This window comes from Girardinichthys multiradiatus, chromosome 22 (genome assembly GCF_021462225.1).
Source record: "Girardinichthys multiradiatus isolate DD_20200921_A chromosome 22, DD_fGirMul_XY1, whole genome shotgun sequence".
Lineage (NCBI taxonomy): Eukaryota > Metazoa > Chordata > Actinopteri > Cyprinodontiformes > Goodeidae > Girardinichthys > Girardinichthys multiradiatus.
The window spans coordinates 18,846,217-18,985,652 of record NC_061814.1 but is presented as its reverse complement, the minus strand read 5'-3'; the positions used below and the strand labels follow the sequence as shown (position 1 = coordinate 18,985,652).

General features: G+C 38.6%; 3 protein-coding genes across 3 annotated transcripts in view; 1 reads left to right on the top strand and 2 right to left on the bottom strand.

The window, feature by feature from the left end:
- Positions 1-11,438, top strand: part of LOC124859137 (protein FAM13A-like) — a 27,469-nt gene extending 16,031 nt beyond the window's left edge. Inside the window, exons 7-21 of the mRNA XM_047351702.1 lie at positions 1,141-1,344; positions 1,445-1,544; positions 1,732-1,829; positions 2,649-2,706; positions 4,310-4,390; positions 5,441-5,627; positions 6,464-6,686; positions 6,831-6,963; positions 7,872-7,953; positions 8,376-8,611; positions 8,752-8,835; positions 8,957-9,058; positions 9,346-9,560; positions 10,677-10,778; positions 11,231-11,438. Coding sequence (XP_047207658.1) covers positions 1,141-1,344; positions 1,445-1,544; positions 1,732-1,829; positions 2,649-2,706; positions 4,310-4,390; positions 5,441-5,627; positions 6,464-6,686; positions 6,831-6,963; positions 7,872-7,953; positions 8,376-8,611; positions 8,752-8,835; positions 8,957-9,058; positions 9,346-9,560; positions 10,677-10,778; positions 11,231-11,354 — 2,029 coding nt within the window. The 3' untranslated portion in view covers positions 11,355-11,438. The remainder of the gene's footprint in view (positions 1-1,140; positions 1,345-1,444; positions 1,545-1,731; positions 1,830-2,648; positions 2,707-4,309; positions 4,391-5,440; positions 5,628-6,463; positions 6,687-6,830; positions 6,964-7,871; positions 7,954-8,375; positions 8,612-8,751; positions 8,836-8,956; positions 9,059-9,345; positions 9,561-10,676; positions 10,779-11,230) is intronic.
- phyhiplb (phytanoyl-CoA 2-hydroxylase interacting protein-like b) lies at positions 10,812-33,439 on the bottom strand. Its single transcript, XM_047351710.1, has 5 exons — positions 32,811-33,439; positions 20,691-20,878; positions 18,338-18,512; positions 15,556-15,673; positions 10,812-13,518 (listed from the first exon to the last, which is right to left on the bottom strand). The coding sequence occupies exons 1-5, from the start codon at positions 32,914-32,916 to the stop codon at positions 12,981-12,983; spliced, it is 1,125 nt and encodes a 374-aa protein (XP_047207666.1). The 5' UTR covers positions 32,917-33,439; the 3' UTR covers positions 10,812-12,980.
- Positions 33,440-44,306: 10,867 nt separating this feature from the next.
- Positions 44,307-133,888, bottom strand: LOC124859318 (protein bicaudal C homolog 1-like). The gene is made up of 21 exons (XM_047352055.1): positions 133,442-133,888; positions 101,795-101,841; positions 89,063-89,132; positions 78,566-78,645; positions 77,790-77,948; positions 75,987-76,040; positions 70,072-70,254; positions 65,744-65,995; positions 64,106-64,237; positions 59,497-59,701; positions 57,054-57,215; positions 56,746-56,918; positions 56,514-56,649; positions 54,258-54,411; positions 53,737-53,896; positions 53,612-53,651; positions 53,353-53,507; positions 52,301-52,457; positions 50,441-50,604; positions 49,480-49,579; positions 44,307-47,664 (listed from the first exon to the last, which is right to left on the bottom strand). Exons 1-21 carry the CDS (start codon positions 133,638-133,640, stop codon positions 47,537-47,539), a joined length of 2,910 nt encoding a protein of 969 aa, XP_047208011.1. The 5' UTR covers positions 133,641-133,888; the 3' UTR covers positions 44,307-47,536.
- Positions 133,889-139,436: the final 5,548 nt, after the last annotated feature.

Sequence of the window (139,436 nt, the reverse complement as noted above, 5' to 3'; positions counted from 1 at the left end):
GGGGCTTTTTTGTGACCATTAAGCCTTTATTGTCTGTGCCCATTTTTCTTTGCGTCCTCATCTTTGTCCAGAGCAGCAGGCTGTTTGCTGCATCGTTGTCTGTATTTGATGCTGCTGTAAGTCTGAGAAAAGAAATGTTCTGGTGTCTGATCTGCTTCAGCGTCAGCGACAGAAACTGTGGATCAACGGTCCACCACAAGTGAGTGAACAAATGCGAGACCTTTTCCTGTTATGGATAAAACTATTCTGAGTGTGCTGGTTTCTATCAGCAAAGAAATCTGCAGTTTGATAATCGGTGACTCAGCTGTATAATGGTTTGCTGAACATTTATCACAGTAAGTGTTATCAACACCCTCTGCTATTTGATAATTCATTTTTACCACTGTGTTTTGGCTGTGATTGAAGTTGTTTAAAGAGGGAAGAAGAGCACCAGAATGGATTCTGTGTTTGATTAGGAGCTGGGATACAGAGCTTTAGGAGGTTTTGTTATGTAGATTTAGATTAAACATTGTTTTCTGTTTACCTGAGGTTTTTCTAGGTTAAATTGGACAATAGTAACTTTAGTGCATTCTTACTGTATTTAAAGCTTCCTGTTAGCATTGCTGATTTTGTTCCAATACCACATTCATACTTACAGCCATAACTGTCAATAAACTCTTAGGATGTTTCGTGACAGACCAGCTCAAATAAAAACTTGAAATGTGTGGTGTGCATATGTGTTCACCCACGTTTCTTTGTTACCCCTACATGAAATTCAGTGCACGGAGTTAGAGGTTCTAATATGCAAAAATGTGGAAAGATACAAGAAGTTAGGTTACTTTTGCAAGGTTTTGTATAATAATTTATTTACATTTTCTTTTTTCTGTTTACACTTTTTAATCATTCTTAGTTATCAACACCATTTTATAAAGGATCTGCCTTGTGTGGGTTGTTCGATTGTGCATCTTTCTGTATGTGTAGCTGCAGAAACAAAGCTCTTATCTGTGCTCTGTTGCCAAACTACTAACTGACTGATTCAACAATCTGTAGAGAAATCATTTACAACTTGTACAAAAGAAAGAAAGAAATCATCAAAAGTAAATATTTTGCTTTGTCTATCTCTTTCTGTGTGTGTGTCCTCTTATTTCTGTGTTTTTTAAGTTGTGACACACTGGTGCAGGCTTGTGAAACCAGCTCTGACGTCAACACTGACATTCAAGCGGTGACTGCAAACCAGGAGGTTCTGCAGGAAACAGGCAGCGTGCTCTCCAGCCACACTGACCTGGTGCCGGAGCAACAGTCACAGAATGAACAGTTTCAAAGCATGCAGGGGGAACCTTTTGAAACAGAGCCTACCATGCACTGGTGAATTTTTATTTACAGAGATAACCCCATTTTAAACCAATGATTTTGCTTGGATAGGATTTGCCTGTTTAGTTAACCCCTTTTTCCTCTTTGTCACCAGGGTATCTTTGCAGAGACCCCAACCCAACACTGGATCAATGCTGAAACAGTGGGAAGAAGTAGAGAAGGAGTCTTCATCTGTTAAAGACAACTCTTCTTCGGTGTGCACCTATATTTCCAACTATTCTCTGACTAAACTCAGTCAACAATACATATTCTTGCAGTCTGTTACATTTATTAATAGGTTTTGTTTAGAACAACCTACAGAGAACTTCAACAGTATACATTCTAAATTAATTAAATAATAACCTCGAAGGTTGAACAATATGGATTAAATATTTTTTTCAGGTTTCCGCCAGCACAGGACAGATTTCACCTAATCCAGATTGCTGCATATCGAATGAGTCACCAGGCCACATCCACACACAGAGTCAGCTCACAGAGAGGTGAATTAAAACTCCATGATTATTAAAAAATATATATTATTTTTCCCTTATTTCCAGTTACTCAAAGAAGTAACTGGAATTTGTCAGATCAATTTTAAATAACAATGCAGTTAGGTTTAAGTATTTAAAATATGAGAATTTAAACACTAGTAAATAGGCTTTTTTTTGTAGCAGTAGAGGTTTGTTAGATTTATTTAGATCTCATCTCTTTGAATACTATAGTTGTTTTTCCTGCCCCTCCACTCCTGCTTTTCTTCCTCTCAGCTCAGGTCATGGCTGACCCCCGCAGTCAGTTTAGAAGTAGGTTATCAGAACACAGTGCTGCTCACAGTCATGGCTTTGATATGATCCCAGTCCAACTAACACTGACTTGCTGCAGGGCCTCACGTGGAACAGACCGACTCACTATGCTAGATTGACTTAGAGTAGCGGGATGCTGAGTTTCTCTTTGTGTCATCTTCACAGAACGCATTAGTGCACGCTCACCAAGCTGGCCCAAGTATCTCTCCATAGTGACCAGCCATCTCAGTTACCCCTCATTCATTTGAGCCATAAACAATCCATCATGTTAACATCAGCGCCTTCTGACTGCAGATCTAAAAACAGCCCTGTTTATAAGCAGGTCCAATACAGTATTGACTGTAATACACACGGTGTCCACTGTGTTTGTTATTTAAGCGACATGGACTGTAGCCAGAGGTAGAACAAAAGTCGGTGTACAAATGTTCAGGCCTGCTTTTTCCCCTGATACATAATCAAATGTGATTGATCGAGTTTGTCAGTGTCAGTTCATGGTGCTTGTTTATGGTTGTTTTCCAGCCTACTGTGCTGCATAAAGTACAAGACCAAAGATGAAGTGACGGTGTCCCAGTGGAAGGTAAACTGGCTTTTCTGCAAAATAGTGGCTGTGTTCTGGAAATCATTTCATAGTTTTAGATTTCAATTATCCCACCTTAATATCCTTGGAATTAAATGATATGTTGGTTTAAGAATAACCTTTTATTAGAGAAATGTTTTTATAGTGATTCTATTGAGCAATAAATCAATAAATACGTATGCAGTTAAAACCAGTTGTTGACATACATGGTAAAACGATTTTTCTTTTATCTCTGATCCACATTAATCAGGCTGAAGGTTTTCAGTTTTAGATCAGCTTGGATTACTGAAATTATTTCTATTTGCTAAATCCCAGAGTTATGAGACAGAGTGGATTTTTTAGAGAATTGTTTTAGCTTTCTTTAAAGAAAGACGTTTACGTCCATTTCCATAGTGTTTGGTAGAATTGCTTTTTTTACTGTGTCTTGTGTCAAACATTGTGGGTAACCTTCCACAAGCTACTCACAATAGTTTGCTGGAACTTTGGCCCATTCCTGCTGACAGAACTGCTGTAACTGAGTCAGGTTAGGAGGCTGCTTTGTTTGCACACGTTTTTAGCACTGCCCATACATTTTCTATGGGAATAAGATCAGGGCTTTTTGATGGCAACCCCAAAACATTGTCTTTGTTGTCATGAATTCACTTTTTAACTAATTATGTAATATGATTTAGGACATTGTCCAGTTGGAAGACTATTTGTACCCAAGCTTTAACTTCTTGGCTGATGTCCTGAGATGTTGCTTCGGTATTAGCACATAATATTCTTTCCTAATGATGCCATATATTTTTATGAAGAGCCCTAGTCCTTCTTGCCACATAACACCCCTACGGCTTGATACTGCCAACCCCGTACTTCACAATTGGGATGGCACTTTCAGGCTTTCAAGCGTTTTTTCTTAAAATGCCTCAGTTTAGCCAAGCACTCTCGTTTTAATTTGATCAGACTACAGAACTTCTACTCTGAAAATGTTGTGGATTTATATTCATCAGGTTTGTTTATTTTGATTTTAGGGTAATTCCTTCGTCCTTGCTCAGAGGGCTTTCAGACAGGCCGAGACAGGATTCATTTCACTGTGGAAAACTAGACTCTCTTACCAGCTTTTGGCAAAAGCTTCACAAGGTCTTTACTTTTGTTCTTGAGCTGGTGCACACATTTTGCACCAAAACAAGTCTGGGACTCAGAACTCTCCGGGGAAGTTTAACCACTGTTCCATGTTTTCTCCACTTGTGGATAATGGCTCTCTCTGTGGTTTGTCTTAGAAATGAGTTTGTAATGCCTTCCAGACTGATGGATGTCGTTAATTTGTTTCCCATCTGTTCGATCGGGGCACGGTGTGTTGCTTTTTGATACCTTTTAGCCAGTTTCATGCTGGGGGGGATTATATTTCACATAGCATCAGGTTGGGCTGAATAGCTTTTATTCACCTTATAAATAAAATCATTTGATAACTTTAATATTTACTTATGTTAGCTTTGCCTGATATTAACATTAACATTATAATAATCCAAAACATTTAAGTGTGACATTGAAATCTTGAAGTGGGAAATACATTTTACGTATGTGCGTATGGCTTTATAACTGGTCGTGTTTTCTCTGCCTTCAGAGGAGCAAAGGAGGAGGAGAAAGATGCCGTGATTCCTCTGACACACATAATGATTGCAGAGGCACAAACAGCAGCTATGACGTAAGTTCTCCTTCCTCACGGCCTTTTTTTTTTTTGCCTTGAATCATAAAAAAATAGCATCTAGGGCAGCAGGACAGGTGATACCTAAAGTTATTTTCTGTAAACCCCTGCATGTGTGTGGATGTTAGTGCATGCCTGCCTGTAGGTGTTTATGTGCTGTAATAATAGCTCACCTTACATCCTTCCACCTCCTCTGTATGACGCACAAGCCTTTTATTTATTTATTTTTTTTATGAATGAGCTGCTGAGGATGAGCGAGAGGAACCTCAGTCTAAATCTGCTGCTGCTGCTGCTGATGTTTAAAGTGCAGTCAGATCAACTAAAATATGTTGTCCAAAATGACTTTGCTTTACAAAGAAGCTTGACCTCACAGTCGCTCCCCGCATCTCCATCACGTCTATTACTTAACCCAGCCGGACAATGTTGCTGTGGAAACAGTTCGTCATATACAGTCCCTCTCTCCTCTCTTGCGCACGCACCCACACGGCATGCAGCAACCCAAGCGATATCCCCACAGCCGCCGCCCCTTCATCCGAGGACTATGAATAATCCATGTGGAGGCTGCTCGACTGCAGAGGTGTCGGGAATGCCGGTTGGAAGAATTTAAAGATTCTCAAGAGGCACTAAGAGATACAAATACATGGATAAGGGATCGCAGTGGTGGAATTAAAGTGTGCTGCTGGATACTGGTGCACCTCAAGAATCTGACTCACTCGCCTGGCTCAGAGAATACCTCGTATTTGACTGCAACTGTGGAACTTTTGTGGCGAAACAGGGGAAAGTCTCTTTTTCTTAAATAAATCTCACTTACAGAGCTGCTTTCTTCTTTTTTGACTCACATTTCGCTCACCGATCAGCTCACCTAATTTTGAAAGTCTGTTTCCAACCACAGTCCAACCAGAGGAGAGGATTTGTTTCCTAAGACTTCCCAAAATGTCCAAGGAATGAGAGCTAAAGCCTGCCTTCTCTCAATTACACGGCGCTCCTTCCCGAGCTCTTCAGTCATTTGCTCTCTACGGCCCTGAGAACATGTTTTGCTTCTGTTTTCAGAGTCCTTCCCTCAAGCTCCAAGCCCTGGAGGCTGAATCAAGACACTCATCAGACTCATTAGACCCCCGAGCTCAGGATGACACACCTGCTCGGCAGCAGCCTTCTCCCTCTGAGGGACATCATTTGATCCAAACACTGGCTTTGTCATCATCTCAGCATCAGCACACAGTTGACTCATCACAAGCAGGTAAGACAGAATCACTAAAGTGATACTGATGCTGCAGAACGTTGCAAATTAATTATTAAACCCACATTCACAGTGAGGTGAACGTGGATGCCAAGGGAGAATCAAAACATTTTAAATACTTTATTGACTAAGACTTTGCTTCCAGTTTAACTGTTTATTTAGACACATTAATCAATGAAGCAGAGATCAGAATCATCAAATTTTCCCTCGATTGTTCTGATCAATGATCGGCAGGTCAAATAGGGAAAATCTGATTTTTTTCTCTCTGTATTAAATGCATCAAAACTCAGAATATTTTTGGACTGTGAGCGCATCAGCCAACAGTCTGTTTTTGATTCACTTCTTTTCATTTAAAGAAATTAAAGAAAGATTAGAGACATATGCACTGATGCATAAGTGGGAATATAATTACAATGTTTTCATTTTATGTTGCATTTTAAACTAATACCTTTATTAAATAACCTGCAGCACATTTTTCTCTTAGGTGCTTTAATTATTAGGGAAAAAATCCGAATCAGACCTTAAAATCGGTGTCAGCCAGGAGCGATGCATCGCTAAGATCAATGTGCATCTTCTTTTAAACCATACTTAATAGATGAGTGATGCTTGCCACATATTTGTCAAACACAAAAGATATTAAGATAGTGACTATAATTAACTTCAATAAATAAGAAAATTTGTCTCTGTTGTTATCTTGTTAATATTTCCTGTCTGGTACCAGTTCTTTAACGTACCAGACCTAACCCTTATTTTTCTTATTCTTATTATAGAACTCAGATGATACATTGTCTTTGCTCCCTGTCTTATCGTACATAACTCATCTCCATCTTTATCAGAGTCCAGCGCCGTTCTGTCCACTGCCTCAAGTTCAGAAGGACTTTCGGGAGAAGACAGCTTGCCAAGCCTACCGCTCCCTTACTCCAGCCTGCTGTTGTCTCGTTTCACCCCTGGTGATTGTCCTGTTCCCTCGCCGCGCTGTCCAAGCCTCAGTCACAGCCTACGCTACAACCTCGACCCTGATACAGCCCCGTCACCGCCCTGCTCGCAGCACATACGCATGTAAGACAGTTGTTTTAAATGAGATCCATCATTTTACAGCTAGAACAGATTTTTCATTGTTTTCTCTGTATTTATTGTGCAACGCGAACAGAGATTCTGTCCAGCATGGTTTACTAACAGGCTTATTGGCTTTCACCTCTCCAGGGCTCGCTGTAGTGTTCCTCCAGGTCAAATAGAAAGTTCTGTGTCCGTCTCAACGCTCAACAGACACATTCACACTCTCAGGAAGAAGATCAGGCGATTTGAGGAACATTTTGAACAAGACAGACACTACAAGGTACGGGTCAATTCAAACCAGCTGGCCTGGATAGAGTTAAAAATGTAGTTTCTATGGAACTGTTCCTAACAATTTGTCACATTATTTGACCTGATTTATGTGAAATTTTTAAGCTGTAAAATGATGCTACTGATGGCAATGAGACATGAATTAGTCTGAATCAATTTTCAGGTGCTGATTAGTATAGAAAAAAAGATAGAATTTAGTATTTGATTTTCTGGACGTTTTTTAAAGAGAAAAATCTATTAATGCTTAATAAATGTACTAGATTACTTTGATTTATGTTTAAACACCATATTATATCTGGTCACATCAACATTTTATCCATCAGTATGATGGTTTTTGACAGACAATTATTAGAAGAAGTCAAAAAAGGGCTATTTCACTTCTTTTTTTGGGCTCTAGACAACTTTAAACTCAGAATGGACCTGTGGTTCTTGGACTGGATGTGGTGAAAGTACTGAAAAGCACCACAACTTTTATTTCTTTAGATTTTTTCTTTTTTTTTTTTACAAACTGAGAAAAGAACCAATGTTGAATAACCACTCTTTAATAAAATTGCTTCTAGTGTTGGACAATCCAGTGTAAAAGTCTTTGCAAGTTTAAGAGTTATAGAGTTTGAACTGAAGCAGCTTTACTTTTGTCCAGATGCCAGATGCTCAAAAATCTCACCCTATGCCTATCATCCTATGCCTCACAGAAAATTGTTTTGTTCCTGTTGAAGAAATGTTGACTCCGGAAAAGGGTGGAATTTTGAAATTAAAATGTGTAGAAGCCTTTTAAATCTAACAAATTATTCCATCTACTGGTAAACTGGAAAAATATAGTTTGCTTCACGAATGTATCTTTTATGAAGCAAGTTTACAAAAATGGCTTGCTGTTAATTATCACATTTTTCTTTCTTTCAGCCTGCCCACAATGACAAGGCTTCTCATCCAGAAGTGGCCAAACTGATGAAGGAGCTCATCAGGAGCCGCAAGCAGCTGAAAGGTCAGTTATTTAACCATGGATATGCACACTCACGATGATCTCACCATTACACTGCTGGGCAGTATTTTACCTCAAATGGTGCTCCTTTGGGGCAGATATCATCATTGTTTAGGCGAAAAGTCAAATGATCAAAATCTGTCAAAATCTGAGCAGAGTAGACGTACCTGGAAGCTAGTTTTGTTACATCACTGCTGATGAGGTTGCCTACTGTGAAATTTTCAGTTTTCAGGTGTTTATATAGGACTATTTATGTCATAATTCAACAACGAGGTTAAAGAAAAACCTTGGAGGCACAAAACAGAAAAAGGAATATTTTACTGTTAAAAGCTTTAAAATATAAAAAGTGCTTCACATTTGACAAAAGCAGGTTACAATGCTTTTCATTTTACTTTAACAATCTGACATTTTTTCTTGCTCTCCAGAAATGAATCTGAAACAGTCAGAAGAGTCGGGAATGAAGGAACTCAGAGGTTTCAGTCCCACGGGTGAAAACTGGAGGACTGATATAGACCTGTGCGAGTCAGGGCCAACAGGAACTGAGCTTCAGCCAATCAACAATAACAGCAACAACAAACCAAATGTGGAGGAAACGGTCAACCTGATAACCAACCGACTGAGGGAACGGAGGAGTGAGCTGGGTTTGCCTGACAACATTAAGGTTGGCCCTGTAGAAAGGTTTTCATCCCTAATACAATTATTTCAAATGAAGTTTAGAGTTGAACTTAAACAAGATGTCAAAATGCAAATATGTTTATTATGTTTATATGCCTATTGATTTTCACTGTGCTGTGTGTGCAGGAGATGTCCCATTTCCAGTTGAGCATGGAGAAAACCTGCATGCAGAAGTGTTTGCTGTACTTTGAGGGTCTGCATGGACGCCCAGTATGACACAACTTTTGTTTTAATCATCCTCTCTATAAAAGTTCTCCTTTATGGCTCTTTCTTAATTTGACTAGAATTTAATAAAATTTGGACAAAACAAAGTTCTTTTGTGTAATTTCAGACCACCAGGCAGGAACGGACTCCGATGAAACCATTCTATGAGCGGTACCGCCTGCTCAAGCAGCTGCTTTCTTCTGCTTCCACAGCAGCCATTACAACCATTGTGAGTTACAGTTCAACCCAATCAGTAACTCAGATCTTAAATTCTTACTCTCTCCTACCATAAGAAGCAGCTGCCAGGCTTGGAGCAATAGTGTCACTGTGCCCTCTAGTGGTCAAATATAGGTGCTACATAAAATGACCACCTCCTGTATGCACATAACTAGACTTAGAGGAATAAATTGTTTATTAATCATGCAAGGCTGCTGGTTTTTAACAGATTAAAGAACAGCTCAATAAGCATGTTCTTTACAATAAATTCATTATTTTTTGGTGGGGGTGTATACACAGGAGGAAGAGGAGGGTTCTGATGAAGAGCACTTTAAACAGCATAGTCCCAGACAGCAGCCACTTCAATTAAAAACACCCAGGTGGATGTCTTCAGAAGAGTCCCAGTTTCCATCCTCTGTGGAAAAGCCAGAAACGCCTCTGGTGTCGCCGCTGGATGAGGGGAAGACTTTCCAGACACAAATCATCACAATGACAACACTACATGAAGCATCCAGGTATATTTGTGGGTGTATCTGTGTAAAACAAACCAGGGTTTAGGTAAGGTTTGCTTTAGGTTAGTTGTCACATTTCCAGGTCAGGCAGGCTGTATGGTGGGTCTGGTTACCTTACTGTGCGCTACAAGAGAGAATGGAATATTCCCCCTTTGACATAAATATCTTCTATAAATAAAGTCAGTTCACATTTTGGATGTCTGTTTATTTGGTTCCCATGCAGTCAAGTATGAAATATATGAAATGTGAAGTATTTCCCAGACCTGAATAAATCTGGGAAAAGAGGCATGGAATATATTTCTATTTCCAGTCTTTATTCTGTGTCTCATTGTCTATAATTCAATTCAAAAATACTTTATTAATCCCAAAGGGAAATTAAATGTTGTAGCTCATCATGTAGGTTTCTTCAAAGAGCCGTTGTAGAGGCTGATGACTGTGGGCAGGAAGGATCTTCTGTAGCGCTCCGTCTTACAGCACATCTGAAGAAGCCTCTAACTGAAGACACTATAAGATAAATATCTGCATTCTTTACAAGTATTTGCTCCAACTATTGTGCTTTTAGTGCTTATTATAAGATGCAACCAGTTACCATAAAATCAGTTTTTGATCTTCATCTACCTCATCAGTACGTGAGTTTAACATTTTAAACATTTGCAGCTGTTGCTTTTCTGAGCTAATGACTGGGAAACCACAGATGGACTCATGCTCAGATGCCTCTAAAGGTTCCATGGATAACAAGGAAGAACCTGTGATTTTTACCACAAACTGATAAGCTGGTGGCAATTTCTTACTCTCTATTCATCCATCTGTCCATCCATCAACCAACTGGCCACTTTTGTGTGGAAATATTTTGGCAATAAATTCCTAGTGTATATTACATTTTAAAAATTAACCGAAAACTGACTGAAAATTTGATTTGGGGAATGAAGCTTTTAAGCCATTTTGAGGTTTTTGACTTTAAAAATGTGTAGGAGGCCTGTATGTACATCAGACAAAGGGAATTCAGGTGAAAAGAATGGCAACATGGTTAAGCTGGGAACATTTACAAGCACTTTCCTTTATGCAGATGACAGAGCATGTGCATTAATGCTTGTGTACAAAATATCTTCTTTCATGCAGACAAGAATTACTGGATCATCTCCGGATGGTTCGATTAGAGAAACGAAGACTTCACCAAACCCTCCAGGAGTTTGAAGACCGTTTTTACGCACAGACTGGCAGGTAGCTGTCACACTAAAACACAAGTCTTTCAGATTTCTTGGCATTTCTGTTTTATTCAGTCTTTTAATAAACTAGGAACATGATTTTTTTTTTTTAAACAATGCCTTGTGAAAAACAGAAGACATCTACAAAAGAAAGAACCATCGTAATGGTACAACAGTGTAATGCACGCCCATGTAACGTTAACCCAGCACAGAGAGCTCAAGAAGGAGACAGAGATAGACATTTGTTCTGAACTGTACACATCATTTGCATTGTACATGTTAGTTCTCCAAAGTAAATACAGTTAGTTGTTGAATACAATACACACACTGTACAAAGCTATCTGAGTAAGGCAACATAGGGACCATCAACCAGTCGTGGAAGCTGCTGCAGTTTGTTTCGAATCTTCGAAAAACGAAAAGGGTTTTTTGCCATTTTTGCATCATCTTACCTGCATCTCATGCTAACAGGGCCTGTCAGAAAGAGGACCGTGGACCAATGGCGGAGGAGTACTGCCAGTACAAGAACCTCAAGGCGAAGCTCCGTCTACTGGAGGCTCTGCTCAGTAAACAAGACTCAACTAAAGCAAGTTGAGTCATCACAGTGGGACTTTTTTTGTTTTATTTAACAATACAACTCGATCGTTTTTTTGGAAATAAAAAAAAAGTTTGATGCTGATGGGTCTTATTTCATTCCATGCTCATAATGTAAATGCACTTTACATGAAGAGAACTGGATTTTGAAATCGTTGACGCTAAATAAATACTGGGTCGAGATCTTTTGTGTTCCCATCAAGTAGGACACTTTTATAACCCTGTTATAGCCATTTGGTGCAGTTACCATGTCAACAATGAAGCAGCCTTAGTTACATTCAACTAATTTATGAATACTTCATGTATATTATGGCACTTTGCTACTCACTCCCTTTTTTAATGCCAAAACGATTTTCTTTCCCTCATAGTTGACGTGGAAATTGCATTTGTCAAAGTGCTGTTTTATGAAAATAATGAAGTAAGCTTAAATGCAATTACTGAGACATCCAGCAGTGTTTGTGCATGTCAGTTTTTTGTCCTACATTGTGCTATGATATGCATTCAGAATTTCATCGCTCAACTAAATTATGATCATCCAATTTAGATGTTGATCTTGTAACGTATGCAGTGAACGTAGGCGTCATAGTGCAAGTTGTATTTGAAATTTGTGTTAACTTCCCCTTTTTTATGCCTATATGAAGTCACCCCCTCCCCCACAAATGTGTATGTTGACAAGGATATGAGCTTTTGAGATTGTGCACTTCTGGTTTATATAGTTTTCTATGTATTTATATCTATCTATCCATATATATGAGTGTATTAATAAAAATAAATATTTTTTCACATTTAATCTGCGAAAACACATTTCATGGTTCTACTTACTTTACACTGATAATGAAATAAGAGCGGCTGTTGCAGAGGTTTCCATGATGGAGGTGCTGACAGCTTCAACACATGCTGCACAGAACTGCATCGTGCTTTTTTTTTTTTTTTCTAAATTATTAATTTGCTCACAGTTGGTCACCAAAGATTTTTTTGGATACACACGGAGAGACTGTTGCATTAGTACGGTTCAGACTTCACAGCGATTTAACGTCTGGTTTTTAATTCCTTTGGTATGAAAGAAATTAAATGGACTGATTACGAGTGTTGCAGCCCTAGAAAACTGTAGTACCAGTCCATGCCACTAGGAGGAGGTAAATAGGCGTCTGAATCAGTCTAAAATGATAGAAATGTAATGCAATAGTATTCAGAAAAAAAGTCAATCCAGAGTCTAAATTGCTTTTTAACAGTGCATCAGCAACACCGAGGCTAAGATTATTAATTTAACGTGGATAACTCTATAAAAGAAGCAGAAAGTTTAATAGAAGCAGACTTTTTTTAGTACAGTTAAAGGGTTTGGTCAGTATACAAATATGAGCTAGCTGATGGATGAAAGGATCTATGAATTTCGGTGTTTTTACCCTTATTGGATGATGATGATTTTGAGTGTTTACCTACCCCCCTTTTTTTTTCTTTCGTCTTTGGGAATGATGGTTTCGGATAGGGAGGGGAGTAATGAGCCTTAGAAATTTGCTGCTTCATGCATGCGTTTGTCTGCTTCATCAGTACATGTGACCTGTCTTTGTGTGGATGGGGTCAGTCAAATCAAGTCCTTCTCTCCCCTTCTTGGACATTCGTCCCCCTTTTAGCGGCCCACGCTGATGTTGCAGGTCTTGCAGCTGGGGTCCTTCTTGGCGTTTACTGTGGACAGACTCATCAGCTGGTGCCCGCTGATCTCTGCCACCGTGCCCAGAGCCAGGTCCACGGGCTCCGTGTAGATCACCTCCAAGATGACGTCTTGGGCGTGATGAAACACCAGACCACCCTCGTCGTCCTGGTTGCAGGTCAGGAAGCGGTTGTTGCTGATGTCGAGCGCCGGGAGCCTCTGCTTGCAGAACTCGTCGCCCCGGGAGCCCTTTGGTGCCAGGACCAGAATGACATAGTGGTAGGCTGTGTACATGCAGTAGAAGTCTCCGAAGTACAGATTAGTGTCGGGGTTGAAGAGCGTGTCAGCCCGGACCTCAAAGCGAAGGCGGCCGTAGGGGGAGTCCTGCGGAGGCTTGCCGGTGTTAAACTCTGTGTTGCAGCTGAAGAAGATGCCCTCCAGCTTGCCGCTGATGGGTGAGCCGTGACTGCCGCTGTTGTCTTTTACTGACGGCAGCATCCGGTTCTCCTGCGCCTCCCTGTAGTTTGGAAAGAATGAATCTCGCTTTTATTTATTTGTTAGTTTTCACTCAGTTTATCAATCTGAAACACATTTGTATGCACATTTTTTACATTACAACCCCAAACTTTATTGCATTTCATTTGGATTTTGTGTGATAGACCAATACAACGTGGTACTTACTTGAAGTGATACTTGGTTTATTGTTACATGAAGTGTTTTGAATGGAAGTCATGTTTAATTTAGGGATTGCACAACTAGGAGTTGTGTCAACACCTGGGCTGTGGATCTCTGCAGCTCCTCCAGAGTTACCATCGGGGATCTTGGCAGCTTCTCTAGAGATCTCCTTCCTTAGCCTGGTGGATGGCCATGTCCTGCTTTAACTTCCTTACCTGACCTGTCTGCTGTGTTCCTTGATCTTCATGATGTTTGTTCACATATATTCTCTAAGCATTTTCCAAGGCCTTCACTGAACATGTGCATTTCTAATGAGCTTCATTTATACTGGACTCAGTTTACCAATTAGGTGACTTCTAAAGGCAGCTGGTAAGACCAGATTTTATTTAGAGGAAACAAACTTCCGAAGCCTTCACAGAACAATTACTTGTATATACAATAAAATGGATATTAAATTGAATCAAAATTATATTGTGTTGGGTTAAATTGACTAAGTTACGTAAAGGGGGCTAAATAAATGGCCCACTATTTAAAAAAAGTTAAAACAACATATTTTCTTTACAGCTCAGGTATTTTTTTAGGCACTGTACAAATATTTGTGACTTACTTTTTCTTTACCCATTTTTATCCAATAAAAAGAGGGCAGTTAGGATTTCGTGAATGTACCTTAAATTACCCATTATGCTCACCATCTGTTACTAATGATACAACAATTATTTATTTTTGTATCCTCACAGATATTAAGCCAATCTTTAATCTTATATATGCACATACAATGTATTGTATATTAATGGATAGAAACTGGAGTAGTTTTATAAAGTCATGGAACTGGATTAAAAAAAAGCTACCAGCAATGATGAGTGTGATACAATGTGCCAGTCCTATAGTAAAACAAAATCCTCCTTTCATTTGAAGTATTAACCACCCAAAACACATGGACAGTCTTCTGAACAACAAATATTCATTAAAATAGAATAAATGAGCTCAAAATGTCAAAGTATAAATCCCAATCGAGTAACTACAACTCCAGAGATTAATCTCAAGCCCGTTATTTATGTTTTATTGAGGGAATTCCGCTCTCCTTGCATGGTAATGTCAGTACTGGTAATTCCCACATGATGGGGCAGTTCACCAAAAACACTCTCCATGAACTGGTTTAGCTGCAACTCAGCAAAAAAAAAAAAAAGGAAAAGGAGGAATGACGTCATGCTGCACAGCGCAGACAAAAGAGTGCTTAGAAGCTGCAGCTTAAGTAAAGACACGGTTGTATAACCGTGAGCAATTCCTCTCAGCAATCCGATGGAAGGAAAACAGGGGAAAGAAAGGAATGTCCATTTGAAGAGAAAAGTAGGACAAAAAGCCGTCTGCCCGCTCGGAGTAGCTAAGTGTTGTTGGCTTGCTTTGAGGGAGTAAAAACAACATTCTTGTATCTTAGGTATGTGTGCAGAGAGGTTTCCTGGAAGATCAGGCTCTTTCTTTCAGTAGTTTGATGTGGCATATTTGGATTTATGGAAGTAATTAAGATGCTTCCACCTGCACCTTCCAGCTGAATCTCACTTTTTTTTTACTCAAAGCAGCTGGTGTGAAGCGCTTTAAACCAAAGTTATGAGGCCATTAGTTTGTTTGTACAGTAAAAGGTTTCTATATTGATGGCTAGACACATAGAACAGTCTGCATCCCTGTGTTGTCGTGGCAGCAGTATACAAATAAAATCTAGATGTGCTGAGACTGAAGCATTAGAACATTTGTCTTTGAGTGATCTATCTACTTTGCTGACACATGACTGCTTCAATAGATGTCTCACTCAAACAGAGAACGGAGTGAGCCACTGGTGATACAGATATAAACATGGTGAAATCATAGTGATGGCCATGCTCACCTGGCGTGATCGAAGTACTCTTTATGTTGGTTCCTGTAGAAGACAGAGAAACGCAGCATCCGCCCAGAAATGACTTCGGCCTTCTCCAACAGCTGGTTTAGATGCACCGTAGAGTAATCTAGAAAGAGATCCATCATTTATTGGTGAAAATCAAATTGTACATTGAAAACAGATCTTCAATTGTCATGAATCTAGATTTTCTGCTCTGCCAAAGAAGAAATATGAACTTGGCATGAAGGGTAACGCAATTACTGCCCACTTAATTTCCTTTTTGTTAGGAAGCAATTAAAGCAAAAACATTTAATAAAACTTTGTAATATAATTCTACTCTCACCCACTACATGTTGGCACAAGCCAAAATAATGAAGGGAATTCTTCATCCCATAGCACCCAAATACATCCCACAAATTCTCTTTTTTATATCTAAAAGTCAGATTTTTTGTTTAAAGAATTACTTGACTTTGTTTCTGCCCGTTGTGGTGTTTGAATCTCACTCACAGACTGTTGTGTGTGCTTTCTGATAACTCACTAGGCATTTGTTTATTTAGGAATCTTTCTACCCAGCTAGGACGTACAGGAACATTATAATGCTCTTAATTCACGTTTCTCCTTTATAAACTGCTTATTCACTGCTGTTTCACAACCTAATCTAAGAGATGCACCACACATCTATTTAATGTTGTCCACTTATCTGAGATCAGGTCATTGGCTAACGGGGCTAGGATTTAAAGTCCAGACATCCCTCTCCCCTGGGGGATTAATATTGTCTCTCCAGGAAGTTATAGTCTACCCCCAATAGGACGTACCCAGATAACCTCAAGGGTTAGGCTTAGCCCCTCAAGAGGCTTCCTAATGAGATGCCTGAACTACCTCAGCTGAATCCCTTTGATACAAAGGAGCAGGGGTGGGCCAACCCAGTAGCCAGATGAAGCCCCAGAAATGTGTTGAATCTTTCCAGCAATTGCTTCACTAAAATGCTGAACACACAAAGCCCTGTTTAACAGCTTATTTGGGAGTACTGACATCTGCTGATTATTTGACATATAATTGACAAACTTCCTACTGTGAAATTACATGTGGGCTACATACAAGTGGATCAGTAAACAAAATGATGCAGGTATTATGTCATAATACCCATATGAGGTATTGTAAAGCCAGATGAACTGAATAGATCCTAAACATAGTATATCAATGACACATATATCATTAGGGATATTTAAATACAATAGTTTTTTAGCAACTTGAATCATCTGATGAGGCAGGCGTGTGATTTCAGAGAAACAGGGACTCGTTTGTCTTTGTTCAAGCGACATTCTGAAAATTAATACAGGCTTCAGACGGATGCCAACGTCACTCTAAGCTAACGTACACAGGAAGCTCATTTTATCCGATGGTATCCAAGCTCTAATTCTTTCAGTGATGATCAATATCTTGTGACTCCGGGTGAATCGAGACCGTTGCTTTTTGGCCTAGCTCCTCTTTCTCCATAACAGACAAAAGCAGTTCCCACAGTACTGCAGAACAAAATACCAAATACACATTCAGAACTGCTTTAGCGAACACTGAAGATCATGGCTCAAAGACACCAACACAACCACATCTTCTGCAAAAAGCCAAGATGAGACCCCGAGGTTCACTAAATCAGACACCCTCCCCTCTATGAACAGGCCTTGAGATCCTTTCTATCAACACCACAAAGAAGGGGCAGCGCCGGTGGACTTCATCACGTATTGTGGACAAGCTTGATTTCGTTCCAGGTCCACAAACACATGTAGACCAAAACAAAACTTCCATGACCTCTTCATGACATTCTGTAAAGGCATAAATCTGGTCCACAGTTCCATGGCCAGAATCCACAGTTAAGTAATTGATTAGAGCCTCCTTTCTAACTCCCCAAAGTAAGTTTTCCCAGGAGTCTGAGAAGTGTGATCCGTTGATCCTCACTCTCCACTCCCCTTCTTAAAAAGCTGGGACCGTCACCTTGGTCTGTCACTTTATAGGTGTTGTACAAAATACTATTATTTCCTTTAAACCTTGTTATTGCTATTATTTTTCAATAGTTTAAAGAAATTGAAATAAATTGCATCTGTGTGACAGGTTGAAGGTAACAAAGGACATAAAGGACCAATTTCTTTCCTAAATTGTCGGCTGGTTATATATTATTCTAACATATGAAATTAGGTTCAAGCAATCTCACATTCATTGCTAAGCGTCAATTCCTCTTCTTTTCATTAATGTTATCTTGATTCACAATAGTTTGCTTTTCTATCAGTAGTACACCAAAAAAACGGAACTAAAATTATTTTAATGAGATGGTGATATAGTGCATAGCCCCAAAGCCCCTACTGTGGCTGTTTGCCAAAACTGGGGAATGTGCATAAAAGGGCCTAAGCTGTATGTTCGTTATGTTCAGCCAGTAGGCTTCAGTGGCCAGCCTCAGTGATACCCCCCCTCGAGACTCCTCACCACCCATTCCCCTCCCCAACTCCGAGCCTCTTGGTGGTTGTTATGTTATGTGACCTCAGAATCAGTGGACATAGCACAGCTCCCCTTGGTCCTTTCATCCCTCCATTTCCTCAACAACATCTTCTCCATCCCTATACAGAACGTCTCCTAAACTCACTGCATCAGACCTCCTTTAATATTCTCCCTCTCCAATGTCATATTCAGGTTTTCTTTGTATTTTTTTTTCGTTTGGTTCTCTGTAATTCAGGCCAGCTCTGATGGTAGTTATCAGGGAAATACAGAACAGTCATTAGATTTCGAGTTGTGGATTACGCACCAGCAGTGCAGAACTCAATGATCTCGCTCCACTCGGAGACGGCGTAGTCGCCGTCGGTCTGCTTGGATGCCGTCTGGACGGCCACGGTGTACTCCGTGCGGGGGCTCAGGAACCAGTGGCCCCGCACCGTCATGGGCAGAGGAACCGCCTTGGCCACGAGCTTGGTGGGAACATCCTGGATAGATGGGAAGAACAGGATGACAAGGAAGGCAAAGGAGGGGAAAGGTCAGTTTTGACACGACCAAATTACTCAGAAAGAGACTGCCCATGTATGGCTTTCTTTCAGCTACATGCAGACTCACACATCAACACATCTGACCAGGTAATTTATAAACTCAAACTGCTCTGTCAAATCCCATCAACAACCCCCCACCACACAGGTATCAGATGGCCATAGCAGCTCAGTGATTGGACCGATAGCTCCTGCCTAGCAACAGAGTCATCCCGCTACAACAAAGCAGAAAGAGGAGAGGTTCTCTGCAGCAACCCAAAGAAATAAAATACAAAAAGCAGGCTGATGAAACTAATATTAACGATTACTAAAGCAGATCCAAAGGAGCGCCATCATGTTGGTGTAGAAAGAGAGGGGTGTGAGGGGGTCGCTAGCCCATCAGAGCACTAAGCACCAGTCTCCTGTGAATCTTTAAACAAAACCATCTCCAAAGAAATCGTTTTGCTTTAAGCTTTGAACGAACGGTCGAGTTGAGGCAAAACTCCACTTTAACTCAAAAAATGTGTTAATTATTTTGAAGAATCATCCCATGTTTTGTTAAAAGTGAGATAGGATTTATCAAGCATGTGTGTCTTAATGGTTTTTCAGTAAGTAAATCAAACAAGCATACCTTAAAATAATAAACTAAAGACCTAATGTGGTAAACTGAATAAAAAATGGTCGATATCATTGTAATTATTTGTTAGAGCAATTTATTTTTATGAATGAAGAGATTTGTAATACACAATGACAATAGAACAGGGAATAGTCTTGAAATACAGACCCTTTCCATACATCTTTTTTCCCATATTTATCCAGACATTATAATTTCCTAGAATGAAATCCCAAACATTTACACACTTTCTCAAACAGTGTAGGAAATCTGATAAAAATTTGGATTCCTACCGTTTTTAAAACTTAGTCTCCACAGTGTTTAGTGCTTCATGATTGCAAAGACAGCACTTAGGAGTGCTAAGCTGCAGAGTTAGTTTCAGAAAGGATGAACAAATAGTTTTATTTATCTAAAATCAAAAGAATTTGATCATGTGATGCAACTTTATTCATAGACAGAACAATAAAACACCAACAAAGACATTAAAGATTTTTTTTCTTAACAATGTTTTGTTATACATTAACAGTAAAACGTCATTGTTAAGCATGAAGGATAGCAGTTCAAGATAAATCTGAGTTGAATTCATGCATTTTATCTCAGAACTGCATAAGCTGAATGTCTTAATATATATCCCTGATATACTTAAAATAAAACTTCCAATCGATTCAGTTCAATCTGAAAAATAATATTGTATTCTATATTTATTTCACTATTAATAGTGTGTTATGTTAAAGCACATTCTTAAATGTGAGCTCAAGTTTATTTCCAATTACATTATCATCAGTTAACACATGTTCAGGTTGCTATGCCTACAGGCTGTGAACAGGTAGGGAAAATTCACATAATTTAATTAACTGATAGAAACAAACACATTTGTGCTAAAAACTACTGCGCTTCTGTAAAAACATGACCGCTGTCTAATGTTTATTGTTTATGAGGGACCTAAGCAGCTGTTTAGGGGCCCCCAAACCAACCTAGAGCTTTCGAATGATCACAGAAGTTGGGTTTCCACATGTATATTGTCTAGTAAGTATCTCTTGCAGCTGTTTATTGCAAAAGTTCTGATGCTTTATAGTTGATTTTTTTATAAAAACTAAAAAATAAATAAGTTATTCGTACCTCATACAAAATTCTGTCAACACATAAACCGTGTGAACTGAACATGAATCAAGCAGCACACATTTGGGTAATTTGTGGCTGGCATTACTTTCAAGTTGTAAACCGTAGACGATATAAAGGTAATATTAATTGAGCTGTGGTTCACAGTGGGACCCATACAGCTTTACCATCTCTGTTGAAATAATTGTCACGACTAGTTATTTGAGAAGAGAATTTTACCAATAATAAAAACATAGGAAAATCAATTTCAGAGAATGATTCAGGTTCTGGATTTAATATTTTAATATTTAAAAATGTACTAGTAATGTGCCTATTGGTTTTCAAAGGCCACACAGAGTGTGTTTGGTGATTCATATCACAGTGGCGTCACCTTTAAAGGTTGTTTATCTGTCTAATTTGAGCATTTTTACCTTGTGTTTAAACTTGTTTGAGTTTTTGTTCTCCTTCTTATTCAGGTCAATGAAGTAGTGTGTGATGCGTTCCTTGCTCTGCGCCTCCATGTCCCAGCAGATCTTGAAGGAGTCGCAAGTGATGTTGCTGATTTTGATGTTCTGAGGAACAGGGAGTTCCTCCATGCTGCCATCCTGGGATTTGCTACCTGAATAAATAAAAAAAAGAAGACTGTCACCATTGAACCAATAATATCAGTAAAATGGGATCAAATGACTGATATTCCTTCAAAATTCATACTTGGCGCTTGAATATTGCTTGTGCAGACCCAGAGGTGATCATGACTCACACTGTTTTATGCACACAGCTCAAAATATAACTTCTGACTCCAAGAATTTAGTTAGTCCAAACAGATTTATCTTCCCATGCAGTGACTAAAGCTTTCCAAAATACTGCAGTAGGACTTGAACACAACATTTACAATGTGGCCTTAAAAATGCACAGCGGTACAGAGCTGCTTACTGTATATGCTGCCATGGAAACAGCGTTCTCTGCACGCTCTGCTTTACAGAGCCTCAACGGCATTAAATATCTCAGATACTTAACTCCCTTCCCCTCAAAGCAGATGCTAGTATGCTTATCAGTTTTATAAATCTACTGCAGTAGCAAGAGCATTCGAAAGGTAAACAGGGTCATATTTTTGGCACACCATCATTAACCTATTTGACCTCAACCAAAAACCAATGCTTTTAATCAAAGACTATGAATAAAGTATCTGCTACATATTATTTGGCTGCAAAAGGCTTTACAACTCAAAGTTCACCCAGAGGCTGATGGAAAAACAAAGCCCAGCTGAATAAGAGCTTTGTCACATTAGACAGAGTACGGACTTTGAGACGCCCACTTGGCATGGTAACAATGCATTGTCTGTTTATGCTCTGGGGTCTGAACACAACAGTGAGTAAAATTCAAGAATGTCGTATTTGGGGGGTAATGTTCAACATGACTGGGCTCTATAGAGGGTTGGAAATGGCTGGAGTACTGGAGCACGGAAAATCCATCTCCGGTCATTGGCTGGGAGAGGCAGAGATAAAAGAGTGGACTCGTAATTGGGTTTGTGCACTCTAACGCCTCACCTCCAAGTAAGTCTCAAACAGTGCAGCTTTTGTAGATTGATTTTCTTAAAATTAGACATGCAGAGGGTACCTTTTAACACCCTCTATGTAGCTTGAGGACTGAAAGCAGATAAAACATGCAGTCACGACCTTTTCACAAAGAGACCAAATTAAAACCCTCAATAATTTTCTTTTGGTAACAACAGACTGTTTCTAAAAATAATTTAACATAAGAAAGGTTGACAGCACCCGACTCTGAACCATGGGGCCGTTAACTTTAATGTATTTTTAATGGGTTTTTACTTGATAGACCAACACAAAGCAGTGCATAAATGTAAAGTGGAAGACAAATGATAATCTTCACAGCTGTTTTGCAAATAAAAACCTAAGAAGTGTGACATGCATTTTTAATCAACCCCCTTAATTCTGCTTCCTCTAAATAAAACCCAGTTCCACTAATTGGCCTCAGTAGTCACCCATCAGAACCAAGTCTGCCTCCATGTAAAAAATTCTTAATATAACCACAACTGTTCTGTTTTTTGAGAACTTTATTGAAGAAACAACATCAAGAAGACAAAGTAACACACTGGACAGATCTGAGATAAAATTGTCAAAACGTTTAAAGCAGGTTTAGGTTATAACACATCTCAAGCTTTGAATATTTCAGAGCACTGTTCAGGTCAATCGGTCATCTGTAAATGGAAAGAACTGCAGACCTGTCAACACAAAGCTGCTGATCTAGACTGACGGACTGTGCACGGAGAGCATTAATCAGAAGAAGCCAAGAGGTCCATGGTAACTCTGGAGGAGCTGCAGAAACCCACAGCTCAAGTGGGCAAATTTGTTGACAGAACAGCTATTAGTTGTGCACTCCGCAAATCCATTGTTGAAAGAAGGTCTCAGGTCAGATGAGACCTAACTTGACACCTACATGCAAATCGCTTTGTGCACTGGAAAACATCGTCTCCACAAACACTGAATAATGTTTTTCAATAATGCAAAATGCCAAAAAGTGACTTTATTATGATTTAATTTTTACCTACTAAACAGTAAATTAAACATGCAATATTGTAATTAGATGAACAAGCTAGTCTGACTTCGGTAGAAAAAGGTACTACGTCATTGTAGATCTGAAAGATAAAAATGGTCTCACATGTTTGCCTTATTGAAAGAAAAACATAACATTTCTTAAATCTTTTGGGGTTGAGCCTGTTCTCAGCAACAATAACTGATTCTGGGTCACTCTTTCTTCGAAATTAAAGCAAGTTTACTGAGTGGATGTTTAAAGTAAAACTCACTCGATGTTGGTAGTTCTGTTTACTATGAGATGAAAATGAAAGCGAAAAACATGGTTCATAAAAGACAAACACTTTGTGTTGTACCTAACATTTTGCATTAATTTGTCGACGTCTGTTTTAGGAGGCCTTGCATCAGATTTTTTCTTTCTAAAAGGTGCAACAACCAATTGTGTCAACTGGTCACATTTGTATCATTCATTAACTGTGGTCGCAGGCTGCACAGAATCATTTTTAGGGCTGCAAATGGTTTATCGGTCTCTTGCTCTTGGTGGAAGACACGCGTTTTTTCTCTCTCCCTCCCTCCCTGCTGATCCCTGCTTCTGCTTTTGTTTGTATTTTTCTCAGTGGCTCACTTTGCATATCCTCCAAACTAAATTATGGATTTGGTCAGCTGGACTCTCAACATAATTGATAAAAAATGTTTCAACGGGAAGACAGGGTAAAGGTGACCCTCTTGTCCAGACGGGACGTTCTTCTCTGGAAACACAATGGATTCTTGGCAGCAGTGGAAGACTGTGTGCCTGACTACGATGTCGGTCGAGGACATAGAAAATGTGTACATATTTGGACTTTTGATAACAGGATTTCTGCTGTTTGGAGTTGGTGGTTACCTGGCTTATTGAGTGATTCGCAAAACGTAGGCGGCTGTTCAAAGCATTCCAAAGCTGCCAGCGATATTGGATGAAGTCTGTAGAGCGATCAACATTCAGACTGAAATGTTAAGAGAGCAGAATCGCAAGCTGGACACGATTCTTGAACAGAATCACAGCCTGGCAGCGGTTAGACTCAGAGGTTAAAGGATATAATCTTGGAGAAGTTGTACGCTTGAGATCTGCGGAAAGTACCAGAAATTTGGCTATTTGGATTCCCAATTGAAACATACCAGTAAAACTCTTAAGTTAGTTGGAAATTCACAATTGCCTGAACCACAACATAAATCTAGCGCCCCAGTGTGGCCTTGGCAACTTCTACTAACTGGCTATCGACAAAATCTCTCCTGGATGTTATATGAACACAACGCTCTTCCCCAGCACTCCCCTACCAGCTGTGTGCTGATAGGACTATGCGGCCGATTGATAAAACTTCCACCTCTCTTCTCAAAGACAATGGCGCGTCTATCAGTGTTTAAAGTCTAATTCTTGCAAACACACTCAGACTTATATATATTCACACCCTCAAGATTCCACCGTACCCTTGCTGAATCTTTACTTATCTGTGTGTTGTTTACCCCTGCTGAGGTTTTTTGTACTATTTCAGACTCTATTCTGCTAAGAATAGAGTCAGAATTATGATTTTTTTCCCTCCTATCTTACTTTACCTAAATGTGTGATTTCATTACTTTTCATAGATTTTCAGATTTCTAAGAAGGATTACCAGCAAAAGCCAAATATTATTAGCATATGAAAACTTGCCTAAAGCTGTTTTTACACCAATGACCAGACATTTTTAGATTTCTTGGAAGGATTGTATGGCAACAATTTCATACCAGTGAAAGCCAAACATTATTAGTATTTAAAGAGTTTGGACTAAAAATGTTTTATACCAGTGACCCAGCCTATTTGAATTATGGGACCACGACTGCCTCATACCAGCGACCTCAAGGATTAATATTATCATTTTTCTTCTAGCACAGGATGAATTCCTTACCACAGAGGACTTAATGAGCTAATTACCTCTAGTAGAAAGATTGGATTAGAACCAGCTCTTACCAGTAAACTCCCAAGGATTATTAATGTCATTTGATTTGTTTTTCTGTGTTTGATTTTCTGTATCATTGTAATGTTTTTCCTTACGTACAGCGCTTTGAGTGCCTTGTTGCTGAAAAGTGCTATATAAATAAACTTGACTTGACTTTGGACACTATGGTATAGATCAAAGCATATTCATGAGTTAAAATAGCCCAGTCACCATCCATACCTAAATCCATTTGATAATCTGTGACAAGACCTGAAAATTGCTGTTCATAATTGCTCTGACTGAGCTCTGGCTATATCATGCAGAAGAATGGCCCAAAATGTCTGTTTTAAAATGTGCAAAGCTGGAAGAGACATTCCCCAAAAGACTTGCAACTATAATTGCAGACCACTGTTAACAAAAGGAGGGACTAAATTGGAAAATTCATGACACACTTTTCAGATTTTTTTTGTATATTAATTTTGAGCTTTTTTCTGGTGTTTACAAAAATGAAGTGCTTTGTGTCGCTATAACATACATTGCAGTTTGTTTTAATGTGAAAAATATTTTGAAAAAGGCCAGTACTTCTGCAAGACACTGAACATTTAAGGAACATTTTAGAATAACCTTATAGTTAAAGGCAATGTATTTTAATGTAATATTTGTCATGTATGCATGATGCCAGTGTTTAAAGCACAGGGGACAAAGCAAATCCTGGAATAAACATGCATCCTTCTGAGTGCACTTGACCTGACTGCTCAGAGTTTACAGGGCACTCCCAGTCCTCTCCATGCTGATTGGTGAAATCCTGACATGCTGGTGGTCTGCATTTAAAGTGCCCATCTCATTAAACCCAGACCCCGCTGAGCTGATTAATTTGGCTCAGACTGAGGGGGTCAGTGTGAGACATGACGGGGCACAGCTCAGAGAGGAAGCGTTCCATGAAGTCAGTGTAGACCAGACAGTGATGTAAGCGCTGTAAAGTCCCATTTGAGACTGGGTAGTGCTGACCTTTACCAAAATCTGAGAAAAAAAAATATGTCTGTTGTCATTCTCTGACATCTGCCTCAAGCAACTATGAAATATAGCCACAGGAGGTTTCTGAGGATTTATTCTCAGGTTTCCCAACAAAAATACTTGCTGTTTCATCAATTCATTTCATCGAAATCTACTTGCTGAATTTATTTGCGTAAAACCTGCCAAGCTACTAGCCCTGCTGCAAAAATCCTTCCTTTACTTCTTCTCTTTAAAAATGTCTACAACAATTATTTCCTTCAAACTAAACCCGGTGAAGCTTCTTACCCTCCTACCTTGTTGTGACTCCACCACACTGATTCATTCCTGTTTACTCCAGTACTCACCTAATTCATTTATAAGCAGGGGCTTCATACCAACACTTATCCTTCCCTAATGCACCTTAATACTGTCATTAAAAACCATTAGTCAGCACTTTCATGTAAATCTATGTTCACTATCAATCTAGTCTACCCTAGAGTACAAATATAAGGTGAGATGTGCCGTCCCTTGTGAAAGTATTCACACCCTTTGAACTTAAAAAAATGTGCATGCAACAAACTTCAGTGTGAATTTATGTGATGGATCCACAAAAAGGTAGGGCAGAATTATTTTGTAAGGAAAAGGATCTTTTGACAAACAAAACATGCAACATTCATTTGTATTCAGCCCCCATGAGTTAATACGTTGTAAATCACATTTTGAAAGAGTTCCAGCTGCAGGTTTTTCAGTATGTTTACAATCTTTCTCAGATTCCCAGCTAGACTTTGACTTGGCCATTCTAACATGAATATGGTTTTATATAAATCATCATTACCCTTGCTGTAAGATTTGTGTCATCCTATGAACATCCACCACCAGTCTCAAGTCTTTTGCAGCTATTAACAATTTTTCCCTCAGGATTATATTTCGTTCCATTTATTTTTCCATCAACTCTGACCAAGTTCCTTGTCCCCGCTGAAGAAAAGCATCCCCACAGCATGATGCTGCCATCAGCATGTTACATCATAAGGGTGGTGTTTTTAGGGTGATGTCTACTGTTAGTTATACACCTTACGTGCACATTTTGGATGTAGGCCACACACTTCAGCGTAAAAATAGAAATGGGGTCAGATGGGAAATTGGATTGCTACAGATTTATTTGGGGGGTATGAGAGGGTATTAACGTATAAGGGGGCTGCATACATACACGCCTCACTAGTTAGATATGTATTTGTAAAATAAAAAAAGTTTGAAAACAAAGTGTCCTTTTGCTTGGGCTTGTCGTCATCCATATGATGTTGAGTTTACTTTTGTCAGTGTTGTGGTTGCCATGTTCTAAGTTCTGTGTATTCTAGTAGATTCTTGTGATTACTGACATTATCTTCAGTGATTATTTTCTCCTGTGTTGCTGCTGCAAAGTTATTTCCTTTCTGTCTCTTTGTAATCTTTACATGGATTTATGTATCATTTGATCTCAGTACCTCCGTTCATGGACCCACACAGCTGCAGCACTTTCAATTAATTAGACTTACCTGTTCCTCACATCACTAATCATTGTCTCAGTATTTAAGCTTAATTTTTCTACCATGCCTTGCTTGTTCTTGGTGTTTTCGGTTGTGTTTTTGTTTCTGTTTGTTTTCTGTTAAACAAATCTGGTGAATCTACCTGCCTCCTGCTCGCATTTGGGTCCTCTACCTCATTAATTCATGACAAATTCCCAGGAATGCTCTACTTTGTCCTGTCCCATACAATCCTAATAAAATACATTAACGTTTGTGGTGGAAATGGAAAAAAATATGGTTTACTTAAGGCGTGTGAAAACTTTTGCATGGCATTGTAGGACTAAAACCATCGAATGTAAACCAGATAAGCCAGACCTTTTCCCTGGGAAACTAAAATCCCCTTTAAGTCTTTGGAGACTCTGAGAGGACAAGATGAAAAATGGAGGAGTGAGAGCCAAGCTAGATGAAGGTCAGGCTGTGAGAAAAAGTAAACCATTCAGTCTCTCACAGGAGGCCTGAACCCTCTTCTAGACTTAAATTAATGTGCTAGCATTACACCCTCGGCTCCTTGTTCTTGGATTTGATTAGCACATAATTTGGCTAGAATATATTATTATCATTAAGACATATTATGGCACTCTTTTGTTGTTTTGCCTCATCTTATGGACTGTAATGCTCTGCTGCACAGTAGAGGAAAGCTGTTTTTACCACATCATAATCAGGCAAACATGAGAGTTTATGAGCATTTATTTAAGAGTTCAGCACAGATTAATTATGCAACTCCCGGTAGAGTTCACAACGATGCAGGAGAGCTCTGCATGCTTCAGCACAGTACCACGTGTCAGGGTGCAGAGATGTCTGCTCTGCAGGAAAGCTATTTAACTTGTCAGCTAAAATAATTTAAACTAAAAAGGTATTGATCTTGTTGTCTGCAGCCCCCTTTTCTAGTATGTAGTTCACTCCCAAAATATGTAAAGACAGTAATGAATATCTTAAGATGCATATACAGGTCCTTCCTAATGCATCTAGTAGGAATTTGTTCCAGTCAAGCATGAAGATTTTGTGTATTACCTTTCAGCAGTCTTTACCGGTGAGAGGATCTGTCCTCAATTCAGTCTGAACAGTTTTAATGTCACCCTGTGGTCGCCAAGTCTATAAGGTACGACTAAAGCTCCAGCTGAGAGCTCTGATAGTGGGTACGGAAAAAAATAACGCTAGATGATAGTTTGACAGCACAAGTGCACACTTAGACAAGCCATCTGAAGTGCAAATTGCAAGTCTAAAACTGAACTGTAAACATGAACAAGGCAATAGTAGTTGGCATAGATACTCAGAGCCTTTTGGGAAAAAAAAATATTACAACTTTGTCTTAGTCGTAGCACAGGCTAGACTGAGATAGGAACCACGCTGTGAGCCGCCAATGTGAAAACATCTTTCAGAGTTTGATAAATGTGCTGCACTGGGGTTAAACTGTTTCCTCCACCTTAAGTCATGCTCAAATAAAGAAATAGCTTTTTAGGTTATTTTCACCCCACCAGATTAAACTGAAGACCAACAAAACAGTTGTTTTTAACTTGCCCAAATCCAGAATGAGTCATTATTTCTCATTTACATATCATTTAAATTCACAAGCAACAGGCTTCCATTTCTTTTCCAGTTAAAGGCCTGAGTTTCTGAACATACTCATGAGTATGATAACAGGTTGGTATTACGATAAGTATTTTTTAAGTAGATGTTCTGCATTAAAATGAATGGGCAATCCAACAAAATGTCAGTAAGTGACTACCTAACAAAACAGGTTATGCAGGTTCAATACTGAACCTAAAACATTAGCGTACTCAGATGGTTTATGTCAGAAGGCAGACCTGCTGTTGCTTTGTCTCTGGCAGAATCAACCAATGAGCCTCGTTCATTTATCTGTGTGGAAGAGACAAGTTTTATGCACCAAACTCCGATGTTTGTGATTTTATTTATTTTACTTTTATTTTTCCAGGTGAGCTTTTTAAGAACCAATTTACCTTTACGTTAGGACCTGGCCAAGAGGCAGCATAAAGGCAGCAAAAAATTTGAGAAAAGACAAAAAAACCAAAAAAAGTTTAAACCATACTTTTATTTTAGCATGGCTTCATGTTTATCAATCATAAGGTTATATTATCATAAAGCATTATTCAGAGTAGCAGCCAAGAGGCTGAATGGTAACTCTGGAGGGACTGCAGACACTCACAGCTCAAGAGCAAAAATATGTCCACAAAGTAGTAGTACAATTTCACCTTTAGTAAAATGTCAGACAGTGATTGGTTGCATAAATGGCAGCCACTGATTAAAGCAATGCCTGTTCACCCTTCAAAAACACATTGATGAAGGATATTAAATCTAAATAGTGATCAGATTACACAAACACAATTTTACCCTAAGTAAAACATCTCCCACTGCCACTTGTTGAAGATACACATGTCATAGCCACATGAGTACAGTGAACCATTAACCCCAACTCTAACACAGGGAACAGAAACAACTTGTTTCCCACTGTGCATTGAAACACTCAAACAAGCCTTCGTGTGTGTGAGAGAGTTCCATGCATTCATTCGCTGGCTCAGCATGGGCGTGAAAGCCTCTCATGCAGGCTATTAAATATTAATGGGATTCGGATAAATTTAGAAAGTAAAACAGAAATGGATGCGGTCTGCATCGAGCCGATGTGATGACGCTTCGTTTCCAAGAAGGGTGAAAGTGAACGTTGGAAGGGACTTCTGGCTATTGTGACGCAGAGATAGTGAGGAGTACAAAGCCTTTCTGAGCATAATTTCATGCACACAGTGCTAGCTGAAATGAGAGTCCAACTAAAACAATACGGGAGCTACTTTAGGTTTCCATTTTTATGTTCAGAGTATTTGCCCCTGTACAGATTCTTTTTAAATTTATGCTTTTTTTGACATTTAAATGTTTCACAGCCTCAACAAACTGTAATATTAGACAAAGATAACCAGAGTAAATACAAAATGCAGTTTTCAAATGATGTTTTCATTCAGTAAGGGAAAGATGTATCCAAACCAATCTGCCTCTTTCTGAAAACGTAATTCTCCATTAAACCTGCTAACTGCTTGGGTCAGCCATGGAAGCAACAACTACCATCAAGCATTTCTAAAAATTGCTGTGATGGAATTATGGCCCAAACCCATTTGCAGAGTTATTTTAATTCAGCCATATTCGAGGGTCTTTGAGTAAGTACAACCTGTTTAAGATCATGCCACAGTATCTGAGTTTGGATTTAGGTCTGCACTTCAGCCACTCCAAAACCTTCATTTGATTTTTTATTGATCCATTCAAAATGGGCTCTGCTGTGGTGCTTTGGATCATTGCCCAGCTGCATAACCAATGCAAGCCTAAATTTAAGGTCAGAAACTGATGGCCAGACATTCTCCTTCAAGATTTTCTGGTAGAACAGAGAATTCATGGTTCCATCAAATATGTTAAGTTGTCCAGGTCCTGAAGCAGTAAAGCAGCCACAGACCATCACACTACCACTACCATGCTTGACTGTTAGTATAATGTTCACCAGGTGCAATTGGATGTACACCTGCCTTTAGGGAATCTTTTCCCAAAAGTCTTGAGGATAATATGGATGTTTTGTGGGCAACACGACTGTTCTTTTTAGTCAGCCGCAATGCTTAAACGATGACCAAGGACCTTCAATGGGTCAGTGCTTTAGGTATTGTTTTCATTACTTTCTTAAAAATTGAGACACAACTTGTTGAATTTTGAGATCGATTAGCCTACTCCTTGTTGGCTGACGGGTACTATTTAAGTAATATTTTGGATTCTGCAAGGCTGGCAATAGTGAAACTGAACAAATGTTAATCAGACAAAATGTATGATTTAACAAGAGGGGTAATAACCTTTTTTAACAAAAAGTCAGATTGGTTCGGATAGCTTTTCTCTTAAAAAAATTAAATGACTGATTAATAACCGCATTTTGTATTTACTCAGTTTATCTTGGACTGATATTAAACTGTGTTTGATGATTTTAAAACTTTGAAGTGTGACAAAAAACAGGAACAAACTGTAAAAGGATAAATAATTTCTTACAGTGCTGTAAGTGTGTGTTTTGTGCATCTGTCAAAACCAAACCTTCACTTAAACCTGCATAAAGATTTGGTACATTTTTGCAAATAATAAAAACATGATAAACGCTTGCATATTAATAGTTATAACACTGGGGTCCATCCAAATGATCCGAGGGATACAGCACCTGCAAATCTTAAATCACGAAAACTAGTTTTGAGTTTACAGACTGCATGGACATTGTTAATAGACCAACACAGCAACAGAGAGTACGTGGGCTTCTCAAGGACACAGAGCTATTACTTACACAAATAACTGTGATGGAAATACAAATATCACCCTAAACACTGCCTTGAAATCTGCACAAGCTTGCCCAACCTATATGCAATTACTGAAATGTAAGCATTAGAAGGATGCCAAAAAAGCACTAAGAGGATACCAATGAATCCTGGTGTGTTGCAGCATGTGAAGCAGCTAAGGCAGAGGAGAAAACATGGCATTTTGGCTGCACTCTGATCAAATGCTGGGGGTCATACGGGGGCAGTATTAATGTAGATAAATCACTGACTTATCCGGCCAATCCAAATATGAATGATTGGAATCACAAAGACCTAACTCGTTTTTCACATAGAAAAAATGTGACCATATTTCATGGGTGCAAAAGTAAATTAATCTACAATTAATCTTTAATAAAAAGATATCTCTTTGACCAAGCCTCAGCTGTGGAATCAGTGGTGTGTAATTGGACTGATGGGTGTGTGGGGCTGCACCGGCTGTGCACGCTCTTGTGGGTGCAGCCATGTTTTAGCTTTTCATTCTCTCCTCATGATGACTTGCTTTTTCCTCCCATCTGCACCAATTGTTTCGCATTAGGATGAAGGAGAAAGTCTAGTCCAGTTTGACTCTCGCTTATGTGCTGCTTGCTATATTCAAAACCACCTGCATGTGTTCTTTTTTTCTGCTAAATTTTATAACTTTGGAGCTTGATGACAAGTCAGTCACAGACCAGAAACGTGGCTGGAGGGCAACATGGATAATGATCGGATTGAAGAGATCAAACAATGCAGTTGAACCTTGACTAATAAAATGCGTAGACGTAACAGAAAATATAGTAAAAAGAAATGCAGCTTTTCTCAGAGAGAGAATTAGAAGCAGCTCTGATAAGCTATAGGCGGGGTTGGTGCCTTTCTCTGTCCACGCCTGTGGTGCTGAAATAAAGGCGCTTATCAGCTGCCAACATGTGCATGCCCCGTCTGCGAAATTAGCCAGTTATTCTAACAAAGACTTCTCCATTAATAATGTAAACATATTCAGCTATGTTACCTGCATGAGCGCACAATTCATCTGTCTAAGGAACCTGCGGAGTCGCCGGCCCTCGTTCCTTATCCAAACTACAGATTCTGCATGCTGCTCGAACAAAAAACAGCATTCCTTGCAGGCGCTTTTAATGACCTTTTTTGTTTTAACCAAATAACCCCAAAAAAGACACTCACCGTCTCTTTCGCATAACTGTATGGAATCCAGACGCAGGTCCTTCATCATCCCCTCGCAGGGACTTAATGGGCTTGTGATATTGTGCGCCAAGCCTGGTACCTCCATCGCTGCTGGGGAGTCTGGGTGATGCTACTGGTTTGACTGCTGCTTAAATATCGTAGAGTGGGTCTTGAAGAGGACAGAAGGCGTTCGTCTGCGGTCGCAGAGGAGGGAAGAGAAGAAAGAGTCCGGTGTCCAGCCCCTCTCCGTCGCTCACAGTTCTCCTCTCTGTCTCATGGGTGGTGCGGCTAGTGGCGCGTCAGCGGAATCGTCACGGGCACAAAGCGCAATGAGCCGCCAGCTGCAACGAGACAAGGCAATTTTCTCGGCAGAAAAAGGCGTTTATACGCCGCTTATAGCCGCGACCAGAGTGCGCTTCCAGCACTTTTTACTGCACAGCGACTCCGCGCCTGAGAAGAGCCGCACGGAGCCACAGGTTTGCGCACAGTGACTGCGTCCTGTGTGTGTTAATGTGCTGCTGTGGGACAGTTGAACATGAATAGTTTAGAGGATTACCACAGAGGCAGTCTGCAGACTCAGTGGCTTCTTATGTAACCAGATTAGGCCTGTGTTTCCCCTTTGTTTTAGGTCTGCATCTGAACTGTGCACACATGCACCCGTTCTTTGCCGTTTTCACGTCCAACGTCATCCCAGCGCGGCTTACCATATGTCCTTATTTGGTAAGGTGTACTCCTCTGGTCCAGGGGCGCAGGTGCAAGTCGACAGTGTCATAATGAGCTGGGGGACTTTAATAGACTATTAAATGATGGTAATGAATGACCACACTATTCTTTAGTTCAGACGATTCTTCTGGAAGACTAAATGCGCAATGGTAAAAATGTAAAACCCAGATGGTTGACTAGAAAGACATCTGGGTGTAGGTCAATTTAAACAGTGCCTTGCAGCTCATTTCAATCAGTTGCAACCGCAAGTCTATTGGGGTATATCTCCCTCAGCTTTGCACTAGCTCATTCTTTGTAAAATAGCTCGAACTTTGACAGATTGTATGGAGAGTGTTTGGAAACTGCAGTTCTCAACAGATTCCCTAATTTGATTTAGGTATTTTGACCATCCCGTTCTAATGCGTAAATATACTTTGAAAGAAAGAAAGAAATATGGTACAAGAATGCCACTTTCTGGGTGGCATTAGAAAATGAACACAAACTAACCATGAACATACTTATTTATCCACAGTTATTAAGGAGTCATTACTCTTACCAAGAATGCTGAAATAATTTTAGTTGATCTTACTAACTTAATAATCTTTTATTCCACACAGTGTTCTCCTGTCAATTTTTATGACTATGAATTTGTTGTGATAAAATGTTTTTGTAAAATAAGTAATGACGAGAAGATGGTGGAGAGAGATGGAGAGACAAGAATTGACCAACCAGCACACACAGAACCAAAAAGCTGTACCCAATTAAGCAGGTCTGAAAGAGAGAAACGACCAAAAACTTTACAGCCTCAAAGTAAACTCCCCGGCCAGACAGAACAGATGTGACCCAAGATGGCCAAACTTTCCAGCTGAGAGAGCTGGTGGAACCTGGAGCAGAAACCTCAGCTGGTTCCGAGTAAGTAAACATGGACTGACCAAACTGGAGGTACTCCTTACTGTGCCATAATGCTGTTTTTTGGACCCATTGGACCTTGTAGGCCTGTCTGTGATGAATTCTTTTTTTATTTTCCAAACTTTCCCTGATGTCCCTAAACAGTTATTTAGAAAATCCAAATTAAAGGCAGAAAATGATGAGTTTACCTTTCTAGAACAAAAAAAACAAAACAATTTGATTAAGCAGCTAAAGAAAATTAGAAAATATTTCAACTCCTAGGCTTTGTGGTTGTGGAGTAGGACCCAGACGCAGATAGGAGCGATGGATGAACATAAAAATGTATTAAACGAGAACAGGAAACTTACACAAGCAAAAGAAGAAAACAGGAAGAGTGACACAGTTGAGTTGCAAGCAAAACACCAGGGAGAGAAACGGGAGGAACGGGCATGAATTCATGATGTGAAATGGTAGGATGCGGTCGGAGCACAATGTGAGTAAAAGAGCTTATATACAGGGAGATGTGGAGAATGACATTGTATGCAGGTGTGTGGCCATCAGAGGATAAGTGGAGCAGCTGAGACAGAGTGAAAGCAGAAAGCTGAGGGATGAAGACTAATTAAACTAAATGGAGCTGAACAAAGATCAAAGATTCCAAATGTACAAAAGAACACAATAATGAGCAAGGAAAGCAATACACAAAAGGAATAGTCTTTTTTCTTGCCACTCTTTCGTAAAGGCCAGATATGTAGAGTACACAATTAGTAGTTCTCCAAAGTAGTTCTCCTCCCACAGGTTCTCCCACATGAGCTGTGGATTATTGTTGCTCCTCCAGAGTTACTATTTGCCTCTTGACTTCTTCTTTAAATTGGTGGACAGCCATGTCTTCTTAGGTTCTTAGTTAGTCCATACTCTTTCCTATTTCCGATGATGGATTGAACAGTGTTCTGTAAGATGCTCAAGGCCTAGGCTGTAATTATATAACCTAACCTTTCTTTGAACGTCTTCAACTGGTTGAACTGGGGTTTCTTAAAGGGTAAGGGGGCTGAATACAATGGCTTGCCACAGTTTTAAGATTGTTGTACCGTTTTCCTTCCACTTCACATATTCTGTTATGCTGGTCTACCTGGGAAAATCCTAATAAATTACATTGAAGATTGTTGACGTCAAAGTTCAAGTACTCCACATTTTGTGATTAAATAGGCTTCAGGCACCTTCGGTCACATTTCACAACGCAAAACTGCTGATCATACTGGAGTCACCGTTGTTCACATATTCCCTAAAGTGGTTTTGTTTCCATGCACTACAGAGGAACACTACAGTGATGCAGTGTCACTTTCTATTTATTATGGCTTCTCTCTGTGTCACACAAGGCGCAACCACAAAGTGATTATCTATTCGTCAGACAACGCATTCTGCAGCTGTGCCATGGAAATACCAATGAGGGAACTGCTGCATCACCAAATGCATGGGGATTTTTATATAATCTCATCTGATGGGGCACATTAAAATGCATCGATATCTTGAGTAAGAGACCATAGGAAACTAAAGCCTTATACCAATTTCTCATTACCACAGTAAAGTAGCTGGTGAGCATTTTCATAGGGCTTCGAGGATTAAAAAATGGGGTTATGCTGGAAAGGCGAATTAAAATCCTGGTAAGCTCGTAATCGCTGAGGCATTCAGATCCAGACTTGCTCAGATTTCATCTAGGCATTGCTGCATATGGCTCAAATTTCCAGCCTTGGAAATAAATTTAATTAAAAGTGAAGGTCAGTGGCATGCTGAAGATCCCATCAAGCACACAGCAATCTCTGAGGTGAAGATGCTACTATAGCTTACAGTAGATTCAGACAAAACAGATAAAATTATGTTGTACCTATAATATGTTTTTATATTTTCCAATACAGCTCTTATGTCATCATCTTGTTCTCCTTTTTACTCAATCTCCCACCCCGTTAATATCTTTGAATGCCTGTTGTGCATTTTTGGTACAGGAGCAGCAGGGCATGAGGATAATACCTGCCCATTCTGGAGGATTCTTTCCCATCCCACCTCCATCCATCCTTCCCATCAGCCCGCTCTTTCTCCACCCACCCATATTCCCTCCAGCGAGAGTCATCCTGTGTTAACATCAGTGTTTCCAGCAGAGCTGCAGGAGGAAGATGTAGAGTGACTCTGTGTCCTGTGTAACTCCCACCAGGCCATTTCCAACCCCTTTTCCTCCTTCCTCAACAATCTCGATCTTCCATTTCACACATATTCAGGTTTTATTTTTCCTGTTCAGAAATTGTATTTTAACTTTTGCTCTTAATTTTCTCCTATTTGGCTGCTATGGATCTTCTTTTGCCTTACAGCATGCTGTGTTTTGGCTGTCCTCTCGGATTTGTTCACTCTGCTGTGTCTAAAGGCCACATGATGTAAATACGCCCGGACAGATGGAGTATTAGCAGGGAGAAAGGGGCAGAACGATTTTAGGCCAAATAGTAAAACAAATTTTAAAGATCAAAACAGAGGAGATACATATTCTTGAATTTAATGTTTAGGATATGAAACTTGTGTAGCACCATTCAAACATTAAGTACATCTGTGCCTTACAAGAAAATAAAGGAAGAGAGGTACAAAAAAAAAAAAAGAAACAAGAAATGCAATTAAAAATATAAGAAACCTTTAAACCTTCAAATAAACATGCAAATAAATGCAAATGGGCAAAACACTGACTAACCCATCACAGTAACGAATTAATAAAATAATGAAGCTGGTTTTCAGTCCTTTTAAAGAAGCCAGCAGTTTCTCCGCATCCCAGGTTTTCAGGCAATTGGTTCCTGAGCTGAGGAACATAGAAACTAAACGCTGCCTCCCGTTGTTTAGTTCTGGTCCTGGGAACACTGAGTAAACATCATAACCTGTGAGGTCTACATGGTTCATACCTCATCATCAACTCTGAAATGGATTAAGCTCCAAGACCATTCAACACCTCACAGACCATCAACAAGGTTTTAAAATCAATCCTTTTACAAACAGGGAGTTAATGCAGTGATTTAATGGCTGGTATGACATGATCCATTTCTGTAATGTTGTTCAGGACTCTGAAAGCAGCATCTTGAAAAATTTGTTGCTGCATGATTGATTGTTTTGACAGACGCCATTAAACACACAGTTGTAACAATCTAACCTACTGAAAACAAACACATGCAACAGTTTGTTTGTGTTCTGGTGTGAAACAAAAAGCTTTATTCTTGTAATCATTTTAAAACTGTAGACAGATTAAGGAAGAGAATGTATTGTCAGGTTACCTTTTTGTTCTAAATGTATAAGTCCACTTAAGAACCTTGTGAGCTCTGTGGTTTTTAGTCTTACATAGTCTAGTTGAGGGCTGATCTCTAACCTTGTCTTGGTGGCCCAACAAACAATGACTCCTGTCTTTTCTGCATTAAGCTGAATGGATGTCCCACCCACCACTCTGCCATAGACTGTGGTCATGAGGCGACACGGAATTATAGTTTTGTGTTATTAGCATACATATAGTGAGAGATATTATAATACTAACCATGAGGAGCCTGCAGGTGTTGAATATATATGAGTTCTGAGGATGGAACCTTGAGGAATCCCACACCTGCTTTTTGTTTTCATAGATTCATTATTGCAAAATGAGAGAAATTAGTCCCGGAGTGCAAAATAAGATCTAAACCTACCCAGCCCATTACCAAACAATCCCAACAACATTTCAATCTATTTTTCAGTATATTATGTGAGGTTCTAGTATAGCTCTGAGATCAAGAAAAAACAGGACAAGTTTTTGATGCATCGCTGTTAAGACCTATGTCATTTAAAACGTTCGTCTTCAATTTTTACTTATTTCTTGTGTTCTCTTGTGTTCCTCATACACATTGCAGTCATTGCATATCACTTGTCAGACAGGATATGGGTTAAGAGGCAATATATATGGACCACAGGGCACAACGTTTTCACTTGGAGAAAACAATACATAGTATCCAGAGTTCAATGAGACAAACACATTTGTCTGGCATTTGTGGGGCACCAAACGAAGCATGTCATTGATTTGCAGTGTGGAGAATGAGCTTGGCTGCCATTTGATTGATAACTTTGATGAGCAGTGTTGGCTCCCTAGTGACATTCCAGTTTATCGTCGCTTCAAATGAAATTCAAATGAAACGCGGCCACACGACGCACCCGCAGAACAAGAGGGCCACTTATTTTTAAGAATTAAAGAATTAAAAGCAGAGCTGAAAAGGTTAGTAGGAAAATAAATTTAATTGGGTGCACAACGCGGGAAGAGCTTGGAGAAATTGTTTGACATTCAAGGAAATAATAATGTTTGCTGCTGAGAGTCATGTGAGGAAATAAAATGTAGCTGAAGCAAGATTAACCAGCTTTGCAAAATAAACAGAAACAGCTGGGAACTCTTCCAATCCAACAGCATCAGGAAAACAAATAAATTAATTTATTACATCATTTTAAGCTTTTATGCTTTACTTCTTCCCCCTTATTAAACAGCAGAGGTTTTAATGCAAGTGTCAGCTTAAAGATCCCACCAAAGCTACCTCTCTGTCAAATGAGTCAATACTCATAAACTACAAAACTGATTAATCTTATTTAAAGTTTTTATACACTTCATTACATTACAATTACAGATGTAATTAGAGGCAATTTGCTGATTTGTCAAGGTAAAAAAAGAAGAAACAGTGCTCTGCATTTAGCGTTTGTGACACATTTAGAAGCAAAGAACAAAACATACATTTTAAAACCTAATTCAGTGAGACCATGCACTATTGTAGCTTATAATCAACACAGATAACGTAAAACTTTCTGTAGAACTACTAATAAATGTATGTTCTTAATAGCAAAAAGGTCATTTTAAATACACTGTTTATAAATGGTAATTGGCTTGTATAATTGAATGCATTAATAATCATAAGTCTGAACCAATGAGCTATAAACTAATATTAAAGGAGTTTAAAATGTCTAATTAAGTTGGTTTAATAGCACTGCTTCTTCTCTTTTTACTAAGATAGCCTACACTAATGGTGAAAGAGACCAAACATGATACATGCTTTACAAAAGATTGTACAAATATAATTTTGTGTAAAGTGTCCATTTGTACAGTATCTCAATATAAATCCAACTGTTCTGTGAAGGCTTGTGGAAAGAGGTTTGCTAGAGAACATTAGTGAACAAACAGAATTATAAACAACAAGGAACACAGCAGACAGGTCAAGGCTGTGGAGGTGTTTAAAGCAGGTTTAGGTTATAAAACTATTTCTGAAGCTTTGAACATCATACAAAGCACAGTAGAATTCATCATCTGAAAATGGATCAGAGAAGCAGCCAAGAGGTCCATGGAAACTCCCGTAAGAGCTACAGAGATCCACAACTCAGGTGTGAGAATCTACTGACACAGTTAGTCATGCACTCCACAAATCTGGCTTTTATTGAAGAGTGGCAAGAAGAAAGCCATTGCTGAAATGAAGCAATAGGAAACACTTTATGCCACAAGCCATGTAAAGGACACAGCAAATAGGTGATCTGGTCACAGTTCACAAAAAATGTAACGTTTTGGCCTACATAAAAAATGCTGAATGTGGTAGAAAACTGACACTATACAGCTCTCTTAATCCCCACAATGAAACACAAGGATGGCAGCATCATGCTGTGGGATGTTTTATTTAGAATAGGCAGGGCAGCTGGTTGCAGCTCTTGGGAAGATGGATGGAGATAAATTCAGAATAATACTGGAAAGAAACCTTCTAGAAGCTGCAAAAGACATGAGACCTGGACAGAAGTTTACCATCCTGTAGCAAAGTGACTCTAAACATACGGACAGAGTTGCTACAGAATGGTTTAGATCAAAGTCCAGACTTAAATCAAATTGAGAATCTGGGGTAAGAACATCCAATATGACTTACAGTTTTTTGTAAAGAGGAATGGGCAAACATTTCTGTTCAAAGGTGGTAGAAAAATATAAAGTGATACCACAGAGTACTGACTAAGGGCAGTTGAATACTAAGGCATGCCACAAGGCATGCCACACTTTTTGCCACTAATCTTTCTTTGTAAAAGAAAAATCACTTAGGTATCACTTTTCTTCCACTTCACAATGATGCATTAGTTTTGTATTGATCTATCATATAAAACATTGACAAAATAGATTAATGTTTGAGTCTGGCATGTGAAAAAAGACGGAAAATTTCAAGGGAAATCGATGAATAATCCAACAAACAATTATTTTTGTTATGGCTCATTTATTTATATATGTCTGTATATATCTCATCCAGGAATATCATCCAGGAAGTTAGAGATAAAACTGTGATATTCTGGCTCATCTGATGGAAACTGGATATGGGGCCTTGTCTAAGTAGACAAAATAGACTCACAGCTAAAAGTGCCTGCAGCACTGTCTGATTAATTAAAAAGAAGGAGCCTAATTTTAAATTCTGGGTGAATTTAATCATGCAACAGAAAAACAATTCTTCCAAAAACATCAGTCAGTGAAGTTAGCCACAGAAAAAGGTAAAAAATGTGAAATAATTTAAGATATTATTTTCTATGCAATGATGACAAAACACACCAATTGAGGAGAGATATAGTCATTTAAATAAGAAATCACTCCCCCTATTTTATTTATAAAAAACACACATTGGATTTAATCTTGATATCTGAATGAACCACAAGAACTCTGGAACAATGTACTTCAGTCAGATAAGCCCAAAGCAGAGATTCTTGGCCTTGATCCAAAGCACCAAAATTAAAAAAAAAAAAAAAAAAAAACAGAATGTCAAACATCTTGTACATACTAAAAGCATTCAAATGGAGGTGTGATGGTTTGGGCTTGTTTCGCAGTCAAAGAGCCTGAACACATTGCTGTAGTATATTCCTCCAAAATATTCTAGAGTTAAATGTGAGGGCATGTGTGTGACAGCTAAGGCTTGGCCCACACTGGACCATCAACAGGACGTTGGTCGCAAACACGGCAGAAAATCTACAGCAGAATGGCTGAAACAGAAGTGAATCAAGGTGTTGCAATGGTCCAGTCATGGTCCAGAAGCCCACCCGATTAGAACGCTGTTGCAGGACCTTGAAAAAGCTGAGCAGAGTGTCTGCAATCCTCAACAAACGTAATCAGGGCTTTAAGGGCCAGAATTTCCCACAATAATGTTGAGCACAGAAAACGTCATACAAACAATGAATGACTACTTCAAGGTATTGCTGTGTGCAATATTCATAACTGGGTTTTGTACACTGGAAGTTAGATTTTATTTTAAAACCTGGTAAAAATCAGGTTTTTTATATTCTAATAAATAAAACTCTAGACATTGCCTCTTCTTCTCTTAAGACTTTCATAAAGATTTTGTTTGTAGTTATTTTTGGCAAATCTGCTGATATGGATGTGCAAATAAACATATTAACACAAAATGCATGTTTAAAGTTAAACATTTGACAGTAAACAGCATTGATACCTCTTTACATCACCTGCAAAATGTTCAGAGGGGAAACAAAGGATGTGGAGCAGACTGTGAGCATATTGTCCAGTGGAAAGGAGCCAAGTATGATGGGGTGGTGTCCAAGTCACAGCTCCTGTCATTTACACCTCACCTGCAGAGACAAGCTGCCCATGAGAACAATATGTGATGCTGTAGACGTTGCAGGACTTTAAATGAGGACATGTTCAATAAATCTCTAAAAAAAAAAAAAAAAAAAAAAAAAGCCTACCACTTCTTTTCTCTGTAATTTAGCTGTCATTCACTCTCTGCCTCTTACAATAGAAGATGAAATTAGAATTAGTCATGCAGGACTCTCCGATTGATTGCCAGTTCATGTAACGGCCTTAAGAGGGGTGATTGAGAGATTTTATCTGAGATTTTACAGCTTTTCTGTGGCGTAATAAAAAATATTTCATGAGGTAAAATGTTTGCTAAAAAAACTAAACATATGAGCTGTGTTTAACACACAAACAACCTACAGTATGTTTAAAAATGGTATAGTTTTTTGTCTGTTCATCACATAGAGAATTGGCAAAGATAAAATAATGAGTGTTTTCTTCTCATCCCTCCCACACATTAACCCTGGGCTCCTCAGCTTTAACAGACCAGTATTTACATCCCATTCTGTGCTGTGGTGTTACACAAACACGAAGGCGTTCTGTGTTTTTCCCTCCACTGAGAAACCTGTTTTAATTAATGAGGGCGGAGGAGATAACGGGTGAGTCACTGGCTGCCCACAGAACAGAGTTCAGAGGCACCACCTGTTTCTGCTGAGGGCCTGGATGGGACCCACTCTCTCTCTGTGCCATCTGAACAATAATCTGCTGTCATGACAAGGCTGCACTGTGGCTCACAATTAAAAAAATATTTTAATCACCTGCTATGAAAAAGACAATTTGTGAAATTTTAAACAGACTTATCCAGTCCAATTTAAAGCCTTGAAATCACTACATATTCACTGTCTGTTCTACAAAAGAGTACACCGAAGCAAATAAGATTCTCGTAGGAAAAGAGCAAATATTTAAAAATATCCTCAACATCATAAATAGAAATCCAGACTGTAAAATATTTTTGAATAAGCTGAGTAATAATTTTTAATGCCGTTCCAGATTTCTTTTTAGGCGTCAGCACTGCCCCCTTGAGGTTTTCAATATAACTACATATCTGGTTTTGCAAAAGAAATAATATGATAAAGAAAATAACATTAAATGTATATGTGTGAATTATATCATATTCTAGAAGGTCTGATAAAAACAAAACCTAAAAACACAGAAAGAGAAAAGTTTATGAAAAACAAAATTTCCATCAGTTTCAAAACATTTAGCCTGGGCTGTTGTCTGCTGACTTTATATCTATATCTAACCCTGGTCCTCAAGGCACACTGTCCTGCATGTTTTAGATGTTTCCCTGCTTCAGCACACCTGATTTCAGTTGATGGCTGATTACCAGGCTTTTGTTGAACTACAATTATCTGAATCAGGTGTGTTAAAGCAGGAGAACCTCCAAAATACGCAGGGAAGTGTGTTTTGAGGACCAGGGTAGAAAAACACTGATCTAATGCTTCATCCTTCAGCCGATTATCAACTATGTACAAAGATTTTGGCAATAGCTCTTTGGGAATCACCTTGTGGGTACTAAAATACTATTTTATGAGTCAAAATTGTAAATTTAGTACTTTTAACTGATTCAGACAATGGGAATTAATTTAGCCTTTATGGCGAAGTAACAAAAGCTCCAATTAAAATTTTGGTCAATGCATAACTGTTATATGTTTGTCGACGGGGCTTCTGATCAAAAGAAAATATATTTTTAATATCTATTAGCTTTTTTCTGGTTAATTTAAGACTAATAAAGACTTGTTCCTCCATTGAGTTTTGGAGTCATTTTATTTCCCGGTTCAGGATTCTTGCTGCTATTACAAATTTGAAACAAATCTATAGCATGATCTCCATGATTTATCTTAATGCTGCTAAAATAATATACTTATTATCCCTTTTGTAATATTATCAATTTATTTATTGCTTTGATAAAAGGTTTCATCAAGTAGTTTTCAAGTAAATTCCCTTTTTTTGTCGCTCTGCCCTTTCCTTAATAAGATTGATCAATACATCTCAAAACAGCTGTATTTTTCTGAAAAGGTGCAGTAGCCGTCCTTGAGCCTGCTGTTCAGCAGTGTGCAGCATAGACAGGGGTGAGGCTACTCTATGCCCCATGCAGCTAGAGTAATCTCCAACAATGTTCTTGGTATCTTATTAAAAGGACTCTAAACCTTAGAAATGTAGCATTTTAGAGGTTTTAAAAGTGTAAAAACCGTGGTATACCTTGATAGAGGTAAACGAGCTAAACCTATACTGAACATGTGATGATTCAGGTAAAATCTGTACAGAAAACAAAAGTCCCATTATGATTTTTACATAAATTTATTTCCTTCATATTGGAATCTTTGAACAAACATTTTTTCGTCTGCTGACTATTTTCTGCTTATATCTGTGCTACAATACAGTTCGAATAACATCAACATCAACAGATGGAACAACAGAGCTTTGGCCTCGTGGAAATGTTTTACACGGCATTTCTTTCCTGGAACACTGAGAAGAATTGTACCTTTTCTCAGACAAAATAACAGCTGGATAAAAATAAAAAAAGAAATACATACATAATTTGTGTAGTGGTTTACGTTTACTATAAATGTACCATTCGACTGCAGTACAAAGATTCCTTCAAATACGTCATAATTGAGAAATGGGAGTAGGAGCAGGAACACAAGTTGCAGCACTTCAGGGGTGGGTCCAGATGTATGTACCATGACGAGTCAATGCGAAATCCTCTCAGAATACAGAACCCCACTCTAATTTAATCTCTTTATCACATAAATGAAACACCAAAAAAACTACCATACCTGGTCTGCATTAGCAACCGTGTCAGAATATTAATCAGCATTCACCCACACTGAAAACAGTTGAAATCAGATGTGAAGAACAGAACAGGCCTGAATCTAAAAGAATGAATAACTGATTGATTCCCTTTATTTTCTTTTTTTCCATCTAAATAAAATTTGGAGAGTTAATATGTCTCAGGAATTTTATACTCTCAATTAAACTAATACAATTCTTATTCTTCATTTTTACAATCAATATACTGCAAATATAAACATGCACTTACTTTACATAGAGCCACTTAATTGCACTTGAACATGCTCAGGGCATTGGAAAATTGTTCCTAGATTATATCAGAGATATTTAAAGAACATCATATAAAATTAAATGATATTTCAGTTATCCAAGTTAATGAGCTGCCTGGAAATGATGTTTCTCCTTCTCCTAACACATGTCTGAAAATCTTCAAGGAATACAGAACAAGCAAAGGGCTCTGATTATAAAAGTCAGTGCATGCATTATCCTGTTACTTCACTCAAGCCTGCTTAACCAGGTTTGTTAGATATTAGATTGAATGACTGATAGTAGAAAAATCCAGATTTTTGTTTGTTTTTCTCTTAAATCTCAGCCCTTTTAGTGAATTTCTTTCTCCATTCTTGTGTCTCGCAAAACATCTCACACTAGGCCAGCTTGGCTGAGAATATATTGGCTTTTTGTGTAATGCATGGTCTATCTGGACAAGAAAGGTCAGACCAAAATATTAGTGTTCTTAACGAAATATCTCCCTGCTGAAAAACGACCTATGTACATTGGCACTTAACGCTACAAACACACAGCTTTGCTCTGTTATGAGGTCTTTGTTTTCTCTGAATAAAAAAAAAAGGCACTCAAGTCTTGGTTAAGAATCTCACATTCTGGATACAAGCAATAGAGAATCGAAATTTAAAGCACATGGAGCTTACAAATATTGGATGAAACATGCACCATGGACAAAAACCAGAGAAAACCGTCTGCTGACACAATCAGAGGGAGGACATTTAAGGCTTAGGCTGGCTGCCGCGTGTCTCTGCTGCTGTGTTATGGCACAGCCATATCATGGGTCCACAGATTTAGGGGTAGAAAAAAGTAAAAGATACAATAAATGCAAAAATAATAATAATAAAAAATCATAAAACCTCATCATGAACTTATAAAAATACATATGTAAACTGATTACATTACACATTCCACTCATTCGCCTAAAATAGTAATGAAAACTAAACATAAAATTGTAATGCGGTAAGAATACAAAAGATTTTGTTTGTTTTGCTTCGTCTTCATATGCACAGACAAGGAGGAATCCTACTGACACACTGATGACAGCCAATGGTAAAAGGCCACTGTTATTTCCTGTGGTTTATTTTGTTAAAGGGATAGGTCAAGATTTATGAAGCAAGGTTGTATTACAGGGTTGTGAGGGGTTAATATTTTACTTGCCATAGATAACTAGATAGCTATATCATTTAGTATAGATCCAGATTAGTTGGTCTTGAGGGCTAAAGCTAACAATTAGCCTGAAAGGGACATAAAGTAACCAGAAACAACTTCACTCTCAACATCATCACAATGGTTTATGCAAACACTACTTTATAAACGTTTAATCCATCATTATGCCTGCATTGGGTGGTTATTTACACACAGACAGTTGGAGGCAGTATGCCACCAATAATCTTCCTGAGTGAAACATATACTGAAAAGGAACACAGTTTCTTTTCAGAGTAATCATCTGGTATAAAAAGGCAAGATTATCATAGCAGATTAGGCAAATGTGATTTTATAAATTTTTACAGTGCCTTACTTTTATATCAGTTACTCTAACCTGAAATGCTTTACATGTTCCATTCTCAGTTCATGTTTTGCAGAGGAAGAATATTATTGGGTGAACCGCCTCCAGCCTCCATTTCCTGTGTAAATTCTCACTAGCTCCTATATAACTAGCCATCCAATGGAAATTTGATCACGCCCAAACACCATTACCTTAATGTGTCATATTTGTCTTGCGGTGGTAGAATATTAATTTGCGGTTAGCTTCAGCTTGCAGGACCAAACATCTGTACTTATTGTAAATTAAGACAGCTCCACAGAAGGTTTTTTTATTAACTGCTTCTAACTTCTTAACAGAACCTCACTTCATAAATCCTTAATTACTCCTTTAAAGTTGATAGAGTCACTTATCGGGTGTAGTGACCTACTTTATTTGGTGGAGCCCTAATCTCACTGCCTAAGTGTTTCCTTTTATTTATTTTTGGAACAAAATGCATCTGTGCTTTCATTCAATAAAAACATGTATAGTTAATATTCCTTCATTGTAAGGAGTAAGGCTCTCACAGGCAAAAATCTAGTAATAAAGTGCAAGTTACTGATACAATCGCATAATACAAATGCAGGTAGTATCAATCTGTAAAAGGATTGTACTAATCATTCTGCCTGTTCCCTTATTACAAAATGTGAAGAGAAATATGGGACAGGTTCCTTCTTAAGAACCATAAGGTTACCCTTCATTTAGAAATACTCCAGACAGAGTTCTGTAAGGAGTTAACACTGAAAAATTCCTTATTATTAGTTGGCATTTCAGGTTCAGCTATGGCTTTTTATAAAAATATTTTTTTTTACTGCATATTAATGCAACACTTCAGAAAAAAAAGTGGGGGGGGTACACAACGGCAGGTACTTGGGGTATCAATGAAGAACACAGGAGGCTGGTCTTCACAGATGAGGCCTACCACCGCCCACTGACGCTGGCCATGTCGGCGTGAAACTGGCGGGAGAGTCGGCCGCTGGCTCCCCCCTCTAGGAAGGAGGACCTGATGGGTGGCTCAAAAAGCTTCCTTCGGTTCTTGTTTAGTTCTGTGAATCCAAAACAAAAAAAGAAGAACCACAAAACGTCAACACAAGCAAAGGTGATAAAGGCTCGACTCCTAACGTGGGCATCCCCTTTTTGTGTTGCTGTGGGAATTGCAGTGAATCAAATCGCATAAATAAACACTGCCAAGAGGTTTGTTGACAATCTTCCTCAGCCTCAGCTGATCAACTGTGACAAGAAAATAAGATTTAAAACACCAAAGAATTACTCATATTAACAAAAGCTGTCTTTGTGGTCATCTGGTTTTATGTTCGAATAAAAATAATTTAAAAAGGGCAAGCTGGCATCTACAGCTTGTTCATATGATAGGAGCGTTCTGTCGCTGCCAGCATAAACCTCCACTTTTGATTCCTGGAGACAGGCAACTTGCTGCAGCAGCTTTTTTTACTGGCAGGGGAAAAGGAAGTTGAAACCCTTTACAAAAAGGAAAATACAAAAAGGATAAGACAGACAGAATCGTGCATATTTCTGTTTTAAAGGCTGAGACATGGTCAGCGGAGATGAAAACCGACCAGTACTTGGCAGCAGGCAGCAAACCAATTCTGGCCTTTTGGAAAAACTGCATCCCTAAAAATCAGATCAGGCCTCGATAATTCTCCTTGCCGCCTCACCCTGGATCCACCCTGAACTTTGCGCACTGAACTTTTACAAAATCCCCCTAACGGGAAGCTCCAGTTCCCAAATGCAGCAACAGCTCCAGCTGCTACAACCTCCAAAATATGATGTCAGTAATGAAGTGTGACACCCACCACATTCACATTAGATCGCGTCTATATCAGCACCAATAAGGCAGCAGCATCTACATCAGCTTTGTTTTGAAATAATGAAATTCAGTTTAACTGCAGAGCTGTTTACCTGCTCTCTCTCTGTCTCACACACACACACACACACACACACACACACACACACTGCTATACATTTTTAATGATTAGGTGACAACATAAAGGCTGCTTAAACCTCCTGCACATTTATAAGGGATGAAGAATAATTTACCAATTTAACACATGGTAGAAAATTAGGGCTTTTTCCTCTGAAAGATAAAGGTTGGATACAACTGTTATTTATATTGAAAGGATTTTGTAAGAAAAAATGTAAACTGTGTGATATAGTGCATGTTACAATTTCAGGCATGGAAAAGAAAACAGTAAGTAAGCTTTAATCTGTCTTGTAAAGGAGTACATTACATAATTCTTGTTACTATGGGTTTATTTAGAGATTTATTTATCTCACCTGGAGGAATTTACTACATTTGTAGATTTATTATTGATGCAAAGCGAGACAGCTTTGGACTGTTTTTTGACAGAATCATTGTTTTATTTTACTATTATTGCCTAGACGGGCAAACTTACAATTTATACAAAAAGTAGAAGAAATCTAAAACTTTTTATTCATCTTTTTTAAAAAGAAATAGGAATTAGCTAAAACTGCCATTGGCAGGATAGAGCTTCGCAAAATCTTTGATTAGTGCACCTCTACTATCAGCTAAAAATGCCATTATGTAACAGTAGAGCTGAGCTTTACTACATCCCTTCTCCACAGCTGGGATCCACTCAGGCTTGTTGGGGAAATGTAGGAAACATAAATGAAAAACAATTTTTTTAGGCAATCATTATCTGGGGGAGTGGGCAGGATCAGGCTCCAGCTTGTACCAGATGAACACCAAGAAAAAGAACAACTTGAGACGTGTCTTTGTACTGAACTGCTGCCTATATCGATGTTTTTCACTCATTTAAGCTACAATGAGAAGCCAATAATTACATGCAAAACACAACAAATACATTCCTCTTCTTCATACATACCTGAAATGGCAAGTAGCATTTTCCTGCGGGCACCAAAGGTGGTGATTCCTAGTTCTTTCAGGTCCTGGTCTGTTAGAGTCAGGAATGTCTGGAGGTCAATCTGAAATAAAACGGAACAATTATATTTTTTAGGGCCCCACTGCTGCAAATTAGTTGTTTTAGCGAAGATCAACCAATAAACACTAAGTCTAAAACTTAAAATCCTTAGTATTGTAAAGCAAAACCTAAAATTATAAAAAACAAATTCTTTACAAATTATTTGACAATTCAGCATGTTTTTGTGGAAAACTGAAAGAGTATCCTGCATCCTTCAATACATATTTGACAGGCATTCGCAGAAACAAGTAATGCAAAATGTGGTGAACCTCTTTTCTCATATTTCTTCTAGATTGCCCTATTGTCTTCAAATATATATTCATCAACTTTGGTCCTGATCCTTAAGATTTTGGAAACTGCTCCCCTCGTTAAATATGAATCGACATGAAATGGGGGGATAATTTTTCCTAGAAATACTTTTATTTATAATTCATAACTTCAGGTTTAACTTTCATGATTTCGTGCTCCATTGTTTCTTGTAATAATGAATGAAACAAGTTAAATTACAGCAATAACTCTTATTCGCCATTTTCAGTGGAGTTTGTTACAGTATGACTCGAGTCATACAGTTGATTTAAACAAATGTAACAATACTGAAAAGTGGAGAAAAATAAGCAGACCTTAAAATAAAATATGAAATTCTGTTGAGGAATAAATAAGACAACACCACTTTTATTCTCACTTAAATCACCCACAGATGTATTACATTAGGTGCACGTGATATGAACATCATTACCCAGCATTTAATGGAGGGTTGCCTTGTTTAAACCCGAGATTTAAATTTGATTTGGCCGATGCTTTCACGAGCACAGAAAGGAAACAAGATTTAAAATGATAAAACAGAAGAGGTGCACCAGCTCTCTACCTCTTGCTGCTGGAAGATGTCTGTGTATTTTCCCAAACCCAGCTTGCTGAAGAGCTCGGGCAGGTCCGAGCCCTTCAGGGACGAGTTCAGGCTGCAGCCGTTGCTGCCGGTGACGGAGGAGATGGAGTCCATGTAGTTGCTGCTGCTGAGGTAATGCTCTGCAGCTGCACGGTCAACAATTTGACAAAACAAAGAAAAAAAAAGGGAAACAAGGAAACAGTTTAACTCTAGGACTCCCAGAATTCTAACACTACTCCCACGCCCGTCAATTTGACGGCGAGCATTCTGGATGCGAGGGCGGTGATGATGTCATCGCATTACATTGGTCTGAATGCTAAAGGTTTTCTTGCACGCTATAAAATTATGGTTTTGACAAGAGTTAATAATAGTATTTGATCAAAACCTATTATGTTTTATTATTATTTATAAATAGTACTGAAAAATAATACAGAGTAGTGGGTACATTTAAAAAAAAAAAAAGCTTTACTAATCTGACCAAAAGCTGGACAGCTCCATGTTACGCCCCCCTTTCACTTCGCGGACATAAACTAGTGCTAATAACGCCTTCAGCTCATCCACACTCATGTCCCAGGAGGAATCATCTTCTAAAACTCTGCGGGCCTCAGCCACCCTGCAGCCCTGAACGTGGATGAGCAAGCAGAGGAACGCGGTCTGGGCATCTTGGATCTGGTGCCCTGTCAACGCGTTCTGGCTCTGGCGCCTCCCTCTACTTTTTTCCTCCCCTACTACTGTCCACACAGTGCCATCCTTTCCTATCTCCTCCTCCTTCCCAGCTGTGCGCTCGTCTTGCGATGAAAACGCTGTAAAGCGCAGAATAGATTGTTGTTACTGGGCTACTATATCTATGACCTAACTTATTGTTTATTTCTTTTTCCATCATCAGTACCTTGTTTTTTAGTTTCTCTCCTGCCAGTGAGCCGGTTTGCTGGGTTTATAGCTGGGCACTGGGCACCTGGCTCGTCTCCCTGTCTCTGAACCTGCGCTGATTGTGGCACTGTTGCTATAGTTTATATATTATTAGTTTACTAATCTGTAAACTATAGCCTAAAATGATGAAATTGTTCAATAGGCTAGGCTTTTACTTCCTTGAAATAATGCGCCACAACCTTCTGCTACTGGGACGACTCATGTTTTTTAGCCGGGGGAGGTTCACTCTCTGACCCGCTGTCACTGGAACTGAATGCTGACCAAGAGCCGTCAGAATCCCTCTCGACCCCAGAATCACAATCATGTAATTTTTGAAGCATTTCCAATGCCTCTTGAGCAGAAAATATCCTTCTAGAAGCCATTTGTAGGACGCCAACAATCTCCTTCTCAGACTGCGTTCTAGAGTGGCGGTTGCTAGGCAACGCTCGCGCGTATACTCAGCCGCAGGAAAACAATATCAATGTAAATAACAGGGCCGTCAAAATAGCGGCTGTGGTAGTTAGAGGTAGAAATACTTAGATCTCTTATTTATTTTGTTATTTAAAAAAAAAGAGACATAGGAATACAAAAGACCCGGGTTTAGAAAAAGTCAGGATGCCAGGAAGATAAGAGTTTTAATAAACCAGAGTTATGGCATGTCAAACTTTCAAAATCGTGAAATTGACAGCCCTGGGAGTTCTAGTGTTAAATGCCAAAGCACACCTGTAATTCTTTTGCTTATTTGTTATTACAAATTTTTTACAAGATTTTTTGTCATGCAAAAAAGATCTTGGACCTTCTTGTTTCATTATTATTTAATGATCAAATCTGAACCTGAACAAACCATTGAAACAGAATATTCTCATCCTAAAGTGTTGAATCAGCGGCAAAAAATGTTAACAGTATGAAGTAAACTGGCTTTAAAACTCTGACCAGATTTGTTCTGCTTTCTCTTCGGACTGCTGACAGCGGAGGGGAACTCTGTGTGGTTCGGCAGGCCATTCCCGTTTCTCTCCCTCCAGTTGTCCGAGTCGCTGCCGCTGCCGACGCCTTCCCGGCTGCCGGATCGAGACAAGGACAGCGGGGAACCCTGAAGCACAAGAAAACGACGAAAACTGTTAAAAAAAACAAAGCCCCAATTTTTAGACTCTTCTAAAAATGAAACTGAAAGATTTATACAATTTACACTTTAAACATCTTTGTAATTTTATTTATTTTTCTTAATTTTATATATTTCTTTAGACGCATGATTTAAATTTTTTTTTTTATTATTTAATTTAATTTTTTTCACCACAGACACATAATGTAAGAATAAATCTGTCAGGTGCTCTTTGAGGATGTATACAGCAGCCTCCACACATGTTGGCGCCTCTGGTGAAGATGTGTAAAAAGCCTTCTAATTGACTCAACTTTTACTGCAGTAACCTAAGCTCACACTGAAAGGTTTAGACAAACCAACGTTTAATACGAGTACATTCATACGTTAGTTTTTAAGATGATCAGAGTATTGGGTATTTTTTGTCCTTTATCAGTCAATGACTTGTTGTTTCCCATGGGGTATAAATGTGACGTGCTAGGCCCATTTCCTTTAAACACTCCTGAGAGAGAGAAAGACAAGTTAACATGGCATTCAAGCAAGGCAGGTATATTGATCTTCAAAAGTTAGGAAATGGCTGTGAGAGAAAAGCGTCTTGGTTAAACCTTCCCACATCTACAGAGATAACAACAGTTACAAAGTCTAAACTAACTGGATCTGTAGCGAAAATTATTGGACAATGATATCCTGGTACCATGCAGAGCGAGCAGAGGGATAAGGGATGTAAAAAATCTCCAAAGCTGACTGTTTTGTAAATGTCAGATGATGCTACTGATAAAAGCTGAACTTAAGGTTTCTATACATCTTCACCAGGGGTGGCAATACTTGTGGCTGTAACTGTTACACATCAGAGATAATACAGGGTTAATTTCAGCCCTAAATGTCTGACCTCATAGGTGGTGGTCATGCTGGGTTTATATGAGACGTGATTGGCTCTCCGCAGCTCTTTGATGGTCTCAGCTGGCATGGACTTTGAGAAGCCCAGACCGCTCCAAGTGTTGGTCGGGGTCCGCACCTCCGTCACCACAGGTTTCTTTAACATTGCTTTGATTAAAAACATGATGCATGATAAAATTGAGAGAAACTTAACCATTGTTATTTGGTACACAAATAACAATTCAATGGTTTATAATGAAGCACAAACTGACCTTTGGTTGCCAACAGCTTTTTCTGTTCATAGTCAAACGCCTGAAAGAAGCAGGAATCAGTTAGATCTCTTTATACCTTAGCACAGGTAATAATGTCTTTCTTCTGGGTGTATTTAAATGTTTACCTGCATGTTAGCAAAAGAAGTCTGTGGTGCCAGTCTGATCCTCTCCCTCTCATTTTGTTGTGCTGCCCGTTCGGCTGCCCGCTCACTGCCAGGTGCCCTCTTATCTGCCACAGGACCGTCCGACGAGCTGGACTCAGCGTCCGACAGGAGACAGTCAGAACTGGTAGAATTACAAAGAAAGCAACGAAATAGATGCAATTTATTCCTTTCCCCAACATCTCATATTCTCCTGATGCAATCTTCAAGGATTTTGTATGATTAGGAGTTAAGAGATTTCACTATGAGGATGCAGTTGGATCTTCCAGGAATAATCCTGTCCAGGTTTAGTGTGTAGCACAGTCAATGTGGCATCCAACACCTAAAACTCCTAAATCCTTTTACTCTGTGGGAATAACTAACCATCTGCAATTTATGTAGCAACATCTTGACTTAATTAAAACAGTATCTGCAGATCTGTGTTTCATTTCAGCCAGATAACATTTCATCCAAATGGAAAACGGTCTTTATAGACACAAACATACTGTAGATGGGAGTTCTTGGTGCCCTGCAGGAGCTCGACAGCCTGTCGCTTCCCAGATGACGTCTTGCACGAAGCCAGCATCTGTTTCAGCTCGCTCCCATTGGCTGAGTGAGAGGGGCTTCTAGGCATGCCCACTTCCACAAACGTGTCGGAGCCTGAAGGAAAACAAATATTTCCCCCAAAATTAAGCAGAAAAAAAGCAAAACCTGAAAGCAACAGGTGAAATATTTCAGGTTTGTGCACTCAAAAAGCCACTCTGTATGTGATGCACATGTGTGTTAACATCTTAGTCAGATCCCGGATTAATTGAAAACACAGCCGCTGTGAAAATGATTGTTTTCATATATTACTCATTTGAAAAGAACCTGTTCTGTGCAACAACATGTGCACGTCTGTGTGTGGATGCATGCTTGTAAACATGACTACATGTATGTGCGTGAAAGCTATGACATAACATATGATGTCAGTCTACACTCGGTGCGGTTTTGATGTTTTCATTATTTCTCCAAGCTCAGATGATCCACAGTGCAGAGGTGAGACAGACCTCCCAGGCCAGTCCAAACACATTCTGGGACACAGGAGGACGTGAGAGAAGGTGGGAGGAAAGCTTACCAGGACACACGAGGAAGGAGAGAGTGAAGCGGGTCAGAAAGCAGCGGGGAAAAACGAGACGCGTGAGAGTGAGGCTTTGAGGGCGAAATCTCACAAGTGTAAAAAGCAGAGGAAATGAAGACCATTCTGAACGGCTAGGAAACCAGCAGTTAATCTGTCTCCGTTCCAATAAATGCAGAGCACGAGCTTGGGTGGACATTATAGAGAAACAGAAAGAACGCTTTACACATTTCCCTGTGTGGTTTTCAGAGCAACATAAATCTCAAGTGGAAAAACGTGATTTGGACATTTATGTTCAGTTTGGGTGGCTGAGCTCCAGCAAATTGGAGTTGAAAATGTTAACAACTCAAAATGTTTGACCAACCAAGGTCATAATAACACATAAATCATATTTTTGTGTTAAAAATATATGGTGGAGGGAAGTGAGCAAGGCACAATGTTATGAATGAGAGGCAAATTGTTGACCAAGACCATAATGATGCTTTAATGACATTTTAAAATGTAAATGTATAAGATACCTTGGGAGGGCTTCATAATTCTTGAACTTTTTAACATTTTTTAAATAACAACTGACTTGAAATATAGAAAACAATTAAAACTAAAAGTGGGGCCTGCATTTGCTTTCAGCCCAGCAAGTTAATAAAATACATTGTAAAACCCCTTTTACTGTAGTTAAAGCAGCAACTCTTTTCAGGTATTTCTCTGCCATCTTTGCACATCTGGAGACTGAATCATTGCCTCTTTTTTTTTTACAAATGGCTGAGGCTCAGGGGGATTGGAAGGAGAGCATCTGTAGCAATCTTTAAGTCTTGTGATCTATTGGATTTGGCCATTCTAACAGATGAATATACTTTGACATTAGCCACGCTAGCAGCTGGGGTTGTACATTTAGGCTCACTGTCCTCCACTCTTCCATAAGGACCAGATTCTCTTTCCATTTTTAACTGATGGATTGAGCAGTGCTCTATAAGATTGTGTGTTTTATTAATAAAACTTAAAGGTAAATAGACTTAAATTGTATGAATCCTTTTTGTCATACGGCTAACCTCAAAGGACTTTTTTCTACACGTCTCATTCACCCCTGTGCACACGCAAACATGCATGCATTCATGCAGCAATTTGCAGATTTTTAGGCAAAATCAAAACTTTATTCCAAACCTGTCTACTGTGTTCTCTAGTTCTTCATGATCTTTGTTCATGAATGTTCTCTAACAAACATCTGAGGCCTTCAAAGAACAGCTGGATTAATACTGGGATTACATTACACACAGGTGGACTCTAGTTACTAAATATGGGACATCTGAAGACAATGGGCTGTATTCGATTTTATTCAGTGGATATTTGCTACTCCGTGTTAGTCACATACACCAACAAAGTACATTGAAGTTTGTGGTTGTAACATGACAAAATGTGGAAAAGTTCAGGCACTATAGATTCACAGGCCTGATGCCAGTTCTATACAACCTACATGGTAACCAATATGTTGATATTGTAATATTTAAGATGAAAATACTGACATTCATTTAGTATTATTCGATATTCTGGAACATGCATATTTTCATCTCATGTCAAAACATCTGTCAGTGATGTGATCATCCTGCATTATGTTTAGCTCAGAAAGGTTGCATATCTGTTTGAGGCATACCTTCGTCTGGGTTGGACTTGCTTGACAGCGGCTCTGACGGACTGTGTCCGCTGGCCTCTTTGGCCGAATCACAAGGAGCTGGACTTAAAACTGTTTCTGTGAGCGATGCTGTCGCTAGCCTCCCATAAGCAGGATGCTAACATGAGGAAAGAGGACAACACATGAAGACAATAAATTAATTTTTTTTACTAGAATTCGAATAATGCTAAATGAATAAGAAAGCAAGGCCAACCTTTACATGTCCGTTAAGTGTGCATTCAGGGATCCCGTTTGGCTGTTTGTCTATAGGGGCTAGGCCAGGTGGAGGAGATGGTGTGCTGTGTGTGTAACCCTGCACGCCTGACATAAGAATGCTGCTTAGGGTGGCCTGAGCTGCAGGGTGCAGCACTAGCTGGGAAGTGAAGCCTGCAATGAATGATAAAAGGAATCAACTAGTTTGTAAATCCAGATGATCAACAGATTACAAGGATTTCATACCTCACACCTAAACTTAAGAAAACTTGGAGAAAAAAGTTTTTAAAGGTAGTTCTGTATACAAACTTTGGGTGCTGGTGAGCGAACTGGGCCACATGGAGGGGGATGGTGTGGGAGTGTTTGGGCTCGGCGTCTGCAGGGGGCTCAGAGCTGAGTTTAGGCTGTTCAGAACGGTGTTCGGGGTGGCAGAGGTGGGGAGGGAATGGGACGCTGTCACACCTAGGAAACCTGTAAAGGTCAAAATGAAAAAGAGGAAAAGAATGAAGTGAACAAATCATGAGTGATCTTGTCAAAAAGCAAAGCCATTTTTCAAGCTAATCACATGTTACGCTGAGGACCTCAGAAAACAATCTCGGTTTTATAGCTATTTTACCGGAATTCCATCAAACTGCAACCAGACAGCAAATGAGAGGAAGAATTTCCTAGATCTCTCCAAGGTTGTGGAAACAAAAGCATATATCCAGCGTATCCTCATACCCAATAAACCCATGTTACTGAAAGCAACAATGATATGGTGCCTGGTGTTTTAACCCAAATACAGTGTATGAAAACAGAAAGAAACAGGTCTGTGGCTTTCATGAGGGGCTGGTTTGGCTCCAGGAATAAGACCCGGGATTCTTCTGGCAGGCTGGCCTGTAATCTGAGGAAAAGAAGCATGTAGCAATTACTAAAGGCCAGGATGTGGGTATCCACAGCTTCACCCCCGGGCCCCTGGGTTTAAATGAAACAGCAAGAAAACGTCCACTGTCGTAGGTTCCCCCCAACCAATTCACACGTTTTACTGAATTGATTGGAGAGTGGAATCAAAAACAATTTAACTGGCCACACACTTTACATCTTAATAATGAACATTAAAAGGCCATAATATGAACATTTCTGTGCCAAATGAAGAGATAAAAAATAAAATGTGTCTCACATAACCTGCTTCCTCTGAGACTCTCCATAGTTGCTGAAAATAAACACACCCTCCTCTTTGAAACACAATAAAGACTATTAAATATTTTACATCAGATTTTAAAATGTTGCTAATCAATGACAAATTCAATTTCTTTTTAATTTCATCCAATAGATGAGGCCCAATTAAAGATGCAGAAAGAAACTGGTAGATTTTCAGCCTCATCCAAACTTTTTCCAGTCAGAGAACAGGTTACGGTAGCAATGCCACTCTTTGGTGTGGAAGTTGGTATGGAGGGAAATCGACCTGAAAACTGAGCAAGAACGATTGGTGGAAAAAGCTTGTGTATGTTCTATGGAGGCACGTTTTCTGTTTAGCCAGGCTTCTACTTCCAACAAGAAGTCAGATTTCAGCAGATACAGAAAGACCCAATATATCAGAGCAATTTTAAGGTTTCATGGAGGTTGTTAATGTCATTTAACTTTACTGGGATAAAAACAAAATTGCGAAAAAAAAAATATTGCGATTTATAATGATAACAACAAACTCCGTTCAGGACATGGATGCTTGAAATTAACAAGAAGCTATCGTTTAGTGAAAATGCTGATAAAGTCTGGAGAAAACCACATCAAAGGCCAGCCTTCCTCCACACAGTAAGTCAACTTGGAGCGTGTAAAACGATAATGTTTAAGATTCACACATAAGGCATTCTCCATTTCCCCGATCACACCCTGCATAGCGAATCCTGTTTAATCCAGACCATTCCGTTTTTATTCATGTTTATTTGTATAGTCAATATAAATGTCTGAATCTAATTTTAACTACAAAAATTCAAAAATAAATAGTAATACATTTAAGGTTAGTCTCTTGTTTTACATTTTTAGTAAAACCTGTGATAGAAAGATTTTTCCTTACACTCTGACTCAAATGAAAGCCCTTTTTGTTCATTTTCATCATATTTAACATTCTAAATATCTAGGGATTTTTATCTGTAAATACATTACTATTAAGCGCTTAATTTAACAATTTTCTGCATGCTATAGGTGGCACTTCACACATAATTATTTTGTTAACTTTCAAACAAATTAATTCAAATTCTATTTTGTGAGATGCCAATATTTTTTTTAAAACAGTTTTTGTGAAACAAAATATACATTTAAATAAAATTGCTGAAATAATTAATAATAATAATAATTAATAGTAAGAATTTTCAGGATTGATGATGTTATATTCTAATGGGTAATTCTGCAGGTCAAATATTCACTCATCACGATATTCACATGAACAGCACTTTACGATGACACGTAGATTCTGATGGTATTTGCATCTGTATACGGCAGCTACACAGAAGGATTCTGCAGAAACTGCCAGACTTTCGATACATCTGTGACATCATGGATATGTGACTGGATTCTGGCAGAAAGTAAAACCTGATTTATTTGGATGTTTATTATACTGTCTGGAAATTTCAACTCTCATGCACTTTGTGCAACTAATAGAAGAATAGCACCTTATCTTTTTAAACTGATTTATCTTTTCTACATCAAGGAAAAACATCTGGAATGCCATCAGAAGCAGCTTAACAAAAAAGAAATAAGAATTTGAACAGGTTACCCAGATTACTCAGCCCCAGGCCAGCTGAGGTCAGGATGTCCAGTCCAACAGGGCAAATGAGGGACGGTGATGGACCATTACTGGTGGGATTCAGTGCCAGGGAGGGTGAAGAAGAGGACACCCCGTTGCTCTCAAGACCCAAGAGGAATTTTCGAGCTTCATACATGTTGACGGCGTTCCTCTCCACACTCTTCACTATGACCGACTGGGAAAGAAGACAGAGGAGATCAATAAATAGTTGGGAAGAAATAAAAACAAGATAGAGGGGTGAGGGACAGATAGGATAGGGAATGTTGGCACCAGAAATAGGGAGTCTAAGGGAGACTGAAGGGGGAGACAACAAGAAATAGGAGGAAGGAAGAGGTAATTAAGAGCAGATTAGAAGGATAAGCGTTAAGGCGGTGTGGGAGCGACATGGGAGCAATGTTCAAGAAAAAAACATTTCTTCATCAGCTGCTAAAAGTCCATCACCTATCTCAATTTTTGATAGGAGAATATTGTGAAATACCTAATATTCTTCATGTCAGATAAAATGTAAGAAGTTTAATCACTAAAAGAAAACCACAACTTTCCTTATCACTGGAACCCCCAACCCCCACCCCCATACCCCATAAATAACAAAATAAATCTGGACACAATGTTGCCCCGACTTTGACCGTTTCGAGCTTTTAAAAATGACTTCCAAACACGATCACTCTTGCTGACACAAACGCAAACACTCCGTCTCTTTAAAAAGTCTGCTAATGTCCTTGGAGCACTGAGACTGCAACACACACTCGGACGGGCCTTTTGGGGGACTGCAGTCACCTCGTTAAAATGCTTAAGTGAAGGGTTCCTGAGTGGGTGTGGGCTGGGTCGGTGTTTACCCTGGCACCTCTGCAGCAGTCTCTGCAGATCTGTCTGCTCCGGGCACTGAGCCCTGGCTCAGGGATGCACAAGGGCACCTCAAAAAGTATTGTCAGGACTTTAGCTAAGTGCTAAAATATGATTAGACTTATTAAACCTTGTTGAGAGGCAGAGTGTGAATAAAACCAAAGGCATGTTTTAAATCTAAAGCAGGTGGTGGTTGTTTTAACAGACTTTAAGTCACGGTATGGAGTAAGATACTGCAAAATAGCCCCAAAAGCTGCTCTAATGTCATGTGAATTTCTTAAAAGAAAAGTTTACATCTAAATAAGAAAATGAAAAAAATGACAGTCTCCTCCTATACAAAAAATCTATGAAAGAACATGAAAAATTTTCCCATCAATCAGGTGGACCATGCTTGGCAGCCCCTTTGCAGAGGAGACCGCCAGCTTTGATTCCCTGCTGTCCCAGATGTCCGATTGCCAGAACTCTTCCCACGGTCGGTACTGGGTTCCAGTTATACTCTTTTCAGCTCTATTAAACAATAATAAAATGCAGCAAAGCAGATTTTTTACATTTATTTTGATGCCACACTGTGACAGCTGATGGAAGGTAGTTTGGAAGTGCCACAGTGGCTTTTTTGTTTCTCTGCCTCTGCCTGAGGTTACATTTGATCAAATGAGACAGAAGCTGTGTTTGGGTGCCAACCCGATTGTATTGTGGGAGAAAACTTAACATATGTTACCTTCTAAATATTAAGGTTTGCTAAGGTTTAGCTTTAGTAGATCTAAATTATATTACTAATATCATTCATCCATTATAATGATTTATTCTCTGACAAAACTCCTGACAGTTATCTGTTTGCTGATTAATGATTCACATAAACCTGTCCATTTTCATAGATAATATGCATATACATGTCTTAACTGTGCAGACAAATTTCTAAAAAATGACTGCTTCCTGTCAATGAACACAGTGTGGTGTGGACTGCAGAGTTCTCAATCATCTCTTTAATATTATGCAGGAAAAAAAGGTTACACTGGCAAAATATGGCATTTTGGCATAGTCACAGACATTACTGTGGATCATTATAACAATCATCAAGATGGGGGGATTGCTTTTAATAATTTTACCAAAGTTTAACTTCTATTGTAAAATGTTCACATTATGTTTAACTGATAACAAAGTAACCTGGCTTCATTATTAAAATGCTAATGTTACAGCAGTCAAGGACAGCTATTTCAGGCCTTTCTTTTGCATATCTTTTAGTTTTTATTTTGGCCACAACTGCTGCAGACTATGAACAAAAATGTTCATAGTCTGTGCCCCTTTTTTGGTCAAACTAAAAAACTTGTGTTTTCCCCTTAAAATTGCTTTTTGTATTGTTAAAGTGGAGCTAATCCCCATGTAAAAGAATAACTCCACCCCCAGACAAATTTTAAAAAATGCAAGCAAAGTGGTCAGTGCCAAGTATGCGGATGGGGTAAAGCGGGGTTGTGGTCAGGAGGACGAGGGAAATTGGCAGCTAGCTTAATTTCACATATTGAAAAATGGAGAGTGAGTAGAGCTACGCAGGTAGTTTCGCCATGGATAGATCTTTTGAGGTGGAGGATTTTTCACCCCCCTCATCATCGGAGACGAGCGAGGCTTTATGGAGCACAGTGGACCTGAGCCGCACCAGTTCCAGCCGCTGAGTCAAGGCGCTGACTCGGCGATGCCCGAAGTTGGCATTGCCAAGACAGTGGAGGAGCAATTCCAACACCTGACTCGCGACGGGGCATGTCAGAGTGAGATGGTTTTATACCCGAACTTAAGGCTATGTCGTAAGCATGTACTAAAATGTATTGTTTGAACCAATAGGAAAATTCAACTGCAGTTCCACCCAAAGAGGCCAGCACTAAGACAGATTTTAGGACAAATGTTGCAGAATCGAAGTTTACATGAAATTAAAACAAAATAGCATAGTAACATAAAGGTAGCACACTTAAGGGCCTGTTTATACAGTTTCTATGCAAACAAAAGTTGATTTGGGCTTTAGTTCATCTTTAAATAAGTGTTTTTTTTACCCTTTCATTGACATTCATGTTGAAATAGACTGGTTGCTGCAGCTCCTGGTTGGTCTGTGTTATGTTACCTGCTCTGAAACACTAATTACCTCTGCCAAGGAAGTTATGTTTTTGTCAACGTTTGTCTTTCTGTCTGCCTGCAAAATATCTCGAGGTGCGTATAAGGAAAAGAAACAAATGATTAGATTTTGATGGTGTTGCGAAGAACCTTTTTGGATTTTTTTTACTGGATTTTTCTAAAGGACTCTTTATCACAGCTTGACATTCCCACATGGTTCCTGACCCTGTCAGCAGCTGATATGCTGTGACCTTGGTAGAGGTATGTGCTCTCTAGGTGTTTTTCTAGTTAATATATTTTACAACATTCAAAACAAAGTGCTATTGTCCATGTAAAATTAAAAAGAACCACATTAAAATATGTAGTTAGCTGAATTTTCAACAACCTAGCATTGCTAGCATAAATATGCATGTTAGCTTACCACTTTAGCAAAGTGCTCCAGATGCAACAGCTCCAGCAGGAGAAAAGGGTGAGTATTTGTCTAAAGGTTGCCCTGCAGAAACTCCTGTTGATACAAAATATCTGCTGCTAACCGAACAAACAGGAGAGGGACTGCAGGGTACTAAACGTCATTGGTGATTGAGCTAAGTGAGGCACAGCCATAATACTAAAGCAGACCACGTAATACTGGTGAAACGCAGTGTACCTTAGCAACACTTTAAAATACAGCATATGCACGACACTGATTTTATTAACTTTAATGAAGACCGGGAATCTGTATCGGCAAATTTATTTTCTTAAATGACTGATAGATACAGGGACAAACAATCTTGATTGGCACATCCTTTTTTTTAACAAAGAATGAAAAAAACTTTGTTAGGTACACCTTGCAAGTACCATGTCAGAACCCCCTTTGCCTTCACAATTACATTAATTTCTTGCGGCATGATTTCAACAACATTCCTTTGAGATTTTAGTCCAACAATACTCGGGTTGGCTGCGGTGTCTAAACAATGCAATGATGTTTTCTAAGGGGCCCAAAGTGTGCAAAAAATATTTCCCACACCATTACAATACCACTGGCAGCCTAGACCATTGACATAAGGCAGAATGAATCCATGCTTTCATGTTTACTCCAAATTCTGACCCTACCATCTGAATGCCACTGTTGAATTAAGAGACTTGTCGGATCAGGCAACATTTTCCAATCTGTTATAGTCCAAATTTTCATGAGTCTTTGTGAATTGTACTCAGTTTCATGTTCTTAGCCAAAATGAGTGGTACCAACTTATCTTGTTTGTAAAGTGGTTCTTTGAGCTACTTTTGCATTCCTGTCAAGTGTAACTAGTATACTTAGAGAGATGATTGATTATAAAAATCCCAGTAGATTTAGCAAGTCAATTTCACCATGTTTAACTGCCTAATTGCACTGAGTTGCTGCCACATGATTAACTGTTTTTGTTGTTAACAAGCAATTGAACATGTGAACTTAATAAAGTGTTCAGTTAGCGTATACTGTAAACAATGAGAACAAGAGTACTTTTGGCACATTGTAGAGTGCAGCTTTAAAAGGTCCAACGATGTAATCAGAAAGTCGACGAGATATGAGAGTCAAAGCCAGACTGATTAGTAAGTGTCACTATCAAGGCATAAAATTCCTGAAAACGATCTTTTTAAGGGTTTATGCATAGTGCCATACCTTGCTAGGCTGCTTTGGCTTCGGTTTGATACTGATGAAGACATCCAGCTGTTCCATTAGTGCTGTGATGCACTGAGGTTCCACCTCAATGTCCTCCTTGATGTCAAACATTAACACCAGAGGCAAGCAGCCCTGTGGAGGAAAACAAGGTAAAAACACTCTGCAAAAGACTCTTTCACACTGTCAGCAGCACAGTGACACCGCTTAACACTATGTTTGTGTTCTATGACCTATTTGTGTACTCAAATTATACACTTTCTCAAAAGAGCAGTAAATTTTCATTTATAATCTACCATTTATAGACCGATACGTTAGCCATGCCGATAAATATGAGTTTCATGGCTGCATTCGACCCTCTGTAGCCTTCGGGAAATTCCGGCAAGTTAAATCTCCTCTGCACGATCACCACCACAAGAACCACAAAGATCTGTATTTTAGGCTGAGACCTGGATGGCTCTCCGATTGAGAGTGGGTGTAATTAGCAGCAGAGTATATAGAGGCACGCTGGCTCTGACAGGGCCCTCAGACTGGAGCTGTAATCTACAGTCTGGCCTACAGGCAGTAATCTATAGAGGCCAAAATCACAAAGCCATTAGACTGCGGGTAGACGTCTTCTCCTCCTGTGTGTCTAGTTTCTCTTTCTACCATCTAAGTGACTTTTTTACTTCTCTGTATTCACCTCTCTGCTGTTTATGCTCATCCTCTCTTCTATGACTCATTTACTGTTCAAGAAGTGAGGGAAAAGATGTCTCGTCTTGTGTGTTCTCTGAAACAACTCTGGCACTCTCTGTGGGACCTACTGGGAGACTACATACAAAGACAAGCAGCTTTTCCCGAATGACTACACCACATTACGGATCTGCGAACAACCATAAGCTGTTTACAGCTGAGACGTCCTAACTGGGTTAGCAGAGGTTCAAGCCACGAATGATTAAACAGCCATTACTTTTACACATTTCAAACTATGCTCCAAAGGAATTTAGGGAAGAGTAGCCTCTGTGGTTGTGGTCAACAAGACAAGAATGGCCACTGAGCATTTTTAACTAAACGAAATTACGAGGTGCTACTCTTGATCCAACACATAAATGCTAATGGAGCATTTCTGAAGCAGAAACATGCGGGTGAATTCCAGCCACATGCAGGCAAAACCCTTATCATTAACTCTAATTAGAAAACCATGTATACGGACAAAACACGAGGCCCCGAAGCCAAACTGAGTTACCCAGTGTCCATCCTGCATGCAGGTATGTGGCTGCTACAAATCACACAATCTAACCTTGAATCAGAAACAGATTCTTCTTTATCTGATTTGAATATTTCAGCAGAGGAAGGAGAGCCAAGCAAACCTCTCTCAAGGCTATTCAGGACCCCTGAGGAAATGATGGTTTACATCGCAGCAACCCCCAACCCCCCCCCCCCCCACTCCATTTAAAAACCACGCATCATTCAAGCACACCATGATAATGTAAATGAGACAGAGGCATCCATTATAGCTACCACAAAGTCCAAGGAATCTGTGTATGTAAGGGATATGTTACCACTAGCATCTCCTTACCACAAAACAAAGTTTGGTTTAAAGTAATCCATTTCAGCCATTGGATTGGATATCAATTAAAAAAATACAAAGAAAGAACGCACCATGAGATACTGCCGTGCGAGGCAGACAGATTCAATGTTGCCCTGAATGTAGACTGTGGATTTTTTCTGGGGGCCGTTGGGGTCAGGGAAGTGTATCTGCGCTCCTGTCCTCTGGGTTATGTGCTTGATGTTGCTGCCGTTGCGTCCCTTCATGAAAAGGTGGTGTTGCGGTGCAATGTCCAGGTGAGTGGTGATGGAGATGGTGCTCGCCAGACTACCGGCCAGGTGTTCCAGCAACAGAGCTGTGCCTCTCTAGGGAAACGGGGGTGACAAAGTGGTTGGAATGAGCAAATGGAAATATTCACACAAGGAACCTTCATTAATTCTGATAACATGCAATGTACCACAGAAACACTCCTCAGGTTAGTGGCAGGGATGATGTGTACTCAGTTTTAATTTTAAATGGATGTTGATAATATTACTCAGTAAAATGTGAAAGAAAAGCACCACATTTTTGTATTTGGATATAGCAGGAAACATGAAAGCATAACATAACAGGCGCATTTCAATACATTTATTTGATGGTTTAATATCAGTAATTCAAGTCAAAATTGAAACTCCTACCACATATATCCATTAAACAATGACATATTTCATATTTATTTCTGGTAATGTTGATGAATACGGCTTAAAGCCAATGAAAATGTAAAACTCGGCTTCTGAAAAAGTTTTGAAATAATTATTAGACCAATGAAATGGATTTTTAAAACAGACATTTTAGGCCGTTGGCTTATACATATACAGGGGTTGGACAATGAAACTGAAACACCTGATTTTAGACCACAATAATTTATTAGTATGGTGTAGGGCCTCCTTTTGCGGCAAATACAGCGTAAATTCGTCTTGGGAATGACATATACAAGTCCTGCACAGTGGTCAGAGGGATTTTAAGCCATTCTTCCTGCAGGATAGTGGCCAGGTCACTACGTGATACTGGTGGAGGAAAACGTTTCCTGACTCGCTCCTCCAAAACACCCCAAAGTGGCTCAATAATATTTAGATCTGGTGACTGTGCAGGCCATGGGAGATGTTCAACTTCACTTTCATGTTCATCAAACCAATCTTTCACCAGTCTTGCTGTGTGTATTGGTTCATTGTCGTCCTGATACTCGGCATCGCCTTCAGGATACAATGTTTGAACCATTGGATGCACATGGTCCTCAAGAATGGTTCGGTAGTCCTTGGCAGTGACGCTCCCATCTAGCACAAGTATTGGGCCAAGGGAATGCCACGATATGGCAGCCCAAACCATCACTGATCCACCCCCATGCTTCACTCTGGGCATGCAACAGTTTGGGTGGTACGCTTCTTTGGGGCTTCTCCACACCGTAATTCTCCCAGATGTGGGGAAAACAGTAAAGGTGGACTCATCAGAGAACAATATATGTTTCACATTGTCCATAGCCCAAGATGTGGGCTCCTTGCACCATTGAAACCGACGTTTGTCATTGGCATGAGTGACCAAAGGTTTGGCTATAGCAGCCCGGTAGTGTATATTGACCCTGTGGAGCTCCTGACGGACAGTTCTGGTGGAAACAGGAGAGTTGAGGTGCACATTTAATTCTGCCGTGATTTGGGCAGCCGTGGTTTTATGTTTTTTGGATACAATCCGGGTTAGCACCCGAACATCCCTTTCAGACAGCTTCTTCTTGCGTCCACAGTTAATCCTGTTGGATGTGGTTCGTCCTTCTTGGTGGTATGCTGACATTACCCTGGATACCGTGGCTCTTGATACGTCACAAAGACTTGCTGTCTTGGTCACAGATGCGCCAGCAAGACGTGCACCAACAATTTGTCCTCTTTTGAACTCTGGTATGTCACCCATAATGTTGTGTGCATTTCAATATTTTGAGCAAAACTGTGCTCTTACCCTGCTAATTGAACCTTCACACTCTGCTCTTACTGGTGCAATGTGCAATCAATGAAGACTGGCTACCAGGCTGGTCCAATTTAGCCATGAAACCTCCCACACTAAAATGACAGGTGTTTCAGTTTCATTGTCCAACCCCTGTATATGTATGTATAAGCCAACAGCCTAATGTATATATATATATATATATATATATATATATATATATATATACATATATATATATATATATATATATATATATATATACAAGAAATTGTAAAAGAATTTTAAATGTGTTTTATATTTTAGATTGATGTTTTTACATGATATAAAGATTGCATTTGCAGCTAGCAGTTTGACCAACAGAGAAGCAGAAAAATGTTGCAGTAATTCCCACAGGAAATAAAAACAAACATAAAAGGCGTTTGGAAACTGTTGTATTTTCCACTGCCTCTGCTTCATGCAGTTTAACAGACTTATTCTTTGGTACCTCTGCGATCCGTCTCTAAGCAAGTCATTTCCAGTGTTAAACAGGAATCCACACACTGTGGCCAGCAAAGGACAACAACCCAGAGCGTTTTTGGCAACCCTCGAATTGTGTTCCAAGGGTCTCACACTACCACAAAACATAGCTTACATATTCTTGAGATCCTTTAACCTCCATCTGGCATGCTCCCCAAGGCCTCAGGACCAACCCATCAGACCTACCCCAAAGTCAGGGATAATCCTTGCATACGCTTCCATTTGTTGCACTGAGAACAATACAACGTCTTTAAGCCTACTGTGAAAAAGGCGACGTGAGCTGGCAGGGATGAATAAATGAACAAACACTAGATACAGTGGGTGAAAAAGTGCAATAAACTCAATAATGTGTGGAAACAAGTAATAATGTGTAGAAATTTGTAGAAAACAGTGATCAGTAAGGGTGACCTTGTTCCCAGCTCAATGAGCAGTTAGTAAGGCTGTTTCATATTTCCTATTACTAAAAGGAAAATTAAAAATCAGACTGAAGCAAAATATATTAAGAAGATAAATGAGACGTTAGGAAATATTCAAACAATAGATGTTAAACTAAACGAGAAAAATAACATCACGACATTTTTCCAAGCAAACCAGTCAAATATGGTTGCATCTTTGTTTTCTGCATTTCAAAAGTATTCATATCCCTGCAGCAAATTCTGTCAAGTTACAACCACAAACTTCAAAGTACTTTTCATGTGAAAGAGCAATACAAATGAGAAGTAAAAGGAAAACGACATGATTTAAAAAAATTTTTACAAAACTTTTTTTAAAGTATAGGCGTTAAAATTGTGGAGAGGCTTAAATAAGAATTAGGTTTTAAAACAATATTCCAAATTTTGAACATTTTACAGGGCACACTTCAATCAATTGTCTGAAAAGGTAAAAATATAGCACAACTGCAAATCTAACAAGACCAGTCAGTCCAATTAAACTGACAGCCCAGGCAGGGAGATTAATAACCAGAGAATAGCCCAATGGTAACTCTGGACGAGCTGCAGAGAGATCGGGTGGGAGAATCTGTTGGCAGCACAACTGTTAGTTGTACACTTCAAACTGCACATCGCATTGAACACACCATCCCAATGGTGAAACTTGTTGGTGGCAGTATCATGTTGAGGGAATGCATTTCTTCAGGTGGGATATAGAAGGTAGAAGTCATGGCAATATGGATGGCACTGAATACAGGGTAGCCTCTGGCAGGACAACAACCCTAAACATAGACCAAGAGCAACCAAAAAAGCAGTTCAGATCAAAGCATATCTCTGTGTTACAATGGTCCAGTCAAAGTATAAACTAAAATCTTGGAAACTTGAAAAATGTATGTTTACAGTAGGAATACATTGATCCAGTTTGAGGTGGTGGATCAGAGACCCAATCACAACATTTATGACTCATATGAGCAGTTCCTGACAAAACTCAGCACCCCATACCATTTGTTTTCAGTGATTATTTTCACATTCCTACAATGGACGCAGCCTTACGTTTTGTGCACAGCTTGCATGATGCTGGAACATCAGTCATTATCTTGTGCGACTAAAAAATATGCACCTAAAGGGGGAGCACAACTTCTTCAGCAAAATTTATTTACACACGATAAACTGAAACTGCAATGAAATATGTTACAAACCCAGTCGTATCGAAACTGAGTTAGCATGTTAATGTTATTAAATACTGCAGCTGTATCTATACATGTGCAGGCCAATTTTAATGCTATGAGCCTATTAGGTGGTGTGCTGTCAGAACATTTCAGCTGCTACAGAAGGAAAGTTCAAGATGCACAAAGGCTTTTGCATGACAATGTAACTATTAATTCAGGATGTTTCAGTTTTGGATAATTTGTGCAACAAATTGAGGTTCAGGTTCTGGTTCTGAAAAATGGGTCCTCCTTGAGGAAAAAACACCCCTAAAAAAACCAAAAAAGGACAGCCGCACCCAACAGCGAAACGTTTCTCACCTTTACTGCGTTGACGTTATTCTGTGAACCACGAATAATTCCGGTGGCCCTGTAGAGACGCGTTGGGGGCTTGAAGGAAACTGTGAGGTTGTACGTCTGTGAGATGTGCTGTACAGTGGGGGAGCTGGGGTCGGACTGCATGATGGCTGGAAGCTCGAAAGACAGCACAAGAGGTAGCAGTTCCTGTAAGATGATGGAATGAGTGAGATTGATAAAAAGCAAAACAGCAGGTCAAAACCATCATGCTTTTATGCAATTGTGACTGAAGACCTGCATCTATTAAGCTATGAAGGCTGCAAAAAAAAATAAAAGAACCAGAGTCAGATTTAGTTTAAAAAGACTAACACAGTGCACCACAAGAATGTGCACCACAACATGTTGTCAAACAGACTTATAAAGACAATTTGGACATGAAATGAAAACACAGCAGAGATATGTTGATTTCTTTTCAGACTTATGGAGACTTATAACAGCAGACATACAGACACAACAGCCAAAAGTGGCAGAACTTTGCATGTAATGCTGTCAGGTCAATCCAGAAAGAGTAATACAATCAGACTGAACTTATGCAGGGAACTGTGGTGGTACTGTACAGTTTCATCACCAACATGCAAACATAGATCACTGCCATAGCAGGCCATGAAAAACAGTAGAGCCCCTGAGTCCATTAAACATTATGGCTGCGGAGCTGTTCAAAATTAGATTGACAATTCTGAAAAACACCAGAGAACTTTGGCCTGGTCCTTCTCACACATTCATGAATAAAAATATGCACAGAACCAAGAGAGATCAGTTCCTGTTCGATGTATTAAACATATCCCTCAAATAGAATGGATGCTGACAGGAAGGCTTCACTCATGCATACTCATGCGTATGCATACATGCGAGAGAAAATACGCTGGCTTACATCCATACAGATTCAAACCAAAGGGGATATAGAAATACACACTAACTGATGAATACACACACACACAGTTATCCAAACACTGACTTTTGGGCAGAGCTCCACAATGGTTTTGGCTGTCAGTGAAGGGCAAGCAACATGAATTGCTCTGACCAAAGAAATGTATCCCTGATCACTCCCATATGTGCTTGGCCTTACATTTATATCACGTTTCAGCATTCCCTCTCTGAGGGCTCGAGAAATTTAGGTCAGGATGGAAGGATAAGCAAGAAAAGGCAAGCAGTGAGCAGCAGGAGTCAGGCGCTGAATGAAGAATAGACCAATTTTAACGGTGGAGCTTTTATTCCCTAAAGTCTACAAAGCAAATAGTTTCACATACGTTCAATCAAAGAGTTCCACTTTAAAGGGCTTACTTCTACTGACACGAGGGGGGAAAGACGAAGAAATGAAATGAAAACGTCTTTGAGGTAGAGCAACTGGGCAAAGCTTTCATCACCTGCACGTCTGTTCCACCTCCAAATGAACAAGTAGCTTGTTACAAACCGTCACAGAGCTCCAACCAAGTTTTAGGAAAACAGAAGGCTGTAAATTCACCACCATTATACCTTGGTGTTTAATAGACATCACAAGCAACCATTGGTAACCTTTGGGTCTAATAAGGATGGGAAAAATAAGGTCTAACAGATTATAGAGTTTAATTCATCCCACAGCATTATGTCTTATGAGGAGGAAGAAGTTGTAGGAGGTTAAAAGCCCGACAGGTCAATCAGTGAGCTTCAAAGGTGCAGGCTGGAGGTTTTGGTTCTATATTTGGAAAGAAGCATGTTAGGGCTATGTACAGAGATAAATCATTTTGTTGTTTGAATTTCATTCAGGAACACACATGATTTAGCAGAAAACACATTATTTAAAAAAAAGTTGCCACAATTGTTTTGGGTTTTTCTCTAACATTGATAAAAAAAATTATTTACAAGTTGTCATTTTCTAACATGGGCTTACTTTGAAATCTTTTTTTTTTTTTTTAAGTTGCAGGGCTGCAGTTCAGTTAACAATTTTTAATACGTTTTTGTTATTAGTCTAGTCTAGTTTTAGCTCAGATTGACCAGCAAAATAAATTCTGTCCATTATTTGCCTCTGTCTGTCTGTGTTATCTGTGTGTTAGGAGAGAAACTCTGCGCGTTAGTTTCAAAGCAATAGAGGAGCTGCCTTTGCATGATGCTGTAGTAAATGTGGTTGGAAATTACAATTTGTGCTGAATAATTGACATTTTTAATTTATGAAAACAAACTGAACTGAGCTTAATATCTGCCAATGTCTAAGAAGCCTATTGTTTTCTGTACACAGCACCGATGGTGCGCCAGGTCCACAATTACTACCTTACTAGCTGCTGAACTCTCTTCAACTGAACTCAGAGAAGACTGCATGTCTGATCTTTACCCCAGAGAGAGCATGGTTCCTCTGATCAGGCAACAGATGGGTCATTTAAATTCTGCCAAAAAAGAAAACCTCCTAAATTTAAAACAATCAATGTTTCTTTAAGGTCAGTCAAAACAACTAGTCCAAAGCTATTTTCATCAACTCAGAAATATATCCAAACAAAGAAGGTTGGTGTCAAAAAAACTTGAAATGGTTATTAATGTTTTTTTCTTTCTCATCTAGATTATGGTAACACACACTTTGCATATTTAACTTAAAAGCCCTTGATCACCTTCAGTTGGTCCAAAGCTAAGCAGAAAGCCTTTCTACTAAACAAACAGAGGAGCTTACATTACTCTTGTGTCTTTGCTCTGGTTGTATGATCGTTTAAGATCATTTCTAGTCAGTGGGGGTTCTCGCATGAATGGCACATTGAGCGAGCAACTCAGCCCCCTACTAGTTAAAATACAGGAAATTATCTGAGATTCTAGGGTGGAATAAAATGCAATGTGTTCACACACAAATAACTTAATCTAGTCTCCCTAATCTCAGCAGTAAGCAGGGGGCGCCAACTCCCCTCGCTGCACATTATAAAAGCAATAAAAAGATTATTCAGGGCCCAACTGACAATTTTTTTTAAGCTATTTCCCCCTCTTTCTGTTGCCACCCTGGGCAACTGCCCATATAAAAAACTATCACAAACTGCTGACACATCACTAACTTATTTTCTTTGCAATAGGAAGCTGACATACAACTGCGTCATTGCCATGTTTGGGTCTAGGTTTTGAAACGGTTGACCAATGAGTCAAATGATGGGGTGCAACTTACCCCCAAAAACATGAACACAAGCGCTTCTCCATTTGCAAGATCCTAACGGTTTTGCACATCCATTTAATTACCACAACCTTTTTTCCTAGGCAGACCTGGTCTAAATGTGTAAGACTAAGTATATTAAATAAGTAAAAGAGTAAATATATTTAATCAGTAAGTTTGGATGTATGTCATAAATGTATCAGTTTGGGTAAAAGCTGTAAAAATAAATCAAGCCTAGGTTAGATTTGTATTATTTATTCTGATTTTGAATGCAGCAAGTTTGCACCGTGCAGAAGCTTCCAGCATGGCCTCCTGTTACTTATTCTCCCGCCCACACTTTACTCCCTCGCTGTTTTCACAAGCAAACTTAGCACTGTTGATTCTGATTGAATTACAGTGGAGGAACGTGCTTGCTGTAGACACTCATGTAGTGATGAAATGCAGCAAGAGTTAAGAAAGGCAACAGAACCAGCAGAGGTGGTCCGGCCACTAAAGCTGGCTTCTAGTCAGACCGAAACTGTAGATGAAGAAAAGGCGAGGAAAGGGACAGCTAATGGACTTGCCAAAAAGGACAAGGCTCAAGCTTTTATTTTACTACTGATCAGAGGAGGTGGTTAGAAAATGAGATAGGAATTAGTTGAACTGAAACTGTAGGTCTCCTTAACTTTAGTATTTGGAAAAAAAAACAAAAAACGTCCATTTTGAGGCTGTTTCTTCCTAATTCTTAGTTGTTAGGCTTTTGGAGCAAATTAACAGATTTTTTTGTATTTTTCAAATATTTTTATTAAATACAGAAGTTTAATGAAAAAAGCTTTATGGTATGTATTTACAAAGATGGTAAAAATTAAGTTGACCTCTTCAAATTCTAAAGATTGACATCTTTGGTGTACCAAGTACTAGTTTTCAGGGTGTACTTTATGCATTTATTTCTTCACTTATTTTAGTTTTTACAAACTTTTACATTTAGATTTTCATTTTTTCATTTAAAAAAATGGCATACTGGTAACTGTTGTGTATGGATTTGAGGTTTGATTAAAAAAAAACCAACACAGGATCATTTATAATTTAAATTTTTTTGGCTGCACGGTGGTGCAGTTGGTAGCACTGTTGCCTTGCAGCAAGAAGGTCCTGGGTTCAATTCCTGGCCGGGGGTCTTTCTGCATGGAGTTTGCATGTTCTCCCTGTGCATGCGTGGGTTCTCACCGGGTACTCCAGCTTCCTCCCACAGTCCAAAGACATGTCTGTTAGGTTAATTGGTCACTCTAAATTGCCCTTAGGTGTATGAATGAATGAGTGTGTGTGCATGGTTGTTTGTGTTTTGCCCTGCGATGGACTGGCGACCTGTCCAGGGTGTACCCCGCCTCTCGCCCATAGACTGCTGGAGATAGGCACCAGCTCCCCCGCGACCCACTATGGAATAAGTGGTAGAAAATGACTGACTGACATGACTGAAGCGTTTTTAAATTTCAGGCAAAACATTTAAACATTTATATAAATTGATAGTATTCTCAAAATATAATATATTAATACAATATATTATCTTTTTATTCATTCAGTTAATAAAAACATGTTTATAAGCACTTACTGCATTTCATTGAAACATTTACCATACATTTAATTTATACTGTATTATACAAAAAGAAATGCATTTTAAAACTCAAATGAAAACTAATTGCAGTAATATATCTAACAAAAAAAACTGCAGCACTAACCTCTTAAGCCCGACGGGCCTTCCGGCCCCTTTTTGGCAGCTAGGTAAAATTCCACCAATTCTTTTTGTTAGATATATCGCAAGAGGAGGCTTTAATCTTCACAAAACAATTTCCCAAATGTGTTTTGCACAAATATTTTGTTTTACAGCAACTTAAACACAGGCGATGACATTTTAAGGTCCCTCAGACATTGCTTACTGTAAACAAAACGGTACAAAAAGCACCTTTCTCTTTGCTGCACCCCCACATGTCTCATATCATAAGACCTTCACATTTGGGAAAATTTTGGCACCCTTTCCCTAACTGCCATTTCTACCTGGCACATTGCCCTCTAAAGCTTTTGAGGAACATATATGCTTCAACTTATTCAGTCCAAATTTGTTGCAGTTATAGAGAAGATGTGGATGAATGTAACCTGGGTGTTCTCCTAGGAATTCCAAAGGATTTCCATAGTGTTTTGCAATATTTATTTAGAAAAAACTTTCGGCGATGCTCAAAAAATTTTCTTTTTCGTTGTTTAATCACAGATAAATCAGACATAGTAACAGTTACAATAGTGGTTCCACTGGAAAAAATATTCTTTTATGTCTTACCTTTACACAGGTACCAAAGGTTTGCACTGTGGAGCTATACTTTATTTAAGGTATGCAATTTCAGGCGGAAATTGCTCTAAAACCTCTTAGGGCTAAACAGGTTAAGTGCCCCATTTTGCAGAGAGAAAAGAAAAAGTTTTCTTTTTGACACTCCCAGTGCTGGAGTTCTTGTTCACACTTATGACTGATTCTTATGTATGCTAATTCTGGATATAAAATAAGGATTTTAGTGATGTGAGTATGAAGCAAAGCGACAAATGTAATGTGCACCTAATAAAACCTAAAATACATCTACAGTATAAGCAGCATATTTTGGAAAAAAATACCATGGCTATATCTCGTTTTTGTTCCTCCCAACAGAAATATTAAAACTGATTTTCATCAGGATAAAAATCACAACCTTTTTATGCCTGCAAGCAATGAGGAATTGCCACTTAAAATTCAGGGTGGAGTATCCCCGGCTGAGCTCCAACTTACCCTTATTTTTACACGAGCTGCCTCCACACCTGCTGGCTGCCCTGCAATGGACACCTGTTAACAAAATATGGAAAGGAGTTAGCCAGTAATGGCAGCAATCAAAACCCGATAATGGTGGAGATACACTGCACACATCAGTACGTATCTAATCCTTTCCAGTAGTAGTTTAATTATTGAATAAGTAGCTACAACTCAGGTAACTGACTTCTTAACTGAGCCCTAAAAATTCAAGGTGATGGGCAGTTAGGTTTAACAAAATAGAATTACATTTTCAACAGCATTTTCCAAACTCCCTACAGCTGACAAATGAGATGTGCTGAAAAAACGACTACTGTCTAGATTGAAGATGATTTCCAGCTTCATCTGCCCAAACTGGTTGTAAACTCCAAAATGCTATTTTTTTCTGATTAGTGAATGCACCACACATAAACGTCTTCAGGTCACCTTACTAACAACAACATTTGACGTGAACACTTAGTGAGAGAAGAAGACTCAGCGTTAGCTATTTTCGGGTATCAGTGAGGTGTTTAAAAATGAAGTCAGAGGAACCACATAGATGTAGGAAACTATTTAAAAGGACACTATTTTCTATGACATGTTGAGACATATCTATGTTTAATTCTGCTGCATGCTAGCATGAAAGAGCAGACATTCAGCACCTAACATCAGTTAGGCTGAAGTACATCAAAATTCCTGTTTTATTTTTTTAAATACCCTCTTGATTTGGAAATATTAGCAGCCTTTCTGAAATCTCGGAGAGTCTTTATTCCCTACAAATACACAGCTGTTCTAAGTCACGCTAGCCATGGTAATCCCCAAAGATAAAGACAGATTAAAATGTCAAGCCTAGTAATTTTTCTTTGATTTAAATTATGATTGCAAAGAGGAAAGAAGTAAAACAATATTTTCAATACTGTTATGATTCTTAACCAATATTAAAAAAGGGTTAAAATTCATTCCAGCAGGTAAACACTTTAAAAACAACAGACATTGGAAATAGGTAACCAAATTCTGTAAATCCATTTCATATAAAACCTTTATTTTATAAATGTTTAAAGACCACGACGGTTTAACATAAAACCAGCACTGCTATACAAAACAAGCAAGCACATTTGGAAAAGTAGCAAGAAATAACCATATTTCTATATAAAGTGCAACAACAGCCCAAGTCCAGCAGCCACATCATTGATTTCCCAACCTGCCTATATCTGCTTATCAACATCACTGTCCTTCTCAGTATACTGAACATATTTGCAAGGTTCTGCTGGAATCTGAAATCATTCGACGCCATAGAAAATGAAAAAGAGAGCGCTCAAAGGAGCCTTGGCCCTAAAGGGAGTCCTCTTGCTCTAATCAGCTCATGCCTGCATCATCAGAGAGCAACTGGAAGGGATCGAGCACTGAAAAGTTGAATGGTGCCAAATATTCAAACTGGCTCAAGAGATAAGGCTTCAAGTTTATAGCTCTTTAAAAATGGATGGACTTCACAGTGGTTTGTACAACAATGCACTAGAAAGTAGCTGGTAAAAGATGCAAATATGGTGCTCTGCTTCATACTACAGCAGCACCCAACCCAACTCCCTCTGTGATAGCCGGTTATCATAAAAAAAGGAACCGACACTGTACCAGATCTCCAGCCTGGTATCTTATGATTATCTGTAAAGGAAGCAAAGTTCTGCACACAAAGATCGACCTGACAATCCAATATGGGTGGAAAAATCAACCCAAGTAGGATGATGATCGGACAGCAATATTGCATGACACTATGGCTCAATGGGAATAAGAAATTATCAAAGCTCAAACCTGGTTGCTTTTCTCTGCCTGGTTGTTCCTGTTAGAGTCGGGGAAATGGATGTGGCACCCTGTCTCCTCCATCACCCTCTTGATGTTGTTGCCACCTTTCCCAATGACGTGGGAGTGCTCCGTGTGGGAAACGTCCATCTTCAGAGTTACCCTGTTGCTCTAATGTACAGAAAGACTGAGATGAATATTGTAGAGGAGTAACTTTGGAAAAGATACAAGCCTATAACCAAAAAATAACATTTAAACACACAGAGGTAATGCAGATTGTCAGAAAGATTCCTAGTTACCTCCAAAATCATCTTTTTTCCAAAGAGATTTTTGTTTGTTTTTATTCTTGCTAAATACTTGCAGAACAAAATTCAGAAGAATAAGCAATATGTGGAGGATTAAATAGACACATCGAATATCCAATGTCTGAGTCTCATTTGTACTCATCATAAAAAACGTGTTTTCATGACAAAAAAAGTGAAAGTGTGCAAACAAAACTAATCCTGCATAAATCAATTTCTTCTTATAGCAGGCACTAGAGTGTAGTTGTCCAGGTAAGCAAAATGCTTTGTTGCTATGGCAAAGAAGCTGCAAACAAACCCTGAAATCCATGACAACCTAGATATGGGAGTGTTTAGCATGACTGGAGACAAGTTGTACTTTAGGTTTGTGTGCAATTTGTCACTTGGACTGCAGTGAAATACATTTGAAGCCAAAAAAAGAGAAAGGGGGGAAAGAAAAATAAAAACGGGGAGAAATTATGCATATTACAAATGTGTTAACTGTACCTTTGTGTCAAGGACAGACATGATTTTGTCTTTAGCTTCTCTCACGTTATCTCTTTTCCCACACACCTTGATGTGTGGATCTGAAACAAAGAGACAAAGTGTGGATATTTAGTGGGAATGTGCCGGCGAGTGTGTCACAGCCGATAAGGAGTAAAGACAGAATGTGAAAGAAAGTTAAAACCCATTTAACCAAACATGACTGCATTTATCAGCAAATTAGAGAGCTTCAGAGAAAAGCTCTGCGGGAATAATTGCTATTTTGATATGTGCAGTCCCGATGAAGTATGCAAGCAGCCAGACGACTCCCTGTGGAATTAAGATTCATGAAATTTGTCATTTTTTAGGGCTCACAAAATAATTACTGTGCGCCTGTCATCTAAAGCACTGCAAAAACAGAGTGGGCTTTTGCATCTCATTGTGTCATTAATGTGAAACTAACTTATGATAAATTATTTGATATTATATTAATATTTATTAAAAGTTTTTTACTAAATTTGATCAACAGCAATTGTTAGTATTGTTTATTAGCTCTATCAGACAGACATTTCTTATTTCATATTTCTTAAAATATAACCTGGCATTTATTACCTGGCTGAGTAGTTACAGTTATTTTATAAGCTACTTTGTTGCAAAGTGAAATACAATAGGTTTAATTCTGACACTTTAGAGCTGTGGACGTAAACTTGGGTTCGCTGATGCACTGTTTTTGTTTTAATGTACTGTTACATTTTTTTGCTGGACCTAAGAATTGCTTTCAATGAAATCTGAAAGATAACAGAGGTCAAATTATTGAGCACAGCTATGTAATCATCTGCTGAAGAAGCAACCCGATGACAACATGCAGGCTGCTGTTAAAACAACCTGGGCTTCTTTAGCACCTTAGCAGAGCCATTTGCTGGTCACTTCCATGCAATGCTGCATTGATGCGGTTGCAATTCATGAAAAAGGAGCAGCGAGATTAACAGACATAAATGCTTGTGTGTCCTGAATCCATGTAAAATTTGAGTAGTTTTTATTGAATTATTAAATAAATGTACTTTTCAATGATATTCTAACTTATTGCTCCTGTAGACACAGAAGATCATTCAAACAGAGAACTAGTCAGTAAAAATGAATAGTGTTCACTCACTTTTAAATATCACAGTTAAAAAAAATCCCAAAAGGTAAGTATGTAACCGTTTCCAGGTAAGGCCCATGGCTGGTCAATTGTTACATCGGGCCCCTTTGCAAACTCAACAACTGAAGAACACAAATGCAAAAGCACATAAACACAGACCCACAGAAAGAAAACAAATTACACTACACCCTTACAGCCCATTGCCTATGTTTAAACTGTACTGAGTAGCGGGAAGCCCACTAAAGCCTCCTTCCAGGAATACCCCCTCCCCATGTAGACAAAAACACCAAGAACTCTTTACAGTATGAGCTGAACACCGAGCTCAATAAATCAGATTTATTGGTTTAACTTCACAGTTGCATGTTGTCCATTTCAAAGAGGGTCAGACTAGTAAAAACTCCAAGACATGACAGAAATCAGAACGACCGCATCGAGAATTTGAAGAAAAGAAAAAACATTTACATATAAAAGTAAAATCAAGAAACAGCCTGAGAGGGACAAAGACACACAGAAAAGCAAAATGAGCACAAAGAGCAGCTGGAGACTTTTCACAGCCTCACTGCTGGTTGCAGGCAGTTTTCCTATCATTTGGATTTGTTGCTGAAAACAACCAAAAGCTCTCAATTTCCTCCTGCAACACCTACTTCAACCATTAGAGGGAGTCTGGGTCCTCTAAGTGTCCGCCAACTAACCTGCAGAGCACATCTGGCAAAAATTAGCCAGCCTAAACGACTGTTGCAGTTGTGATGTAGAACACCCCCGCATTTCTGGAGTGTGTTAGGGATTTTTTTTCTCCCCCTCTTCTCTTCTTGGTGATTGATTGTGGAATAAAAAATGAACACCTTAAGTCATAATTTGGTTCACACGACAGCTATGAAAACAAACAACATCAAGGGCTAGACTTGCAGCTGCAGAAAGGGAGCCTTTTCAGTTGCATGCAGTTTTACTTGACAAAAAAGAAACCTTTTGACCCAGAATTTTTTCCAGCTACATTAGAAAATACCACACAAATGAAGAGAATTAAGAGTTTGGCTTGCTTTTTCCCATACAAAAACTTCTGCGGAAACAGAGGAAGTTCCAATCGGCAAGTAAAAGAGCTATTAAAAAGATTTTCATATAAAAACAAAGAATTAAACCTCAATAATTATATTCTAAATATGATCAGATTGAGTTAACAAGTCAGTCAGTATGTCAGTTCTTATAGGGAGAAGTCCTCACTGTGTTAAATTACTGACAATATGCGTCTTCTGATGGTGACTTAAAAGACTACCAACTGTACTTATCACACTTCTGCAGGTGGCAGAGATTACTCCCTGCAATGAAATAGAGAGGCTGGCATTTTAATAAACTGCTTCCCTGAACGTGGAGGGGTTACAAACATACAATTCCCATTCCTTCTGATGGGATCCTGCATATTAACCCCAAGAGGAAACACTCCCACAGAATTCCAAGAAAAGAATAATAACTATGACAAGAATTACTTTAGATTAAAATAGTTAAAAACACATTTCAGTACCAGGGAAATGGCTGAGTCATCTGCTATTTTAAGGACTGAGCAAATGAGTGTTGTGCTTTATTCAGGATTACATGATGAGAAACAAATGCAATGTGGTCCTCTGCCTTAAATAATTTTAACTGTGGATTCTGTCATATTTAAAATACCACTCAATGGAAATGTAAAAAAAAAAATTGGTTGTGTGTTAACTTATCACCTTTTTTTTTTTTTTAAATGTGTTAAAATACACTAAAACAATTGATAACAGTAGAAGTGATACGGCTCATCTGCCACATACTGTCTCTACCAGCAACATACAGAATGTATTTTGTATTACTGAGAATCAAATATTCAATAAACTAGAATATTATAAAATGTATTTCAGTAATTCAAGTGAATTTATTTCAGTAACTCAAGTAAAACACATTATATAGATGAGGTCCACGCAAACTAATGTTTTCAAGACTTTATTTCTGTTAATTATGATGATTTTCCATTTACAGCTAAAGAAAACACATTTAATATTAAAACAATATCCCAATATCAGACCACTTAAAACTAAACATTTTTAATAAAGAAATGTGGGCTTAATGGAAAGTATGTTTAATACCTACTTTCATGTTATTTTCAAAAGTTATTTTTAATCTGACAAACAAGCCTCATTAGAACACCAATTTATTGAATATGACTGTAGATCTGTTATAAACGGCAAGGTTTTATCCTGAAAAGACGACACCATATCTCAAATAGATTACCCGTATAAATCAAGGTAAAATAAAGAAAAATAAAGAAATAAATATATGTATATACACTGGAATCAGAAGCAAAAGCAGAATAACTTTAAGATAGAAAATATATTATTTTAGTTCAGACAACATAGTGCTACCAGAGAAATAAACATGAAACCACTACAAGAAAGCTTTGTGCAGAAAAGACGTTTCTAACTGGTAGAAACAAGAAGTCTGGCAACTGATGTACAAATGTAAGTGTGTAACATTTCGGCTGTTGGCTTCATTTATAAAACATTCAGCATTTACATTGTTTTTAGTCTTTTTACAAGCAGTAAATAGCAAAGCTGACAAATTTGACATCTGCCTTTCTATAAATGATGTCATGGACAAATGACAGCCGGGGTTCACACTGTCATTCATTCATGAATAAAGAGTAACCTGTAAAAAATTTTTAAATAGCTTTTAAAATGTGGTATTTTGAGTTTTCTCAAGGCTTGTATTGTAAAAGTTTGCAGGAGGTTGTGTCTTATTTTACCTCCTGTACCATTAGTATTGCTAAGTTACTCCAGATAAAAGAGAATAGTTGGATTTGTGTCATCAAAATCGACAAGAAACAACATAATAAAGTTTGATCGTAGATCTAAATCCTCTATCATACAGTGGCCATTGTAATTGCATGCAGATGCCTGATGATGCCAATTAGACCCAACAGGATGCAAATTCAGTAATAGCAACTTCTTGCAAATTTCAAATCAGCCAAAACCTACTTTTCTAACTGAAGAGTTGATAACAGCGGTTTAGATGCAATTTACTAATTCAGATATTTAATTCAACAGTTTTCTGCAAAAATTCTTGCATTATTGTTATAGCTGCCCTGCAGGGTACAAGCAGACCCTTGGCTACAGTGCTAGTAATTGAAAAGCAGTGAGAAGCTGAAAGGTTAAGGCCAATACATACATAGAAAAATTTGTTCTCTCTCCAAGGTTATTCTGTGGTCTGGTTTGGGAGTTTTTGCAGCTTGTTCTTAATGCATATTCTGGTCAGATGTTTTTCATGCGTTGTGTCCGAGAAATATGAAGTGAGTAGGTGGCATTGAGAGAAATCTATGAAGACTTCCTGAAATTTCTGCACTTTAGTTCTTGTGAAGTATGACATGTCTTTGCCAGCAGGAACTATTTTCTTGTTCTTACCTCCCCTTTAATTTTACCATCTTGTTTAGTAGCTGAGTTTGATGAATAGTCAAAAAACATTCGGTTATCACAGTTACAGAATATGGCTTTAATAAGAATTTCATTGTAAAACCGTTATGACCGAAAGAATGAGATCCCGGATACAAGCGGCGGAAATGAGCTTCCTCCGTAGGGTGGTCGGGCACTCCCTTAGAGATAGGGTGAGGAGCTTGGCCATTCGGGAGGGGCTCGGAGTAGAGCCGCTGCTCCTCCACATCGAGAGGAGCCAGTTCAGGTGGCTCGGGCATCTATACCAGATGCCTTCTGGACGCCTTCCTCGGGAGGTGTTCCAGGCACGTCCCACCGGAAGGAGGCCCAGGGGATGAAAACCTTGGGCTCCCCCCGGAGGAGCTGGAGGAGGTGTCTGGGGAGAGGGACGTCTGGGCGTCTCTGCTGAGTCTGCTGCCCCTGCGACCCGGTCCCAGATAAAGCGGAAGACAACGAGTACGAGTACGAGTACCGTTATTTTACTGTGTGAAATTTTATCATGGTAATCATTAAAACCAGTATTTTTTCATCTCTCCTAGTCAACGCCTTTTCTCTTGACCTTAGCATAATTTGATCCTATGACAAGCCAAATAGAGGCTTGTGGGCTTCCTTGCCCCTCTTCCTTCTTCCTCTCTTTAGTCCCCTGAGTACAAGTCGTTAGAGCACACGGGCAGTACCACATGTCTTTTCTCTCAGAAATACTCAGAAGATAACTGAGTAATTCTTCAATATTTTCTTCCTTACTTCTTTTTTTGTTCAGAAAACTGGACAAATCACAAATCATAGGATACAATTCAAAATATTCTCACATCGTCCACATATAACTTCTCCCAGGTGGTGCAGTAAACAGGTTTTTGTGAATGAAAGGATATTTAGCACAAATGAAGAGTCATGTACATATGAACTCCCAGGACTGAAAGTTGATTTTGTATCAGAGGAAAACATTTTTCCGCCGTAATCCCATCAACATTTGTCTCAGCCGACTGACTGAGGAAGTTACATAATGCGAGTGGATCGCACATCTGGTTTGAAGACGCACGCTGGCAATTCTCCTGGGGGAAACAAAGAGGGCACAGCTACACCTATTCCTCCCCCTTCCTCCTCAATCCCTCCCTCCCTCCATCCCGGAAGAGCTTTAAATAACCATGCTAATCTTTTATTGGTAACAGAGTGCTGGAGCAACTTTACCAATAAAAGCGAGAGTTTCAACTCCCACACCTCCGCCTTCGCAGAAGGAAAAAAGAGCCCAATGTGCAGATGAAGCTATTTGGCTCACAAGGAATGGAAAACATGTAAGCTTTCAACTGTGCAAACTGCTCAATTAGCTTTTAACTAAAGAATGCAAGTGCAACATGGAAATACCTCCTTCTCATCCATCTGAATCCAATAACTTGGCCCGAGAAGATATATGTGGCTAAAGCAACCCTGAGTCATTTACAGTTAAAATTAAAATTAGAAAAAACAAAACGTGATTAGATGCAACCAATTTTTTAAATTCCATCTCAGGTATGACAAGCTGTAAAAAAAAGACTGGTGAATATTACTTTGAAGTCTGTTTTTGGAAATTAATTACATTAAAAACAATATCCAGTCACAAAGTAACATGTAAAGTGTTTTGGTTGAAACTAAAGGTGCACCACACCCACTCACTCTTAATATGTTTGACTATTTACCTTTTAGCTGGTATCTAATTTTCATTAGACTGTTTCCTGCATGAAGTGTTGTATTATTGTTATAGCTGCAGAGTACTAGCAGACCCTTGGCTACAATGCTAGTATTCAAAACATAGTGAGAAGATGAAAAGTTAAGACCAGTACATACTCCGAAAAACAGAAAAATTAGTTCTCTCTCCCAGGCTAGTCTGTAGGAAGTTTTTGCAGCTCTTTTCTGATGCATATCCTATTTTGTGGTTCTTTATTCTACAGTTTTGTTCAAGTTCAGTACATATCACAAAGATGAATAATAATAAATAAGCAGAAGGAAAAACTGTTGGTTTATATTTTTGCGTATAGACTACCAAGCTGTAGTATATTTATTTGATTTTATAGTTACAGTTGGTCACTTTGACCAATGAATAGGCTCATCAAAACTCGAAATTAACTTGTATTAAAGAAGTGACCGGCCTTCCTACGAAGCAGCTTTAAATCTGCATTTACAAGTCATTACATTTCAAATTCAGACTACATTTAACTAATTTTAGTTTAAATTAAATAGAATCTGAAGGCTAGTATGGGTACTGTTGAAGATGTTTTACAAGACCATAACCAGCCTTGGTTAGATTTGTCAGTGAAGTAACGATTTCTAAGTTGCTAAAATATTCTGTCCCACAGTTTAAAGTTCTTTTAAAGAGATGACAGAGAAAGTACCAGAGTGGCTGGAGGCTTCTCCAGCTATATGGGGCATTGAATAACCTTAGTGCTGCCCCTCCCCCACATCAAGCTGCACACTTCTGTTCAGCAGGCTGGAAAAAACTCTTAAATGTTTCCCTAACTTACAAGAAAGACACGTTTGACTGTTAAGAAATGTTTCCGCTTCTGAAAACACAATGTGGACTCATCCATCACTCTTATTAAAACTACAGTTGACAAACTATAAAATAAAGTCTGCTACGCAGCCGACTGCAGGCTGGTTGCATGAGCAGAAAGCCTGAAAAATGAACCAATAAGCTTTTTAAAAATAGTAAATTAAGCAGGTATTTTTTTCTATTTTTATAAATACATATCTATTTTTGTTAGCTATAACGTTGATTGCTACAGTTAAAATACTGTAGCAATCAATAATAGTTTTTACGTTTTAAATAAAAGCAAATAGATCATGACATACATATTCTTCTGTGCCACAACCATGAAACCATGTTATTTCTTATAAAGGTTATACCATAAGAATCTCAAACTGGTCCATGCCTACTCCTACCTTTTCCCTATTAGTACAAATGGATTTATGAATATATAAAGTAGGCAAATATGTAAGGGAACAAGATGTTCAGCTTCAGGAACTAATCACTTGTCCTCTCTCTCCATTAAACATATGTCTCTTCAGCTGGGAGCAGTTCCACACATTTTATGAGCTCAGCACCTCAGACACATGGTAGAGACAGCATCCAAGTAAAGATCAACACAGAGTTTGGGCTTCAAAACAACAGACCATAGTCAGAGATTGACAATTAAATTGTGTTTTTTTCACTCTGTGGACCCATCATTGCAAAGTTCTAACTTCCACTGGCAGAGGATGTGTCGGCGTAGAAGCTTTTCACTGTGCAATGAAAATAAAAATAAAATCAGAGGGCACACAAGGAGGATAACTATGTAAGCTTTAAGAAACATGGATTACTCTATGGAGGTGGTTGCATAAATATCAGTTGCCTTGCAGCGTTTTGGCTGCAGCTTTCCCTTACAGTGCCAGTTGATGCTTAAACTAGTAACTCAGAATCCCACTTTAAATTTTTTAAATTTATAGTAACACAAATATAATGCACTTTAAACAGTCAGGTTACCAATTTATCCACAGCAGTATGCCGCACAAACCAGTATGCCGCACAAACCAGTATGCCGCATCTCTGTTATCAATGTTGGTAAATACCTCTTGATCTCTCTGCACTGAGTTTAAGTAAAGCTGATATCTTACCCGCTGTTAAAACCCTTAACCAAACTCACCTTTTGTGTAAGATTTTACACAATAGCGTGTATTTTCTTTATAAAACTTGTGGATATGTAGTTTTACACTCTGTCTTCCCTCTTTTAAAATGTTTTCTCACATAAAACACATTGTGACAACTGATGTCCTGATCGCAGCATTTTTAAATTATTGGTTTGGAGATCCTGCCAAAACGTAATGCCTGATCTTTGTTGTAGGTGTACACAGTGTGGTTTTATGTCAGTCACACCCATAGTTATCCAAGAAGCCTTACAAACACTTCCTGAAAAGTCCTTTTTTTAAAATCGTCTATTTTTATGTGCACAACAGCATTGGTAAAAGGGTTAAGAGGGACACAATTGTTTTCTGCAGCAAAAAACTACAGAGTATTCAAGTATATACAGGTCCTTCTCAAAATATTAGCATATTGTGATAAAGTTCATTATTTTCCATAATGTAATGATGAAAATTTAACATTCATATATTTTAGATTCATTGCACACTAACTGAAATATTTCAGGTCTTTTATTGTCTTAATACGGATGATTTTGGCATACAGCTCATGAAAACCCAAAATTCCTATCTCACAAAATTAGCATATCATTAAAAGGGTCTCTAAACGAGCTATGAACCTAATCATCTGAATCAACGAGTTAACTCTAAACACCTGCAAAAGATTCCTGAGGCCTTTAAAACTCCCAGCCTGGTTCATCACTCAAAACCCCAATCATGGGTAAGACTGCCGACCTGACTGCTGTCCAGAAGGCCACTATTGACACCCTCAAGCAAGAGGGTAAGACACAGAAAGAAATTTCTGAACGAATAGGCTGTTCCCAGAGTGCTGTATCAAGGCACCTCAGTGGGAAGTTTGTGGGAAGGAAAAAGTGTGGCAGAAAACACAACGAGAAGAGGTGACCGGACCCTGAGGAAGATTGTGGAGAAGGGCCGATTCCAGACCTTGGGGGACCTGCGGAAGCAGTGGACTGAGTCTGGAGTAGAAACATCTAGAGCCACCGTGCACAGGCGTGTGCAGGAAATGGGCTACAGGTGCCACATTCCCCAGGTCAAGCCACTTTTGAACCAGAAACAGCGGCAGAAGCGCCTGACCTGGGCTACAGAGAAGCAGCACTGGACTGTTGCTCAGTGGTCCAAAGTACTTTTTTCGGATAAAAGCAAATTCTGCATGTCATGCGGAAATCAAGGTGCCAGAGTCTGGAGGAAGACTGGGGAGAAGGAAATGCCAAAATGCCAGAAGTCCAGTGTCAAGTACCCACAGTCAGTGATGGTCTGGGGTGCTGTGTCAGCTGCTGGTGTTGGTCCACTGTGTTTTATCAAGGGCAGGGTCAATGCAGCTAGCTATCAGGAGATTTTGGAGCACTTCATGCTTCCATCTGCTGAAAAGCTTTATGGAGATGAAGATTTCATTTTTCAGCATGACCTGGCACCTGCTCACAGTGCCAAAACCACTGGTAAATGGTTTACTGACCATGGTATCACTGTGCTCAATTGGCCTGCCAACTCTCCTGACCTGAACCCCATAGAGAATCTGTGGGATATTGTGAAGAGAACGTTGAGAGACTCAAGACCCAACACTCTGGATGAGCTAAAGGCCGCTATCGAAGCATCCTGGGCCTCCATAAGACCTCAGCAGTGCCACAGGCTGATTGCCTCCATGCCACGCTGCATTGAAGCAGTCATTTCTGCCAAAGGATTCCCGACCAAGTATTGAGTGTACATGTACATGATTATTTGAAGGTTGATGTTTTTTGTATAAAAAACACTTTTCTTTTATTCGTCGGATGAAATATGCTAATTTTGTGAGATAGGAATTTTGGGTTTTCATGAGCTGTATGCCAAAATCATCCGTATTAAGACAATAAAAGACCTGAAATATTTCAGTTAGTGTGCAATTAATCTAAAATATATGAATGTTAAATTTTCATCATTACATTATGGAAAATAATGAACTTTATCACAATATGCTAATATTTTGAGAAGGACCTGTATGCTTCATACATACATGTATTTATGATATTAAGTTTAATGTAGAGTTAGACTGTAACTTTAACAACAAGTACCTAAGGATAAATGACTGTGATTGACATTAGGGACAGAAATCTCCTGATCGGGAAATCACCAATTATAACTGTTTATCATTATCCTGATTTCCATTTATAAACAATACACTCCCGATTTTAAGGCAGACTTTTTCAGCTATGATGACAACTGTTCAGATATCTGCTAACATTTTAAGTGCCTACTAAGTCACTATGTTTATAAAAAGGAATGATAATAATAAATCACCTTTTTTGGACTTGGCTCCGATTTTGAGTTTGGAAGGCCAGGCTATCTGCGTTTGGGTCTCATCCATGATCTGCAACAGAGTGAAGGTATTAGATATTAGTTCAGTTTTGACAATAAAATCAGCAAATAATGTATGCTGGAAAGGTGCAAGGAAATTATGTCTAGTTTTTAAAATAGTAAAGCGAGAAAAGTGATGGTGAGCACAGAAATGGCAAAATACCTTAAACAGTCAACTGAGATCGTGCATCTATCTACGCAGCATCTCGATGTCAGTTTAAACCTGTCTGCTGACTATAGGTGATTTTTTCAAACATACATTTCTGCTCAGCATCCAAATCCATCCCACCAAAAAAAGGAAAATAAAATAAAATCAAAGAGGACTTTTTGGTTTGCAGTTTAACAAAAAACACGCTAAAAGACATCTTTGTGAGACGAACCCTCTGAAAAATCTAGCCATAAGCATATGTTTGAGTGGTTTAAAAAAGCAAACAGCAAGAAGTCGAAATAAAAGGATTAAGGAGGTGTTCAGAAGGCAGTGATTTCAATAAGCCGGATTGTCTTTTTGATCAATAAGAAGTTCACCACGATTGGATTAACAGCTACAATCTATAAACAACGCTCTTCAGAAAAAACTTGTCCTAATAAGGAGTTAATCTAAGTGGAGGGAAAAAAGCAAAAACACCAGAAGGGAAAAAAAAGGAAGGATCACTGTGTCCTAATAGCTTTGTCCTCCACAACAAGCTCCATCCCTGTTTTTACAAACATCCAACAGTCTATTGTTTATTTTCATACTTTCCAGGGGTTTGTACTTTCAGGGTGGAGAAGATTTGAATTTCACCAAGTTCCCGAAGTTTGTGTCACGTGACAAAGCACCGGAGGGCTGTTTCAAACCATTACAACACTGCTGGCTGCCATTTAATATATCTCAGTAGACAAGCACACTAAGCCATAGGACAAATGATGTTACTCAGATGGAAGTGAGTATGCATTAAGCCCCATCAGTGGTCCCTGCAGATATTTAAGCCTATTAACGCTAACAGAAAAAAACTATTTTAAGTTCTTTTTTTCTTGTTCACTAATTTCACTGAATATTTGAATGTTATAGGATAACATTTTGTAGCTTGCAATTGGTGGCAAAAATCAAACGCTATGTGTTTAGATAAATCCACGTGGCTTTCTGGAAGTAGCGTGGTCTGTTTGGGATCCTTTAAAATAAAGTGGGACAGCTTGTCTACCACCACCCTCACACACCTGAAAAACAGAGAGTGGGCTCAGAAAAAGTCCAACATGCCTCTCTTCATTCTGCAGCTATACACTCTGAGTCTGTGATGGTTGACTGGAAGCCCTTTCAAGCCTCACTGGTTTCCTACATCCCAGCCTATAATCACATATAAAAAATGGGACAGACTAGATCATCAGCTCCATGAAAAACCCTAAGGCAGCTTTCAATCATTTAACAGATTGTAAAAATGGACTCCTTTAAGGGTTCTAAAATAGAAAATAAACTCGCAAATGCAAGTTGGTTCTTATTAAAACACAACTCAATTCATCAGAAACACATTAAAGGAGATTAATGGAAGACAATAAATTCCTTGCGCAACACATTAGTACAATAAATGGCTTTAATTATGTTTTGTGACATTCTCTATTCTTTTCAGCTCGTTACACAAAGTACGAGTCTTTTGAAACTAAAATGTATTGATAGAAGAAAAACCCTTTAGCTATTTTACTGATTTATAGAGCGTTGAAAAATATTTTTTTTTCACATTTTGTCACGTTATAGCCACATACTTGAATGTTCTGTGATGTGGTTTATGTGAAAAACAGAAACAAAGTAGTGCATGATTTGCAAGTAAAAGGAAAGTTGTAAATGTTTCTCAAGATGTTTTTCACTAATAAATATCCAAACAATGTTGCGTGCATTTGGAATTAGCCCTCACTGGTTTTGCACATTTAGAGTGATTCAATCTCAGTAAGATTGTATGGACAGCATCTGTGAACCGTGGTTTTCAGGTTTTGCCACATATTCTTACATGAATTTAGATCTGGACTTTGGCTGATCCATTCAGTTGTCCTGCTGGGAGGTGAACCCCAGCTTAGTCTAAAATCTCTTGCAGCCTCTAACAGGGTTTCTTCAAAGATTATGATGAGTTCTAAAGGCAATTGGTTGAACTGAATTTCATTTAAGGGTAAAAGACAATGGGGGCAGAAAACAAATGTACACCACACATTTCAGATTTTCCTTAGAATACATTTTTGAAAATCGTGTTTCATTTTACTTCCACTTCAGATTTACTGGACAGATAGCATGTAGTCGAGGGTCTGCTTGAGTAAGGGTTTGGATTCACCTAAATGCTATAGCAGTAAGTTCACTGGTGCAAACAGTCTGTTGCCCTGCTGTAGGTTAGCTTGCTGATAAGCTAGCACAGCAAGATTTTTTTAACATTTGCAGCAACAACTACATTATTATGATTACAGAAATGGTCTCCCATTGGTTTGGCTCTTGTTCTCGCCTCACTCAAATAAGGCAAAAGCAAGCAGAGATGGTTAAAAGTGATTCCCGATTATTTGAATATTCAGGAAAATTGTTAATAGATCAGTCGACTAACAAAAATAATCATTAGTTTGTTGCCATTCTCCTCAATTATATCAATGATTTCATATGCAGTAAAATACAGGCTTGTACCCAAAACCTGATGGGTTGTTGTCCTAACTGCTTGTCATGAGGAAACTCTAATCTACTACAGGGTACCTCCCCTCCGTTGTCTGGCACATGTGAGGGAGCACAATAAATCACCATCTGTCCACAGCTGAAAGCTAACTTTTCTGACTTCAGTCACATGTTCACAACAACTGGATATATTACAAACAACATATTGTGAAAAAAGCTCATTTTGTGCTTAGGGACATAAAGGACAAAAATCCTCCGGAGCAGTTTGTGCTTTTTATTTATTTTTCTACTTTTTTGCTTCAAATCGAGGGACATTGTCTGGGTTTTATCACAGAGGCATTCATTTGGAACACTGCAATTTAACAAATATACCACTGCAGTCAGTTCTCAGAGGTTGCTGTAATTACGGAGGCAAGGATGAACTAAATATAAAACCATGACTGAATTTAGTGGTGAGTTAGACAAAATTGTATTTAAAAAGTGTGAATTTGAAATGCAGATTCACTCTTTTTAAGATTAGGTAAATTGCAAGTAGATTTCAATAAGGTGAAAAAAGGCTAATTATTTAAATGACATCACAGACATGGATTTGTACCTTCAGAAACTTGAGTCATCACAATTTTCTGTAAAAAGAGCTTTGTTCGGAGAAACCCGCTTCCTGTCCAGCTTTGCTATTCTTGGCAGAGCTCAGCAGATGGGACTGATTTCTGACAGACCACACACCATTTTGTAACGACTGGATGGCGTTTATTTTCATGAAGGGCCTTGCAAATACCTCTGAAATGGCTAAAGATATTTCCACAAATTAAGAAACCTATATATTTACTATTGCACCCTTTTTTGCGCTACTCCACCCTTTTTTCTGACCTGAGCAAATACAGAAATCGCTGTGATAAGTTTCATGGCATCCTTCAGAACATTGGTCTAGAGCTATGTGTAACATCACAAATAAAAGAAATGTGCATAAAGATAGCACATTTAGTCAATGCATGTGACTAGGTGTATATAACAGCAGCAGATCCACATGGCAGTGGCTTGTTTCCTGGACATTGCTGCGATGGTGCAGCTGTTGATTCAGCTGGAATGTGTGATTGCGGACAGAGACGGAGAGAGGGCTTTTGGTGGGTGTAAAGCGGAGTTAAGAGGTTCAGGACAGCAAAGCTCCAGGCAGACAGAGCTGACTCAACTGTCCCCTTGAGACACAACAGCCGTGTTAAGAATCCAAGTGCTAACTCGCAGCTACTGCCCTGTTACCCCTCTTGGCTAGTAATGTATACATGATTATGAAAAGGCAACACAAATTACAAGGAGGGAAAATTTACAAACGCCACTGTTGAAAATTCAAATAAATATATACATCCTTAACCCAAGGAAACCTAGTAAAACCTAGATTTTCTTCTTAAAAAACTAAAACAAAAAACCCCCTGAAAAACAGTGTCTGTCCAGACATTGGCACTCAAAAACACTGCTGGGATAGTAGGTGGCAGTAACAAATTAAAACTAAAATTCAAAAGAAAATTATCTTAATGTGTGGTGTGTTTCTGTGAGTGTAGGTATGCATGTGTGCAGTTACATGTATATATGTGGAGGTACATGTTTGTCTGTATGTGTACATGTGTATATGTATGTATGTGTGTATATATATATATATATGTATGTGTGTATGTGTATGTATGCGTGTGGGTATTTATGCATGTGTATATATGCATGTATGTATGTGTATGTGTATGTATGTATATATGTGTAGATATATATATGTGTATATGTGTGTATATGTATATATATAGATAATTGTGTATATATATTTATTTATTAGTTTTTGGTTTGTGAATTCTGGATCAAAAACATAGATGTTAATTAGGAAGGTTACTCAGTTAATTTAAGTGCAATTAGAGGGAGAAGGGGTATTAAAAATAAGTTTTACTTCTTCATACCCCTTTTCAGACAATTTATATTAATTAATAATCAATGTCAGATCTCAGGTTAAATATACTGACAAGTTTGCTTGTTGGAAAATGTTTATTTTATGTTTATTTTACTGGTTGCTATTTGTGTTTAAGTTAATTTAATTTATTTGGAACTGGAAATTTAATTTAATGTTTACCAAACACTTTTTTGTATGGTATTTGGATATTTGTTCATTTGTTATAAGCATTTCTGAAATTGATTTATTTACCGAAATCATTGTCTGAAATAAAAAAATAAAAAATCTTAAGTATGACTAACCGTGCATTCTATTTGTTTCACAAGTCGGAGATCGATTCTTGGAATGCCGTCAAACGTGAGTTGAGAATGTTCTAGCTGCAAGTAGAAAAACCAGTAGAATCTGCTATTTATTATGGTGCCAACTACTATTACCACTACAAGTCAATAAAATATGTCTTTGCATTTTGTGTATTTAAACACTGAACGAAAATTTTCATAAACAGAGGTTGTACAGTACTGTGTGTGCTTCTGGCTTAACCCCCTGTATACTACTGTTGTGAATTCACCTCACCCCCCCATGCAGTCAAGGTGGCTTGTGCATACCACTAATGCCAGTTGATTAAATTTGAACATATACCCAGAATGGTATTGGGGGCACATTGCTGCTATCTAGAAGTCACATTTCCAAACAAAATAATTCTACCCGATTTAGCTACTTTACATACTATATACCTACAGGGGTTGGACAATGAAACTGAAACACCTGTCATTTTAGTGTGGGAGGTTTCATGGCTAAATTGGACCAGCCTGGTAGCCAGTCTTCATTGATTGCACATTGCACCAGTAAGAGCAGAGTGTGAAGGTTCAATTAGCAGGGTAAGAGCACAGTTTTGCTCAAAATATTGAAATGCACACAACATTATGGATGACATACCAGAGTTCAAAAGAGGATAAATTGCTGGTGCACGTCTTGCTGGCACATCTGTGACCAAGACAGCAAGTCTTTGTGATGTATCAAGAGCCACGGTATCCAGGGTAATGTCAGCATACCACCAAGAAGGATGAACCACATCCAACAGGATTAACTGTGGATGCAAGAAGAAGCTGTCTGAAAGGGATGTTCGGGTGCTAACCCGGATTGTATCCAAAAAACATAAAACCACGGCTGCCCAAATCACGGCAGAATTAAATGTGCACCTCAACTCTCCTGTTTCCACCAGAACTGTCCGTCAGGAGCTCCACAGGGTCAATATACACGGCCGGGCTGCTATAGCCAAACCTTTGGTCACTCATACCAATGCCAAACGTCGGTTTCAATGGTGCAAGGAGCGCAAATCTTGGGCTGTGGACAATGTGAAACATGTATTGTTCTCTGATGAGTCCACCTTTACTGTTTTCCCCACATCCGGGAGAGTTATGGTGTGGAGAAGCCCTAAAGAAGCGTACCACCCAGACTGTTGCATGCCCAGAGTGAAGCATGGGGGTGGATCCGTGAGGGTTTGGGCTGCCATATCATGGCATTCCCTTGGCCCAATAGTTGTGCTAGATGGGCACGTCACTACCAAGGACTACCGAACCATTCTTGAGGACCATGTGGATCCAATGGTTCAAACATTGTATCCTGAAGGCAGTGCCGTGTATCAGGATGACAATGCACCAATACACACAGCAAGACTGGTGAAAGATTGGTTTGATGAACATGAAAGTGAAGTTGAACATCTCCCATGGCCTGCACAATCACCAGATCTAAATATTATTGAGCCACTTTGGGGTGTTTTGGAGGAGCGAGGCAGGAAACGTTTTACTCCACCAGTATCACGTAGTGACCTGGCCACTATCCTGCAAGAACAATGGCTTAAAATCCCTCTGACCACTGTGCAGGACTTGTATATGTCATTCCCAAGATGAATTGACGCTGTATTGGCCGCAAAAGGAGGCCCTACACCATACTAATAAATTATTGTGGTCTAACACCAGGTGTTTCAGTTTCATTGTTCAACCCCAGTACATTTACATTGATTTAATGTTGTTTTTTCAATGAAACAACCTCTACTTCATTTTAAATATATTTGGGGGCAGAAACATAAATAACTAACCTTTGTATCTAACTGGAAATAAATTCAGACGGAAAGGGTGCAATGAAATACAGTCAGAAGTGCTAATAAATATTTTATATTGGTTAAAACAAATTGTTCCTAAACAGTTGTAGCTTGTTGTTTATATTTTCTTCTCAATAATTACCATCTTTAGTGTACATTTGAAGTTTGATGGAGTCAGGAAAAAGCAAGACAGCAGGGAAAAACCCATAAAAATGGTTGTTGTAGTGGGCCTCCATGTCATTCTTTCTAATACTCACATAATTTCCACTCCAAATATATACACCACAAGTGCAGTTTTTAAAAAGCTTAACTTCAAAAAGTATTTAAAAACTCCTTTTGCATGTGCACCGGGTACTCCGGCTTCCTCCCACAGTCCAAATACATGCCTGTTAGGTTAATTGGTAAGTCTAAATTGCCCTTAGGTGTATGAATGAGTGTGTGCATGGTTGTTTGCGTGTTGCCCTGTGATGGACTGGCGACCTGTCCAGGGTGTACCCTGCCTCTCGCCCATAGACTGCTGGAGATAGGCACCAGCTCCCCCGCGACCCACTATGGAATAAGTGGTAGAAAATGACTGACTTTTGCATGTGTAGGTGCTCCTTTTGCTTGGTAGGTGCTAACACAGCAGATGATCTCTGTTGTGCAAAAATATCCACGTTAGTGTGGATTGAGCCTAGAACTGTCAGAAAGACATTTGTTTGTGTCTGACTTACTTATGCCAGCCTCTCAGAACTTCCTGCCGGACAAACACTCACTGTTAATTTTTTGGATTTGTTGTGTCAAAGCAAATAAATACAAGCTGCTTTGGTTCAAAAAAACGAAACAAAATAAATTGTTTGGCCTCAGATCTAAGCATGCTGGCACTTATATTAAGCCTGGCATATATTACAGAACCACATTCTCTGGGAAAGAGAAATGGAACAGATCACAGATGAACTGGCTACAAGTTCAAAGTTGTCTCTTAGCTCAAATCCACTCTGAGCTCTTCTGTGGTGAACCGTTATCTTCACCAGTTTTAGTTTCTCAAGTCTCTTTTCTGCCTCAAGACTCAACTTCTATACAGCTTTCCAAAAAGGATTCTCGTCTTGGCCATGATTCCAGACTCCCAACAGATCACAATAAGAAACTTTTCCAGCACAAAAGCCTGTTAAACTGTCTACTGACACATGTTTTCTATTGAAAAATCATTAAGCTAATTTCCAGAGAAAAACCACCACTGCACCGGACTGATAGCAGTGAGACATCAGTGGACTGCAAAGACAAAGTGATGTGAACGCAAGAAGGAAAGTTTATAGGCTAAAATAAAACAGAGATTTCCTCAGATGAGCTGCAGGAACATGGACAAGGCCAATCACAGTGTGGTTCAATTGTGGTCTGATGCCCACATTTTTATTTTTTACTAACTCTACGAACAGCGTGGACTACACTAAACTCAAGCAACTCTAGCAGATGGCGAGTAAGAGGCTCTGATCAACTACAGCAAGTGAGCTTGGGGAGAAAGCAGGAGCGGACCATTTTGTACTGTGACCGAACTCTAAATCTCATCCCCAAAGCACACGCAAGTCAAAGAGTGTGCGTCAAAAAAAAAAAAAAAAAAGAACATATGCTTTCGTGAGCAAGTGAGAGAACCAGTTTATTAGTCTCACCGAGTATGTGCGTTGCTTGGGTGTGTTTGACAGGCAGGAAGCCATCCAACTAAGAGTTTCCATTTTCGTCAACTTCAAGGTATTCTACAAAGATCATCCGTTTCCTTTCAACAATACTGTTCCACACTCAGTCTTGGTGTTTATTTTCCTGACTTGTACCGGGCATATATGGGGATCATGCTATCAAGAGTTATATAAATAAAAATACTGTTGGAAAAGCATACCACTAGAAGTCCTGGTTTACTGCTACTTGCCAAGTCAAACAACAGCAAGCTAATTTCTGTTATTCAGTTAACATGTAATTAGTTCTACTTCTTCACAGATACATCACATTTATATTCAGACCAAAGCAAGTCAACATAGAGGTGCAGTGTGGAGCATCCCACAAATTCCAGCGAGGGGGGAATCAAAAAGCGCCTGGTTTGCATTATTTAGCTTTTAAAAACTGCTTTAGGGAAAATTATATGGTGTCTTTCTTTAAAATTATACTCAGCTTTCCAAACTCCAAAACCAAAAGCGGAAAACAGAGAAAGGAGGAATGCTAAAAGAAACCCGCTGCCCGTCATTTATTTCATTACAGGCCATTAACCTTCTGAGGAGGATGTTTAACACAGTATGAAGGGTGGGTTTTAGGCAAGGAAGAATCTCTAAGAGATTTTTTAAAGAGAACTAAACAATTAGTAAAACTGAGTAACAACAAATCACATGGTGTTAATGAAAGGATCTTTACAAAGATGAAAGAAAGGTTTATTTAATAGAAACCACATGTGATGGCGTACTTTTGGGTCAGTTGTTCGACATTTAGACAAAACTTTCAATCATAATAGTTACAGTAATAATACAGCCTGTTGCAGACATGAGACATTGGTGTTAACATTTTGTTGTTAATCTGTTTCAAACATACATGCATGGAGAAGTTAAATGCACCCCTGGGACAGATGTGTTAAAAGGTGTAAAAGGAAATAATCTTTCATTGCAGTGACATAATCACACAATGTTAAAATTTGGAAATATCATATCCTAAATTTAGGGACATTTATTTAGTGGTGAAAAAAAACAAAAAAGCCAGTTACATAATTACTAGTTACCTTGCTGCGTTTACATAACCTCATTTTGCCTGAAGGACAGCTTTTATTCTTCTCCTAAAACATTTCACAAGACCGGACAATATCAGAAGATCTAGACCATTACTCTTTAGTTCAGGGATCTCCAACTTCAGTTTGGCGTAATATTTGTGCCACCAACCCGAGCGCACAATGAGACCGATGTGGGCACATTAATCTATGTGAGCAAGCAATAATTTGTGGTATGTGTTTTTAAATCTCACACACACTTGCACGCTGTTCTCAACTCACGACAAACTCGTCCTCCGCCTGCTCTGTGCCCGTGCTCGGCTCGGTATCTGCTCGCACATGCCCAACTCTGACTGTCCTGCTCCATCTGCTCTCTGCTCGGACTCAACTCGGCCTCTGCGCTCACAACTTGACAGAATGTATGCAAATGAATCACACCATCAGCCAATCACAAACAGGTCTTTTCACCCAATCAGAGTATTTATTACAGTAGCCTACAGGTGGAAACGTGCATCAAAGCTACAAGCTTCTCTACAAAACAGAGTGCGCCAGACCTGAAAGGGGAGTCAACCATAGACATATATATATATATGTAGACGCCTTATTATGTACTGTAGTGCATCCTCTGTCGCCGCCATATTGGATGGGTCTCTCCACACTCTTGGCTGGCATAAAAGCCTACAGGAGTAAACGCAGTTGTTATGATCATTATATTATATGATGTTGCTGTTTGCAAAACCTGAAGCAGGAGTTAATGTGAGTCCCTCCTGCTTTAAAGAGCATATGTATTCCACTGTTTCTCCTTGTTTTTGTTTGTCTGTGTATTTTTTGTGTTCAGTATTTTTCAAGGCCATAGAGGTGTCAAATGGTATGTATAGCATGTTTTTAAAATGTTCTCTGATTTACCAATCAGGGACTGTATTAGAGCATAACATGTATTGCTGCCGCTATCTCTTTCACCATTAGTTGTGTTACATGTTATGAATATTTGTAGAAAAGTCAGTTAATGTCTTTAAATAACTACAATTACTAGGTGCTCTTGAGGTGTCTTGTTTTGGCATGATGTTATTGATAAAGTGTTTTCTTTTGAAGGTATCTGTCAGTCATCAGCTTTGTCATCAACTTGGAACCATTATTGAGAATGATCCCTGACCGTCTCCAAGTTCAACGTCATGTCTACACATACCGTTTCAGTCAGGATCACTTGGAGCTTTTGTTCAACTGTGTCAGGGCATGAGGTAGAATTTTTACATTTATAATTAGTCTTTTTAGTCTCTGGTCCAGACCCGATATTGGTACTATCTAGGTTGGTTAATGAGTAGAGAATGGTTTATATCTATACATTCCTAGTTTACAGTATGTTTTGATGTGAAAGACCTTTTCAGACACCAGTGCATATTGTTTTATAACCTACCTGTAGGGAAAAATGGTTATACTGTTTTCTTATTAACCCTCATAAGATATATTTTATGGTCCTAACTCTCGTCATTAAAAATCTCTGTAATTTAAGTGTGTAAATGCTTTTCTTATTTTTTCAGGAGGCTGGAGACAATCCCACAGCAGGGCTGTTCCAGGGCATTTTCTGCCGTCTGATGGTCCGTTGTGGTGTCTCACCAAGTGGGTCAGGCAACGTGACAACACAAGATGAGACTGTGTCTCTATCAGCTGCAGACATGCATACTGCTTTAATGGCAGAAGAAGAGCTTCCGTCAGCAAATATTTCTGGATTCATGTGACCACAGTTATCTGCCCACCTGCTTTGGTGATCCTGTGCACAATGCCCTGGTTTACATTATTTTTATTCCAGTAGACTGCCAACGGTCCATCATATTTTCCCCTTTTGCCGTAGGAGAAGAAGTTGACCGTTCTTGAGTTTGTCACAGACAGGTGACAGCCCTAGCCACCCCCTCTCCTCCTCGCTGCTCCAAAGAAGACTACACCAAATAATTTTGTTCTTTTCTGTTGGTACTGTAAAAATAGCCTGGGCAGGATAAAGTAGGATACTTTTGGGTGATTTATAATTGTCATTCATTTAACCCAATGTGTTTTTAAGTTGTAAGTTCCATGCAATGTTTTTATTGAAGTTTATGCTGAACTGTCTGATTGCTGTTTGAATACTGTTGAACTCTGAAGTGCGGCTGTGCAGCAAAGTTGAACTGCAACCTATTCGCCGTGTTTTGATCAAATGAGTGCTGACTTAGATGGAGTTAAAGTCGACGCTAAAGCAGACTGAGGCTGCGAACTGAGCCTTGAGTTCGTGCTCCTGAAGGCGCTGCCTATGTGTAAACGTTTGGCTCATTCCAAGTCAATTCGAAGCTTTGATCCATTCCCACTCAGTCCATAAACTGTGATCCATCTACACTCAGTCCACATCCATATTTTTGGTTATTAATGCACCCCTTTCATAAAATGGTGCAGGCTTAATTAGGTGAAAAGTTGTTGAACATGAATAGTCGGTTGTAAGAGGGCCTATTGGTTTAATAAATTTTCACATAGATAAAGAGACAGTGTTAGTGTTTATTTTGTGTAAGAATGATTATCTGTCAAAATTAGGTTAGTGTTCCCCACTATTTGGAAAAACGGTTGATAACAAAGTGACATTTAGCATGTTTTATTTTCTTAGATGTGGTTCAAAGTCATCAAAACTAACAGAAATAAACACTATATCCTTCTCTACCTGTGTAATGAATCTATATAATAGATGAGTCTCACTTTTTCAATAGAATTACTGAAATGATTTTAACTGTAGCTGTATGTTTCACTAAGTTATACACCTTTATTTAACTGTGGGATTGTTAGCTAAAACCTAGCAAAAGACGCTTTAGCATAATAGGAAAAATATTTGTGTATAACCAAGAGGAATCACACCTGACTGACCAATCAGAACGAATGTGAGGGACCTGAAAAACCCACAGACACTTTGAAATCATAGAGAATCATATCTGTACTATTCACTATATAGTGCTTTTAAAAGCTTTTATTAAAACAGTCAGTGAAAAGAGGCACCGCTGCCCTTACTGGGCCCATTTCAAACACTGTTCTAAACTCGACATAATCTTGTTTGCCACAGTACATTATGTAAGTGGGAATGGCCCAGAGTGTTGTATCAGCTGTGTTTTGGCATTAGAGTTCTAGGGTCATTTAACGTCAGTGAAGTTCCATTGTTTTTATTTGTTTGGATTTGTAATTAGAAGTGACTGGACAAAACACTGACACCTGACATCTGCTCCCTTACGAAGAGAGTAATGGCGCTCTCTGTGCTTGAACACGACCCAAAGACAAAGCAAATATTACCCAAGTGCAGACTACACACTCACCTTCTGAAAGAAATCCTCCCCGCCATTCACTCTCCCCTCAGAGGCAGCTAGAGAAAGAGAAAGAAAAATACTTTTATTCCAACAACACAAACATTCACTTTTTAAGGCACAATCTAATCCTGTGGCAATGAATGTACAGTCCTCAATGGTTACGGTATCTTCATTCAGAGCTAGTGTTTATGGTGGGTCTCTGACTCTCTGGATATTGTGTCTGGCACAGTTACTGGGATCGCTGAATGGCAGGAATGGAATAAAATGTTCCAAGTCATTTTCTTTAATCCCAGAGATGGGGTAGAGCTTCAGTATACCAAACTGGTGGATACAAATCTTTTAGCATTTACAATTAGCCAAAAATGAAGTCTTTCACACAACATCAGGGTTAAATAATGTTGCTTTTCCACATCATGAAATTGGTCCTATCCATTTGAAATGTTTAGCTACAGCTTCAAAAAATCTCAAGGTTTAAAGAAAAACCTGTTTGAAAAACTACCTGTAAACAAATTGAGCACTTCAAAAAGCTGTGGTGGTTTACAGTCAGTTCATACAGTACTCAAAACAGAAGCAAGTCAGGTTTGAAGTAGCTCCAACACATCTGCAAGTCCTTCAAACTGTTTCAGCTCTCTTGATCTAAAATACATATCTGCTATCCAGGGCAAATTCCTGTAATCCTTTGTCATCTGGGAATACAGTAAGAGTTTAAATGATGCTACCAGGATGAGTTTTCAAGATGGATTTGATACAGTGTGGGTAATTTTGGCAGTCAGATGGATTATAGACTTTGGTCACAGATGCTGACCTCAGTGAAACAACCTGAATGATGTTAATAGAAGAGAACATAGATTCTTGCTAAATGATGGAGCTACACTAAACTAAAATTATTTTAGAGCACATTACAGCAGCTCTAAAATAATTAGATGATTCATGGATCAGGTCATTAAAATTTTAATTGGATTGGTAAAACCACTTTGTAAAGCTGGTCTGAAAACAGTTTTATGGAAGCGTGCACATGAATGACTAACCCTGAATGATCGTTTTCTTCATGCAGAGAACAGAGCCAGATTGCCTACATCATGATCCATTTGTCCTGAAGCAGACATCAAAGTAAACACTTGTCCAGACGACAGTTTATGAAGACCGAGAGTCTGGTTTGGCTCCACAGGTGAGTCAGTTTCTGGTCAAATGTGTGTATATCAAACACTCAACACCCCACCGAACAGATAAAAGACTAATTTTGGCTGCTTAAATTTGAAGCAAACACTAAAAACTATTTCAGGAAGCAAGTGGATCACCAATGATAGCCAACAGAGGCATGTTTAGAATTATCCACTTTATAATGCAAAAAAAGCTGATCACAGTTAATTTACAGTAAAATCCTATTTTACCTTTGTAAAGACCTAGCCTATTAGCTTACCATCATGTTTGTTACTATAGGACATATTTTTGGTGTACCTAAAAAGACATCTACCTGTTTGTAAACATAAGGAAATAAAGCTAATTTTGTGCAAAAACAAGCTCTTCCACGTCTATGCAGAGTGTGCCACTATATGATGCATCCTTTTTGTATAGTGTTTGTGTAACCGGATAAAGATTGCAAAATTCACAACTGTCTACTGCATCAGATCAAGGTATTTTACTTTTGCTGTAAGGTCAGTGTCTCGTCCTTCCCCTTACCAAAGTTGACTGACTTGATCCATCTCTTTAGGAGAGGCTTTTTAAACAAATGTTTTTTCAAACACCGGAAGAAAATCCGCAAGAGGGACTCATATGAACTACAAACACAGCTGCTCTGTTCAGAAGAATAAAGAACTGAGAGGATAATGTTGCAAAACACAGAAACATTCTTCTCTGTCTGGTAAAGGGATTAAATAAACACCATATTGCACCTTCGTAAAGACTTTGATACTATATTGGGGTTCAAAATACTGTAGGTCTAGCCATTCATCCGGTTTAGATTTATGTTGAATTTCTATTTTAGTATTCCAAACAGATACAAATGGGATCCCACTATAACAGGACACAGCAGATCACGTTTGTGTTTTTATTACGTTGTCTGATGTTGTACATTAACAAATAACATAAGGGGAAATAACATGGATGAATTTACACAAAATGTATGTGCCTTCTATTTTTGCTTTTCAATAATATATAATATTCACGGACCAATGAGAGACAAGTGGAACCTTTTAGAAGATATCCTTTCCCATTTCACCTGGAGTAAAACTAACACAGCATTCTAGGACAATAACACTGTATGCAAAGTCAGACATGTTGGCCATAGGATGATGGGGTTTTACTGCTTTGCTGACCTGGCCAACATGCTGAAAATGATGGAACCATGAATTATTCTCTTCAGCGAATAATCCAGACAGAGAATATCCAACCAGCAGTTTGTGACCTTAAGGTCAAGCTTACCGCAGTTATAAAACAGAACAATGATTCAAAGCACACTAGCGAGACCACCTCTGAATGGCTCAAATAAACCCCAAACAAAATGAGATTAACAGACTTAGTTGAAGCCCAGGCTTGAATGCTACTGAGATTCTGTGGTAGGACCTTAAACAAGTCATTTGTGCTTTGGAAAGACTCCATCATGACTGAATTAAAACAATTCTGCAAAGAACAGTGAGCTGAACTTCCTCCACAGTGGTGTAAAAGACTGATTGCAGGATATCGCAAACACTTAATGTAAGTTGTTGTTGTTGCTGCCCAGGGTCGTTTAGGAGGCAATTACATCTGACATATACATGGGTTGGACAATGAAACTGAAACACCTGGTTTTAGACCACAATAATTTATTAGTATGGTGTAGGGCCTCCTTTTGCAGCCAATACAGCATCAATTTGTCTTGGGAATGACATATACAAGTCCTGCACAGTGGTCAGAGGGATTTTAAGCCATTCTTCTTGCAGGATAGTGGCCAGGTCACTACGTGATACTGGTGGAGGAAAACGTTTCCTGACTCGCTCCTCCAAAACACCCCAAAGTGGCTCAATAATATTTAGATCTGGTGACTGTGCAGGCCATGGGAGATGTTCAACTTCACTTTCATGTTCATCAAACCAATCTTTCACCAGTCTTGCTGTGTGTATTGGTGCATTGTCATCCTGATACACGGCACCGCCTTCAGGATACAATGTTTGAACCATTGGATGCACATGGTCCTCAAGAATGGTTCGGTAGTCCTTGGCAGTGACGCGCCCATCTAGCACAAGTATTGGGCCAAGGGAATGCCATGATATGGCCGCCCAAACCATCACTGTTCCTCCCCCATGCTTCACTATGGGCATGCAACAGTCTGGGTGGTACGCTTCTTTGGGGATTCTCCACACCGTAACTCTCCCAGATGTGGGGAAAACAGTAAAGGTGGACTCATCAGAGAACAATACATGTTTCACATTGTCCACAGCCCAAGATTTGCGCTCCTTGCACCATTGAAACCGACGTTTGGCATTGGCATGAGTGACCAAAGGTTTGGCTATAGCAGCCCGGCCGTGTATATTGACCCTGTGGAGCTCCCGACGGACAGTTCTGGTGGAAACAGGAGAGTTGACGTGCACATTTAATTCTGCCGTGATTTGGGCAGCCGTGGTTTTATGTTTTTTGGATACAATCCGGGTTAGCACCCGAACATCCCTTTCAGATAGCTTCCTCTTGCGTCCACAGTTAATCCTGTTGGATGTGGTTCATCCTTCTTGGTGGTATGCTGACATTACCCTGGATACCGTGGCTCTTGATACATCACAAAGACTTGCTGTCTTGGTCACAGATGCGCCAGCAAGACGTGGACCAACAATGTGTCCTCTTTTGAACTCTGGTATGTCACCCATAATGTTGTGTGCATTTCAATATTTTGAGCAAAACTGTGCTCTTACCCTGCTGATTGAACCTTCACACTCTGCTCTTACTGGTGCAATGTGCAATCAATGAAGACTGGCCACCAGGCTGGTCCAATTTAGCCTTGAAACCTCCCACACTAAAATGACAGGTGTTTCAGTTTCATTGTCCAATCCTTGTAGTTTCAATACTTGTTTCAACATTTACTCATGTTATCTTTATCTGATATTAAATTTGATTTAAATTTTTTTTTTTTTAAAAACAGGAAAAATCTGTAAGGAGGCACTTTTTTAAAGAACTGTAGGCTTACATTTCAATAGATTTAATCCCTTGGTTTACATTTTTCATTCAAAACAAGTAGCAAGAATGCTACAAGTATATGTAATGTAAAGGCAATGTTATTTTTAATGTGGAATTAAAACAAAATTTAAAAAAATTTATTCTTATGCATTATAATCCTTTAAAGTATAACAAAAAAAAATCAGAACCAGTTGGCCAGGTCTCAAAGAAAACTGGAAACTGATATCTACCAGTACAAGCCTGATTGGTGCCTCACTAACCTGGCCTTAAAGAAAACAAATCTAGGAGCTTTCAAGTCAGATAATGCATTATCATGGTATGAGCCAGTTTCTAGGTGCAGTGCATGGTATAGCTACAAAGGGATACGGTTTCTAAACCATTACACTTGAGTGTTATAACCATCCTGCAGCTTCAATTTATTTAATTGAGATGCCAGAGACTAACATATCATTTCAAAATTTTGGCATAGATGTCAAAAGAACACCAGGATGCCAGTCACTCACCATCCTATAAGCATAAAAAAGGTTTCCTGTCAGTTGTAAGATAAAAGAAAAATCAATTTTCATAGCACAGGTGTGTGCTCCGTATCCTGTAGAGGAAAATTGGTAAAACATTTTACAGAAGCAAAGTCTTGATGCAAGATGAAAGTTAGAACGACACATAGATAAAATGTCATGGTTATCCCAGCTACTACAGTCAATTTGATTGGATTTAAGCTACATGCATCCATTTGCTACTTAAGTTCAAGTATGTGTCATTCAATCTAGCAGTGCTGCATGTGAAAGAGACCATGTGTTTGCAGCAATTTGGCAAGCAGAGCGATGGTAAGTGATGTTGGCTATGTTTATATTGCTCTTAAATTAAAAATCTGAACTAGTTGGTATGGTATTAATTTTCTGTGAAAAGAGATTGTACAGCAAATGTGTTGAGGTACTGTCAATAAATGATAGTAGATTCTGCACAAAGTGAACAGGAGTAACTTTTGCCCACATATTTAGATACTTTTCTCCAAGGATGAGGGGTGTGGAGCCCTGCAGGGGAGGCTTAACCAAAACACCATTCATATGAGAGCTGCCACTGTACAACTCAGTAATTTTGCAGGTGTTTGTGCTTCATACTGTTATATAATACAATTAGACCTAAATAGTATAATGCTTAATTTAAGGGAATCTGGATTGGATTTTTTGCAACATATAAAGTCACTTTTTTGATACATAGGAAGATTAAATCCTTTTTGTCCCTAATTATAATTTTATCAAGTCCTACTAAAGGAAACAAATGACAACTTTAAAAAGTGTAGTAAATAATAAAAACAAAATAATTGCTCAAATGTAATGAATCAGCAGAAAATTCAGAAACCTACAACCAGAATTGTAAGCTGATCTGCTGAAGTAGCAAAACTGTCAACTTAAGTGAAGAAAATTAAATGTCAGTGATCTGCAAACTTTACTTTTGTCTCCAAAAGATCATTGAAACTGCTAAACAACTGGACCACCTGCTGAAGAAATAAAACATTTGAGGACATTTTAGTAAAGAAAAAGTACTTATTTCAACAGATATGCTGAAGTAGCAAAGCTGTTAGCTGAAAACTGCAAAAGAACTGCCAACTAAAGAGGACATATTTGACCAAATATCCTGAATGACTACATTAAATGAATATGCAAGCACAGTAGCTCAAGTATTAGATGTAGATGAACAAGTTAACAGAATTAGTGAAGTGAAATTGAGAGGCAATAGTGAGGAACATTTTTTGTGGTAATGTTAAAAATGATAAAACCTCATTGCTTTGCAACTGGTAGAATTATAAAGGAAATAGGACTGTCGGCTGAAGAACTGCTGTATAGGAAAATAACTTGGTCAACGTTTGCCTGTACAGGCTGGAAAGTGCGGAGGGAAGACACATTGAATGCAGCATGTACAGTGACACCGGACTGTATGCATTTTCTGGTACAGACTGTCATTCCCAAAAATGTTAAAATGTACCCCAAAAACAAAATTAAGAGAACTCACACTTTCAGAAACATCATAAACTAGAGCAGCAGTGCAAGAAATAGGATCTGAAAAAGAACATTCTCAGATGGGATGTGTTGTTTTCTGATGTTCTAGCAAACAACAACCCTTTGTACAGATTAGTGACTGATAGAAGGGCAGCCAGAGATATGACCTGAGTTGGGTATTTTACAGGTTAAGATATGTTTGGTCACTAAGCAACCACAGAAAAAATAAAGTCTAATGGTTCACATTCATTTTGTCTTTCTATTCCTCGTATTTATAAATGCAACATTTTGTATTTAGTATTGAATCAATATGTTAGGTTTGTGGTTTTAAATTATTGCATTAATATTTACTGTAATGTCCTGCAGAAAAAACTTCTTAATTTTAAAGGTAGATTTTCTTCTTTTTACAATGATATTTGAATATAAAATGCACATTTTTTTAGTCCACCACATCAATCTAGGTTTCTATGCCCTCATTAAAATAAATACACAAATGTTAAATAAATGCAGAAGTGCAATGAAGGTAAATAATTTTCTGATTCAAGTGAATCAGAGAAGCTTCCTCATAGCCTCATCAGCCATCACTGCCATTCAGTGGTTTATATACTAACTAACAAGTATAGATAGATTAATTATATCCTCTTACAAACAGGTCACCAGCGCAGTGATCATGGACTACTTAGATGCAATGTCTCCTTCAGCTTCCTTTGAATGACCTTCAGCTTCCTGATTAAGGGAGAGCTGTACACACAATCCTCTAACCTGCAGAAAAAAAGCATGCATCAATTTCTATTTGCTATTTTAATGCAAAACCATTTATTCCTGCAATTTTTACAATAGGTTAATTCATTGATAAACTATTTGGTTAACATTCTGGTCTGAGTTTATGATGGCAGTTTATTATGCCTGCTATGTAGTCTTTAGCCTAAGGGGTCTTTTCTGGAAACCAAAACAATGACTTTTGTATTTTCTGCATTAAGCTGAAGTTAGTTGTCACCCATCCAGTCATGGATATTTTGAACAAGACTTATTAGCACAGTTGCCTTAAAGACAAATTAGAAAATATGAAAACAACAACAAAAAAACAAAAAAAAAAACAGTTACAGGTTCAATGACACCCCATATGGTCAAGTAAACCATTATATTAAATTTACATTCTAAGGTTACCTTTCCCATGTAAAACGGGCCTAGGCATTGCCCTTTTATCAAACAAACAAAATGATCCTGTTATTTCTGTTATTTTCACAACACTAATGTCACACAATGTCACACTTTCTCATTCCACTGAATTCAGTGGAATGAGAAAGTGTGTCGAAACTTTTGACTGGTAGTGTATAACAGATAAAGACAGAGAGATAGAGAGATAGAGAAACAGATGACGAGACATAGAGAAACATAGATAACGGCATATAAAGAAAACAAAGGTGGCCACTGAGAACTGATAAATTATTCAACATTTATTAAAAGTGTTCATTAATAACTTAAATTATGCTGCATTTATATACATTATGTTAAATGGATTGAAGCAATCAAGAAATATATTGCTGTTATTAAAATAAACACCAAAATCCTGTTTCCTTTAAGTGTTTGTGTCACTTTGCACAGTAAAAAAAACATTTACGGTGAACACAAAGATGGAAACAATGAACTCAAGCAAATGTAAGTCTAGCTTTATCTTGTTCACAATAAACAAGAGGAATGAATGTAGTGGCTTTTGTTTCTTGGAGCTCTTGTGTGAATTTGGTTAATTAGGAACAGAATGGATGGAACAAATAAGATTACATTTCTCCTTTTCAGCAACTGTAAGTCAAACTACATTAATAAATACAAATGGAAATCAGAGGAGTCCATAGACTGATTAGTTTGGCTCAGTTTAAATAACAATAACATAGTCTAGAATTATTAATTACATATATATTGATGTCTAAAAATTATTTGTTGCAATATTTTGTGCAAACAAAAGGGTGCTTTGTGTTGGCCGGCTATATTATAGATGTGAAAGAACAACAAACAAATAGGAAATGATTTTATCCAAATATATTTTCCTTTACTGTGAAAAAATAAACATCTACAAAAAAACATAGCTCATGCCTTTCGGCTAAGAGAACCATGATTCTTTTTATTTTGTTTGGGCCAGAACTAAAAAGCATTTATTCTTTAGCTGTGCTTTTCATATAGATGTTCTGCTTCTGTTTCTGTTTAAAGGTTACCTGAGTTCAGTGAACTCTCCTCTGTTCCAGCAAAATCATCCAACTATTCACCCCAGATTTACATGTTGCAATCAGTTGTCATCAGATCTTCATCAGATGTGTCTATGTCATCAGATTTTGAAAAATATGCAGCTAACAACAGCTATTTTCATTCAGTAGCAATTTGAGAAAACGGGTATGACATTTAAAGGTAATCAGACTCCAACCCTTGAAATTCTCTCTCTGTAACTTCTTAAATAAATTTCATCTCTGCCACAGGATGCGAAGGGGCAATAGACATTAGAGGGGAAAGCACTTGGGGCTCGTTGCTGCAATATGAAGCAGCAACGTCTGGGATTCATTATTCTGCGGAAAGACAAAGGTTCTGGGAGATTCCGCTGTTTTGACAGTGAAGGAATGTAAACAGCGCTTATTTATACAGTTATGACTTCAATCCACACACAACAGTCAGCAAACAATGGAGACAGAAACCCAAATGATTAAAATCACAAGGCATTTTTCACGACGTTTTCACCATTACATAGTTTGAATTGGACACTACTGAGGTTTAGCGGACAGCCGAGAGGGAGCACAAGTTCAACTCCAAATGGCACACATGTAAGCCATTATACATTTAGTTTTAAAATGGTATACAGTAAAATATATTCTGACATAATAAAAAAAAAAACATCTGGGAGTAGATGCATGACCAGTGTGTGTTCACCTGCAGCAAACCATCAGAGATTTCAGGGTTTTGAGAATATACCAAAAGTACAAAAAGTTGCTTTGTCTTACCAAAGAATTCACCAATAGGAAATTCTTGTGTGAATCCTCTTTAGTTAACATTAGATAATATGCTTCCTTGTACAAATACCCTCATGTTTTAAATAAACAGTAGCCTAACTTCAAAGAAACAATTTGATTCTCTGCTGTAGCCCAGGATGTGCAAGTTGGCGAAAAGCAAATAAATTATTAAATTGTGAATTTCTAATCGGCTCACTTTTCATCAACTTGTTTAAAAAAAACGTTTTACCTAAAAATGGAGCTCTTTCATCCAAGGATTTAGCAGTGATTTGCAGACTAACAACTAAAAACTCAATCAGCTTACTTCAACTTAAGTAGTGCTAATACTAGAAAGATTACTGTTAGGACGGAGTAGTTTGCATGGGACTGTAAAGGCTTTGAAACTAACAGAAGCTGCACTGAACCACTAAAATTTACAATGACAAGAAATGCACCTAGAAATCAGGTGCTGACTGGACTTGGACCAGATCAGTAGTGATGGGCAATAAAACAATATTTTATTGGGAAAAAAGAACATGACATGAGGAATAATAAAGTTTAAAATTCAATAAGACACTTACTTATGTGGCCTATCAGGCAGTAAATGGGTCCATCATTTTTTTAAGCATTTTTACAAGAATGAGAAGAGATTGCAACCAGTAGTGTGAACTTTGTCTTTGTAGTTCACCCATATTGCTTAAGGGAAGGGTTTTTTGTTTTAACAAATGTCATTAATTGTTAATTATATTTATTCTTTATTTGATTTTTCAGTTTGTAATAAAACAAATGCTGGTAAGACACTAAAGTATTTTCCTCGTAATTAAACACTCCATATTTAAGCACTAATGGATCACACTAATAACACTATGTATAGAATTTGTTACTCAGTGAAGAAGACTCAGTTTGCCATTTTCAGTATCAGTGAGATGTTTCAAAATGTAGTCAGAGGAAGCAGATGTAAGAAGCCATAAAGGAACCTACAGGATTAGACAAGTTAGAGTTAAGTTAAAGGTTTGTAAGGAAAGCACTCAGACTGCTGTTATACTGACTATTAGTTAATCATGCGTTAATCATGCTGATGGGTAATAAGATACTGATAATATTTTAAAATGTGACCTCTAATTGTTTGTCTTTGTTTTAAAGTAATAATGAAGTCCTGTTTAACTGCAGAGCTGTGTATGACCCACACACAGTGTGACCTTGACTCTGGTTCTTGTAAAGACAGTTAATGCTGAATCTCTGAAATGTTTTTTAAGGCTCCAAATGTAGTTATAATAAATGAGTGAATGACTTAATCTAACATATATGATCAAAAAAAAATATTTTACTCACATAAAGTTGGACTTTGCTACTATCTTTAAATTATATCGTAGAAAGAAAATGAAAATCTTGTGATATGATGCACAGTGAAATGAGAAGTTCAATATAAAGGTAACTCCTCATACATAATTTTTGGGGGGACAAGTCAAACCTTATATGACAAAAAGATGAAAATAAAAATATTTCATTTTAGTAGAAAAGAATTTGTCTTCATTTTAAGAAGGTTCAAACACATAACTATGTACAACTTTCCAGTTATCTGAAAAAGTAACCTCATTTGGCTGTTGGTGGCAGGCTATGGTAATTATTGGTAATTTCACAATCTCCTTTTAACCTTTTCCTTTAAACGTCGTTTGTTTTTTCTACAGTATATGATTATCTTCCAATTGTGAATGAAGAAATTACACCACAACACATTCCTCAAATTCTTCAAAACCTGCCTAAACTTCACACTGAAATTGCTTTTTTATCTTTGACATCACTTCATCACTGTGAGTAATAACTTGTAGTATAAAATGTCTTTTACACAAAAAAGGGGAGCTGTGAAGCAGTGGTGGAGGGAATATTTTTCAATCGGATATTTGGGGATTTAGTTTGCCTTTTGTGAAAACCTCTACTGTAAAAAACCGAAAAAGTAAAAAACATCTGGCAACAGTCACACTGTTTTCTATGTTACCATGTAAGCTGGTGTCTTGAAAAACATTTGTTACATAGGTCCAAACAAAAAGAATAAGCAACATCAAATGAATAGTGTGTGTGTTTTAGTATCAAGGATGTGGAAAATTTGTTTGGGCAAGTGACAGTTATGGAGCGCAGGATTAGCGGTGTTTAACTGAAGAAGAGAAGTAGTGTCAATGTCGAATGATTAGGGAAATATATTTAAATGGGACATATGCTACTAAATCCTTCTTTTTCACACTTAAAGTGGAACTGCAACGCTTTGGTCTGAACTCCTTGTTGCTGTAGCACCACAGAACCCCTGTTCTGTGGTGCGTCTGAGAGCTACTCGTTTTGGTGCGCCCTCTTTCAATGCTGTTGAGGCGCTTCACACCCCACCCCCCTCGGGTCAAAGAGCGTTCCACTTTAACCCGTTCGGCCATTTTTGTCGTTTGATAACAGAAACCACAGAAACAAGACAAAAACGGCAAAACTGTTAATGTAATAATAATATTCCAAACACACAGTACGGTTCTGTCCTCAAGCAGCTAAAAGCAGCACACAGCACTAACATAAGCAGAAGGCATGATGCTACTGCTATCACAGCGATGGCCAGGACGTCATATCAACATGCAATAAATTCATGTCAAAAATAAAGATTGTTGTCATTTTAGGGTTATTTGCAGCTTACTGCTTGGCTACGTGCATCGTTTCAATATACAGAAGGAACTGACCACTGAACCAAGAGGTTCGATTGCTGGGATATAATGAATAGTGTGGGTTAACACACCTAACAACTGAACATTTAAACTTATTTACTTGTAGCGTCAACATACTTGGACTACAAAATCGCAGCAAGAAATACAAATATAATAAAATATAATAAAAAAGCCAGATATGTGAATTGGTCAGCCGGATGTCCATGACCTTGTTTAGTTGTTCCGCAGGAAGTATTGGGATGTAACAGTTCAAAAAAACGTAACAAAGGACTGAAAAATATGACCCAAACAGAATATAAAGATATCTACACAACACCTGGAGAGACTAAATTTAACTTTTCGGCACTCCTACAGACTCCAAGTACACAACACAATTAAGGGCTAAAAAAGTGGATTTTGCATGATATGTCCCCTTTAATACATTTAATATTGGTAAATATCGGTTATCTGCCATAACAAGCAACATTAATATCAGATAGTGGCCCAAATTTTCATCCAGTGCATTCCTAATTTCTATGGCTTCCAGCCTGGCTTATGTCATGAGCACATTGTGTAGTCTGCAGAGTTCTTACACAATTGAAAAAAGGCTGATACACAACAGTGTGACAGTTATTTTAGGAAAGCAGCATACTTAATGTTTATTTGTGCACACCCTCCACTCCAGTTTGACTAAGGTATTTTAATTTCCATCATTTAATATATGTTGGCTCAAAGTTTTGCCAGTATCTTGCATTAGAAAAGGATTTTTACAAGTACAGTTGTACTCAATACTAAAAAGCAAAGAGAAGTAAAAGTGCAACAACTTAATAATTAAACACAAAACTGCTTCTAAAGTAATTGCTGCACTAACAATACTAAGTCTATTAAAAAAGCTCAATGTAAGCCACCACTTAATGAGACCATCTGCTAACATTGCATAGCAAATGACAACTTTGATTAAAGTAAATCCACAGAAAGATTTCCTAAAGTGAAATAGACACAGACAAAAACAAAGCTCAAAAACCACACCCGACTAAAATATAAACTGTTTGGTGATTGTCATATTTTCACAACAGCTATCAAATATCCTTCCCTCCTGTGAGGATAACAGCTCATAAACATGATTAATCAGGCAAAGCAAAACACATTTAACTTGCATATCAGCCATAAATCTGTCCAAATGAAAGTCCAAGCAGATTCAAAAACTATTGTACCCATTACTTCTCTAAACCTTCACCTTCTTAATCTAAAATGGCAAGCAGAGACAAAGTTTGATACAACAAAGGGCTGCATAATACTTCTGTCAAGATTGTATAAGCAATTTCATATGGTGACATCCATACTCAAATTACACCAATCATGCAAAGTACAGATCATACATGTGCGTTTACATACTGCTGGGTGATCTAGGCAGCCCTTTTCAACTGTTTGTACAGGAGAGATCACACAATGAAGTTTATGTATTGGTAACTGAACACTTGACCGCAACAGGACTGTTTTCATTACGCATGCAATCATAACGCATTGAGAAATATTAATATGACCCATAACTTACTTTGTTAAAAAACAACAAACATACAAAAACATGAGAAATGACTTAACATTTACAGGTAGGATTAACTCCACATCTTAAAATAACAATTTCAAGTGTGAAGCACTTAATCATATCAAAGCTTAATACGTACGATGCAGGAACATCGTAACTCACATTTTTTACTAGCTACTAGCAACTAGCAATCAGCATTAATCCACTCATAATGCATGTGGTGAAAATTCACAATTGTTTATTTTCTTCATATGCCTTCCTGCTTTCTGATTTGTTAACAGATTTGTAAAAAATTTATGCAATGTAAAACAGCACTTTTTGATTTGTGCAAGACAACAAAGGTTAGACGACAGTCGCTCCTTACCACTCTTATTACAGAAAACAAAGGGGAGTCTATCCATTGAGAATTATTCAAACTGTCAAAAGCATTAAATATTTTGACTCCTTTACATGGACTGTAATCTGTAGATTTAAAATTGGTAAGCTGTGAAATCACTACCCTTCATGTTCAAATTAAATTAAAACTTGCATCTGGCAACACAACAACCTAGTTGTAGCTTCATGATGACTCTACCAGAACACAATGATGACCTTTTACAAACATCACCAAATATATTACTGGTTTAAAATACCTAGATTGCTAGTACTCCTATATTATTTGCTTAAATTTATTATAGCCCAACCTTCTTTTAGTTTTTTTGGTGATATAGAGAATGTGTCAATAAAAATGCGATAACAATAAATTGGTGATGTATTGCGCAGAAACTTTGTATTACCGGTTGCTGATAAAAGAACTGGTACCAGTGACACCCTGAAGTCAGCTCTTGACCCATTGTATATTTTTAAATGGGTCCTGCTTTTTAGGAGGCCCTACACAACGTTTAGTTTGAAAATTGTAGCATGATTTTTTACAACACTGAAGAAAATGCAACATTTTAAAGTAGAAGAGGTGAGCACATGGCTTGCATTGTGTCCTGGCAGAAACTCCACAATGAGACCGGAAAACATCAACTTGGTTATAATAATAAAGAGAATAATAAAAATCAGGAAAAGAGGCCTGGCCAATGCTGTCTTAACAGTTCAGGCATGACAGAAGGAAACTGAGAATGGTTTCTAAGCAATTTGTTATCACTGTTTTAAAAGCAGAACAGATATCGCCTGATCTTACCTTACAAAATGTACCAGCATGTAACCCAGGCTATTACAGATGTGTCTGCATCCACACATAGAGGAACACTATTTTGAATCTAATCTAAATCTAATCCAGAAGGCTTTTTCTGTCTTTTTTTAAATGCTGAAGCTCACGCAGAGAACGAGCTGAACAAAACTGTATAAATGTCAGAAGACCAAGACGATGACCACCAGGGTCTTTCAATAGTTAACAAAGGAATCATACATCATAAGGAATTATGTTAAAGTCTTGCTCACTGTTACAACATATTTATTGTGTTACTTATGATGATATTTCAGTACACTATGCCATTGATAAATGTGGTATTAAGAAAAGACAGCAACGAGCATCGGGTGCTTTTCTGAGTGTTTTACGGGCAATAATTGATTTCCACAACTTACTTCTGCTGTAAAAGGCCAGTGCCCCCTGCCCTCCCCACCATAAATTACAGATGTGGAAAACATCTGAATTCAATTGTCTGCATGTTCACTTGAATGCTTTTAATGTTCATGAAAAAAAAACAAAAAAAAAAAACAGACAATCCAACTGATAGCGTTTCACCTGGCTGCTTTTCCACTGAAAGGGCTGTTCTCATTCATCCAGACTACACGTCTTCCTTCGCTAACAGAATGTTTCTACAAGTGTATGACCTTGTGGCCGACAGGTAGTTGGCAGTAATGGGATTGAAAGCTAAATGAAAACAGATAATTCTGTATCCCAGTGAGCTGTTCTGGGATACTTTATTTATGTTGGCACCTTAACTGCAGATTCCAGCACCTGAGACACCTTTCAGCTGTTTCTACATGGCAGCAGTGCTATCTATTCACCCATTCATGACTGATGCAGCTAAAAGAGAAACAGTTGCCTGGTTTCTATAATCTTTCATATCAGTGCTGCCAGAGAAGCTTTCTACGTTTTCAACACAGATGTTTTGTTTTTGTAGGCAAAAAATAAAAAAACTAGTAATATTCTGCCAATTAATCTTTTAATCTACATTCCTTAATGCAACTCTTAGTCTAAAAATAGGTTCAGGGCTTTTTGGGTTAGAGCAACAGATCACATTTCTAACACATAATAAAATACTGTCCCTTTTCTGTATATCCCGCCTCTTTCCCTTTGACTGCTAGAGATAAAGTTAAGGGATAGGTCACCCTATATTTGTTTTACCATACCAGTAATTTAAAATAATTAAATTTAAACATCAAGTGTACAAAACACACACCGAAGGAGGTTTTTGTGACTTTGAACATAGCATGGTTGTAGGCGCTGGACCGTCTGTTCTATCTGAAAAACTGGTGCATTGATTTGCTTAGATTTTCCCATGCAACCACATTTTGGGTTTAATCCGAAAAAGATAAAATAACCAGCGATGTCTTGTTGAAATCAGAGGTCAGACGGGAATGAGCCAACACTAGATCGGCACTAAATCAAATAACCAACTTTAAAACATATGGGCTAGAGAAGAAGAAGAGCATACCAGATGTGACTCCTGAGAGCTTTAAACAGCTAACTGAACCTAAAATTTAGGGAGACTCACCAAAGTTGGGCAAAAAGATTAGAAAATATCATCTCGTCTGATAAGTCTTGATATCAGCTGCAACACCCAAAGTTTCTGCTAGGGTTTGGCATAAACAATATGAAAGCATAGATTCATTCTGCCTTGTATCAGCAGTTCACGCCAGTGCCAGTGAAATGGTTTTCCTTGGTATCCTTTGCACCCCTTAGTACCTACCGGGCATTATTTATACATCGCAGCCAAATTGTTGCAGACCATAGCCATGCCTTTATGACCAGGGTACCCATCTTCTGATGGAAACATCCAGCAAGCTCAGATAATCTTAATCCAGTTTCTTGAACATGAAAATGTCTCGATACAGGGGTCTCCACACTCAACAGATCTCTGTCCAATTGGCCACCTTTTGGATTTGGTAGAACAGGAGATTGGTATTCAGGGTGCGCAGCTGATAAATCAGTGTAATGCTATCCTGTCAATATGGAGTAACTTTACAATGTTATTATTTACTGAACTGTGATTTAATCCAAGGGCTGCACGGTGGCGCAGTTGGTAGCACTGTTGCCTTGCAGCAAGAAGGTCCTGGGTTCAATTCCCAGCCTGGGGTATTTCTGCATGGAGTTTGCATGTTCTCCCTGTGCATGTGTGGGTTCTCACCGGGTACTCCAGCTTCCTCCCACAGTCCAAAGACATGCCTGTTAGGTTAATCGGTCACTCTAAATTGACCTTAGGTGTATGAGTGTGTGCATGGTTGTTTGTGTGTTGCCCTGCGATGGACTGGCGACTTGTCCAGGGTGTACCCTGCCTCTTGCCCATTGACTGCTGGAGATAGGCACCAGCTCCCTGTGACCCACTATGGAATAAGTGGTAGAAAATGACTGACTGACTGATTTAATCCAAATAGGAAACATTATCAGAAAACTAAGTACACCCCAAAAACCTTAGATATGCACAAAATGTAAAACAATAGAATTTCAAAGGGTTGTAGTTTATTTTTACCATGACTGTAGGCACTAGCCCCAAGCAACTCTAAACAGGATTCAGTGAGTACAGAAAATGGTCCGGGTTTATACAAAACTTAACTTACAGATATTATTTTAACATAGTTTACCCTTTTGGGTATCTTATGAGATGGTGAGTGGAGTCCAGTTGCTTTCACAAATAAGTACAATTATGGTAAAAACTACTGTAGGTAGACAGTATACCTACCAAAATGTTGTTTCTCTTCTTAACAGGCCTTATCTACCATTAGCTTCACAAAATCTGGAAAAAAAATAAAAATCTATTCCTGTTTTTTCTATAGATGTATATAACTTCACATGTAGCTGCAGTCCTCTATAAACTCACATTTTGCTCCAACTTTTCATGTAGAGTAGTTGGGCTAACATTGGCATGGTTTTCATGACACAGAGGGATTTTTTAAAGAGGACATAAAGGGTTGCAACAACAGGACATAAACCATCACTACAGTGAAGTTGTTTTTATGTTTTCTGTCCACATTTTTATCCCTTTCAGGGTGTTTCCATTAAACATTCAATGTAAGCTTAAAGTTGATGCTGAAACTAAAAGGTGAATGATATCAGACAACACGAGCTACAATTGTTTTTGTGTAACTTTTATGCTCTGTGTTGCTTTAGTACGTTTAGGATCTTCTTATTATGAATATTTTTGCAGTTAATTTTGACGTCATTGTTACCTATCAGTGCAGCATAGGAGTTACAGGGTTTTGTTAGGAATTTCAGAGATACGGGGGACCAGACTTTTTTCTACAACAAAGCTCAAAAACATATCCAGAGTACTGCAGCCGAAGCCTAAATCAGGATTGGGCATCTAGAGCAACGAGTCAATCTGACTTTGCAAATATATTATGCTACCTCTAATAGACAGCTGATTATTGACTTTACTGGCTTGTAAATATTCCTTTAGTCTAGTGTAAAATTATACAATTCCAATGAGAATTTAAACAAGTAAATAACTCAGAAATCAGAAAAACACCACAGCTGAATTTTTGAAAAATACGCCCTGATGCTTTGATATTACAATCACTTAAGCTCAAAGACCAGCTCATACCCAAAGCTGTCGTCATATTTTTGTGTAGCCCAGAAGTTGTTGTCTGTTCCCAAACAGATCCTCTTTTCTCCAACTTTCTCCAGGGTTGCCAAGCAACTATGCTATAAAACAAATTTACTAAGTGCCAGATGTTCCTGTCTGACAAAGACGAAAGCCTACCGGGAAAACTAGCCTCACTGACTCTAAGGTCACAACGATGGGGAGTCTAAAGATAAAAAGAAAACAGACAGTGGCCTGATTCTATGACAACAGTTTCATTAAGAAACCTAATTAACAGCATGTTTCATAAAGCCACATTCTTGTTTGAAATAGGATGATGCAGATAAGGAAATAAGATGTTGTTTGGGTCATCTTCTTCTCCTTTATCTGCCTGTGTAAGCTCTGCCAAAGCATTACATAATGCTGAACATTCTGGAGCCTGGTATCTCTAATAGATCCCCCACGGAGAAAAGGCAGTCGGCTTCATTTGACAGGCTGAGAGTTGCTTGATAAACATTTCACTGTACTATTAGGAAATCACTGACATTCACATACCTTTTATTACAGGGCAGAAAACCTGTCTTTTAAAGACTAGACAGATCTGTAGAGGGTTATTTTTATGGGGTTGTTTTGTTCTATCACTGGACTCGATCACTCAACCTCTGAGTATATGAACTAATATGCTTATTGGGGATCGCTTGCGTGGAATAATACAGATTTCCAAACTCATTTAAGGTTTTGGGAAGTTTCTCTCTTTATAATTAGATTTCCTTTTTGTTCCCCACCCACTCTTTTTTATAATTTGAGTGGAAAATGTTCCGGCAATGGCTGGGACTAGGTTTAAGAGGTGCACACATGAAACGGTTTCTCTATAATCGAGGCAAGTGGAGAAAGGCAGATTGTTCTTGTTATGAGGAGAGAAAACAACAAACCAAAACCCAAGGTTATCCACACATAAACATTAAAAATTGATCCTGAGGAGGGGTTAAAGGCTGGCTGGTTTAGATGTGTTGGTGTGGGTACTCGTTGCACTTGTGTTATGTGTGGGGAACATAAAGAGTGAAACATTTTCTAAAATAGCAGCCGCAAACCAGACAGAATGTAAATCTGTGCTTTGAAAAAGGTTGATGAAAAAGGAGTTTGAGGGCCATAGAAAAACAAGTATTCATTTCAGCCCATTTACAGCTCCAGCAGCAAAAGAAATGGGTCACGGCACTTCAGCTCTACTTGGAATGTTGAAATGGCACTCCTGGTTTTATTTTTTTGAGTAATGAAATACAGGTTTTTCTGTCGAGTGAAGCTCAATTATATTACATATTACTGAAAGCCTCATCATGCCCAGGATGAAGGAATTTGATGCATAAGCAAAGTTAAATAAAATTGTTTAATTGTATCAACATGTTTTAGAAAGAGAAAGAGTGAGAAAGGAGAGGTGGCAAGACGCAAAACGGCAAAGCCAACTAAAGAATAGAATCAGGATTTAAAATGTACCTTTAATGTAAATGCTGAATGCTGTTAACTCTTTTTGACCTTAATGATTACTGAGAGTTCTAAACAGACAAACTTGGCTACAGAAAAATATCTGCTGTCAAAGTACATAACATTTATTTGAAGCAACAAGCACTGGACTCACATTAACATAGGCATCTCAAACCAAAGCTAACATCCAGTCCACTCTACTGTTCGCTTAAACGCAAAGCCTGAGTGACGTAAATTTGTCATCCACTCCTGCCTACTAGTGTCCACCAGGACTTTCCACAGACATACATGAGCAGCCCTGAGTTTAGTGACTGCCCAGACTGTGCAGCATCAACAACTATAAAACTCCAATTTAAAGGGTGGAGCCAAACACAGAGCGCTTAAAGAAAACCAGAACTCAGATCATGAGTAGAACAAACAACATGTGTTTTTAAGAAATGTACAAATTAAGAGGTACACTGTTTTGTGGTATGAGTCCTACCAAACATATCACATAGGCCAAAGAAGGTCCTTTCTCTATCTGAGGAATTATTGAGAAAGCCATTTGAATGCTATGAACAGGAAACTTACTGTATCTAACACAAAGAGTAGGATGAATTGTTTTTTGGATCCTCATCAATTCATGAAACCAAAAATGAGGTCAAACACTTGTGCTATGTAAGCTCCGATTTGTACTTAAGAAAAATTGTATTTGTACCGCCATCAGTTTAAAAACGACCTGCATTTTCAAGTGACCACCATGGTCTACCAAACCGGGTGCCAGAAACAAGAAGCAGATCACAAACCACTGACATCATTTTTGTTTGAATCGGATTGGATCTTATGGGTATGTGTGGGTGGGTGGGTGTGGAGGAAGAAGAGGGCAATTTACTAACCCATAGAGATTTCTCAGTGCCCTAGCTAAAAGCTGGCTGGTTAAAAAATGGGTGAACAAAACCCAAATGGATACAGGTAAAACATAAAACACCCACAGTGGACAATCAGACAATATTTAAACACTTATTTTCTTTTCCCACAAATGTAATCATTTTGTTTATGACTTGAGGTAGAGGCTGCACCAGTTAGTCCCTAAGTCACAGCAAATACAAAAAGCGTAAACAGAGTTTAAACAGAGTGTAATGAAGCATGTACTGCTATTCTGATTAATACCCCAAATCAAATGCAATCATTACATCCAGTTAAAAAATGAAAATATTCCAAGTTTCTTTCTCTATATTTTTGTTATTTGTTGGTGAGTTTGTTATAGAGATAATTAGTGTCTAAGCAATTCTACAACTTGGCTTTGTTCACTGATGGTACATGAAAAGGAACTCATCTGATCGGTTCAATCAAGACATTTACCCAGACTGTGATTTGTCATTGTATAATAAAATGAAGCCAACTCCATCTTGTTTTCGCCAAATGAGGGGAAAAAAACATTGTTCAATTATTAAAAAAATATGTAATATCCTTTTTGGAATCTGAAACTATACATATATAAAGTATTAAAGCACAGTCACATCTATAACACTTATTCTGCATAAAATTCAATCAGGATGTGGTATACAAATCACAGTACTTCTAAACGACAGATGATTTTCAGATCTAGACATAAGACAGGGATTTTCCTTTCTGTTGCTGGCCTGCTCTCTTGTTTTCCATTCTTTGCAATGTTTCAGTCCAACAGTAATCTGCTGGTGGATTCTTTTCAAGTTCCCAGCTTTTCCATCTTTACTTTCACTTTAAGCTCCTCACTTATGAAAAAAGTACCACATGATATCTACCAAACCCAAAAACAACAACAAAAAAACTTCCAAAGCCTATTCAATCAAGGAAATAATGATGTACATAATAAAATACATGTTGCAATGTGCAGCTGTGTTAGGGTTATTGATCTACATAACTTCTATACTACTGTATGAGAATGTTAAATGAGTATTGTGTTTTAGTATCAGACAAAGACCAAAGTGGGTTCGGTGAAAGCTGGAACAGCATAGCAGTGAACCTTCACTGTTGAGAAATAAAGGGGAGAAGGAGAAAAACATTAAAGGCCAGCAGAACATTCCCCAAAAGACACTCACTTCCTGTCTGTGATTCTTACTCAGCACCAGGGGTGGGAGGAGGCTGAGGCCATCATTGTGTATTGGTGGAAATCCAAAAGAAGTAATTCTTTTAATAATAAGAAAAAGTAAAAGACTGACTATTGGGTTTGGGTGCTAACAGTACTAAGGTAAAACAGGGTATTAAAAAAGCAGGGATGTTTCTTAAAATATTGTCATTAAAAACTACTAGAAGTTCAATGTTTGTCATGCAAAGATATTGAAGGCAGATTCTACAGGCTTTTATTTTTTTACCACTATAAATCCTACAGTGTAGCAATATTGTATACCCAACATTGATTGACTGCAATTGGTGTAATTTACAGGTGTATAGAGTCACTTTATCATGATGACGCTAACAGTTTGTTTGTTCCTTTGAGAACTACCCAGGTGTTATTATTATTGGCATTAACCTGTTTACGGTGCCTTGATAAAATGTTAATAACCCTTGAACTTCTTCACATTCTGCCATGCTGTATTATCAAACTGATAGGCCAATTCAACCTGTCACCTCTGTGTAATTTATTCCTCAGATTTAGGCCTCAGATTTGTAAGAGAACATTAATAAACAAACAAACAGCATAATAAAGAACAAGGAACACAGCAGACAAGTCAAGGACACATTTGTGGAAAAGTTAAAGGCAAGGTCAGGTTATAAAACAATTTCTCAGGATTTTAACATCTTACAGACCACTGTTCAATCCATCAGCCGAAAATAGAAAGAGTATGACACAACTGTCCTACTGAGCTGACAGGTCGGACAAATAGAGCATTAATCACAGCAGCAGCCAAGAGGACCATTGTAGCTGTGGAGAAGCTGGAGAGATCCACAGCTTAGTTGGAACAATCTTTGACAGGACTAATATCAGCCATGCCCACCACAAAATTGGCATTAATGGAAGAGTATTAAGAAGAAAGCAACAAGTCCTGGTTGCAATTTGCCACAAGCCATGTGGCAACCAACAAACATATGAGAAGATGCTCTGTTCAGATAACATAGGAACATAACCTTTTGGATAACATGCCAAACACTATGTGGAAAACTAACGATGCATATTACCCTGAATATACCATCTCCGCAGTGAAACGTGGTGGTGTCAGCATCATACTGTCGGGGTGCATTTCTTCAGCAAGGACTTAGAAACTGGTCGGATGGAAAAGATGGAGCTAAATACAGGAAGGTTTTAGAAGAAAACCTTTTAGAGGGGACTGCACAGTGGCACAATTGGTAGCACTGTTGCCTTGCAAAAAAAAGGTCCTGGGTTCGACTCCTTTTCTACATGGAGTTTGCATGTTCTCCCCGTGCATGCGTGGGTTCTTACCGGGTACTTTGGCTTCCTCCCACAGTTCAAAGACATCCCTGTTAGGTTAATTGGTCACTATAAATTGCCCTTAGGTGTATGAATGAGTGTGTGCATGGTTGTTTGTGTGTTGCCCTGCGATGGACTGGCAATCTGTCCAGGGTGTACCCTGCCTCTCGCCCGTAGATTGCTGGAGATAGGCACCAGCTTCCCCGCAACCCACTATGGAATAAATGGTAGAAAATGACTGACTGACTGACCTTTTAGAGGCTGCTAAAATCTTGAGACTGGGGAAGAGATTTTCCTTTCAGCAGAACAACCCTAAACGTACCGTACAGCCAAAGCTACGGGAAGGAAGTTCATATGTTGGAATGGCCCAGTCAAAGTCCGGATATTTCTTAAAACCTATTTAGCAACTCTCTTCCATTTCGCAATTATGCACTACTTTTTCAAAAAATACTTTGAATTGTGTTTGTGTGAGTTAATTATACAACATCACAAGCCTGTCTAGGAAGATGGCATAATGGTATACCCAATATATTTTGGGTGTACATTTTAGGACATCCTCAAGTCACAGGAAAACATCCTCAGACATCAGACTTCTGACTAAAAGGACCCAGAAAAAGGATTATCACAAAAAGTCTGCTCTGCCTTTTTCACTGTACTTTTGTTGTGTTACACAGAGAAAAGGGAGAGCAACTTAAGCTCACAGTGGTGTTGTTAAGAGCCTGAACAGTTCTTTAGTGATGTCATTGACCTTACCTTCTGCCACTGTCGCACGTTGATGACATATTTGCGTCACCAGAGACAGGTTTTGTATCTCTGAGGCACAACCATCTGAGACCTTTTGTCAGAAGCCTGAGGTCATTTGATCTGATGTTTGAGGATGTTTTCCTGACACCTGAGGATGTCCTAAAATGTACACCATCCTACAGACATAGGTCAGAATGAAAAAAAACATTCTTGCAGTCTTTAAAAAGGAACTACTAATTACTGCCCCTCTTGTTTCCATTTTGAAAGAAAGCTAACCTATGATAGGCAGTGGTTTAGAGGGGGAAAGCAAATTAGTTAAATGAGGAAAATGATTCACTTAGCCTAATTGTGGGTTGTTGTCACCGTTTCGCAGCAAACATGTTGTTACGATGTGTGCACACACTGTCCCACCAGGAGCCTAAGCTTAATCACAAACACCACTGAACTATTATTACCAGCCTGTGCAAAGAAACCCAGAACCAATGCCAATACAAATACAGAGAAGAACTCAGAGGTTATGTGTGAGTTTTTTTAATATCATTGTTTTGGAGGAAATGCTATTAATTTCCCACACTCTCTTTTAATCTTTTCATAATGAATGTAAAAAAAACATAACAGAAACACTCTCGCCCACAAGCATCAAACCATCTTTTTAGCTTTCTACCCTGTGTAAAGGTTTCCAAGGCATCAACTGGGGAGCTCTGATCCAGTGTGCCAAAAGTACAACCGTAAACCCAGAGAACATTCAGGGTGAGATTTAGTTGTCACTTCACCCTCTACTTACTGATCTAAATCCTTGGAAACCCAAGTCACTGCCATTTTTGTAGATGCTAAACTTATGCTGAGCGACTAATAACTTCCATGTTCTTCTGAAGTAAATGACGCCTCAACAGGGAGAATAGCTGTTTACGTGAGTAGGCTGGGGTTTAAGTCCAGTGTCCAGAGTTATTCTACTTACACCCATTTTATTCACCAGAACTCACACACTTCCATGACGCTCAACTCTGACCTTTCACTTTTATACACCAGTTTTTGCGCATTTTAGCCATTCAATATGGGTCAGAATGACACTGCCATGATTTAGTAACATTCAGTAAAAAAAAGTCTTAGTATCATGATATTTAAGCAGAAAGATTTTAAGACACAAATGTAAACGATCGAATTTCTTTTATTTACATCAGAATAGGAACAGTTATTCTCCATGCCGCCAAATAATGACATATTTACTATTACAAACTATGTGTACCTTTTATTTGCTAGTATTTGGTTTTAATACACAGATTTAAGCAAATGTTACAATAGAAGACTGCTTAATTTAGCAGAACACTATACACTTTAAGTAATTCTGCCCTTTATAGGGCAAGCCAAGTATAATTAATTGATATTAGCTGGTTAATTAGTTTAACTATCTGCTCAGGTAGCAAACCTATAATATGCTGCTTAACAGATATGCTGCTTGTATCTTGTTACCACTAGTTTTAAAACAGCACTACCTTAATAAGAGCGATGGCTGGCATGCATTTAGTTTCCATGGTATGACTACTCATGTTTTACAAAAACTGAACTATTTCCAATTGTAATCATTGGAAAGTGTAGTAGCCTTCTTTCTGCCAGCTGGCCAGCAGTGTGCAGCAATAGATGAGGGAGGGGCAGTGCTTCATTACTCTTCTCTCCAAATACTTGGACAAACATTTCCCTTGAGCACTATCTTTGGCATGTCTGGCATGTTATAACTTACTTTAAACCATAGGAGGAGTATGGCCAAAGATTTTAGCAAGTATGAAACTGTAGTTTTTCAAAACTTTGATACTGGTACTGGCCTAGGCCTTGTCGTGCATATCTGGGTTTTTCTTTGATTACTCCAGTTTCCTCCTAACCGCCCACCCCCTCAAGAAATCTCGACATGTAGTAAATTATTAAACATCTGTACATGTTCACACATTACCAATTTACTGCTGTGTTTTTGATTATTTCAATGGTTACATAATTGTAAAAATGCAGAAATCTTACAAGTAATTTAATTGTATATCACATTGGGCACTCTTATTTCCATTACTTGTACTTCCCATCTCTGTTTGGGCCAGTTGACTCACTTGCAAAATATGTTCTTATAATGACCTCGGATTAAAACCACATTACATTGCAGCAGGCTATGAGCAAAACGGAGAAAATCAGTTTGAAATCGTCAATTGTCACAGCAGGTACAAACAAATTGCAAAAATATTAAATGGAGAGGGGATGAAATGACTCCTAGTAGAAAAATCACACTATACTTGGATTGAATTTGCTTATGGACCATATATATCCATATGAAATGCACAACAGCTGAGGAACACAAGCTAAAGTATAATGTTTTAGTTGTTACACACTTTAAGAACAGCAAGACCTATTTTCTGTCTATTTCGTCTGGATATATAAATATGACTGTGTCAACAGTGAGTTTAAAGATCATATTTGCAATTATGTAAATTTTAACACCCATTGATGGGTGTTAAAAGAACCTCATAGCTGTATGATTTGGCATAAAAGGAACTTTCTAAATAGCAGATCCTATAATCAATGACTGCAAAACAAATCTTTCAGATTCCATAAACAGCTTCTGAAACCAGTTCAGCTTATATCAACCTTAGTCTTTTTTTTTTTTATCATGTTCTTCACAATCCAGTTTGCCTTTTTTAGATCAAATGTTAATTGAACTACATCCAAGATAAACGTACATTAGTGGTTAACACTAAAGCTTATTAGTGTCTTATTTAGGACAAAGCTAATACATAGGGAACAATTCAGCCGTGTTTATAGAAATATATGATTTAAGTGTCACTTCCCTGTTTGGCAAAACAGTAGATAAGTTAACACTTAGTATAAATGTTAATTTCATTTATGGAAGTGTGTACCTTTGATTCAGTCGAGCAACTATTTTAATAATTGCTTATCTCCGGTGTGTCACTGTGTGCTTCTATGTGTGCCTGTCAATTTGCTGCTGATACAACTAAATAGTAATACTGAGGGGCAAATACAGAATCATTCTGGGATTTTCTAGGGTTTGCTTTGAACATAAAATTTTTTTCCTGTCCATCTGCCTTATTGGGAAAGTTTCTCCGCTTTAGACCTTGCTTCGTCGCCTAAAAAGAGTGGCGTTTGTGTTTTCTTCCTGATGTACGTGTCATGTTAGCAAACTTTAAACTTCCAAAAGCAGCTCATTGTGTTGATCAGGTGAAGGTTTCGGCAAATTTCGATTTTTGACGCAAATTAGTACCTTTCAATATTCTTATTTTTTGTGTGTTGATTATATCAAAATATCAATTATTTTGACAACTCTAGTCCTGTATTTAACCCTATCCATCTTTCCATAAACTCTGACCAAATTCATTGTCCTTGTTGAACTAATGTATTTCCACAGCATAATGCTACCACCACTATGGTTCACGATGTGGATGGTTTGTTCAGGGTGATGTGGAATGTTAGTTTATCTGCCACACAGTGTTTGGTATGAAGCCCAAACAGTTCCAGTTTTGGTTTTCTTATTGTCAATCTTCCATAAGAGCCAATTTATTAAATAGAAGTTTTATAATTGTCTTGTTGACAGATTCTACTATCAAATTATACATTGCTGCAGCTCCTCCAAAGTCACCATGGGTCTCTTGGCTGCTTCTCTTAACAATACTGTACAAGCCTGTATGCTTAGATGGACTGCCAAGTCTTGATAGGTTTACAGTGGCGCCATACCATTTCCATTTACAGAGGAATGAATGAACTTTGGTAAATGATTTTATAATCTAATCCTGCTTTAAAACTTTAACCCTGATCTGTCTGAAACACTCACAGAACAGCTGTATTTATTAGAAATGTACAATATATTGAAAAGCAACTGTCACTTCAATATCAGTCAGTCAGTCATTTTCTACCACTTATTCCATAGTGGGTCGCGGGGGAGCTGGTGCCTATCTCCAGCAGTCGACGGGCGAGAGGCAGGGTACACCCTGGACAGGTCGCCAGTCCATCGCAGGGCAACACACAAACAACCAAGCACACACTCATTCATACACCTAAGGGCAATTTAGAGTGACCAATTAACCTAACAGGGATGTCTTTGGACTGTGGGAGGAAGCTGGAGTACCCGGTGAGAACCCACGCATGCACGGGGAGAACATGCAAAATCCATGCAGAAAGACCCCAGACTGGTAATCGAACCCAGGACCTTCTTGCTGCAAGGCAACAGTGCTACCAACTGCACCACCGCAGCCCCCACTTCAATATCAATGTGTGCAATATCGCAATCTCAAAGAACTGCTCGGATGTAATATTTTGAAGATCATGCAATCAAACTGTGCATGCCAATAATATACTGGGCCTCCTTAATGGAGCTGAGATAATGCCCTTGATGCCTGATTTAGTATTAGGTTACAGAGCTGCTCAAGGTCAAAGGGAGAAGTCAAAATGGTTGAAAAAAAGAAAAGGCTAAAGAAAGTGTGGGTTAATTGCAACAACAGCATTGAAGTTTTATGTTTTCTTTATTTATACGGAGATTAACTTACAAACAGATGGACTATATTTCCTACTTACAGTATGTGATTCTGAAGGCAGTTGGTAACACTGGATTTTATTTAGGAGTAGCAGAGTATATGTGCAAGATGCATCCTGAAAACCATGCATCCTTTTTCTTCCACTAACAACTATGCGCTAATTTGAGTAAATCCATTACATAAAAAACATACAAATTAATCATATTTAATAACAATTACAGAGAAAATATTATCTTGTCATCTGGTTCAAACATTTATGAAACTTTTGTTTTTTTCAATTATTTACTAACATGGCAGAGGTTTCCAAAGCCCCATTGTTTTAAGATTGCAATTTTCAGCAGAGTTTCACCATTCACAGTAGCATTTTAATATTCTATAATTCCAAACCAGATGGTCACTGTGGCTCAAAAAAAGCAAACTTTTGCAGACAGACTACCTGGATGTGGCCCATAGTTTGAATTATTGCTGTGTGGGGCGTGATTACAGCATAATGCCCTTTGGCTCGTTCTCGAAGGTCAAGTTGCAGTTAATTTTCAAAAAGACAAAGCAGCATTGCAGCCATTCTAACCGTGGATATAAAAATATACTGGTGTTCTCATTAAATGCTTTCAATTATGGTCCAAACTCTGGTCTTACCACATCCAAATGTATGTCCTATCCAATGAAAGCACAGGCAGATGTTACAGAACTCTGACTTAAATGGATGAGGCTGAAGATTTGTTAAGATCTGAATTTACAGATGTTAGCACAGAGCAAAAAAATAAGAGTTTCTGACCCTGCAGTTTTTTTGCAGTTACTAATAAACCAGTTGCAAAACTCAACACTGTTCTACTGCATAGCATCTATTGACATGTAACCATAGTGCACATACATAAACACCAGATTTTCTTAAATGCAGCAAGGGGTCAAAGGTTCCTGAGGCTTCAATCCACCAGGCAGACCAGTGTCTGAAGCAAACCAGACGTTTCCACTTTGCATCCAAACTGCAATGTCAACGCAAGCCGTGTCAGCCATGATGTCATAAAAATTAGATTGCGAAAAAGACGTCAGCAAAAAAAAAAATAAAAAAAAATCAAGAAGCCAAACTGACAGACTGATGAGATTAACCCAAACAGCTACATCACGTTACATTCACAGATGCAAAACTGCACAAACAGATATGTTTGGGTAAGCTGGCGTGACATGGCGCATGGTATGTCCGGAGGACTCCAACTCGGGGCCGGCCCCTGCTTAAGTTGTTTTCCTGGAAGAGTTCGAGATGACATGGAGCTTTAAGGAATGTACCGAGCAGCGAGGCAGCGACCAGGACATTCTTGAGAGGAGCCACATGTGTGCATGCACACATCTGTCTGTGTGTGCCTGTGTTCAGGTTGAGACCAGCTGCTTTCCAAAACATCATGATATATTAGAACACCATTACAATTTACTGATAACATTCTTAAACCAGATTACACAGAATAAGTTTTAAAACAAGTGAAACGTGGTAACATCTGAAATTTTCAATGTTTTATATTCTAAAAAACTTTTGTAAGAAAATAGCTTTGAACGCAGTTTAACTGTATTCCTTTGAAACTGACAGACTCCAACTCACCCAACCTAATGCTTCAATAAGGCACACCCCTGTGTTTTTAAATTATTGACAAAATCAACTCAGCCTTTCCTGTAAGGGATCTGCTTACCGTCGCAAAAGGATTGTTAAAGAGTCACAGCCTGCCTTATTGCTAAACATGAATGGGTCCGTTATCAGTATCAAGATATATGCCAAGGTTTTAAGATGTTGCTGTTTCAAAACTGCAAAAATGATCTTCTCTATTGTTCCTACAGTCCTTTAAAGGAGATGCACGAGAAAGAGCGACAGTGAGTCTGTAGAACAGTATACGCTAATGCCCCTTCCTCAAGTGTTGATGTCTACTGTCACTCAACTGGTTGACAGAAGGCGACAACACTTTTCCCATGCTTACAAGAAAGAAAAAAAAATAATCTATACGTATTCCTCTTGAGAAAAACCTGGGTAGTTATGGTGTGTTAACTAATTAAAACATGGTGATGGCAGCATCATGCTGTGGGGATGCCTATTACTCTTATGAATGCAGCATTATTTTAAGGCAAGCACTAGCAGACTAAGAGAACCATATCTGTTAAACAGCTGACTGCAGGCCAGCTACCCAACTAAACAGAAAGACTAATTGACCAAATAATAGAAGCTTATTACACTTCTGCAACTCTGTAGCAGAAACACAATACGGTATAATATTGTGCAGAACAAGCACTAGAAAGCTACTCCTAAATTTAGCAGGAACATTTGTGCTTAACTATGTTTTTTGAAATAAAAAAATTATTAAAATATGATATAAAGAATTATAACTGTGAGCAATACTAAAAAATCATAAAACTGCGTTATTTTTGTTTTTTTTGAATACTGCAATGATGTAACTCGTTGTGATTAACCCAGGTTGTCCTCACTTCTCTTCCCATCAACATACTGCCTCTACTACTCTCCTTGGGCTTTAGCATCTCAGTCACTACAATCTACATGAGAAGGGAGCATAAAAGACAGTGAAGATCAATATAACTGCCCAAATAGTTTACAAGCAAGCAGCTTTAATGCATGGTCTTGCAGTTTTTGCCTACTAGATTATGCTTTCAACCAGTACAATGCATTGCAATTTGGCTTATGTTTATACTGCAACATAAGACGATCACAATGCAAAAAGAAGGTTTGTTGTTTTAGTCTTAAATATGTCACTGAAATACTGTTGGAGATTTCAGCATAAATAGCATGGTTTTTACTCAAGGTTATTATACTGCGGCATTCTCAAACTGGCCCATTCCCATTGCTAAAACAAGCATTATTCGTACCTGGAGTTCAGCAGGAATCAGTTATGTTTTAAGCCATAATAAAGAACGTCAGTACTGGCAATATAGCTGGTTTAAAAGTTGAAAACTTTGAGATGAGCCAAACCTGTTGCATCAGATGTTTGTATGTGCATATTTCAGCTGAAAAGTAAGTAAACTAAATGTTAAGGTCAATTTCAGTTTAGTCTACAAAGACTCACAGAGGCAAACAGGAGCTTGTGTGGCGTCACCTTGTGGTCAGAGCATGTAACTGCGGCTACAACTAAGAAATTTTAACCACTATCCATTGACATAAGGCAAAAAAATAGAATTTCCTTTAATCTTTTTGCTACTTTTATGCATTGGCGTTAAAACACATTGTATCATATGGAAGCTCATAGTTAATTGTCTATTCTTAATTGCTAATTGATTGTTGCTGATAACGCACAAGAAACTTTTTTAATTTTCTACCAAATGTTATCTAGACAAACTAACATGTCCGTCACTCAGCCATAGAAAGAGTCGCGGAGTTTCTGTCTAATAAATAAATGAAACGTGGTCATGATTAAAGGCAGAAAATATTAACATCACTTGAGTTCTTTTTTTTTTTTTTATACTTACCTAACAACATGATTTCCAGCTTCTTACGGTCCACACGGAACCTCTCCTCGGTCCACTCCGGGTCTGGCAGCGGATGGGGCCCGCTGAGGTCCTCCTCTGATCCCGGGAGAGGAGAGTCGGTGCTGCGCTCGCTGTTGGAGCCCTGGTCCGACTGCTGCTGCAGCAAGTATCCGCTCAGAGTGTCGCACTGGGCAGCCATGGCGCTGCGCGGCAACTTTCTCCAGGGGCCACAGCGATTAGACTATTAAAGTTAGATAAAAATAAAAAAAAAACACTCTAACTTTTTTAATTCCGTCACTTCGAGGCGTCGTGCGTACTCATTGTAGTGCAGTCGATATTTTTTATTATTATATTTTTTTCCTCCACGGTTACTTCAAACCCCTTCCCCATTGGACAGACTTCTAAAAATAGGCAGCAGCAGCAGCTCAGAGATCCGCTCGCTGTAGTTCCTCTCTCTGCAGAGTTAACGGAACCTCTACCAGGACACATACCAACCAGCTCCTCGGGAAAGTTTCACGTGTCAGACTCCTCCCACTAACGTTTAGAACATCGACTTGCCCCAGGGTTACTAGGAAGGTCTCCAAACTTTTTCTGGGTCCGAGAAAGGCGCTGGATTTCTTTTGTTTTATGTTCCTGGGTGAGCATCTTCATGCATCATTTGAAACAGCGATTACAGCCACTTTTACACCAAAGAACAGTGCATTTAGAAGTTTTAGATAAAAAAAGAAACCTTCTTGAATCCTACAGGGGACCAATACAGGATGGAAACTAATGACAAACTTGGAGAAAGCCATCTTTGAAATAAAACAATGCAAATGATTTACAATGTGATATTGTAATCTTATAAGACATAATTAAATCTAAACACACATGCAACTTTATTAGGTACATCTTGCTATTCCTTGGGTCCCATCTGCCTCACTTGAAATTGTGGTCCTATTGACATGATAGCATCATACATTTGCTGCTGATTTACCAACTGCACTTTCACGATGTGACCCCATGTTCCACCACCTCCCAAAGGCGCTATATTGGATTGAGATCTGGTGACTGCTGAGGCCATTGGAGTACAGTGAACTCCTTGTCATTTTCAAGAATCCGGTTCGAGATATTTTCAGCTTGATCTCAGGATGCAAAAAAAAGATGGGTAGGCTACTGTGGTCATAAAGGGATGGACATGGTCAATAGCAATACTCAGGTTGGGTGTGGTGTTTAAGCAAGGTTTAATCGTTTTAAGGGGCCCAAAGTGTGCCACAAAAATATCATCATGGCATTACACTACCACCACCAGCCTGAACCATTGATTCAAGTAGTATGGATCCATGTCTTTATATTGTTTATGCAAAATCTTGACTTACATCTGAAAATTGCTGCTTCAAATTGAGACTCATTTTACCAGGCAGTGTTTATCCAATTTTGGTGAGCTTAAGTACATTTTGGCCCTACTTTCCTTTTCTTAGCTAACATGAATGGTGCGCTCTTGTGCTGCCCATCTGCTCCAAGCTCAACGTATTGTGCGTTGAGAGATGGTATTCTGCATAGCCTGGTTATAACACATGGTTATTTTAGCTATTATTGCCTATCTCTTTTCGTAAACTATTCGGGCCAATCTCCTCTTACATCAATAAGGAACTTTTGTCCACACAACTGCCACCAACTGGATATTTTCTCTCATCTGGACCTTTCCCTGTAAACCAAAGACATGGTTCGTGGGTTAAAATCCCAGTAGGTCAGCAATCTCCTTTCTTCCTCATTTTGATGCTTGGTGTGAGCCGTCTTCACCATGTCTAGTTGCTAAGGTCTTTATGACCAATAATGAAGACCATAATCTGACGGCTAGAGTCTTAGCATGTTGCCTCCGCTTTCTCATTTCAGTTCTGGCTTATATACAATATAGCTCTGCATCATTCAGATAGCTGTAAGTAAAGAAATGGAGAATGTACCAGAGGCAGCTGAATCTTGACCTTTGAGGTTGGTTGGTTTCTAACTAAAACCTAAATACACAAAGGATGCATTGTCTGCAATTCTGGTCAGATGTTTACATACACTTATCACAGTCATGAATCTAATTAATTTGGGGCTTTTTAATGATGCATTTGAAACGTTCTATTACACGGTGGAACGATTATGCGACATAAACTTCTAAGATGAATTTAAAAAGGTTTAAATTTATTGTAGACTTTTTCTAATCCACACAGGGACATGTCATGCATACAAACCCAATCCAACTTGGATAAACATTACTTAGCATGTTGCAAAAAAATCTCATGCCACCAACAAGTTTCTTGCATAATCCTGGCCAGACATTTTTACTACTCTAAACTGGTAATGCTTTTTTAAATTGGTTGGCTTCCTGGCACAGATTCAGCTTTAGATGTAGTACATCAATTTTCAAGAAGACTGAGGTCAGGGCATTCTAGAAGTTTAATGTTAACCTGCTTTATCCATTCCAAAATCACTTTGGTCACTGCTGGACCACCCACCTGTATGAAGATTTTCAATTATCTAGCTGTTGCTTTGAGTTGAAGTTAAATAATTTGGAGGTAGTTCTACTTCTTCATTATTTTATCCAGTTTGTGACATATGCAGTATCACTGGCAGCTAAACAGACCCTTACCATGATTCAACCACCACAATGTTAAAGTGTTCTTAGGTTTAAAAGTCTCACCTTGGTTCCACCAACCATACTTTTTAGTTTTTTGGACCAAAGAGCTTAATCTTTGTTTTCTCTGACCATAAACATTTTCTCCAGAAGGCCTCTGGTTTGGCCATGTTGGCAGTTTTTAAACTTCAGTCAAGCTTTTAGGTTTCAATTTTGGAGCAGGGACTTATTTCTTTTTTGGCTCCCTGTCGGTCCATGGTGATGTCAAACTTGTTTTGGTGTGACACTGGAATCAGACTTCAGACGTGTTGGTTCCAGAACATCCTAACCTATTTCCTTTCATCTGAGGGTAACAGTTTGGCTCAGATGGTTGAAACCTGGACACAGTTGAGTGTTCCAGCTGGACAAACATCCCAAACACACCAAAACGAGCTAAATCAGTCTTACGTTAAATTACTGGAATAGCCCAGACACTCTTGAAACTGTATTGACTATTCTTAAATTTAAATGAACTCGACCAATTCTGCCAAGAAGAGCGAAGAAATATCAAGCCAAAACATTCAGATGTTCACAAAAAGCATGTAGTTTTTGCCAAATGCTAAGGGATATTTACCCAAATAATATTGGGGGTGCATGTTTATCTTTGAGACTGTATGTGAAACTTCGACCTGCAAAGCTTGTGTAACCAGCTGTAAAGAAAATGTCACTGAACATGTCAATTGCATCAATCATCATTATTGCACCAGAGAATAAAAAAAAAAAAGAACTTAAATAAATTATATTAGTCCCAATGAGGAGTTTATGTAAATGTAAGAGAGTTGTATATACACTGCTCCAAAAATGACAAGAATACTTAGAAAACATATGAGATTTCAATTGGAAATACAATCATGCCAGATATCCATATTGATATGGAATGGGTAATGTGTTAGGAACAAAAGGATGTCATATTATTTGATGAAAATTATCAACCCCCAGAGGGCATAATCCAAAGTCATTGAGAAATGTAAACTGAAGAACTGATGCAGCAGGCTAGTCTAATGTCACTGCAGTAACTCAAAATGGTACTTAGTAGTTTGTATGGACCCCACGTGCTTTCATGCATGCCTGACAATGTCAGGGCATGCTCCGTATGAGATGACGGATGGTCTCCTGGGGTATCTTATCCCAGATCTTGACCAGGGCATCACTGAGCTGGACCGTCTGAGATGCAGCCTGGTGGCATCAGATGGACCTAAAGATGATGTCTCAGAGATGTTCTGTTGGATTTAGGTCAGAGGAGCGTGAAGGTCAGTCAGTGGTATCAATTCCTCCATCCTCTAGGAACTGACTGCCTTCTCTTGTCACATGAGGCAGAGAATTATCATGCACCAGGAGGAACCCAGGACCCACTGCACCAGCGAAGGGTTTAACAGTGGGTCTAAGGATTTCACCCTGAAACCTAATGGCAGTCAGGTGCTACCATTTATCCTGTACAGGTCCATGCGTCCCTCCATTGATTTGCCTCCTAATACAAACACTGACCCACCATCAAATCGATTAATCTTTTCAGTGTTGAAGGCAGCATAACGTTCAATGCAGCTTCTACAGACCTTTTCACATGAGTCACATGAGCTCAGAATGAACCTGTGAAAAGAACATCTGTGAAAAGAACAGGGAGTCAGTGCTTTCAGTGTTTTCTGGCAAATGCCAGTCGAGCTCCATGATGTCAGGCAGTGAGCGCAGGGCCTACCAGGGGACATTGGGCCCTCAGGCCACCCTCATGAAGTCTGTCTCTAATGGTTTGGACAGAGATATTCATGCCAGTGGCCCACTGGAGGTCACTTTTAGGGCTCTGGCAATACTATTTTGTACCTCCTTGCACAAAAGAGCAGATATCGCTCCTGCTGATGGGTTAAGGAACTCTGATGACTCTGTCCAGCTCTCCTAAACTAACTACCCGTCTTCTGGCATCTCCCCCACACTCTTGACTGTGGTGGGAGACACAGCAAATCTTTGGGCAATGGCATGTATTGATGTGGTGATCCTGGTGGAGTTGGACTGCTTGTGCAACCTCCATAGGGTCCAGGAATTGCCTCATGCTACCAGTAGTGAGACTGACCCTGATCAAATGCAGAACTACTGAAAACCAGTCAAAAAGAAACAAGGGAAAAAATATTTTAGGTATCCACTTGTAAAACCATTCCTGTTTTTGGGGTGTCTCATTGTCCCCCCAATTAGTTAATCAGTTGATTTCATTAACACCGAAACAGGCGATACTGATTAACAATCCCCTCTGCTACTTAACTGACCAGATCAATATTCCAAAACTTTAACTGACTTGGTATCATACAGTATAGTTTCAACCATAATTAATCGCCAAAAATGGCAGCTAAATACAATCTGAGCAAGATGCATCAATTGGACTGCCAAGGCATGGCTTTTAAGCTCTATGCAGAACTGGTCTACAACATAAAATCTAAATGTAAATTCATAGCCTGCAGACATGAGATTATAAAAACAGTAACATTTATAGTTAGAATTAGTTTCCTTTATGTGAACACTATTTAACTAAATAATGTGAATGGCTGTAAAAATAAAAATATCGAATAAGAAATGGCATCCTCAACATACAGGTCCTTCTCAAAAAATTAGCATATTGTGATAAAGTTAATTATTTTCTATAATGTAATGATGAAAATTTAATATTCATATATTTTAGATTCATTGCACACTAACTGAAATATTTCAGGTCCTTTATTGTCTTAATACGGATGATTTTGGCATACAGCTCATGAAAACCCAAAATTTCTATCTCACAAAATTAGCATATTTTATCCGACCAATAAAAGAAAAGTGTTTTTAATACAAAAAACGTCAACCTTCAAATAATCATGTACAGTTATGCACTCAATAGTTGGTCGGGAATCCTTTGCAGAAATGACTGCTTCAATGCGGCGTGGCATGGAGGCAATCAGCCTGTGGCACTGCTGAGGTCTTATGGAGGCCCAGGATGCTTCGATAGCGGCCTTTAGCTCATCCAGAGTGTTGGGTCTTGAGTCTCTCAACGTTCTCTTCACAATATCCCACAGATTCTCTATGGGGTTCAGGTCAGGAGAGTTGGCAGGCCAATTGAGCACAGTGATACCATGGTCAGTAAACCATTTACCAGTGGTTTTGGCACTGTGAGCAGGTGCCAGGTCATGCTGAAAAATGAAATCTTCATCTCCATAAAGCTTTTCAGCAGATGGAAGCATGAAGTGCTCCAAAATCTCCTGATAGCTAGCTGCATTGACCCTGCCCTTGATAAAACACAGTGGACCAACACCAGCAGCTGACACGGCACCCCAGACCATCACTGACTGTGGGTACTTGACACTGGACTTCTGGCATTTTGGCATTTCCTTCTCCCCA

What these genes read in the sequence shown, in the direction of transcription:
- phyhiplb (XM_047351710.1), bottom strand. Translation starts at nt 32,916, where the DNA reads ATGGAGGTACCAGGCTTGGCGCACAATATCACAAGCCCATTAAGTCCC. An exon ending in ACAGTTATGCGAAAGAGACG is followed by an intron (nt 20,879 to 32,810) that starts GTGAGTGTCTTT and finishes TTATTTATTCAG; the next exon opens with GTAGCAAATCCCAGGATGGC. An exon ending in CATTGAGTTCTGCACTGCTG is followed by an intron (nt 15,674 to 18,337) that starts GTGCGTAATCCA and finishes ATCTCTTTCTAG; the next exon opens with ATTACTCTACGGTGCATCTA.
- LOC124859318 (XM_047352055.1), bottom strand. Translation starts at nt 133,640, where the DNA reads ATGGCTGCCCAGTGCGACACTCTGAGCGGATACTTGCTGCAGCAGCAG. An exon ending in AGCCAAAGCAGCCTAGCAAG is followed by an intron (nt 59,702 to 64,105) that starts GTATGGCACTAT and finishes CTTCTTTCCCAG; the next exon opens with TCGGTCATAGTGAAGAGTGT. An exon ending in GAGAAAGCAGAACAAATCTG is followed by an intron (nt 50,605 to 52,300) that starts GTCAGAGTTTTA and finishes TTGACCGTGCAG; the next exon opens with CTGCAGAGCATTACCTCAGC.